Source organism: Platalea leucorodia (assembly GCF_965183815.1).
Source record: "Platalea leucorodia genome assembly, chromosome: Z".
Classification (NCBI taxonomy): domain Eukaryota; kingdom Metazoa; phylum Chordata; class Aves; order Pelecaniformes; family Threskiornithidae; genus Platalea; species Platalea leucorodia.
The window spans coordinates 87,306,288-87,442,829 of NC_138858.1; the positions used below are offsets into that span (position 1 = coordinate 87,306,288).

The 136,542-nt window shown below is 44.9% G+C and overlaps 2 protein-coding genes across 9 annotated transcripts; one reads left to right on the top strand and one right to left on the bottom strand.

The window, feature by feature from the left end:
- Positions 1–29,527: 29,527 nt before the first annotated feature.
- CAST (calpastatin) lies at positions 29,528–95,375 on the top strand. 7 transcript variants are annotated; one of them, XM_082337503.1, is made up of 30 exons: positions 29,528–29,630; positions 35,058–35,123; positions 47,388–47,459; positions 65,807–65,866; positions 70,622–70,672; positions 71,008–71,064; positions 71,239–71,355; positions 72,927–73,037; positions 73,543–73,644; positions 74,436–74,516; positions 74,610–74,663; positions 75,256–75,348; positions 75,512–75,607; positions 76,289–76,387; positions 77,571–77,654; positions 78,620–78,667; positions 81,175–81,279; positions 81,569–81,670; positions 82,369–82,470; positions 83,505–83,588; positions 84,358–84,405; positions 84,571–84,666; positions 85,254–85,352; positions 86,774–86,875; positions 88,593–88,685; positions 89,556–89,609; positions 90,034–90,123; positions 91,771–91,850; positions 92,978–93,044; positions 94,160–95,375. In XM_082337503.1, exons 1-29 carry the CDS (start codon positions 29,580–29,582, stop codon positions 93,033–93,035), a joined length of 2,355 nt encoding a protein of 784 aa, XP_082193629.1. In that variant the 5' UTR covers positions 29,528–29,579; the 3' UTR covers positions 93,036–93,044; positions 94,160–95,375. The 7 variants fall into 7 exon arrangements, with proteins under 7 accessions (XP_082193629.1, XP_082193630.1, XP_082193632.1 ...); XM_082337504.1 differs by having other exon boundaries at positions 91,776–91,850; positions 94,160–95,374; XM_082337505.1 differs by lacking the exon at positions 29,528–29,630 and adding an exon at positions 29,819–29,901 and having other exon boundaries at positions 94,160–95,374.
- Positions 95,376–96,488: 1,113 nt separating this feature from the next.
- Positions 96,489–112,783, bottom strand: ERAP1 (endoplasmic reticulum aminopeptidase 1). Of its 2 annotated transcripts, XM_082337501.1 has the most exons (18): positions 112,147–112,782; positions 111,450–111,588; positions 110,008–110,142; positions 109,306–109,426; positions 108,795–108,949; positions 108,129–108,242; positions 107,247–107,378; positions 106,597–106,728; positions 106,367–106,450; positions 105,213–105,370; positions 104,643–104,722; positions 104,208–104,391; positions 102,621–102,777; positions 102,344–102,528; positions 101,453–101,614; positions 100,388–100,528; positions 100,202–100,283; positions 96,492–98,066 (listed from the first exon to the last, which is right to left on the bottom strand). In XM_082337501.1, the coding sequence occupies exons 1-18, from the start codon at positions 112,647–112,649 to the stop codon at positions 97,920–97,922; spliced, it is 2,811 nt and encodes a 936-aa protein (XP_082193627.1). In that variant the 5' UTR covers positions 112,650–112,782; the 3' UTR covers positions 96,492–97,919. The 2 variants fall into 2 exon arrangements, with proteins under 2 accessions (XP_082193628.1, XP_082193627.1); XM_082337502.1 differs by lacking the exon at positions 108,129–108,242 and having other exon boundaries at positions 96,489–98,066; positions 112,147–112,783.
- Positions 112,784–136,542: the final 23,759 nt, after the last annotated feature.

Consider the following 136,542-nt stretch of genomic DNA (forward strand, 5'->3'; position numbering starts at 1 on the left):
TGATGTCCTGCAGCACTCCCTGACCTGCTGCATTTGCAGACCTGTATTTTAAGTGAAAAAAAAGGGTTCTTTCTTACTTTAAAATGAATAGCAAGTGCAGCGTTTCCCAAGCAGTTTCACAGGCAGCTTAGCCATCTCTCTATCTGGCTCAAGTGAATGTGGGCTGTAACTTTCTCACCCATGGGATGGGATGGGATGGGATGGGATGGGATGGGATGGGATAGGAGCCCTCGTGCAGGCTTTGCTGACCTCTCAGCGGGAGCACAGCAATGCCATGTACATCCCAAGGGTCAAAGCTCCACATCCTGAGGAAACTCCACCTGTTACAGAAACCCTGGAGCAATCCAGGTGACCATGAGTGCATCAGATGTGTCCACCCTTGGGGAAATTGCATGTACAAAGAAATTATTGCAGCCAATGTGAGTAGAGGAGCTGATGCACCATGGCTGCATGTTGATGCCAGCTGCAGCTCAGATCCCTCCTTTGCCCCTGTAGGACACAAACATGAGCGTGCACACGTGGACAGACAAAGAAAGAACAGATAAAGCCAGGCTAATTACACCCATGAGCACAAGCTGGTCTGGGTGAGCCAGCTTCCTCCAGGCTGGGAGGCAGGCTGTGGACAACCAGACCTCAAAGGAGCTGTAGCTGGAAAATGTAATTTCAGGAAAATGTGTTTTCACCATTTTTTCCTACAGGACCTCCATAGCCATTAGTGTACCCGCTCTCATTTAACCAGCTAAGCTCAAAAGGTAAAGCTAATGCTTGGTATTGTTTTAAAACCCTCCTGCAATTAACCAAATGTGATAAATTTACTATAGGCCACCAAATCGATGAAAACAAATTCCAGAAAAATGTGAGCATAAACAGAAGTCAATTAAATTGTACCAGAAGAACACAGGAATGGCTGTACCTTGCACAAAGTGTTTAATGAGCAATAAATTATTTTAATGTGCCATCACTTTTTATTTCTTATTTCCATCCATGATATCACGGTTAAAGCTCTTGAAAGCTGAAATAAATTACTCCTACTGTTTTTTTACTACTATTTTTACTGCTAAAGTGATTTGTGCTAGTTTAGAATACACAAGTTGTGCTTGTTTTCTCACAAATACTCTAGCTGATGGTACAAGAAATACTTTTTTCTGCCCCAGTAGATTTTTTAAATTAAATGTATTTCTGTTTCCTAAACGGATATGAGCACACTGTCTGGTTTAAGTCTGTGGGTTGCACTTGTGAAACCAAGGGCCTAGAGCAGTGACAGCAAAGTGCCTTGCAGAGTCAGCCGTTAACTATAAGGACAGCTCAAACCTATGGCGCTCTGACCTATATGCATTTATCTAATGAAAATGGTACACTAGAAAGAAGTCACACATCTTCTTATTCTTTCTCTATGCCAGAACTGAGGGGTTCAGTTGCTGTTGTGGAGAATAAAAGTTTTAAAAATCACAAAGCCTTGCATGCAAAGAACAAGAACAGTTGTGCGGTTTGCTCCAGAACTGTAGCAGGGAGGTACCAGATGCTCAGTGCACACCGCCGCAGCAGGGCTAGCCACCTGCTCGAGCCAGGATGCGACCCACAAGCTCACATGGGATCCATCCTCAGATGATTTAATCAGCACCAATAACCCTCTCCCACTGCGACGCCAGAGATGCCTAGTCACTCATCTCTGATTAAGAAACAGTGAGTCACTTTCTGACTCTTCCCTGGTGCTTTTGTCTGCAGAATAATTTGAATTAAATATTTATGAAGAACTCTGCATAGTCACAAAGTTATTATAAAGATCAAGCATATTGGAAAAAGTATACAATGTGGTGAGGGCACTCTGATGCTGTGGTTGTGTAATGTCAGGTAGCCCTATTGAAAAAGGGGTATTCTTAAAGAACAAATTGTTTTAATTTCCCATATCCAAAAAGATGGTTGGTAATTCATTTAGATGGTCATTGCATTCCTAGCTACCCAAAAATTCAAAGATCAAGGCATATGTTTTCTCACATGATGTGTAATAAAGCATCATTTTCTCATAAGCCAAAGTTATATTTGATTCGACTCCCAAAAAAGCTGCCCCATGAATTTTGCTTCCACAACAAGGCTGCTGATGCAGATCTAGTGCCTTGGACTGTGCACATCCATAGTGTGGTGACAGGTTGCCAAATGAGACTACTAATAACTGCTTGCAAACTTCAAAATTCAAAAGTGGACTTTTGCTTTGTTTTCTTTGGAGCCCTCCTCTGTTTCTGGATTATAGACTTTATTTGCCAAGATATCTTGGACTACAAAGGTTTTTTGCACCTGTTAGAGACTATACTTTGCCATTTTACTTTATTGATAGGATTATAATCTGCTATATTGTGGGCTTTCCAGGATCTTTGGAGAAATGCTTCATCTGTCTGATATATAGCACCAGCTCTCTCTGCCATCGTGACTACTAGATGCACCCTGTACTTTACTTTTAGGATTATTTGTGGGGAATGGCTTTTTCCCTAGTTACTTTTTTTATTATATTAATACAAACTACTGAGACTTGTACTTCTTTTGAGGTGTAAGTGTGAGCATTCAAGAACTTCTGAGAGCACAATTGAGGGTTTTTTACAACTATTTTGAAGCTGTTCCCCCCAAAAAAAGCCCTGAGGTCATTCTGTTTCTTCTACTGTGCACTCTGGAGAAAAATGAAGAGTAAAAGGCAAGTTATGCTTTAACTAGGAGCATTTTTGCTATATGCACACTTCAAATTAATATCATGTTATAGAGCAGTACTCATTTTTCTCTACAGGTAATTTCACCTTGGTACAAGATTTTATTAGAATAAATCTAAATCTCATCATTTTCCTAGTGGACACAAATTCAGTAACACCCAGCAAGCATAAAGTTCCTTGATGAGCAGGAAATCAAATGAGCGAACTGATCTTATTACATACACCCAATAACTGATGCAGAATAGACTCTTATGCACTAATCACTTTCATCAAAGTATACAACAGAATCAGGCATTTTCCCAAAGCAGAATGCAAAGAATGCAAATCACACGTTTACATGATTTAGGAGGTGCACGTAGAGAATTAAATTTCCTTTAACAGACCTCAAAGTCTGAGTCTATCTCCACAGATACACAAATGGAGTCATGAGAGGTCATGACGAACATGAGGAGCTGTTTTGTTATCATGACTGTTCTTTGGAAGCCTTGTGGGACCATCTAAAAGTGTCTGCTACGTGGCCCACCAGGAAGGCTGGCTGCCCTCACTGTTAAAAGCAATAAGGGGTTTGGTGCCATCATGTCTGACCAGTAACCATTTTTATATGAAATTGATTTTATCTTATTAAGGGCTGCGTGTACAGCGGTGTGCACTGAGCATCTGGTACCTCCCTGCTACAGTTCTGGAGCAAACCGCACAACTGTTCTTGTTCTTTGCACGCAAGGCTTTGTGATTTTTAAATTTATCTTATTTTGTCCTTCATAAGAAGGGATTCGTTTCGCTTCTGCCATGATCTGAACATAAGGATGGCAGAGGTGTGGCTGTAGCTCCTCTCCAGCCATCGACTTTTGTTGCTGTTGATGTGTCTTATATCTTGTGCTTTATAACTGACACGAGGGCAAATGTTGTATTTCAGTACATGGCCTTTATTAACCAGATTATTCATGGTAGCTTTGTAGATGCTAAAGTGAAAGGAATTGCTGTGCCTCAGGCGTGGGGTGTCAGCAGAAGAACTTTGTGTCACAGCTGGCCCTGCGTACCTACTTGGTATGTGTGTGGAGTGAAGCTGGGGTGAGCGGGAGCAGGAAAAGTTGGCTGCCAGTCCTAAGAAAAAAGGTATAATGAAAAACTTTAGAATCCCTACATTGACATATGTGTTCATTTTCATTAATATTAATAGAAGGAAAGGAAGCTATATCGTTACCTTTATTAATATTAATGGCAATAGCGGGCTAGGTGGATATCCTAGCTTCCCTATAAATATTAAATAGAGCAGCTTTTTTAACTCCGATGAAGATCCCAGGTAAAATGCAGGCAGGAGAACACCAATATCACTCTCAAACAAACGTAAATTGTAGCAGCATTTTAGCTTGCTAAGCATGTCTATTGCTTTCCCAATATTACATCAATAAAATTCCCATTTGCCTGATGTAGAACATTCATTTCCTCATGGATTGTTGCCAATTATGGGAAAGAACTGATCAATAAAATAAAATGATGGGATTCATGAATGTTAAAAAGTCATGCATAATTTACAGACCATGTTTAATTCCAGCATGCTGGAAATGAGGCTGCTATAAAACAACGTAACTACCATGCACTGCAGATGTTAGGAAAAACAAGTCAAATTACCGCATTTGGTTAAGGTATAGAAAGTATCGTCCTGATATTTTTAAAGCAATCAAGAGATACGGACATGGACAAAGATTTATGACTATGATTATCTTTTTGCTTGCTGACGTAAATTAGCCTTCTGGGAAACCTAAGTTATTTCTCAATATGCTCTTAATGGTCTGAGTCAGAACTGCGGATGATCTCTCTCCTACAAGGGATTTATAGTAAAAACAAAGGTGAGAGCTTCCGTTGCAAAGGACAATAGAAGTGGGAACAGAAATATTTCATGGGTGTGAGCTCATCCTCCAGTGTGTCACAGGTGGTACTGCTCAGCAAACACGGCTCTAGCCATGAAAATAAAGTGTTTACTTTTCCAGCTGGATCAGGTTGATGATTATTCAAATCATTGACATTATCTCTACAAATAAGGAATTATGCTTCAGACTGGCAGTTCAGGGTTTTCAAGGTAATGGAAGTTGCTTTTGTCTGAGATCATCCCTGTGTTACCGATCCTGTGTCAAGGGGGTTGAATAACTGATGTGCTCCCGCATCTCTTGTTCTGATTAATACTCTTATCCTCCCAGCTCTGCAGCTGGTATCAGCCCAGAGTCCCACCTCACACAGCCCAGCATTGCAGCAGATGCTGCTTAGTGCAGGGCACCAATTTCATCAGCCACAACAAAGCCAGAAAAAGAGGGACCCATAAACCCTGGGCAGTCCCATGCTCTGGACAAGACCATAGGGTTTCCCCACTGTTTCTGCTTCTTCATGCTGTAACCAGTCTGTGTATAAGCATGGTGAGTACAGCTGCAGCTGTGATTGCACAAATGGGTTTGTAAGGCCACCTGTAAATGAGCTGAATAAAGAGGAAAGCCCCTAGAGAGCATTTAGATATGCTTATCTTTTTGCCCGTGGACATCTGCTCTCATGACAAACTTACTGGATAATTCGCATGGTATATAGCCTCCGTGTAAAAAGGAATAGCAAAGGTGATAATCAGATGCTGACCTCGGAACATGGGTAGTTTCTATCTGACCCCAGACCTTGCTGTTATTTGCCTGCTCAAGAGCAATCTTTTTAAAAGAAATGGAGCCAGGGTACTTTTGCAAAGTTCTTCTGTTCCACTGAAATGTCATAGATGGGCTAGAAAAAACAAATTAACTTCAGACTTTCATATTTTGGCTTAAAAACAGACAATCGGACAGCCCATGCTCTCAGTTATTGCTGCAAAGGGGCTGACTTGGGCTTTGGTGAAAGAGATCCCTAAAGGTAATCAACACCCAGCACCTTCTCTTGTCTTCATAGGTGGCTCCCACAAATCCTGGTGAAGCTGTGCTGCCTACACACCAAGCGGCCTGTGCTTAGCCGCCACATGCGTAGCTTTTACACTAAATGGCCAGTATGCACGTCATGGATATTCACACTAATCAAGGTGCTCCTGACATTGGTTACGACACTTTTAACAAATAATTACCTGTGTTTATGAATACTGGATTCTCAGTTAGTGCCTTCAGATGAGCCCTTTGCTACTCAGATCTTTCGCCTAAGTTCCTTCTGTTTCTTCCCTGCCTTGCAGAGCCTGTGGAGGCTCGGGGGGCTCTTAGGTTGTCCACAGACACTGACTGTACTTGCAGCGATGCCCAAGGGTAGTGCCAGGCATGTGGTCAGATTGAATTAACCAGTTCTCATTTATGCAATAACTTCATGAGGTCTCTGCTGTCATGTAAAATTATTGACTCCACTCACAGTTATTTTCATGTGAAGAAACTCTGTTTGGACAAGAAATACATTTGCTGGGACTCTTAATATGTTTTCATGCATTTAGACAGCAAGTTTCCATCAGGTCCCAGAAGAAAGTACTATGTGTTTTAAAAGCCTGCCCTATGAGGAACGGTGACAAATCCAGCTCTCTATAATTTTTCTTTTACTGAATTATTTCTTTCCACTTATTTCTCAGGAAAAAAAATGCAGATGTGCTCTCCCCACCACCTACAAAGTCCCTTCAAACAGAGCTCCTCCTCCTTTCTTCTGCTGAAGCTGCTGCAGAATAAAGTCGCAGAGCCATCCACCCGCCTGGCAGATGCTTCCCAACATCATCTACCTGCCCTGCAAGAGGGTAGTGGTGACTGTACCTCTTCCAGGTTACCCCAGCCTTTGTGCAGTAAGCCCACGTGCATCCTGTTATGGAGCTGGGTCCTGCCATGGCACTACGTAGGGCTAGGAGAGAAAAAGAGGGCCAAAAATACATACATAAATTCTTAAAATAGAAATAATAATAATTAAAAAATCTTACTGGTCATACTAATTGTTCTATTCTGGAATAATTTCTTCCTTTTCCTGTCTCGTTTTCCTTATCTTATGTAAATTATGCTTCCTCCTAATCCCCATAAAGCACGTGACAAAGCTTTCACAGACTTTGATGGACTCGGAAATGGAGCAATTTTCAACACAGGAGTGCTAATTAACTCATTATTCAAATGAGGCAGGAATCCTTCCACTGCAGTTGGGAGCACAGTGATCCTCCCAAGTGCAGCCAGAAGCTGGATTTGGAGACTCTTCCCCAGGCTGGGACAGAAGGGTCAGGGCTGCGGCTGGAGAGTCGGCATACAGCTCCTCGGCTGCTGCTCATGCTGCTCCGGAGAGAGTCCAAGGAGGACAGACAGCTCCAACAGCTTGTCTGTGCTGCTGAGGCACAAATAAAGAAAATTAGTGACTGTACAAAAATTCAGCCCCTTCTGGCCAGGTTCTCCAAAATGCTGCAGTGGTATCTTCACAAACAAAGTGTACAGAGAATAAACCATCTCATATGGAAGAAGAACTTTCCTAATCTTATTTTCTATAGACATTTTTATAAAAGACTAAAAACTGTCTTTCAGTACCATGCCTCAGAGGCAATGTTGAGAGAACATCAACAGAAATGCAGCAGTGATTCCTGTTGGGTCCTCCTAAAGGCATTGGGATGTGCGTTAGGGATTTCACGGAGCCACTTGTACTCGAGGTTTGCAACCCAGTGGTAAGCACTGAGCATCCTTTTCATGGCACAAGTGCAATTTGGCCGTACTCTGTAAGATTGTGTAGCTCTGTCTGAACCGTGCCTCGAAAGGGTAGGAAAGGACACGGAGGTTTTTGAGATGTTTGCAGCTTGACAGAACAGAGAATAGAGTTGGACAAGCTGGCAGACATTTGACTGCTGCTTTGCAGAAGATCGTGGGAGATCCGAGGCAATATAAATCAAACAGGCACAGAAGGGATTATGAAATAAGATTACCAGGCAGAAGCATTTTCTGCACAGAGAGGAATAAAACCTTAAATGAAATTGAGGTAAAAGGCATATTAACAGAAGAGCAGCAGGATAAGCAGTGCTGGAAGGCATATCCCAGTGTCCTGAAGGATGATGTTAATATCCTGACTCCATGAGTTCAGAAGCAAACCTTCCACTGGCTTCAGTTGGGTCAGGACCCCCTTTCTGAACCAGGCTTAGCAAGAAGCAAACAGGGCTTGGTAAGTCATCCTCAGCATGGAGAAACCAATTTTCATTATATTTTTATCAGGGCTGGATGTGGCTGTAGCCAGTGGGACCGCTCGGTGCTTATACTCGCACCTACACAAAAGACGGCAGGATCACAACCTGTGTAACTGCACACTGGGCTTCTCCAAGTCCCTCCACGGTGCAGGGGATCCCCACTGAAACTCAGTAGCGCTGTGTCTGCTCGTGCTGGCATGAGCCTGGCCCTTAGAGTTTGACTATGACTAGGGCTGTCCTGAGATTATCGACCATCCGTGCTGGCTGCTGAAATTCTTCTGATCTATCATCTGATTTATTTTCAGATGTTTGGCTGCCAGTATAATGGGAGGGAAGCAAATTCAACAGCCCATTTTTAACGGAAAAGCTGTTTGCACCTTATCCTGGCTGTATGCAAGGCTGCTGCAATCCCTGCGGAACAGCCATGTCCTTTGACTTGCACACAGCAGAGAAGTTCATCACATAACCTCTGCAACAGTCGGTCACTCTAATTAACAGCTCTCCCACGGTGGTTTAGGGAAAGGGCTGGGGAAGAAACTACTGTGGCAGGCTGACAGCTTGCAGAGAGGCAGCCAGTGCTCTGCTAACAAGCCATGAACGTACCCACTGATTAAAAAAGACTGGTGAGTAGAACAGATTATTCTTGCTCCTGCTTAGCAAAATGATCGTCTTTCCAAAGATATGACAGCAGGGAGGTAATAGCTTCAATCTTCCAGGATAACATCTTCTACAAAAAAGCATGAATAGTATAAGGTGTATTTCTAACAACAGTCTGGAGTGTTTGTGAAGATCCGGGGCAGGATAAAGAAAAATTTTTACAGTTTGGCATCAGCCACTCAAAATAGTAACATATAATGGGAGATATTAAAAGTGGAGGAGAAGTTGGAAAGGAAATATAGCATAATATCAGCTGAGATCACTCCATAAAATATTTGGTGCTGAAAGAGAAAAAGGTACCATTAATAGTGGGAGGTCTGAGGAAAGGGTTTCAGGATAAAATTCATTCTCCACTACTGTCCCAATAGCTGCAAAACGCAAATCACTTGCAGGCCCAGTGGTGAAATCCCTTTACTCTCCAGTTGTGTTGCTTCTGTAAGACACAAATGATCAATGAAGCTTCACAATAAAACCTGCAATGGTTAATAATGCAAAGCTGATACAGAGTACAGGCACAGCAGTTATTTATACAGTCAGTATGAATGTCACATTATTTGGGAAAGCCTCTGCTTTTCACGGGAAGGCATGATGAGAACTGTCACCAGATTTCTCATCCCGATTTGCACAACATCTCTCAAAAATTAAGTTTGTGCAAGGGAAGGAGTTCCCACATATCAATGCCCTTTTTCTGTCAGAAAGACCTCTGTATTTCTCCAAATGGTAGAAATCAGGCAACATCATTCAGCTGTAGCTCTAGGACAGAGATCAGACTCATGTTGCTCTGAGAGATCAGCAGCTCTACTTCATCATCATCCAGCTGCAGCAGCTTGGGGTCTTTCTCAGCAAGGACGCTGAGAAGTAGCATGGCCCCTTTTAGGAAGGGCACACACTGTCCATACTCTCAGGGTTTGGGGGGCTGCTGAATTTCTAGATGTAACACCAACACCTTTGGTCACAGAAGCCATACTCTATGACCTGCTATGTTTAAAGATGCAGAGAGTTCATGTATGGCAAAAATGCCAGTTAAATCCTCTAAAAGACAGCCAATATCCAAAGCAATGCTGGGAACCAGTTGAATCTTGTCCAAGACACTAATCATTACTAAATGCATCTGTTTTCTGGGCTATTATTTTCCTAAAGCAAATTCTAGCTCATGTTTTTAGTCTAGTTTCCGAAAGAGCTTTGAATCATGCGAAACTCTGTTTTGTGGTTTTTTTCTAGTTGTACAAGAAGTACAACAGATGCAGTGACAGAAGGCCATGTAGACTGTCCGTACTAGGAATAATGCCTAGCTGTTTTCAGTTGTCATTATAACTGGTATTAGTTGAAAGGAAAACTTCTTTCAGAGTTTGCAATTTGTTAGGCACTAGAGGACCCTCTGCTGGGTTTCACTCCTAAGTTTTTTTTTTATGTTCAGAAAGGCATTTTGGTATGCAAAAAGCTGAAGCCTCTCCAGATGCGTCTCATAGTACCTTCAGCATATACATCCTTTAATATCTAGGAAGGTGTGTCCTTCCACTGAAACCTTATTCTAAGTTAGTAGGAAAGAATCAACTAGAAGGCACAAATTTGTAGAGAATAAGGCACCTTCCACTCCCAGGATCATGGAGCAACTTGTTTTACTGGATTTTACTTGGGAAAATTTGCCTTAAATCTTAAAATTGCTTTTTCTGTTCCTTAAGAGAGCATGCAGTCTTGCTAAAATGAACAGAGCTTGTGCTTTGGTCAGCGCATTGCCTTCTCACTTGCTGGTGGGACTTAGCTTGTTCCTGCTGAAGTGCTGACCCTGGGTAGTCACTGACGTTGGGAGGAGGACATTCACCTGGCCCTGAACCATAGTGAACAAAGTCCATCTATTATGGATTTGTAACGATCCTGACCAATGAGGAGATAACAGCAAAGCCAAAAAAGCCCCTGTACTTCTCCTAGATTATCACAGAGTGTCACCCTTGCTCCATGTGTTACTCTGCTAGGTTGCATTTGTAAGGAGCTAGAAAGGGCTATAAACCAGCTGTGTAGCAGAGTAGTTTTCGTGTTGGAATCTGACCTTCCTTATCACTGGCTGCCTTGCTCTTGTTCAGCTGTTCTCCTCTCCAGAAGAATATGCAAACACTGGAATAAGAGCTCAAAAGTCCTTAAGTATGCATACTGCCACTTCCTTGTCCTCAAAGCATCCCAATAGTTGCAATAAAAGCCTGTAGTGTGTATTAAAGATTAGATATCATTATAGATTGCAAGAAAAGGACAAACACTGAAAACGGCATATAACCAGGAGCCAATACAGCTGCCATGTGTCCGCTGGAGTCCAGGTATCTCACTTGCAGTGGCATTGGTACTTCCAGTGTAACCACAAAATAACTAGAACGAAAGAATCACTTTCATCACAGCATGCAAATTGTTTCATGCAAATTAGATGCAAATTTAGTTTCAATGCATTGACAAGCGGAATGAGGAGAACCGTGATGATAGCCAGAGTGACAGTCACTCTGGGGGAACAGCCTGTGTGGTACAATGATGTGTTGGTATCACCTAGTATTGACAAGGAATGTGGCTGTTCATCACTGCAGCTGTTTTCTCTTTTGTTCACCAAGAAAAAAATGCCTGAGAAATGATCTCATCTGAATTACTTTGAACTATTCGCAAAGCAAGCATCTTGTGATGTTTTAGTTTAGGAGATAATTCCATTTTTATATTAAGGACCAACGTTGATTGGCACAGTGTTTGTACCCACTGAGCTCAAATGCCTCTGAGGGAAAATGTCAGCTTTCATTTGATTTTTGAACACTGATCTTTGAAATTGAATCAATATATTCGCACTGGAAACGTGTTTATGACTTCCTCCCCTTTGCTATTGCATAGCAGTGGGCAGATGTATCTCTTCATGGCCACTAAATAGAGGTAATGCCACAGAAAGTCTAGGAGCATAAAGGAAATTACTGATAAAATAATGATAAATCATCATACTGATGATTTTAAAAAAGAGGTTATTCTATGCTAGGTAGAGACTAGACTTAATTTCCTGGCATGATATAGTTACAAAATGTTTTTACACTACTGCCTGCCTCTGGCAACTACAACCAGAGATAGATGGTAGTTCATTTGTCTACCTTCACAAGGTACAAACAGAGCCAATGCAGAAGGCACAAGCCTCTTCTGCTCTATGTTGTGGCACTGATAATCTCTCCAGAGTCCTGTTTTTGGAATCATACAACATCATCCTGTGGATTGCTATCTGCTTTACAAGCGTCATCTCTTTTTCAGCCAGCCTGGTCTCCCCTTCCCCTCTCTACTGTCGTAACGAACATGTGAATCTGGAGATCAGCCTTTTTTCAGGGATATCATATCAGTAGAAACAGCTTGGTATGAAACCCAGGGGTGGGTAATTAGGCACACAGAAATACCAGTACTGCAGACTATGAGCAATGCAGATCTGAGGCTTCTGCGCAGCCTTTTTGCTGGGTTTTTGAAATGGTTGCTCTGCAGGCGTGGCATGGCCTCTTCCAGCAAAGCCAGAACGGCTCCCCAGGGAGCAATGCGGAGACTTCTGGAGCTGCAGTTCTTGATTATGGTGATGCTTTCGGGTAGCAGGAGATGAACTGCAGGAGGTGCGCGGCAGGGACGGAGCTGTACCTCGCACCAGGCTGCTCCCGTGCCAGCTCTGGTCAGGATGTCCTGTGATTTCCACCCGTCACCTCTGGCCCCCTCAAGGGAGCTGCCCCCAGTTCCCCTCACAGCCCTAAGAAGGTGCTGCCTGGATCAAAAGAGCATGGTAATTTGCTTTTCTCTTAAGTCCTCTGTTTCCTCAGGCCCTCAGGAGGAGGACTCCTCAAGACAACAAAAGCAAAGGGTCTGGGCTGCCCATATGAATGAAGAAGAGAAACCTACTGAAAACCTTAAGCAATGGTTTTCATTAAGAAATCTTCATTAAGGAATTTTCACTAAGGAAGGTCGCTGCCGTAATAAGAAGGTGTCTTAGAGGACAACCTGACTAGTGCTGGGTATAACAAATGCCTGTAATAACAAACAACTGCGAAAAGCCTAGGAGCAAAATCCCAGGCTGCATGACTCCGTCCCTTTAATGCCTTTAAGCTTGCTGCTAGAGCAGGATCAAATCCCTTTTTCACCCCAGAATATACATCTTAATGGGAGATTTTTTGAGACAAAGAGGATACACACTGTGGCACAGGGCTGTTTGTGACAGCAGCAAGCCCAAACGTTGATAACATCCCCCTTGAGGAGAACAGTCCCGTTCCCCTGCTCGAATTTAATCGGGTGCCTCATCCAGCATCTCCAGCCCCAGGTGCGGGTGTGGGAGCAGCCCATGAGGGGATGCTGAAGCCCACGAAGGGATGCTGCGGCCCATGAGGGGATGCTCCGGCTCGCCACGGGTGGGAAGCCACAGGCAGCGCCAGCTCCAGGGCCTGCCTGTGCCTGGCAGCAAGTTGCCATGGCTACAAGGTGAGCCACTTTGGGGGAAAAAAGGACAAGATGAACTCTGGTAGGGCTGGCAGTCGGCAGCCTGCCCTGCCTGCCAGCCAGGGCCGCAGTGATACCTTGTGTGGGGCGGACAAGGGCAGGAGAAGCTCCGACCCCTTGAAAAGCTGCCGCCGGCTCCAGGGCTCCCAGCTTTTGCTGTCGAACGTGAATTTCCACATGCAGAGGGAGCCCTAGGAAAAAATAATTAACTCATATCCAATTAGTTCATTTTCCCATTCCTTCACATGCCACTCTTTAGCCTTTCAAACTTAGTTAAAAAGGGAGGAAGAAAGGTTATGCCAGCAAGGGGAGCCCACACAGTCTTCCTCACAGCAAACACCAGAATTCGTGCTACAAATAGGGGAAAACAGCCCCCATGTCACAAGGTAGCAAAGACCCTGCTTCTTCCCTATGCTGGGTGTCCAAGCCTTGTATGCTGCTGACTCTTCAGCAATGCATATGTTCGAAATTGTTGTGGCTTTGTTTTTTTTTTTTTCATATTGAATTTTTAAATATTTTGAGTGCCGTGAAAACTGCCATGGCATTCACACAGAGTCTTTTAGTACAGAACAGGCACATCCAGTGTGTGGGACAGGAGCATCACTGAATGTAAAACACCATCAGTGCCAATGAATGGCAAATGAAAAACGCCACTTCTCCTACTCCTAGCAAGGGTCAGTAAAATCCCTTCAGGTTACCTGGACTGAAAACCATGCAGTATTTTGGAATTGGGCTCTATGAACTACCCTTCCTCTCTCTGCCTCAGCTCCTTCCCTGAGCACCCCAGTCTCTCACATTGAACCATTTTTGCTATGGGGTTGAACAGGAGGACCCCTGACCCCCCCACCCATCAAGCAGCATTAATTGACCCAGGGCTCCTCGCAGGAATTTCAGCCCCCTGACAGAGTGCAGCAATGGAAGACCACCACCACTCCGCTGCAGGTGAGGTGCAGAAAGTGGAGGAGTATGAAGATACCAAGATTACAGCAGTGGGGATTCAAAACTGTTTGAGGGAAAGATTTCAAGGCTAACATCCATCAATCAGCAATAAAACAGAGGTAAAACTTCAGGAAATCTTTTCATCTGATAAGGGAAAATGCAATGGAAAAGGCTATGATCCTATAGCAACTTTTCAATCCTTTTTTTCTTTTTCCTCTCTTTTTTTCCTAATCAGGAGTTATTTGGACCCTGGCTCTCCTAGAGCATCTACCTCTATTCAGGATGGAAGCAAAGATCTCTCCTACATGCACAGACATTTATTTTCTTGCTCCATTACTGGTCCTTTGTGAGCAAGGATGCACTGCCTTTAAATATTCTCTTTGTAAACCCTGAGATTCCCCTCTGAAAACTTCTCTCAAAGCCTTTCTTCAGCGGAGTCCGTGCCTCCCTGAATATTTCTTAAGGATTGAGATAGATTACTTCACATCACCCAGAAATAAACCTCAGCTTTGTCACTGTCTTATTCATATTTGATAGCATGAATTGCTAACAGGCTTATATTTGCATATTAGATTAATCAGATGCTGTCTTCCTGGTCTTGCCTGAAAAACTTTATGATGTGTCAAATTAAAGTCTACACAGATTTGTTTCACGCTCGAGATTTTTTGTAATATGTGTTTAATTTTCATTTTACTAGAAATTAATTAACACTGAGTACAGAGCAGGCAGGTGACAGACACATTGCTGTGTACGAAGGGAGGATGGCAAGTGATGCAAAACACACATTTCTTACCCAGACCTGCAGTTTCTGCAGGTTGCAAGGTTCACACCGGCTGGGTGGATGCCAATATACGTATGTAACCCACAGTAAGATTGCGTGGCTGAAATCGCAGAGCTGCCAGCAGTACACATGGAGCACTGCCTGGGTCTAGGCCAGGAGGGTTGCTACAGCTGCATCTCTCTTGCATTGGCTTCCTGTTTCCCCAAGACTGGAGGAGCTGGGAGCTGATGCACCCGCATCTCATCCTGTGCTTCCCCAGGCTTGTTTTCACCCAGACCTGCTGACTCCATGGCTTGTATGGCAGCACAGTAGCTGAGCCAGCGTAGATGTTTCCCTGCGCACCAACAAATGGAAATAATCCCAAAAATGCAGAAAGCAGGAGAAACAGGGAGATCTGACACTAAGCTAAGACAAGAGGATTTCCTCCCCCTAAACAGGCATTTTTCTAAAGGGTTTTTCCACTGTGAACTTGTATTCACATCATCTAGACAGTCTCTGCCACTACTCCTCCAATGGTCAGGTAGGACAAGGCTTGGGCACAGCAGTCTGCTGCTTTTGACAAAGCATCACAGCAAAACACTAATGCTCTGTGTCACTCCTTGGTTTGGGTTTGCACTAGATGACAGTTCACCTAGCCATCTCTTGGCTTGTTTGCTTCTGGAAATCCTTTGGCCATACCTTCAAGCAGGACAGTTTGTAGCTACTGCTTCTCCACCAGAAATCCTTCCTGGGGGGCAGGTCCTGGGGTTGGCCAGTTTTCCCTCAACCTATTGATAAAGAATGATGGAGAAACTCTGATTATTGCATTGCAGAGAGCCCTGGGGAATGTAACCCCAGAAGTCCTCCAGGCACACAGAGAGGAAGGACAGAGGGTTTGCAGTGCTGCTGGTCAGCTTGGGCAAATGCTCAAAATGGGCTGCAATTCACATCAGAAGGCGTGGCACTGAAAAATATTCCTTATTGCCATACTGCCTAGGGACTCACACACCTAAAGCAATCTATAATCTGTATGTACTTTTAAATGGATTGAAAATAAGCTTTTTTCAGTTTTAGGCTTTTAATAACCTTTTAACCTTTAAGGATATGGTGTAAGCACAAGGTCTTTAGTAAAGACCGCACTCTGCTGTGATGCTCAATCTGACGCAGAATGTCAACTGCTAATAATAATAATTCACAAGGTCTTCTCTTCATTGATAACATGGGGCAGATATTAGCAGAATCCATTACTCAACCACAGTCTGAAGCAGTGATTAGTTTATAAAAAGGATCAAGAGAGGACCGAGAGTATAATGCCACATTTCTAATATGGTAACTGAAAATGGTCAGGTCAGTATGAAAAGGTCTGTCTGGTGATCCAGCGGTTGCTTTCATTTGGATTGAGGGATCAGAACATCCTCCTTCCAGAAGCCAGGACAACCTTTTGATACGTCTTAGCTGCCATTTTGAAGGGAATACAGGTTTTAATGAAAGTCCTCCAGGGCTACTACACAAAGAGAGAAAGAACTGAGCACTTCTTTAAATTACTTTGTCTTCAGAGGGCTCTTGTCCCACAGTCAGCCAAACCAGCCTCTTCCCTGGCCAGCACCTGGCACTGAAAGAGCAGTGCCTATCCCTGCCAGCTTGCTAAATCTTCTAGGCACTACAAGAGCAGAAGCACAGCGAGGGTCTCCTTGGGCCCCAGCCAGAGCTCTGCCTTGCTCCCCAAAACTGATCAGCAGGCTCAGTGTCTCCCTCACTCCAGAGTGCACTTCTGCCTAATTGCTTTTCTTGGCTTTCTGCAGCAAGAAACTGAAAGCATTGCATTAGGGATGAAGTGTGTGCACACACATAGATGTCTGTAGGAATCTCTTGGCCATGGATTAGTTTTTAGCTGTTTGCTCTGGTTCCAAAAGAAAAAGAAAAAGAAAAAGAAAAAGAAAAAGAAAAAGAAAAAGAAAAAGAAAAAGAAAAAGAAAAAGAAAAAGAAAAAGAAAAAGAAAAAGAAAAAGAAAAAGAAAAAAAGAAAAAGAAAAAGAAAAAGGAAAACAAGCAAACAAAATCCATGACCTCACCAGATGGCACACGTTTCAGTGTTTCAAGAGAAAATAAGGAATGAACCAACAGACTCTGCCAACGTGACCTAATCTCTCTTCTGCCAGTTGAGCTCCTGTTTATGATTAGTAGTAAATGCATTAAAAAAAAATGAAATGGGCTTTGCATTACTGGCATTTTAGCTGTGTCTTCTCTTGTATACTGGGAGAACTGCCTCTCTCTGCGCATCAGATTTCAATTGCAATCAGTCTTGAAGTTGGAACCCTGCAGATAAATACGCTAGCACAAACATCCCCTCCAAGGAGTTTTCAACCTTGAGAACCACTCCTCTGCTTTTGGTCAGATTTTATTCAGTTTGTTTACCTCCAACGCACCTTGCAAGTCTGATTGATTTATGTGCATGATTCCTAAAGAAGTGAGGTGCCCCGTGTTCCAATTGGAAAGTTTTAATTCTCTCAGGCAGCACAAAATTACATAAATGCACACACGCTGAAACACAGTATGGCAGCTCACACTGCTTCAGTCTCACATCTGACCACATCTCTGGTATTTTTATTTATAGCAGTGAACCATCACTGCTATAGTGCCATGTTTTATCTGTTAAAACTGAATTGAAGACTCTGAAAAAATAGGATGCATCTGATAAGAGTCAGCAGCAGTTTGCTGTTTCTCAGCTACAAGGACTGCAAATCCATAGGACAGGTAGTTTCCAAATGTGTCTCTCTCCGCACAACCCGAGATCAGCCTGGACACTGACTTTGCAGCCTGACTTCCATTTCTGCACCCTTTCACAATCCTGCTGCATCGTGCATTAGGCCCAACGTGACAGCAGTCCTTCAATTCCAGACCCAGTATCCATGAGTGCATCTCTTTGGATGTGGCAAGGTCTAATAAATTTTCACAGAAGCACAAAAAATCATTGGCACATCACCAGAGGGCTATTCAAATAGATGAAGAATTGAAAAAAATCCACTCTAAAAATCCTTATTTTCCCCTATAGTGGTAGGAAGCCAAATCCTAGAGTTTAGTTATGCTAAATGGAGATTGCATAATTTTAAGATTCCTACCACTCAGTTTTCTTTGCATTCTGGCCTAAAATTGATACAGATACACAAATTGTATTTGAATGACAAGTGAAAATTAATCTAAGAAAGGCAGGAGGATAACTAAAATTTTCTTGTTTTTAATCCCAGAGAGGATTGGTTTCTTTGGCAAAGAAAGGATCACATATCTTGAAAAATATAAAGACTGAATTTCTGCTGTGCTGTGCATGTACGAGGGAATGGTCTCTCACACACAGGACAGGAAAATGTGCACCCCGATCTCCCTGCCAGCTGGCTTTGGGGAAGCGTGCCTCCCACCGCCGGGACCCCAGCAGGTGGCACTGACAGCCCGGAGATGCCTTCACTCTGTCACTTAAGATCTTCATTTATAGTCAGATTTTGATACTGAAGTTTGAGGCCACTTTACTTTTTCAGTTATTGCCACCGGCGCCTCTCCACATGTTTGCACAACAGGAATATAAAACTGCTTTGTGTGCCGATAACTGGATTTTTTCCCCACCTTTCCTTACATATCAGACGGTATACAAAGCCTCATCAAGGTGCCTACAGACAAGGCTCTCTGTATGCTGCAGAAAAAAAGCAAGATCTCCGACAATGTGATAGCTTCACTTGTTCTTGTAACAAGTTTTGCTGCTGCAGAGGGGACAAGCAAGCCATAAGCTCCGGCAGCAGACAGGATGAGATGAGCCATACCAGGAAATGAGTCACGGCCCAAGGCGGGGAAGGGAGATCCCGAGAGAGGAGGCAGCAAAAATCAAAGCCTGTCGTTTGACTGGGGCATCCTGACGAGGAGGAGAGGCGAGCTGGGGCCAAACATACCATGGGACAAGGAAAACCCAGTGCCGTCATGCCACTGATGTTCGGAGCCATTTTAAGCAATAGAAAGGGCTGCCTAGGTCTTACAGCTTAAGCTCCTCAGATTCTGTCTTTCTGCCACATCTTTGAATATTCCTCAGTATGGGGGGGGAGTGTGCTTCAGACTCCTAGATGTCCTCAGAGTATGAGGAAAAAAATGTTGGTTAGTATTATTTAATTAAATTAATAACTTATCCATAGTTGATGATGTTTTGATTCCCAGTGGGAGTGGCTGAAACCAGCGTGCTTCACAGACCACTTCTGAAGGACTTAAGGGATGTGGAGAAGCAAGCCTACGTACAGCAAACACTAACCTAGGTATGCGTCGGCTTGAAAGAACCTGCATTGCCGGTAGGACATTTCTAAGTATCCATCAGTCCAAAAAGAGGTGAAAGCACTCTGGTGAAGTTTATTTGGCAAAGTCTAGAAAGGTCTTAACAGACAGCTGCAACTGTGAAAGTCAAGGGTATAAAACCTGGTACCTCAGATGAGGATTTCCTGGGTCTGTGGTGTAGCTGATGGCTTTTCGGGTGGTTTGCAGAGCTCTGGTGCACATGCTGGGGAGGTGGAGAGGACGGGAGGCAGCGCAGCCCCAGCAATGGGCAGGAGATCCCTCCGCAACACCGCAGGCGCAGCAGTGTCTGACTCACCCCAAACGTGCTGTTGCTCTATGCTCAGAAATTCAGAGCCAACCTAAAATGACTCTTGCAAACCTTTCCGTACAAGATTTCTGGGAAGGCAAACAAGAAAAACAAGGAGTACAAGCACAGACACGTCAACAGGTCTGTGCAGAGGGACCCAGCTCACCAGCAGAGCCAGGGTACAGAAAGGAAGGTTTCAGGTTTAACAACCCAGCACTGCGATAGTCTCTGCACCAGCTGTGGGTGAGTCATGCTTTCTGCATCTCTCAAAGATCTGGTCTGCAACCCTGCCGTCTGTAAACACGCCAGAGCCAGAGCGCAGAGAGAGAGGAGCAGAGGAGAATGGCAGGATTGCGGTCAGAGGGAAGAAAATCAACGCACCAACTCCAGCAAACCCTGGAAACAGGGCGCAAACAAACTTTTCCCCAGAGACTTGTCATCGTCCTGAAAGAGCAGGGCTCAGCCGAGCAAAGGGCGACGCTGCTCCCCATCACAGACCACTGTCATGGTTTCTCCAAGCCCTTCTGTGCTTTGGGACTCCCTTTCGCATTTCCAGCTTTATGGGCTCTATTTAGTGTGTGTGTGCCCCATCCCCGGGGTGTCCTGGTTCCCCATGGACAGGGGATCATCTCTCTTTGGCACGTGGAGTATGTCCCCTGCCTTTAGCTGCAAACCACGTGCTTTGGCAGCAGAGGCAGAGGATGTGGAGGAAATGTCTGCACAGGCACCCTGGCACTTAACTATTTGTTCACCACACATATCAGCACACTAGCAACCTGCTGACAGCAGGTTTAGGTGTAATTGTCTATTAAAAAGGATCTGGTATCTTCTGACAGCAGTACGCAATGCTGGCAGAGCCTTCTGGAGTTTGGTTTAAAAGGATAATGGACTTTGGTGTCCTGATTTATACACTTTCTTCCAATTTTGGAAGAAAACTCCCGATTCTTTCCAATCCAAAGGGATTTTCACACATGCAGATATCTGGACCTGGCTCATGTAAAAGTACTGTTACCATACTTTAATGCTGCAGTACTGTTGCAGAAATAATGGGTTTTGGACTTAAACTAAAACTCACTTGGGGCAGTGGGAAGCCATTACTTGCAGTGAGGCTTGAAGCAGGTCCCTGGCAAGCGCAAGTGACCACATTTCCTCTGGTTACGCCAAATTCTGAGCGGTGGAGGAAGATTTTAATTTCCCCAGTGCCTGGCATAGGAAGTGGGCACTTGTGCTCATACACTGTTTGCAAAAACCTCGTCTGAGTTTTCAGGGTCTTAAGGCAGGGAGCGTTTATTTTCTCACTCAAGGCCATTATTTTTGCCACATTTAATAATTACACACTGATTCTTTAGCTTATTACTCCACCCCAAAGCTGCTGTGCCACTGGCCTGGGGCCTCATGAGAGCGGAGCAGGACAGATTTGTCATCGCACTCACTGTCGGTGAGTCACAGCAGAGGCATGAGGGGAGCAGCAGGCATAGGCGAGGGTGCGATCCAGCTCCTGACATGGATGCCTGTAGTCTGGCCCCGCTCCCCTGCTAAGGGGCTTTTCTGCCCCTTGTCCTGGAAATCGGGAAGTAGCCTGGGCACCTCAGGTTTTGGAAAAGGTATGGGGTGCGGTTCTGGTGCTGGGGAGGGGTCTGAGGAGGGGGCAGAGCGCACCACCGTCACGAGCCGGAGCAGCCAGGCTAGTTTCAGCAGGACAAGCCTCAGCACGGTGCGGCTGTCCTGGCAGTGTCATTGCAAGTCGCTCCACACCAAACAAATGCATTTCCTGAAGCAGAGTACTTCCCCTCAGATGTTACTGCTCTGCTGCCCCATGGTGACTTGAAATACTTTGGGTTTTGCAACATTTGGGGTTGATGTACACAAAATGTAAGTTCCTGTGTATCTTATATTGCAGCCCCTGTACATGTGCCATCCACCCACATTGCTACAGTCATTGTGTATTTGAAAATGGAGTTTCCATCACCCACACCTGGGAGGCCCAGGCCAGCCTGCGCTGCACGACAAGGGGCACCGGCGACCCACACGCAGCGTTCGGATGGCCACATCCGAAGCCACGCAAGCTGAAGCAAGCTGGCATCCGAAGCCATCCGATGGCCACGCAGCCCGGAGGGAGCAGAGCATCGCCTCGGCTGATGGGGCCGGCTGGCTCCATCAACCTGCCTCGGAGAAGCAGCACATTCCCCCAGGTAGAAATGACAGATTTGGCGTGTTGTGATGTGCTCAGGACTCTGTTACATCTCATAACGATTTGCACATCAGCTGCATTTAAATTGTGCTGGGTTGTTCTACCCAGCAGTGTCACCGCAAACCAAGTCCTCCGCACTCCTGCACTGACACCTGGTCCTGAACATGCATGGAAACAGGTCTGGCTGCAATGCAGGGCTACCCCACCGCACACCTCAGGACAAACATGAAACTAATGCATGGCTTAAAACAAAGGAGAACTACTCCCCAGAGACAGCGGTGCATGCTGCGAGGAAATTATCTGCACTTTGGCTCCATTAACACCGTGTCTGTTTTCAGAGGAGTGTGAGCAGGAAGAGGAGCTGCTGCAAGCAGGGATGTCCTCAAGCAATGCACTGCAGAGGCTCTCGCCCTGTCACTGCCGCTTGGCTGCTCAGGCGAATCAATGGTTTATACTATTGTGCTATTTTGCAGCTACAAAATAGCTGCGATCAGTTGCCCAGGTGGGAGCAATGCATTTAGCCCACAGTGAAACAAGCAATAGGTGAGGGGCTTTTTTAACCGGCTTTGAGCTAAATGTCAAGCCAAGCTGCACCGAGTGCTGTGGTCCTATTTCCAGGTGCTCACTTATTTCTGGTTCTGCTCAATGTTAGTTCAATTTGCTTTCTTTTTCAATTACGAAAAAAATACACTGCCTTCAAAACAGCATATAGCTGTAAAATATTCTCCATGTTACTCATGTTTCCCTTCAGACCAATCCTAGTTTCGTATTTTCTCACATTTCTGAAATAGGAAAGAATTTCCTATGAAGCAATGTTGCAATTTTCCATAAAATGCTTCTGTACCAGCCTGTACTTACTTTTACGTCCTTTCTGTTGTTTTGACTGGAAGTTGTGCTTGTTAAAAGGCACAAAGTATAGTAATAACTTAAGAAGAGACCTGTGAGACTCAGTTCTGTAGAGAGCATACAGTTTCCACTGATGAAGAAGACCTGGAACTACTCAATGGAGAAAGCATCTGAGCACGGAAGTAATGGCAAAGCAGTAGATGGCTATAATGGATTCAGGGATGTCACACTGTAAGTAGAGCTATATTTTGAAGATGTGGTTATTAATATTAATGTAACTTTTAACATGTTAGTCTCACTTTCAGATGAGGCACTAGTCAACCAAGGTAAGTACAGGATGAACCAGATGCTAACAAGGCTGCTAAATGCACAACATCCACCAACCCTGATCAAGCCAATCTGCAATTACTCAGCAATGCAATGCTCTCCTAAGGAATGGTATTGTCTGCTCTTATCCCTGTTCCCAGGCATATCATGCAACTGTGGCTGGCAAAGCATTTGACAATATTTTTTGCTAACTCTAGAGTGCAACTAATAAATTACTCATGTGTGTATATATTTAAAATGTGTATATGATTGCACAAATATGCGTGTCTGCATACAAATATATTTTGCACACATAATTATGCCATTATGCATGAGTGCATGCTTAGATGAAAACCACAGTTAGGTTTCTCATGGCCAGCACACCGGAGAGGACAAGCTATATAACAACTTTTCTTCATTGTTTATATAGCCCCATTTTTAAGCTTGATAATCAGGTCAGAAATGTGGTGTGACTGAAAGGATTGTGCATAAACAAAACTCAGGATTAATGCCTTCATCTGCTACACACATCCTGTGTGACCCCGGACATCCCTCAGTCCTCCTGAGCCTCAGTTTACCGGCAGCAAAGGCAACAGCCTCACCCAGAAATAAGAACAAAAGCCTGGGGTCCTCAAACCCTGCCGTCACAAGGGCTGCATCCCCGCAGGAACAGCAGATGTGTTACAGCTCACAAGCTGTATACAGCACTATAATTTCCTTCTCCCTCAACAGGAATTTCTTGTTTGCCAGGGGTTTTTTCATAACTTGTCACAAGTGCAGAGGGAAATACTGTGGAAGTACTCTTGTAATTACCAACATCTTGTTTCATAGGCAGCTGTAGAAAGTACATGAGAAGCATCGTCACTGCCCAGCCAACACAGCATCAAGGAAGAGTTTTCACAACACTAGTGGGAAGCAAAAAAGATATTTAGCAGTGTTGGCAAAAGAGCATGTAGTGTTGTCTAACAAGCAGTAGTGTCCAGTACTCTCCCAGCAGCATGCTCCTATAGGGCCCCAAGGAACAGCCACAGAAATGACCGTCTTTTGTGGTACTAAAGAATCATGGCCACAGTGTGCTGCTTGTGTCACTAGTAGCTACAGGTAATATCCAACTAAAGGCTTATGCTGTGGCTACCCCTTAGGAAGGCTGAGCAGCGGCACGTGGAGGAGATATTTTTCTCCCTTTCCTGGCCCTAGAGATTCACCGAGGTTTCTATCAAAATTCTTTTTTAAGCTTAATATTTTGTTGTGTAAGTAAGTTAGTTCAGTGTAAATTAATTATATCTTTCAGTGCTGTTTTGCTTTAAATTATTATTCATTAGTCTTTAGCCATTAGTCTTTTATTTTACCTGGGAATCATGGGAATACTGGTTAGTGATACAATGCATTACATCATATACTTGTATCAAATAGCTACAAGACAGACATACAAGTATATATGTACATGTATATGTACATGTATATGTACATACATACGTATATACATACTATATATAAAGTAGTCGAGTGTTGGTTTTATTTTTGCTTTTGGATTAGTTGTATACTGTACTTTGATCTGTCTTGGGTTTCTTCAGCCCTAATTGCATGTGTATCTGCGCACGGCTAAGCCACTGAGAAAAAGAAAACATAAAACAAAATAGAAAAAGAGATGTGGTGTCATGAAAAATCTTTTCTTCGTTACCCTGGGATGACTCATTGAAAGTCACCCACATAAATGATTTACTGCATCTCTGCAAACCAATACAAGCAATTTTTAGCTTGTTTTACAGGATGTATCTTAGAAAACCACAGCTATTTTTCATAACCCTTCCTCTGTGAAGACTCTATTAATATCAAGAATCTCAGGATTAATTTCATCTGAAGGTGAGTATTGCCCTGAGGGGCATTGCACACCTTGATGATTGGGGATAAGTGCAGCATTGCACTGGGGGGAATGCTATTACTCGCAAGGAAATCATTGTTTCTGTGGCAAATGGAGATCAAGTGAGAAAATGTCCAAGAAGTACACAAATGTTTTTATCTCGTGCATGGGTTTTATGAGTTACAAGATACAGCACTGACACAAATATAAACATTTTGCTAAATTCTGCCCATTGAAAATGTAAACTGTGCTTAAAAGGTACGTATTTTATTAGCATGATTTTCTATTGATTTTGAAAGTTTCTAGTGTATAAAACCTTTAAAATTTACTTCTAAACAGATAGATTTTTTTGTCTCACCTCACACAGAGCTCTCCAAAGTTTTCTTTATCTGCAGTTTCTAGTTATAGACTAATCTAAGCCTACAGTTTGAGAATCTGAGATAAATGGTATTGTCATTTTCATATGTATAAATGTTGCATTCAGCAGAGTTCTTCCAGGTTTATAAAAATCAGAAATGTCTAGGACATACATTTTGCTGTAATTCCTTAATTTAGTGTATGCTTGAGGGAATATACCTCATCTCAGAGAAGTTCATTTTAGATAAAACCAGAAGACAGAAATGGGCTGCAGGTTAGCCACTCCTGCATAGCTGCAATGCTTGACATTCATTGGGGTAACACCCAGCTCGTCGTGCTGTACTTTCTTTTGGATCTCACTTCAGAGTGATAACCTTGTACTGTTTGTATCTGTATCCCGTCCAGACAAATGCCAGTGATTTGCTAAAAGCTGAATATATATTGAAACACATCAATGATTCGAAACACATTCATAAACTGTTTCCAAATCAACAGCTAGAACTATTCTGGGGATACGGTGGTCTCACCTTAGCTGCCTTGAATCTTTGCTGACTCCCAAAACTGGCAGCACTGTTCGGCTTCCCCAGTAGAAACTGGCTGAAAAGAGAGGACCAAACACATGGGGGTGGAACAAAGTCCTGTATGATGAAAGCTATAACATATGTTTTTTTCAGTGATGGTTGTATGTGATACATTCTGCTGAAGCTTTGGGATTTGCGCTATTTCAGTGTAATGAAATATAACATCTGGATAAATAAAAACTTTTGTGCATATCACCCAAATTCAGATCCAGTAATTATTCAAAGTTAATTTCATAGTTAATTTTTTTTTATTAAAGCCCAGCTCAGTATTTAGGGATTTACAAAACAACAAACTCCAAGGAAAACTGTAATTTTCTCTTGATTGGTGTCAAAGCTTGGGATCTCTGCCTGTGGAAAGGAAATTTCCAGTCAGCAGGGACATGGAGTCCAGCAGGAAATCTTCAAACCACACTAAACAAGCAGAGGTCATACACTTTATATGAAAAAAGATAACATGCTTATAACATGTAGAAAAATATGGGTATCTATCTATATAGAAAGAAACCTTTCTTTTCAATGGTAAGGATTTGAATTATTGCTTTATAGAGCAAGGATGTTATCAAACTATTTGCTCTTATCAACAAATAGGATATCCATAACTGAAAATTCCAATTTCCATTTACTGAACACTTTGGGAACAACAACAGTAGAAGAAGAAATTAAATGTACTTGTCCATCTTTATCACTGTTGGCATGTTAAAACAGGGTGGGACTGCATGCATCAGATTAAAAAAAAAGTAAATCCTGATGGTTTTGGTTTGGAGAGGAAGAGAACAGAACAAAAACTTGTGACGAGTTTCTTTGTAAACCAGAAGAAGAGGAGGAAAGAGATTAAGCAAAAAACTTGACTGGTTTTTATACTTACTTTTAGATTTTTTTTTTTAAACTACCCTAAATAAAAATGCAATTACACAAGAGATTTTGTTCTTTATTTTGTAAATTTGGTGAATGACTCATAAGCTTGCAGTAGTACTATTATACAAGTTATACTAATAAAATACATACGCTTGGCAAAAATTTCATCTGATCCTGCCAGAATTTTGAGCACCTTTTTATTCAGAGGCATTTGACATCAACTGGTGCCCTTTGGAGACAGAGTGTGGTAGGGAAAAATGAGTCTGTGATTCTGGATTCCAATTTTAGGCTCCCAAAACCTTCAATTAAATGTAAATATATCCGTGAAACAGATCTCTAAATAACTATTAAAAGCATACAAAATGCTTTTAAATACTTGTTTACATTACACGTTATCACAGTAAAGAACCTGTGTTCCTGACGTGGCCTCCTGCTGTTGCTCCAACAAGTGTACATTGAACAAACCGTATGTCTGGATTATCCATCGTCTCCTGCATCAGTTTCTGACCACCCTGTGCAGAACTCCACTACCAATACCACATAAAATCTCAGCAGGCTTTAGTGGGTTTGTTCACTTGCAGATGCTGTGAAGGAATAAGTAGAAAATGCAACAGAAAATACAATGTGACTTTGAAATTACACACCTGTATGCTACTGAAAGCTGCAAGAAAAACTTGCTTTTTCCTGATTAAAGATAATAAGTGTCAGACTGACTTGCCTAATTACTAGCAACTCCTCCACTCAAATACCCAAATCTTTACCCAAATGAGCAAACTGTTGGAGTGGTGTTTAGGCCTGCAGTAGTTCAAGAGCTGACTCAGGCACCATCAGCTGAGATCACTTCTGTTAGAGGAACAAGTAACTGCTTTTCAGACCCCTGGTAAATGTATGCTGTCTACATCCTTTACAGATAAAATAATCTAAACTAGTTAAGAATAAATTTATGCAGAAATTGCCAATAAACAAATTTTCTAATAGAAACAACAGTGCCAACCCCTTCACCCCAAAGCAAGACTTCCTTGCAAGGCTGGAGCCCAGTCAGTTTCCAAAACACCGCAGAAGCATGCAGCGGCTGCGGGAACTGGAGTGGCTGGATGGCTCTCCTCCTTCCTACAGCTATCCAGTGTTCACATCTCATCTATATACCTAACTTCTTACTAGGAGAGCTTAGAACTGATGATGTGCTTCTGGATCAGCAGAACCCTCAACACCCAGCATGATACAGACCGACATCACCAAGGATTTAATGTATTACTGCCTCGTTACTGTGCAGCTCCACAATTTCAATTACTGTCAGCTCTAGTTGCTTGACATCAGGCACGTAGCAACGAGAGGGGTGAAGCACGCTGAAGGCTTCCTGGAGCAGTGTCAGCAGGGAGGGTCTGCTGCCTGCAGCCAAGGAATGCAGTACAATCCGTTAGACCTGTCAGAGTGACCACAGATGAAACAGCACGCAAGAGCCTTGTGTAGAAGTCATGCATTGAAGCACATCCCTCCCCTTCACCTCCTCCAGAGCACCTTGCCTAGATGCACAGCCTTGTAAAGCTGGTCCCATGTAACTGCTTTACGCTTCCATGGCCAGATGCAACACAGAGCTCAGGTAAAGGCTGGGTACTTAAAATTTTAGGCAGGTGACCCATCAAGTGGAATGCAAAACCCATACCTGTCACAGGCCGAAACGCTTTGAAGGCCAGCCATAAATCTGCATGGAGCAGGGATGAAAGGAGGAGCAGGGATGGCTTTAACCCGTCCTTCCACTCTGTAGGTTAAAAACATTCCCCAGGGCCTCGAGGGATTCACCCTTGCCCACTTGTTTCCATCCCTCTGTCTGACAGGAGAGGGTACAAGCACTAATTGGGTTTACAGACTTCCCACTAAGTGACTTAGTCCAACTGCCTCTTCCCCAGAGGAAGCAGGGAGCAGCTGCTTAGGTGGCGAGCTTTCCCTAAAGACTTGGACATTTTTGCTTCCTCCTGCTGCTACGCGCAGCCTCCTTGCACATGCCTGCGTGCAGGAACCGCTGCTGCTGGGACCTCTTCAGAGCCATACAACTCACCCAACGGCTGCTCCACTCAGCCAGCCTCAACCTGGGATCCCCCAGCACACAACACCACAGCTGCCTATGTCTTTTACTTAAGCTGTGCACAAACAAGACTTGGGCGAGACAGAGCTGGTCAACCGTGCCGATTCCTGCACACCACCTCTGTGTACGAGTGTGTGTGCACCTACATGGCTAAGCACACTGGCTTCCCAGCAACTATTGCATTTTGAGCCCCTTTCACTGGAGGTTGGCTTCATGTTATTAATCACATCGTTTTTGCCATTATGCTTCAAGAATACTTGCTGCACCACTTCAGTTGCAGTTCGTTTCTTTACCGAGGTGGTCTCAGGGAACCGCTCTTCGTAAAGGGTGGTTTGGTTGTCCTTAATCTTCCTTCACCTTTGACTGACCATTACCTGTTCCTGTGGAGTTTTGCCAGCGCATCCTGGGCAGCTCATTTGTGTAAAGACTCAAATGGACAGGGGCATTCGGGACTTGCTCTTAAAAACCCACCAGACCTTGAAAGCTTTTCCATTTAATAACCCGAGCTGCGGTAAATCCTCTACACATGAGCGTTACCACCACGTTGACCCACAGGATACGTGACCGACTTCAAAACCGAGGGCATTCGTGTGGCGGGAAGGCATCCCTCGCCTCTTGTGCCCGTTCGGGCTGAGGCAACGGCCCAGGCTGGCGGCTGGCAGAGGAGCCCGGTGCCGGAGGAGCCGCAGGCACCCGCCGCCCCGCTCCCAGCCCCGACGGGGCAGGGTCCCCGGCGGGAGCTGCCTCGGCGCCAACCTCCAGCTGAGGGTCGGGTGTCCAAACCCAACGCTCTTCCAAGGAGAAAAGCTGAGGGACCGACTTCCATGACGAAAAGCAAAGTGTCTGTCCATTGTTTTTCCACAAGAACCCCTATTTTTAAGGAAAGCCACGCTTGTTTCGGGCGAGCGTCGCGCTGTCACCGGCGCCCGCAGGGCGAGGGGCGCTGGGGGCCGCCGCCTCGCGCCCGGTACCCGCCCGGTCTCCTCAGCCCGGGCCCGCGCCACAGCCGCCGGCTGCAGCCCGCCTCCCCCGCCGGCCCCCCCGGCCCCAGCCCCGGCCCGGCCGGGCGCCAGCAGGAAGGGGAGGGACCGGCCGCCGGGCGGGACAGCTGTGGTGCTGGGACCGCTGTGCGCGGGCACCGGCTGCCCCCCGCTTCCCCGGCCGTCCGCCGCTTCCCCGGGGCCCGCAGCAGCGCCGGGGGCAGGCGGCAGGGAGCCCCGCCGCCATGTCGCAGCCCGGCACGGGGAGGCAGCCGCCCCCCGCCGCGCCCGCGGCGGTAAGGTGGGACGGGGGCGGCGGGGGCTCGGGGCCCGGCGCGGGTGGCCGCGGCGGGGGGCGGCGGGGGCGGGCTGCGGAGCGCTGCCCCGGGCGCCCCATGGCCTCGGCGGGGCCGCGGGCGCCGCCCTGCCGTGGGGCCCGGCGGTGGGAGGCCGCTGCCGCGGCGGGTGCCGCCCTGGGGCGGAGGCGGCTGCCGGGGCGCGGCCCGGGCCGGGCGGTGAGGAGCAGCGGGCAGCGCCATGGCCTTCGCGCGGTGGTGGTACGCCATGGTAAATGAGGGGCTGCGGCCGCGGGCCGGGGCCGGGGGGAGAGCCCGGACGGGGCCGGGGGAGCCGGGACCACCCTCGGGGGTCGGGGGGCGGCCCGGGGAGCGGCCCGGCGCCGGGCGCGGGGTGGGGAGGGCTGCCGCGGGCGGGGTGCCCCGGAGGCTCCCTCCCCTCCCTGGCACTGAGGCTTAGGAAGGGATAAGGAAAGGATTTTCTGGTGACTGGAGGCAAATCAGGGCATTTTTTAGACGCTCGTGTAGTGCATTTCAGGTCAGACGAGAACTTGGTGTTCTCGGGACGTACTGCCATAAGTCCTCCGCAGTCTTTTACAAGTGACACTAAGAAATGGGCTTTTTCGTGCTGTTGGCTGCTTCGGTAATGTTCTGAATAATGCAAGCTCACTAGCCAACGAAACTGTACTGCTGGGTCAAAACAGGGTGGTTTGCAACATAAGGCAGAATTTACGTGGGATTGTTTATGCTTTGGAAAAAACTCTTCTGTGTGCCTTTTTTCAGAAACATGTTCTTAACTGCAGGTAGGTGGTGGAGTTGCCCAGAATAGTTGTCGCTTGCCAGATACTCCCTAAGTAAACCACAGCTCTCAGATGTCTCTGTGCAGTTTGGCTGGACTTAGGTCGCTACTCATTGCTGTGACAAACCTGCAATTGCTTTAAAAAGTCTTCTTTATAATTTATTAGTCATAGGAGGGATCAGTTGGTCTCTTTGTGGAGTAGTGAAAAAAAAGTTTGCACTCTGTTAAAAGTTTTACAGGAAGTATGCATTGTGTAAGGTGGCTTTCAGAGAAAATATCACTTTAATGTATTTCCTAATGTATTTAGTCAGGTAGATGAAATCCGTTGAATTTAGAACTGTACTTTTAAATTGCTCTAAGTAGCTTGGATCGGTGTTTAATAATGTTTTCAGGTATCATTGATTGTGCCAAGTCAAATCATTGATACAATGTGGTGGAGGTGATGCAAAGTCACAAGGAGCAAAGTTTGCGAATTGCTGCATTAAGTGATGACGTGAATGTAAAGGCTGGCCTCGGTAATCCTGGGTCGCTGAATCCAGGGTAAGAAAAGATACTAAGATGACGTGACTACCTGTGATCAGCTAAGGAAACCACTCCTCCACATGTTCCTTTGGAAACGTGTCATTACAGTTGTCGGCACCAGAGCAGCACCCGCGGGCCTCCGTGTGAGGTTGGAGCCCTCTCATGCCCAGTGCACATGTGTCATGCAGGGCAGTTTCTGCCTGGAGGACCTTATGGCCTAAAGGATGAGTGAGCAAACGAGAAAAGGTGGGAGAGAGGAACAGACGCCAGAGAGATTCACTGGTTGCTCTACCAAGGTTTTTACTGGCTGATGTATTTAAAGCAGAATGGGATGGCTGTAAGAGGAATCTAGTTTTCACCTTTCCATTCCTTACGTTGCTTGATGGTAGTTCCCCTGACAACTCTTTCCATCTGGCGGTTTTCTGAGCAGCGTCAAAGATCTCCCATCTTCTCCCCAGTTTCAACTCAAAACGAAGGTCAGATCCCTATCCGCACAAAATGATACGTCTCCTTTAGTATCTGTAATGCAAAGTTGGTTGACTTCAGCTGAGGATCTTGCAAGGGGACTTCCCTTCTCACCCAGTTACTGAGTGTGTCATCACTGCAGTCCTCCGAGAGGCTGCGCAGTGGCTTTGAGCCAAAGGCTCGTTAATGCTGGTAGGGCTCCCGAGGTTTAGAGGGAATTTCTTGAAGCAGGACCTTTAGTTGAGGTCTGATTTTTGCAAGCACGGGCTGAGAATGCAGTTGTGTGTTCAGTTGTTAGTATTTTGCTTTCTGCTTTTCACCTAGGCCAGTTACTTTCTAATTTATGAATGCTCTTTGAACCAGAAGTTAAAGGTGTGTCTACAGAACAATAGTGTTGTGACATTTTTGTGCACTGTAGAACAGGATGAAGATCTCAGGATAAACTTTCTTGTCCATGATACTTCTTTGTCTGTTTTGTGAAGATGTCATTATGGATGGGTTTGCTTGGTTTGTTTTTAGTTGGTAAAGTTGGAAAACATTTTGGGCCAACTTAACAACTATAAGGAATTGTTAGCTCATTAGTTAAACTAGAAGTGTAACTTCAACTGTATGGCTACTGTTCGTGTGACAGAGCTGGAGCTGCTCCTGCCCGCTGGCTTGGTTATGGGTATGTTTCTTTGGCATTGTAAGGGACAATGAGCAGAAAGAGTGCCCAAAGTAATAGTCAACTCTGTCATCCACTCAGGAATGTAAAGGAGCAATGCATGCATACTGTCCCAGAAAACCTGAGCTTAGTCTCTTGCTAATCAGATTGATTTATTGGCTTTGTTTTATTTATATATTTATTTTTTAACTCTAGTAAAAGGTTCAAAGCTTGGAAATACAGAGCAGAAAAGAGCTGTTGGAGAGCTGTTTTTGAAACAGGGTCCCTTCTCATATCTTAAGCATCAGCTGTTCAGGGAACCAGCCTGGTCTTCTCAGAAGGTGTATTAGGAAGTTGTGCTGTCCAAGGTTACCTCCTCAGGATGGCAGACTTTCAAGTGAGGTAATACTTTCATAGGCTGTTTTATTATCTGAGGTCAGAGAGTATCAGCGATTAATGTGCACACAGTGCATGACTCCAACTTACTGGATAAAAAATTACTTTGGTTGGGCCATACGGGCTTTGTTCCCACAGTTAAAATAAACAGTATTTGGCCTTTAAGTCAAAGTCTCATTATTATAAGTGCTGTTTGACATAGCCTTCTAGAGGAAAGACGGAATGCATTTCATCTCTCTCCGGCTTGAGTTTAGGGGTGGCAAAGTTGTGGTCCTTGTCCTGGTCCATTCCTTGTCCTCTCTGGCTAGTGAAGGTGCCCTAGGGTCCCTCAGGGACATGGAGTTGATATTCTGCTTGAAGGGTGGTGAAGGGAATTCTGCCAGGCCCCCTCGTCCTGCCCGCTGCCTGCCCTCAGGCACTCTGCAGGCAGCACAGACTGCCGTACCTGACTGCCTGGTCTGAGGATGAGAAAATAAGAAAAATGTCTGCCAAGGCAGGCAAACGCAGAAGACTTGACACCCAAGGGGGGACACTCTGAGCTCCATCCACCTGCTGGGACACAGCGTATCCCCCTCCTCATAGTCCTGGGACTGAGTGGCCTATTGATGCTGTGTCCTGTCTGGTACGGGTTTCCTTGGTGTGAAGACGAGGAGATAGACTTAGGGAGCAAGGGTAACACCAGATTTGGCCCTGGTAGAAGTCTGGCGCTCTCACTAGGAACTCAGTAAGGCCCCTGCAGTCTGTGATTTGGTTTAATAGAAGAAAAAAAAAATCTGGGCTTTAATTGGTGGTGCTGCTTTAAAAGCGATGTCCAAATTTGAAGAAGCAAATGAATAAAAGCAATAAAATACACGCAATGTACAGAAAGATGTGCTTACTTTATTAGCTGAATTAGCTGGATTCCAGGTAGCACTTGGCTTTTAGAGTGTTGTGATACCAAGAGCATCTGTTTAGGAAGAGAGCGCGGTCTACACGACAGAGTTTTGCTGGGCAGGAGCTGTAGTTCCTGAGCCTTACAGCAGTACTGGCTCTGGAGTTACCATTTTGTCAGTAAGAGCATGCTTGCTGACATTGCTTTTACTGGTATGTATATGGTGTGCTTTTATTGTAGCAGTAAAAAGCACAGATAACTGGGTTAATTGTGTCTATACTGAAAGTGCTATTATGGGGCAGTGAATCAATTAATCTCTTACCTGAAAAGACAACCTACGGGGCTTGTTTTTCCTCTGAAGAGGCACAATTGGAGTATGAGAATAGCATTTTCAATTTTAAAACTTGTCAAGTGTATTAGTCATGCCCAAACTCATTTTAAAAACTTGAATTATTAGAGGTTGTCTAAAACAATTTTTCAAATTTTTGTCATGTACTACCATAATGGAAACAGATTAGAGACGTGTATTTTTTTACTTTTAGTTTTATTTGTTCATTCAGCTATAGTATTTTCCCAGCCTGTCTGCTGATGTGCTTGAACACATTCCTGTTGAAGATAGTGCAGTGATAAATGGATCATTACTTTCTCCCTATAGCCATGTAAAGAAAAATCTGTAGGATCTCATTACTTTAATGGGTTAGCAAACTTTACCTCCTGCTGCTCAGTCCTCAAAACAGAAGGAAATAAATGGGTTTCAAATCATCTCCTATCTTTACTTAACAAAACAAACCAGACATGAATCCTCATTCCCACATGTCTCAGTTGCTGTGGGAAGTTACGCTAGCTGAGATATTAGATAATAGGCATATTATGTTGCCCTTTCTATTCATGGTAAAATGTCTTGCTTTTTACTTTTTTTATGCCAAACAATAAACAATATGCTTTTGAAAAAGATTTTTTGAGGGACCTTATTCACCACTTTGCAGAGATGCAGAGAGTAAAACATGTGCTGGATGCCAGTGTGCATGCTGAACAAGCTGTGTCTTTCTGTACATTGCCGCATATGGGAAGCAAATTGGATTGCACATCAGGTTAGATGAAAGCAAGAGGTTTAAGCTCTTGGAAGGGGTGAAAGATGCAAGAGGTCTGGGGAACGTGGAAGAGCTGAATTTCCTAATGTGCACCTGTTCCTGAACAGTTACAGCATTTATTTTTTGTGTATCAGCAGCGGAATTCTGGAAATCATAGTAACAGTTTTCTTCCAGGTAAGGAGGGCTGGGCATAATGAGGATTTTAATGTGTCTGAGGAAAGTTCAGATCTTGGAGTGGATGCTCTGGATTGCATGCGTTGTCTTGGTCTTTCTGAGCTGTTTGGTTTCTGCTGAAGCCTGTGCGATTGACAGCGTTTCCAAAGCAAGTATCGGAGAGTGCTGTGCTGGTGAGGAATGAGTGATAAGCTTAATATCTTCCAGAACTTTTCACAAGAACAATCATCTTACGTGTACTGCCCTGGAAGTCACGACTTTCCGACTGTGATTTCACTTGAAGTTATCTGGCAGGTCATTTAGAAATCCTGTTTATTAGTGAGAAGGATAACTTAAAATGTTCCTTTCTGTCGTATTGTGGTAGGTGAAAGCAATCATACACGTACTAAGACATTTGGGAAATTCTCTACGTAGAAGGTATAATTTAAGATCTTAATAACTAAACATCTATTTTCTCTGCTTACAGCATGGTGACAAGAAGGCAAGTGGAGCTTCTTCCAAATCGGGAGAGAAAAAAGCAGAAGTGGCAGAGGTAAATTCAAGTGTTTGAACATATTAAGAAAAAAACTTGGTAATGAATTTCCTCTTCTACAGGTTTTTGTCTTTTGATAGCAAAGTAGTGGTTTTCAGATAATTAACTGGTGACTCTAGTCACTCATTATTCACTCCAGGAATGTATAGTTTTGTCTTTTGCTGCTGAGCAGCCTACTGAAAGTACTTCTTTGCTCTGCTCATCCTTTCACAAATACTTTAAGTTAGTATTGGTGGAAATGATCTCAATGGATGTGTCTACTCTACAGTGCAGGTACACTGTGGGACGCATCTGGTGGTCCTGGTTTTATGATTGTCCAGAAGTACGGATGAGGGGAGTGCACTGTGATGCTTTCCACCTTGTCTGCATCCTGGCTCTTCTTCCAAAAATACAAATCCAAATTCATACATAGAAGTTGCACGTCTGGGCCATCTCCTGACACACTTGCAAATATGTGGTCAGTGCTGTATTTTAGAAAAAAAATGTTATTTTTCAAGATACTGCTTCTTCAGGAACTGGTATTTAAAGTTCAATAGAGTCCCTGCTGGGTTATAACATTGCGTTTGCACAAGCAACTTCACAGTCTGAGCATAGCAGCTGTTGTTAACCATCAGAAGCCATGTGGGTTGCGGGCAGCATTAGGAGCAGTACTTTGAAGCGTCACCTCTCTCCCAGCAGCTCCCAGCCCTGTTAGCCACTTGGAGGTAGGTCCTTGTGTGCTACAGCAAGTCAGGCTGGTATCGCAAGGAGAAGATGTCATCCAAGCCAGGACACGAGTGCCGGTACTGGTCATTAGTTCCCCAAGAGCCTCTGCTATTGCAAGCAGGATCAGTGCTCCCCCAAGGAAAGCCAACAGCAGACCCAGAAGGAGAAGAATTTGTAGAAGCATCTGTTACTAGTTTTCTACTTGCTGGCTTCACATGTCAATCATTGATATAGGGAAGCCAGAAATAGGTGTGCCTGGTACTTTGTTCATAGCAGAAGCTATTTGCAAAATGACTTGGTCTAAGCTGTGGTGTGTTTAACTGCACTGCAAATCAAGGCCAGTGAACGCTTTCATTACTGTCCTCTGAAGTATATGATTAAAGCAATTACCTTTCCTTCCTGTCCAAATACCAAGAAAGCCTGGGAACACGTTCCTCCTTTCCTCTCTAGACAGTTTAGTTTTTTCTTAAATAGCATTGTTCTTTTATACAATCTTAGTTTAACGCCAAATTCTTTGACTGCGTGTTGTTGCTCTTGATATAGAAATGCTGACTTCTTTGTGGGAAGGGTGGGAGTTGAAGCCTGTAGTTTGGGTTATGGAGTACCAGTTCTGACCTCTCACTGAGAAGATCCGTTTCCAGCTAGCAAAAGAAGGCTTTTACTAAGTTTATTGTCTGATGCTTTTGCTTTTTGAGACCTTAGAATACTGCATGTGTCTTTCCTCTTGTGAATTTCTGTGTATATTTGACTCGTTCCATTGACTTTACAATGCTTAAAAGTGAAAGCAGATCAAAACACTTTTCCTTAGGCCCATTGAAAGGCATTAGCTCCACCATGCTTCACATCTACTTCCAAAACACTCTGATTTTTAAAGCAGTTGAGGTAGCAACTCAAAATCTTTGTACAGCTTTCCCAAGAGTCTGCAATGCTACATTTTTGTTTAAAAGTTGGAGGTTATTCCTGTAGTCTTCAATTTTTGAAGCAGAAATTTATAATCTATCTATAGATAGCTGTGGACAACCTTGTATAGAATACTGAATTTGTTCACCTCTCTGCTAGAAACGGTTTGGTAGTGCATTATAAAAATGACAAGGAAATACAAAGGTCTTTGAAGAGCTCATGATCATAATGAAGGGAAAATTGTGAAAGCCTGTATGCTCATTGTTTAGCTAAAAATAACAATAAATGACTCTGTCTCTTGGATTCTTTGGGTATATAGTCCTGAAGGAGTGAAAGAAGAAGAGTGAAGCTTTGAAGAATAAAGGTAGGAAAGGTCTGACAGAGGTTTGGGTAGGAGATGCTAATTAGCTACAACATCAAGGAGAACTCAGGATGAGTACTGTTAAGGTGTAGAATAGGCTTCTTAAGCCATTCCTTCTTGGAGACTTAAAAGTAGATTGAAAAAAACACAGCAGGTTTACTGTAAATAGAAACCTGCTTGGTAAGACATGCACTTGCACAGAGGCGCTGAGGAGATTAAATGGCTCCATAAGATTTTTCCATTTCTGGCATCATAATACAATAAAATAAAATAATGCCTTAACAGGAGTTACTAGTGTGAAGATCATCTATTTAATAACACTATAGTTTTGGAATTACATACAGTCATAGCAGGGAGTACGTGCACTTTATGTATGATGTACCAACAGACGTTAGTTCCTAAGATTGTTTCTTCAGAAAGTATTCACTTTTTAAGTTTCCAGTGACTTACTGCTTCACTATTACACAGTACTTTCATCCTTAGATCTTAAAGCATTGTATAAAGACGACTAGACACATTATCTGAGTGACATAGATAAAATGTGGGGAGGGGTATGTGCTGAAGCACAGAGCTGGAGTTGCCTTACTTAAGGTCATCCAATTGCTCAGTAGGAGAGAAGAGAAACCAGGTCGCCAAGTACCGGGCTGGTCCACACAGCTGTATGATAAACAGCATCCTGAGAGCTCAGAGGGGAAGCCATGAACTCACTGAAGGCAGTGAGCCTTTCCCTCTGAATCATGGAGCAAGCTTCCCTTCCTGCATCGTATCAGTAGCATAGCTGGCAGCTGCAGCTTGTGTCTACTCCTCATTTAACATTGAAGCTTCTAAAATCCATTGCGTTTTACTACACTGGAGTGGCTGACACTGAAGTCGCACAGCTAGAGCTTGCTGACTGGCTGGAAGAGACAGACAGCAGGTGAATTCAGCAGCTGTTTCCAGCAACCTCCGTTCGGCTTGATGGCTGTCTAGCTTGGAAAGTAAAGGATGGACACAGTCCTTCCCTGCTTCTCTTCCCAAGGGTCCGCTCTCACCTATTCTGCTCAGTGGCCAGAAACATAAAGCTTCCTGCAGTACTAAGGTTTTGACTCTTCCTTGTAGTATACTAAGCCTAGTCTGTTCGATTTCTGTAAACAAAAGCTAAGATGTGGCCTTAAGGCTATATACCCACTTTACTTCAATGCTGATCTGTCACAGTAGCCTGTGGTAGTTACTTGAAAGCCCTTTGGTTGCTCTACTACGCAGTGCCGTTTTATCTAGCACAGGAGAGAGGTATTGTGGAGGGGTTTTGGAAGGAATAGGACTGTGATATAGAATCATAGAATCATAGAATTGTTAAGGTTGGAAAAGACCCTTAAGATCATCGAGTCCAACCGTTAACCTATCACTGCCAACTCCATCACTATACCATGTCCTCGAGCACCGCATCTATGCGTTCTTTAAATACCTACAGGGATGGAGACTTAACCACTTCCCTGGGCAGCCTATTGCAATGCTTGACCACCCTTTCGGTGAAGAAGTTTTTCCTAATATCCTAAACTTCCCCTGGCGCAGCTTGAGGCTGTTTCCTCTCGTCCTATCCCTTGTTACTGGGGAGAAGAGACCAACCCCCACTTCGCTACAAGCTCCTTTCAGGTAGTTGTAGAGAGCAATAAGGTCTCCCCTCAGCCTCCTCTTCTCCAGGCTAAACAACCCCAGCTCCCTCAGCCACTCCTCACCAGCCTTGTGCTCCAGACCCTTCACCAACTTCGTTGCCCTTCTCTGGACACGCTCCAGCACCTCCATGTCCTTCTTGTAGTGAGGGCCCCAACACTGAACACAGCACTCGAGGTGCGGCCTCACCAGTGCCCAGTACAGGGGCACTGTCACCTCCCTGGTCCTGCTGGCCACACTGTTCCTGATACAAGCCAGGATGCCATTGGTCTTCTTGGCCACCTGGGCACACTGCTGGCTCATGTTCAGGCGGCTGTGAACCAACACCCCCAGGTCCTTTTCCGCCAGGCAGCTCTCCAGCCACTCCTCCCCCAGCCTGTAGCATTGCATGGGGTTGTTGTGACCCAAGTGCAGGACCCGGCACTGAGCCTTGTTGAACCTCATGCAGTTGGCCCCGGCCCATCGATCCAGCCTGTCCAGGTCCCTCTGCAGGGCCTTCCTACCCTCCAGCAGATCGACACTTCCACCCAACTTGGTGTCATCTGCAAACTTACTGAGGGTGCACTCGATCCCCTCATCCAGATCATCAATGAAGATATTGAACAGGACCGGCCCCAACCCTGAGCCCTGGGGAACACCACTGGTGACCGGCCGCCAACTGGATTTGACTCCGTTCACCACCACTCTCTGGGCTCGGCCGTCCAGCCAGTTTTTAACCCAGCGCAGAGTGCGCCCATCCAAGCTGTGTGCAGCCAGCTTCTCCAGGAGAATGCTGTGGGAGACAGTGTCAAAGGCCTTACTAAAGCCCAAGTAGACAACATCCACAGCCTTCCCCTCATCCACTAAGCGGGTCACCTTGTCATAGAAGGAGACCAGGTTAGTGAAGCAGGACCTCCCTTTCATGAACCCATGCTGGCTGGGCCTGATCCCCCGGTTGTCCCGCACTTGCTGCATAATGGCGCTCAAGATGATCTGCTCCATGACCTTTCCTGGCACCGAGGTCAGGCTGACAGGCCTTTAGTTCCCGGGATCCTCCTTCCGACCCTTCTTGTAGATGGGTGTCACATTTGCTAGCTTCCAGCCATCTGGACCCTCCCTGATTGACCAGGACTGCTGATAAATAATGGAGAGTGGCTTGGCCAGCTCCTCTGCCAGCTCCCTCAGTATCCTCAGGTGGATCCCATCTGGCCCCATGGACTTGTGCTCATCCAGGTAGAGGAGCAGGTCAGTGACTGCCACCTCTTCGACAACTGGGGCTTCATTCTGCATCCTATCTCCATTTCCCAGCTCAGGGACCTGAAAAACCCAGGGATGACTAGCTTGACTATTAAAGACTGAGGCAAAGAAGGCATTAAGTACCTCTGCCTTCTCCTCATCCTTCATGGCAAGGTTACCTTCTGCATCCAACAAAGGAGGGAGATGCTCCCTGGCCCTCCTTTTGTCACTGAAATATTTATAAAAAATTCTTCTGTTGTCTTTAATGATGGTGGCCAGTTTAACTTCCAGCTGCGCCTTCGCCTTTCTGATCTTCTCCCTGCATATCCTCACAACATCCTTGTAATCCCCCTGAGTCACCTGCCTCTTCTTCCAAAGGTGGTAAGCTCTCCTTTTTTCCTTGAGTTCTAGCCAAAGCCCTCTGTTCAGCCAGGCCGGTCTTCTCCCCTATGTTTTGCAGGGCCATGTTGCTGTTGGAAAGATTGATCTCCTCCACTACATTACCTAATGTGCGTTAGCAAAGGAAAGCTGCCATCATACTGGTTTGCCTCATTTCAGCAGTGCTACTCAAGCTTCATGTCTAGACAGGCTGGGGGATCTGCTCGCAACAGGAATGGTCAGGTTTAGGTTGAGGTACACATAATCAGTCAATCTAATGGTGAGCAACTGAATGCATATCTGTACATGGTGTCTTGTAGAAATAGGTAAAAGATTTGCTGGAGGGACAGAGTTGGAAACTGCAGGTGTGTTAGAATACGTAACCAAAAGAAGATACAGGCAGTTCTTATCAGCGTAGTTGACAGCGAAAGTGTGTGTGTGTTATGGTTGTATTGCGAACTGCTCAAGGACAAAGGTTGAAGTCACAGGGGTATACCTTAACTCTTTATGCTTTAATTTTCAGAACATTATGTTTGTTGAATTCACATTCTAAGGAGAATCAGACACTTCTTGAATATCTAAATCAGCTTTAATGAAATGTTTTCATTGCTATGGATGTGTGTATGGTAGATGTTAACAGGAAAGAAATGATTGTTGTTGGAATTGGTGGTTGCTCATGCACTTGAAGCTGTTGCGTATGTTTGCAGCTGGGATGCACCTGCCACCCAGTAAAAGTGCGTGATGTGCTGCTATTTTCCCATATCTATCCCCCTGTTTTCTCACCGTGTTTTGACATCATGGTCCTGAGTCAACATGTTTGCAGCACGCCATTGCAAAGTGTATGAAATAGGAAATATCCTTTCTTCTCCTTCCCTCCTGATGTTCAAAGGCTTTTAGCAATTTTATATGTAAAGTGTTAGCATGTGAGAGACAGCTGGTGTGGTTTTCCTTCACCCTTCATAGAATCATAGAATGCTTTGGGATGGAAGGGACCTTTAAAGGTCATCTAGTCCAACCCCCCTGCAATTGGCAGGGACATCTACAACTAGATCAGGTTGCTCACAGCCCCATCCAGCCTGGCCTTGAATGTTTCCAAGGATGAGGCATCTACCACCTCTCTCTTGGCAACCTGTTCCAGCATTTCACCACCATCATTGTGAAAAATTTTTTCCTTGTGTTTAGTCTAAATCTACCCTCCTTTAGTTTAAAAGCATTACCCCTTGTCCTGTCACAGCAGGCCTTGCTAAAACGACTATCCCCATCTTTCTTGTAGGCCCCCTTTAAGTATTGAAAAGCTGCAATAAGGTCTTCCCACAGCCTTCTCTTCTCCAGGCTGAACAACCCCAGCTCTCTCAGCCTTTCCTCACAGCAGAGGTGCTCCAGCCCTCTGATCATTTTTGCAGCCTCCTCTGGGCCCGCTCCAACAGGTCCATGTCCTTCCTGTGCTGAGGACCCCAGAGCTGGATGCAGGGCTCCAGGTGGGGTCTCACCAGAGCAGAGCAGAGGGGCAGAATCCCCTCCCTCGCCCTGCTGGCCACGCTGCTTTGGATGCAGCCCAGGATATGGTTGGCTTTCTGGGCTGTGAGCGCACATTGCTGACTCATGCCCAGCTTTTCGTCTATCAGTACCCCCAAGTCCTTCTCCTCAGGGCTGCTCTCAATCCCTTCATCCCCCAGCCTGTATTGATACCGGGGGTTGCCCCAACCCAAGTGCAGGACCTTGCACTTGGCCTTGTTGAACCTCATGAGGTTCACACAGGCCCACTTCTCAAGCTTGTCCAGGTCCCTCTGGATGACCTCATCTTGACATCATCTTACACGTGCCCTTCCATCAATTTCAGATTGCTTCAGATTTTGTATGCCACGAAGGCGCTAGTGCTCTAGAAGCTTTTGGATGCTAACATAAATACTTTCAGGGGGAGATAGGACAAAATCACTGAAGAGAAACCCAGAACAGTTCATAAAATAAACTGAAATTAGGAAGTCCCTGGGCCACAAATTGTTCACATCTGTGGGAGTATTTGGAAGGAGTATCAACATGTGCTTGACCTATTCCTACATCACTGTTTTTGTTTTCTTTTGTATGTGCCCTTCGCTTCTGCTAGAGACAGTGAAATGAGGTATGTGAACTTCAGCCCGACTCAGTAAGGCAGGTCTTGTGTTGTAATGAGTTGCATGGTCCTCCTCTACTGTTCTTGAACACCATCTTCAGTAGTGCCACTTCAGAGTGCTGCCCTTGGGGGCATGGTGTGCTATAGTACGTAACCATGTGTGTGATTTGTAAGATCGATGCAAACCAAACACTCCCATTGTGTGTGATGGTGCTCTGAAACCCCCCTACTCTGTTTTGAACGGATTAATTATTGTGTTATTAACTGCATATAATCTGGAAACACGTGTTCTCTTTTTACTGTCACAGAGGGAAATACTAAGGAGAGCTTCTGTATCAGTCTAAAAATCTAGCCTGTGCATTGCTAGTGTCTGAATGTAAAAATGTGGTATTAAAAAGAAGGCGGAGCCATATATTCTAGGAATTTGAAGCCCCAGCTTAGAGTGGGGCCATGTTTTACCAGATATGGTATGAAACAAGACCCTCGCTAACGCATCCTGCCATTTTGAGTCATGCTTTACAGCAGTGTAGACAAAATATGTGCTGCTTGCTCAGCTCATTATTCTTTACTTAACAGGAAATAGATTCTTTACTTTGAAAGGATGACAGTGATAATTGGCACTGAAGCATTACTGTCCTTTCAGAATTGATTCTTTGCTCTAACATCAGGATTGTGGTGATAGCTGTTAATCCTGATGCTTGTCATGCAGCATTCCTTATCCAGAAAAAGGATTAGAGTTACTCAAGAGTCCAGAGGCATAATGCTGAGTAAAGACATTATGGCTGGTAAAAATCCCTTGGGGTGCCCACTACTGATCTGAATTATGGTGGTGTGTAAGTAACTTTGGAGCATTTGTGAGGTTTCTTTCTACTTTGGTAACAAATTATTTATTTTAAACTGCATTGTTTGTTTGGATTTTTTCCCCCTGCACCGAGTGCCAGGGAGCTGACGGGGGTGTCTGCCCCACTGCACCAGGGGCACCTGGTGGCTGTAGCGGAGTGTGGCCCCGATCCATCCTCGGTGGAGGAGCGGAGGGGTTCTGAGGAGCACAGCACCGGCTTGTTTGCCTGTCTTCCTTTTCTGTTTTGGTTCTTCTTTGGCCAAGATGCAAAAGGTAGTTGAAAAATAACATTTCAGTTAAATTTTGGTACTTGTTGGGAGCTGTTGTGATGTGCGGCTCTTCTGGCTGTAGGAAGAAACAGAGTGTGATTGCTACTCAAGCAGTTCTTGAGTGAAAGATTGAAAGGTGGAGCCTGAAATGCTGCTTCTGGTTGTCAAAAGCATTTCCAGAACAGAGATTGCACATTTTCTCCTTATGTGATTTTTTTTTTTTCTTAAAACAACTGTACCATATGCATTCTCATTGCAATATTATAATGAACACTTGAACGTTATAGTCCAAAATGAGCATTTAATCCATATTTCTAGACACCGGTCTTAATGCATGTCTTCACTTGGAAAATCTACATATCAAAGGGATATGTATTTTATCTCCCCTTTATTAAATGTGGAGGAATTAATATTCCACTCTGAAACAGCGTTTTGGCTTTTTGTTTTGAAGCTAACTGCTAATAATGAAGAGTAGATTGTAAGTACCTGTATGCCACAGGTTTTATTCCTTCACACACAGTTCCGTATAGGCTCTTGATTCTTCTAATTCATTTCATAAAGAAGTTATGCTTCAATAATTCATTAGCTCTCTTATTATCGGGTTGGGAAGCAAGGTGTGAGTACAGCTGCAAGGTGATTTTTCAGCTGATTATGTCTGAGACTGACAGAAAAAAAAAAATACTCTTCCACTGCTTGGAGGGGAAGAAGATGGGAACAGCCCTGACGGATTTGTTGATAAAGGGTGTCAGAGCTGGTTTGCCTGGAAGAAACATTGCGGGGAGGATGCTGGGAAGCACGTAACATCATTGTTTTATTAAGCATAAAAGAAGAATGAACCTAGTAGCATGATGTGGCCCATTTTTCTGCTTTTACAAATGTATTAAGGGATAGATACCAAACAAGTTGCTGTTGAAAGATGACCCTGGGAACTCAGATATATTAGTCTACTTAGCCTATCATGGTCAGTATTCACTGAAGAATTCTGATTTGATGTTGTGGCTTAACTTTCCACGTAGCTTATCTCAAGGCAGTCTTTCTCTACTCAGAGAAGAAGTTATTTGCTTCTTTGTCTTCTCTATCTCCTACCTGTACCTTTACTGCTGTTCCACTTACCATGAAACTGAGAAACAATTTTTTCTGTATAATGTTTAATTGATTAACATAAGTTCGTGGTCAGAACAAGAATTTATTTTGCTTTATTAATTTTTTTCTAGTTCAGACTGGGGGGAAAAAAAAAGCTAGCCTCGTACCTGAAATTTTTTAATATGTTGGCAAGTGTCATAAAAACTCCTTCCGCAAAACAGTACTTTATTTGTGGAGTTTCAAAGCATCGCAGTTATGTTAGACATAGTCTTAGGTACCAAAGGTAAGTCCTGAACACCATGGACCATGAGGTCCTGAACCAAAGACTGTGATTTCAGCTGAGCTTGAGGTGGAAATCAGTTCAGAGCTGCGATACTGAAGGCATATACTGAATACTGACTGCTCTTCAGAGGACTGCTCTTTTTTTGATTATTTTGTTTCTTTTCTTTTTGAAAATGGAAAGGTAGCACTTAAAATTTTGTGTTCCTTCAATAACTTAATAACTTATTTAAAAGTTGAAGCATTTGTAGATAATGCTTATTACTGAGTCTTTAATGCACTACATCAAAGATAAAAGCCAAGGCGTTCTGCATCTCGGTACAGTCTCTACAAAAGTGTAATGCATCACACCTTCGTCACTTGCCTTCAGGAGCATTGTCCCCTAGGGCTGACCAGTCACCTGGTCAGTCGCAATAGTGGATGAGCTCTCAAGAAACTGCCATAACCCGGGGCTTTGCAACTGGCGAGGCTGGAAGCCCGAGGGTTCAGGATGTTGGAGGGGGTTGATGGGACCGTGCCAACTGATGGGGCGATGTGCAGGGGTCACATCCCAGTGCCTGGTGCTGGCTGCTGGGGGAGTGAGTGCCTGTGCCCTCCCCAAACCTGGTGTGCATGTGTATTCACTGGCAAACTTGAAGCTGGACCAGCAGGTAAGTAGGGGACCCCGGGTCTAGGGGTATCAGGCACGCGGGGGGTCCATGCTGGTGTCAGGGGTACCACGAGCGCGGGGTGCCCGTGGGATGTATGTGCGAGTGCTGCATGTTTGCAGCGAGCACCGAGCTGGACCAGCTGGTGAGCAGGGGACCTGTGGGAGGGCCAGAGGGCCAGGGCCTGGGCAGGGGTGCTGGGGGGACAGAGGGGCCATGCCGGTGCCCTGATGACCCACGACTGTGCATCTGGTCATGAGCCCAGAGGGTGCCAAGTGTGTGCTTGCACCAGTGACCTCCTGCCTCTGCGGGCCCCAGAGGAGGAGACGTGGCTGGGGGTGCTGGTGTGTGATGTGGGTGCTGCTGGCAGCAGTGTAGCCAGCTGTGTCAGTGTCCTGTGTGCCTGTGTCTCTGGGATATGTGCTTGGCTTTGCTGCTGGTTGAATTTGCAACCACATCCCTCAGCCTGGGCAAAGACTCCAGGTCCCTGGGCCCTGAGCTGGGCTCCAGCAGCTGGGCAGATCTGTACTGGGTAGTACTGGTCTGTACTGGGCAGTGCTGGACTTCAGCAGCCGTGCAGGAGGGTCCTGGGCTGGAGCGGCTTGCAGAGGCAGCCACAATCCTAACATCCCTTTAACAGGAAAGCTCACTATTGCACTTCGTTTTTGCAACATACTGTGGAGTCTTACTTGGATATCGTTGTTTCCAGTGGGGCCACTAAGTGTGAAATCCTTGATGTAAATGACCCACTTTGTGTCATTCTGTACCGCTGGGGCACGTTTCTGTGATGTTAACCTTACATAAATGGCCACAGATGGTGGTATGCTGCCCCAGGCTCTGACAGGAGGTTGAGTGTTGAATGTGCGGCTTTGTTTATTCGAGATGCTCTCCTGGTTTTGGAGCTACATCAGAAGGAGAAAAGGAGGTGGAATTACCTTAATGACAGAGGTCTCTGAGTCTCCCAGTCTGTTACAGTACCTAGTCTCACATCAGTTGAAAACCGGTGCTTCTGAGTTTGCATACAAGTTTGATTGAATCTCTGGTCATTGCGCAGACTTCTCTGCTTGTAGAGAGTAATTAAAGTGTGAACGCTTTAGTTGTGTTGTGAATCTTGAGCTTCCACTTATCAGAGAAAATGAATAGGTCTTACCCATCTGCTGCCTCCAAAAATCTGATGCTTTTTGCTGTGTTCATTACTAACAGCTTATTTTCGCAGTCTTCATTAGATGTGATTTCAGCAATCACTGAGTTTTTGCAGCAGTACTTAGTGGTACTTGATGATAATGGCATTGCATTGGTTGAAAAATGGAGGTTCAAAGGGGTTTATTTCAGTTGCAAGAATATTTATTAACTAGAAAAGCCATAATTTCGCCCTTAGCTTTGTATCTTTACTTCCCTGCTTGAGGTGTAATGTTACCTTGTGTGTTGCCATTCAAGTTATGTCTGTACAGCAATAGCTTACCTACCTTATTTAAACTGATACTTTTCCTTAAAGTATATATGGTTACTGTTGCTTTAACTGTTAATTAAAACGGAGTTGCTCTGCCACAGGAAATAGCACAAATTTATATATCATTCATAAAACAGTACAAGAGCACTCAGCCTATCCTGGGCTGGACAAAACTGTCTGAAATGAGTCTGCATGAATTAAAGTTACATAGGACAATTTATTTTTGGATGACTTGCCTTGCATAAAATGTTGTAATGGACATTTTTTTAGTGTACCATTTTTATATACTTTTTTTTTTGGTTTACAGTTTTACTCTTCTCTTCTTTTTCTTCACCAACATTTCTGACATCTATTACATCTTTCTTTTATTTTGTAGAAGAAACCAGCAAGTGCTAATGTCAGCCAACCTCCCAAAACACAGACAAGTGGAGCACCTTCTGCTGTTAAGGTAATGCACACTTAAGGAAATGGTCTCTTTTAAAAGTGAAGTGGATATGATATGACTTCATCCCCTGAAATATGATAGAAAACGGTTTGTTTGCCAGCATTCAGCAACACTAAGATGTTCTTCATGTCTTGCTAGAAATTGTAGTGAATTGAAATGAAAGAGAAACACAAGTCAGCAGAATGCCAGCATTGACTTCTTGAAGAAATAGATTTGGTAACATTCTCCCCTTTCACTTGTTCTTTGTTAGTCTCCTAGTTAGTTTAAAAAATCCCTGTCCCGTTGATATCAGTGGCAAACATCATTTGATTTATGGGGCTGTGGTTCTTTTTTCACCCTTAGATATTATTCCTATGTTTGGATTCTGTTTACTCAGTGGGACCTGATGAGATCGAAGCGCTGATAACTGCCTTTGCTTTCATAGCCCCTGGAGCAGTTCAGTCATTGAGGAAGTTAGTGTAAGAGACATTACAGAGATGACTTGCTTATTGGAGTGCAGTTGATACTCCATGAAGAGACAGAGGGATCACATTAGGTGTGCTCAGGTCTTGCGAAGTATTGAAATAGGGTGTTGAAAATACACTTTCTGGTGGTGGTCACACGTGAGCCGATGGCTGTAGTTGGGAATCACTGTTAGGTGCATATTTGTCATGCGTGAGTGAATGCACCTCACTCAAAAGAGAGAAGCAGCAATATGTTTAATTGAGGTAAAATAATAATTTGACAGTTCAATAAGTTTGATGGAATTTAACAAAGTTTAACAGTGGTTTGACAACGTTCAAGAAGTTTGATGGCAAGATTCACCTTATTAATTACTGCATGGAAGAAACATACAAAGGAAAATTGAGTTAGAATCAAGTTAAAATGATTCACACAGAGACCAGGGAGGCAAAGAGTAAAGAGGGCCCTCCTGTTGAGTGACGAGGTGCAGAGTGGAGCCCCTTGCTTTCTAAACTCCTTTTGGAACCTAGGTGCTGCTGGGTCCAATCTTAGTCTCAGACTTGAACAATGGTTTATGTCTAACGGAATTATCCATACAATGTTTATCATAATATTGAGTAACTATATGGATTAGTAATGTTTCATAGCATTAATTCACCATGCTATCAGTCACTTACAGAGGATCTGTTACGGGTAGGGGTTCTCTCCGCCTTGGGTAAGGAAGAGTCTCTTAGTCTCAGGTAAGGAGTCTCTAACCTTGAGAGGCGTCTCTGCTCAAGGGGAGAGTCACCTGGTGTGCAGTCCAGCTGTAATTCAGGGAGAGCTCAAATTGGGTACGTCCTGATGGTAGCATTTATAGAATGAAGTAGCTGGCTGCTAGTCATTAGTATAGACAAGATAGATGTCTTCATTTTAGCTCTGGTATCTTGTTCTGTACTTTGGTTACCTTGCATTTTTGGGTTTCAAAATCACCTTTCGAAATATCTTTCAAGACACCTTCAATCCCTTGTATGTGAGCCAGGGGCTTTCCAGCTTGCCAGTTCACCCCAGGACGTGAGGCCAGTTGCTCCCTGGTCATCCTGAACCAAAGTACAGCCAAGGGTCCATTGAATCTGCCACAGTATTCCGTATCTGGAGATACTCCATTGTTTGAAAGCTCCTATAGGCAGGAAGTGTTTCTGCTTTTGAATGGGGTTTTTTATTTTCTTAATCAATGCTTTTGTAAAATAATACTCCTAAAGATACCTCTGTGCTACCTAAGTAATTATTTTTCCTTTCTACTCAATGAAGGAGGACACAAGGATGTAAATCCTGTTGTCCTTTTCTTTCAGTGCTTTTGTCTATCACTAAAGACAGCCTAACTCTTTTGTTGCTTTTCTTTCTATTCCTTGCAGTTTGCCAGGGCCTTTCTGCTGCTAGTTAAGCTGGATGTAGTTGTCCATATGTAGTTCCCATGAAAGCTGTATAGGGTGGGACAGTCTCGAGTATAATCTTTCTGCATATCAGTCACCAGCTGCATAGTCCCATGGAAGCTCACATATAATTTGCTTGCTAACACATCTTTAAGTCTTTTTTTCTGTCTGTGTTCTTTCTGTTACAAGCATATCTTTTACATTAAGTGTGCAAGCTACAATTTCCAGTGATGCTATTAAGCATCAGAACTGGAAGGTAGTGTAATGAAAAAAATGCCATGTAATGTAATTGCCAGGAATTACTTTGTCTTAGGTTATGACAACTTGGGCTATGTATTTTATTCAGTATTTGGTGCTTCTCCAGTTCCTGTGACAGTTCAAAATATTTATTGGTAAAGATTATGTACTATGAAAATACTTACCTCATGCTGTCTAATATTGACCCTTAATCAATACCTATTTTAAGTTTAACCTTTTTAGTTCCCACTTGTCCGTGACTACCTTTCTTCAGTTAGGCTAAACCTTCTCTTAATTGTATCTTTTAATTTTAACAATGTCCTGCTATCCACACTAACAGTGTTATTTAAAATAGAGCAAAACTCGGAGATTTATTGTTCTGTTCTTGTAGTTTGTGCTACCCATAATTTTTTTAAGCCATTTGACTAGCTGTATTCTTTTCTGCCCTTCTTTTTCTTTTTGTCTCTTAAAATACCTATTCAAAAGAAAACTTTTGCAGGGATATTTATTTTTACAGGGATTTTACAGGAAAGGAAGTATTTCTTGAAAAGGCAAGGCAGCGTTTTCTCTTTTGCTGCAAAAATAGGTCAAATCTTCTAATGCAATCAAAAATATTTCACCCGTGTTCAGACAACTTTGGGACTGCTGTTTCTTCCTTTAATATTTTCCCTGCTGTAGCTTTAATGTGTCCTGCGTGCAAAATCTCTTCCAATTTCTTAACCATTTTGTTTGTCAATAATACTTTTCATTAATGTACTTTATCCCAGATACATTTCTGCCTTCTTTGAAGAGGCGGGTGAGGTGGGGCAGTTAAATTGCTGCAGCTAGAGCTGTTCATTTTTTTTAACCTGCTCTTACCCTATGGTGCAATCAATTACTCTAAATTGAATAGCCAGAGGGGGTTTTACTGCCTCTATATTAGGGCCTAAGTAATTTTTCCTTCAGTTAGGATGTAATAATAACCGATGGCTTGTGTTTTGCTTGGGTCACCTGTACTGCTGAATTTAAGATACAGGAACTTGTGTGTGATGAATGCTTGTCATTGCCTAATGCCTGGCTAATATGTGGGTACTTTAATTTTCCAGTGATGATATCCAGTAATGTGGACTACTCCTAAGGCAATCACTTATCTGTCTGGTTTCGTTTTCGTTGCACTGTGTATCTGAACTGCCATTCTTTGTGTCTTAATTTTATCCCTGTGCTCTTTATTGTTTCACTCTTGAGTTCCTAGCATTGCAGCCAGTATTTATCCACTACTTCTGCTCAGTGTTGTCTTATAGGGATTTTATTCGGATGCGTATGTGTCTGTGTGGTGTAAGTGCAGCCTCTCTTGTCTCCTCTCTTTTATATCTGTACGGCTTTTGTGTTCCCGGTGTTAAGGGCACCTAGAAAGTTGAATCGGCAACCTTGATGTGCCCAGTATCTGTATGACTCAAATCTAAATGAATGATTTAAAGATATTTAACTGAAACAGATGTTCTTTTTCCTATCTGTCACAAGCCTTTCTTTCATTTTTGATGTGAAGTCCTGTTTGACTGTTATTTTGTACCAGGCTATCTTCAGTAAGCACAGGGATAAATGGAGTGAAAAGTTAAGATTCAGGTAAGGTTATGATCATCAGGAATATTTACTGGTTGCTCATGAGCAGCCTCTTCCATGTATACATTAACTGCCAAGGTGCACAGACCAGGAGGTCATCACTACTGTGATTAACAGGCAGTAGTGAAGAGGAGAAACTAAACTAACCTCTTTCTCTGCAGAAGGTCCCCTACCAGCACTGCTGTGTTTTCTTTTACAGCCTTTCAAATTGTTTTTGCCAGTTCCATAGCCAACAGGAAAGCCAATTTCTAGCTCAGTGTTCAATCATAGCTATTAATAGAAGGCACTAATATTTGAACTCAGCTGGATCCAGCTATCTTTCTTGTATCTTTGTGTTCTTATATGGTAATTCTATTGATACCAAATGAACTTTTGCTGGTTTTTATTTAAGAGGTTTTTGGCATTGCTCTTAATGAGTTCTTAATGAGTAATAATTTTCTTTTTGTTGCTGGCTGCTATAGCTTAGTGAAGTGAGAATGTTTGTATATTGAATATTGTGAGAATATTACTGTCATGGACAATTTATTGAAGCAAGAAGAATTCAACAACAGTGGAAATTCAGTAAGAATTATTTTTATTTGTGACTTGACTGATCTTGAATATTTTCAGAGAAGGCTTCTTGATCCTAATGATTTAAGAAATTTAAGGTTAGTTACTTTCAGCTGGCATCTAAATTAGCAGTTTTTAAGGGGAATTTGATCTGCTTGTGCAACAGACAGAAAAACAAGAAGAAGAAAAAAAAGCAATTACTAAATATCTTTGAGTAAGTCTCTACTATTTCTGCAGCAGACGGGAAATTCTGTGACAAGTTTATCTAGATTATCATCAAAAGTGATTCCTGCTGTCAGTCTATTTGCTGGGATGTTTTTTCTGCTACATACCTTACTTAGCTGTCACTAAATTTTTATTTCATGAGCTTTGCACAGACACCTTGTTGTGAAGGAAGGCATTTTTGACTACAAGGCATCTGAAGTCACAGTACCAATTGGGAATGTCCACGGAAATGTGTAAACTTATTCCTATGTTACCAGTCATATTGTGAAGGTTGGAAAGGATATCTCTAGATTTTGAGGTTATTCAGAAAAATATTTACATGGGCTGAGAACTTCCTTTTCGTGTTCTCCTTAGAGTAGGTGTGCGTCGTGCTGCACAGATCCTCAATTTATAGGTGTTTTGCAGCAAGACTATGACAAATCATGGGGCTGTTCCTACAAGTTGCCATCAGAGCTGTTGCTGGCACGTAGCCCGACATGTGAAAATCATGAGAATGCTGTCCTTGCAGAGAACAGTGCTGGTTTTCTTGGTAGCAGAGGCATGCTAAAAATAGACCAAAGCATTAAAAATTGGAAGCTGTAGGAGTACAGAAGCTGCCTCCTGTGTGGAAGAGCTGGCTTTGTGTAACGTTGTGGGATGTGGCATCCATCATCCGAGGTCATCTTCACGTTTGAAAAGTAGGGCTGTAAAAGAAGCCTCTGATCTAGAGACCACTGCAGAAGTTGCACCTTGTAAAACTATGCAATGATCAAAATAATACAGTCATGCCACAAAAAATACTCTGTACTTCACTGAAAAATGGGATATTTTCCTTATCAGTCTGTGTTGTATCTTTGGGCCTTTTTCCCTTTCTACTTCCCTTCTAGGGCTGACTTTTGTTTCCTGTTCCCTTGAGATAAAGGGCGGCATAGAGGGTATTAGGAAAAAATGGTGGCAGAGTTTGTTAGTGGTGTGAGGGATTTTTCTTTAAAAACAAACATAGAAAAATTCCCTCCCATACTACAGGTATTGAGAATTTGATTTTATAGCAAAAAAAAATAAAATTCAAGAGCAGGTCACTATTGGTATTGCAAGAAGCACCTTTTACCTTCTAAATTAATATAAATTATTTGCATTTGTTATGCTTAAAAATAGTCCTGGTCAGTCAAGTTCCAGTGGCTTTAACTGGTCCAACCATCTCTATCCCTTCTTCGGTTAATAACATTTATGTACTCAGGGAGTGTGGAGAATCAGTCTGAATTGAGGGAGGGGGTGTCCCATAAACTTCTACTAAAAATATCAGTCTTGTTGAGGGGAAATGCGTCGGTTCCTTCCCTCAGCACCAGTGCCACCAACTCGAAAGGTGGAAGATGGATACTGCTTTTTGAAAGCTAAAAGTAGCTCCGTCCCTAAGTCGTGCCATCCCGGCAGGCATTTCGTCCCTGCTTTTGCCGCGTGGCTCTCCATGCCATCCGCTCGGTGACTGCTGTGTCTGGTGGGGGAACCGGCTCGAGCCACGTCCAGCAGCGACCTCAGAAGCGGGAGATGGGGTTTGCTCCTCATCGCTTCACGCCGAATGTGAAGAGGCGCTGCGGTGCAGAGGGCAGAGCTCCCGCGCACGCCTCCGCATCAGCGCTGTCACGGCGCTGTCGGAGCCTGAACCTGATTATTTTGGTTCCCTCCCCGGGCGCGGGCACTGGCAGGCTGTGCTGGAGGTGGGGCGGCCATGCCTGCTGGGTGGGGAGCGCGCTGCTCAGCACACCAGCTCGTCAAGGGCTTGGTCAGCACCTCTTGAAAACCAAAACCACAGCCTGCTCCGGCGGTGGGGCGAAAAACAGCCATATCCCAGCATTCCTGCTGGAAACAGAAGGCACGTGTGTACCAAGTAAGTTAGCTACTTGTACTGTCTTTGCTTTCCTACTCCCTCTGCTTTAGGCTAATTTACATTCGTGTTCAGTTTTTTTTTTTCCCCTTCTCTTCCGGGAATTAATTTTGTGGGCTGAAATAACACAGGCTGCTGACTTCCAGGGCTTCCAACCTGATCCTGTCATCGGCAGGCTTGAAGTGCTCCAGAGCTAGGTGTGTGTAGTGAATTGGCTTTTAAAATTATTTTGGCATGTTGGGAACATTCTTTTTAGACACTGTATAAGACTGCATGTTTTACACATTACACAACAAGTGGTTTACATGACATAAGCAGGCTTGAAAAAGAGAGGGACAAGGAAGAGCAGACTTTTAAAGTAGTGTCTAAGTTGTTCTGTATTTATATTTTTGGTTTGGGGTTTGTTTGTTTGTTTGTTTGTTTTTCATTGCTCATAGCCCACACTGTTATTGCTTCAAAAACTGTATTTTTTTGGAATACAAATGCAGAGCTTAGTATGCCTGTGGCACATACAGAATACTGTGTAGTCAGGGCGTGGGGATCTTTGGTTGAAGTGTGCTTAGGTATCAGTAACATGTTGACAGCAAGACTTTATTATACTTGATACCTAAAACATGTTAAAATATCAGATACAACAAACATATGGGAAAAAATAATACTTTTCAATGAATTATATATTATTGTTGTTTTTGTAGTAGTAGAAGTTCGATAGGTAGGTGTTGCTTAGGTTATGCCACTATTTGATCATAGTTACTGTAGACTAAAACTGCTGATCCGTAATCATGAATGTTTTCAGTTTGGTCCAAAAACAAACTGAGAAAACAAGATCTATCTTCATGTGACAAGTGGCAGGATCAGTATCATCCCTGCTTCTCTTTTCTTCTTTGGAGAAAGCGAAAATAATGTGTTAAATAACACAGAGTTCTTCAACATTGCAGAGACCTCCGCTGATCTGTTATCTTTTTTTGACAAGTAGTTTTCTCAATGTTGTTTTTTTTTAATTGACATAAAGCATACTGGATAGTAATTTCTTCTACGTAAGACATTTTCTTTCCTAGACTAACATATTTGTTGCTGTCAGCCTCTTGTATAAAACAGTGCTTTTTTTGTTTTTTGGTTTTTTTACAAGAGTGATTAGATACATGGGGTATGTAGAGCTCGCAGAAAATTCTGTTCCTGATCTTGGAGTCTCACGGATGAGTCCTTCAGCCAGTATTTCTCAGAGCTCTAGTTCTGGAGCTTTGCACCTTAAGCAGACACTCCCAGTTTGGAATCTAGGCAAAGGTGTGTTGCACTGAAGGTAGTTGCTCTTGGCGGACTGGGAATGGGGGTAGAGGAGAAACCTCTGTCTCCAGAAAGTAAAGGAACTGCTTTTTGCAGTGAGCTGGTCTTCAGTGTATTTGTTCACGTAGTTTCTGCTCTTGTTTTCCTGAGGAAGGAAAACTTGCACTCAAAAAAGCTTGGGACTTTGTCTGGAGACTCTTCTTCCAAAGGAAGAACCTCGTAGGGAAGCAGGGGAGTCAGTGGCCTTGTGAGCTCCTCGGGAGCTCTTTAAGGCTCAGAAACCTTCCCTGTTCTGGAAGAAGTCAGCTCTGTGCCTGCCTTTATGTCTTGCTTAGTAGAAGTGCTTGAACTGATGAGAAAACTTAACATTTTTGATCTCCAGGAAGGAAGCCTCTGTGGGGCAGGACAAGGCCTCACAAAGGTGGAGATTATATTTTTTTAATTCAACAATAATGTGCTTATTCCTCCAGAGCATGCAGAGGGCCCTTCGGAAGCAATTTTGAGAGATACTGCATTAAGAGCCAACGCTGAAGCAAGAAATGCCCCAATCTGGCTCTTTTTAAGTGGGAATAGTAAAACAATGTTGAGTTTTTCTAAAATGATCTAAGAAGAAAACTCAACACCCCCCCAAAGGTTATGCAGTGTTATCCTTAGATTATGTTTTAAAACCAAAATTCTATTAAAAGTCCTTGACTTGGTGATTTTTGTTTATCCTCCTATTTTATTTTCCATTCATTTTGGTAGCCAACACCATTGTGACAATGTCTGTATAAGTTCATATGGCTTCATTAATCATATTGTGTTTCTGCATCCTGGGGGTGAAAAATCCAATTTCTAATTTAGAGTGTCGCTCACTAGTTCTTGTGACTGCCAGCCGCCCGTTTTGAGCATTGCCTAGTTTGATTATTGTAGTAAAAATAACTGAGCTCATAACATTGGAGATCTTCAATCTTAAGATGAAGTCTTCTTTTATGTAACATTTTTATCTTTTTAAACCCCCCCCCTTTAAAGAATACTGGTTCTGTTTGTAACTCCCTGTTTCTATTCCAGCTCTGCTGAGAAGGGCTTTGCATGCTGTCTCTCGGTGATACTGCAGACCAAGTGACACAAATCCTAGCTGAGCTCAGCAGCTCTGTGTGGCATGTGGCTGGCACCTAATCGCGTGTTTTCCTGGTGTTTTCTTATCAGCTTGCAGTTTGCTACTGCAGATAGCTTTGGAATGTTCTGGTGTTTAAAACAACACGCAGAAACGGAAACAGTTATCTGTGGTAATTGCAGCTAAATACTTACCTTCTGCAGGACGTAGAAGTGAAAGCAGGATTTTTGAGCTATCCGCAAAAAAGGAGGGCTCTGCTACAGTGACCAGCTCATACATTACTGTAATGCTGTCCTGGTTTCGGCTAGGATAGAGTTAATTTTCTTCCTAGTAGCTGATATAGTGCTGTGGTTTGGATTTAGGATGAGAATAATGTTGATAACACACTGATGTTCTAGTTGTTGCTGAGCAGTGCTCACACTGGCCAAGGACTTTTCAGCTTCCCATGCTCTGCCCGGTGCACAAGAAGCTGGGAGGGGGCACAGCCAGGACAGCTGACCCAGACTGGCCAAAGGGCTATGCCATACCGTGTGGCGTCATGCCCAGTATATAAACTGGGGGGAGGTGGCTGGGGGGCAGGGACTGCTGCCTGGGGACAGGCTGGGCATCGGTCGATGGGTGGTGAGCAATTGCATTGTGCATCACTTGTTTTGTATATTCTATTATTATTACTACTACTACTATTCTACTTTATTTTATTTCAATTATTAAACTCTTCTTATCTCAACCCACGAGTTTTCTCACTTTTACTCTTACGATTCTCTCCCCCATCCCACTGGGGTGAGGGGGGAGAGAGTGAGCAGCTGCGTGGTGCTTAGTTGTTGGCTGGGGTTAAACCGCAACATGCTCTGTGGTGCAGAGTGGGAACCTGAGAAGAGCAGTGACAGTACTGGTGTTCTGCTTCTAATATTTGAATATGACTGAATGAAAATGAAATGTCAGTATATGCCAGCTCGTAGAATTTATTGTGATGGAAACAGGAAGTTTCCAAAAGGAGGTAATCAAAAAGCACATTTTAAGAAGAAATAAGAGTGGGGAGTTTAAAACAAACTGTTGATGTCACGACTCTTTTCATGATGCTTCTGTATGCTCAGTGAGGAGTTTTACCTGATGCTCAGAAGTATGGCTTTTCTGAGTATTTGTCCATGCATAGTGGAGGAAAATTTCAACTCAGATAACCCATTCTGTGATCAAGTGGAAATACTGAGATCACTCTTCATCAAAATGACAATAAAATTAACATCTTTGACAATGAAAAGTAAGTTTGAAAATAAAATGCTCTTAGTTGCCTGATGCTGTGTGTTGAAAAACTTTTCCAGTGAAACAAAGCGTCCGTTTGATGCTGGTAGAGGTATAATCTGGATACAAAACCAGAACTTTCTTGCAGTCTTTGCTTTTAACTCCATTTAAAAGAGACAAGGACTGTTCAGCCTGTGATATTGAAGTGGTAGTCCGTTTGCATACATGCAGAATCTGAAGGCAGCAGATGAACTCTGTTACCCTGCTCGGCATATACTGGCTTTCTTTCCAGATCTCTTGCAATAATCATGAAAGGACATTAAATAGAAGTTGCCCTTGTGTAGTAAAGATTATAGAGGAGTAGCCATGCTACATACTTAGGTCTAAATAATTTCTTCTGCCCACATATTGAACTGTGCGTATGTAAAGGTTCTTCGTGTTTAGGTACTGTGCACGCTCTGTGACCAACTAGCAAACTCTTCCTCTGCTTCCAAATAAAGTAACCAACCAAACAAAAAAACCTGTGAAAGTATTAGACACAGTCGGAGATAGTAACAAATTAATACATAGTGCTTCTTACCATCAGCTGTGGGATAGTTCTAAATATTTCTGCAGATCCCTAACTTCTGCGTATAAGTAAGCACGAACTGAGGTGCTGGAAGTTAAAGAAAAGAGTCAAATGGTTTAAAAATTATTTAAAGTCAGTTGTCATTTGCTGCCCTCGGTTGTTTTTTGTTCAAGCATAAAGCTGTTTCAGAGTCTTAATAGTGACTTAATAGTTATTAAAATAAAGGAAAACAAACACACCAGTATTGAGCTTTGGACTTGACATACATTGCTGAAATCCAGAAATCTTAAACCAGACATCTAACCTGAAGGTGGTTTGGCAGATCGATTAGTTTCTAGGTGGTATGAAGCCTTGCTCTATGCTGTAGTAAATATAATATTGATCTTATTCACAGATTCTGCTTGATAACACTTGATTTAGTGTGAGCAAATTCAAATACAAGTAGGTTATCTCAAAAAAGACTGCTTAAAAACCTGTTACTTTAAATTTGAGTAGTATGGCTAATCAGCTTTAGCTGGTACATAAAATTCAGTGAGTAAGTGAGTAAGTATTGCTAAGTTTCTTTTCTGCACCAAAATGGCAGAAATTTTATTTTAGTAATCAAAAGAGAAGAAAACAATAAGTGAGTCTGTGTTACGAATGTTGTCTGGCTCAATGTGCTGCGATCATCAATAAATTTAGCAGTGTTTGAGGCTGTAAAAACATTTCATGAGCTAATCAGCTTTTCAATTTCGTGATTCAAACCAGTCTCTTTAAAAAATTCATCATGTTTTTGTTTCATGAGAAAAAGGATGTGTTTATTTCCTGTGTGCTCTTTTAGCATCTCTAAATTATGTTTGGTCTTGCTCCTGGGTATAGCTTAATATTTCTTGCAAATACGTATTCTGTGTGGTGAGAAAATTGCAGAAGAATAAAATTTCAGGGTTGATTGTTTCCCCAGTAGTAACCTGGATCATCTTTTGAATTGAGTTTTGCAGAGAGGCATGGTCCTGTGTTACCAGTGGTCTTTGGGTTTTGTCTCTCTGATTTACTAGAGTCCACTTTCTGATCTAGAAAAGAAGCACCAACATAATCCTACTATTTGTTACTAGTTTTACTGTTGCTTAGGAGGAGAGCGCATGTGGAGCTTGACGGTTGTCAGATGGCAAGTCCGCTTCTGGAGCGCTCCTAAGATGGCCCTTCAGACAGGAATGTCCTGGTGAGGCTCTCCTGATGGTTGAGTTTCTTGCGTAGTCCTCCACCCACTCATCTCTTTGCGCACCGGCCCTTCCCCAGGCGGCGTCTGTACCAAGAGGCTCAATGCAGTTTTGTTTTGACACCTAGCAAACTTATCTGTTGAGGTTTGTCTGTCCTCTGCAGATGAATGTACTTTAACTCTGTTTCAGTTTATTCTTCACGTTTACTCTGAACTGTGAGTGCATATTTGAACAGAGCAAATCTATTTCTAAGTTTCTTAGCTGTAAGGGGGAGTCAGTGTATCTCTACAATTACTTTTCTTGTTATCTTTGTCAAGTTGTGGAAGTTTAAACTATAATAATAGTAATAGTTCTTTCTTATTTTTAAGTTATATTCACACCAGCTCAGTTTATGAACGTTAAAAGCACAGGAAGCATCCCTAGAGATGCTGCTTTGTTGTGGTTTTGGGTTTTTTTAATTTAAGATGGGTATTTAAAATGATGTATATTGAAGAATTGAAGGCATGAATTCAGCCAATTGCCTATTCAAATGAATCTCCATGCTTACATATTAAATCCTGTCTGGTTTGGTTTGCTTTATGGCAACCAGTGCAAAGTTGGGGGGCTTTGCTGAGTCAGGGCTGTAATGAGCTCAGTGGCATCACAGTAACAACATTAGCAAAGAATTTTAGATTTAATTAGAATTTAGCTACAGAAAAAGGAACTGTCCTCCAAGGATTTTTTCCCACCCACCGCAGCCCCCCCCCCAGAAGCTGGCATGGGCAGTAGGCTTTGTTTATAACATGCCGTGTTTGTGAATTTCAACAACGATAATAGGCTTTAGAAATGAAAGAGGCATGCCGGTAGTCACATATGGCAAAGTCAGTCATTAGAAATTGCCATGTAAATTGTTTGGAAATCATGCTGATTACTTCTACAGAGAAACTCATCACCACAGGACAACATAGTGGCATATAGAGTAGGAATGTTTTATGGAAACATACCAGTGTCTGAATAATATACAGGTACTAACTGGAAACCTATATCCTGCTATTCCATTTATTACATTTTTAATATTAAACCTCCGCAAAACTAACTGAGAGCCTGAAATCTTGCAAAAAAATATTGTTCACTTGGTTGTGTGGGGTTTTATTATCTTTCTCTTAAAAAAGTGTTGTTTCTCTTAACAACTTAATAGCAGAACTATGTGTAAGAACAGTAATTACAAAATAATAGGATATTTCCAGAATTACTTGGTATGGAAAATGACACAGAAGCATTCACATTTGTAACTTGTAACTCAGCTATTATAGGTACTGTAATAATAACATTTATATAAAGAGGTAGTATCAGTGCTACATTTTTTTCCAGTTTTAAATCACTGCTTATCGTAGCTGCTGTGTAGCTTTAAATATATATGTTTATATATTTTTTTTATCTGTATGTATGTACATATACACACATACAGATGTTGGCTCAGATTGTGTCTTGCAACTCCACTTGGCTTAGTGGAAAATTAATGGAATTGCGTTTATGCCACAGATGGCTGTATTGATTCTTTATCACGAATGTATTTGGAAGACTCTGCGTTGCTTTGCTCACGGTGTTCCGAAGTGCGCTGTGAGACGGTGGCATGGCCGCTCACTGCCATCCTTGGCCTGCCTTCTGCCTGCTCACAGCCTTCGGATGTCTGGGGGATGAGGGTTGCGTAGCCATTACCGCATGCCATCAAAGCAAGTGAGAGATTCAACCTGTAACAGCTCAAGTGGTATTTTACACTTAAGTGTAAATAAACCGTTATTTTTCACAATAGCTCTCTAAAGAGCATTTACTGCCCACATCTTACAAACCATTCATACAAAGAAGCAAGCATTTGTAGTCAGGTAGATTAGGTTTTGCCTTGCATTGCACAGCTGTATTGAAGTAACCCTGTAAGTTAGTAATACTGAAATAATAAAGTTGGTGTTCGCTGTAAGCCTGAGAAGCAGTCCCAACTCATGCATATGTAAGGTGTGTAAGAGTAGTCAGGTGGCTCTTCAGTCCTCTGTCCCAGACTGAGTACAGCTAGATTGCTCAGAAAATATTTATAAGAGCTGGCCCAAAGGCTGCCTGGTTCATCTAGGTAGCCTCTGCCACAGAGCGACTCTTCTCCCAGGAAGCAAGATCTTTGAGCTCTGACTGGAGAGATTCTTTGTTATAGAATAAGCCAGTTCCTTCTTCTTTTTCCATTTTCTTGGCTCCCCAACGAGAGGACAAAACATCAGGTGCCAACTTGCTTTCCCTGTCACTAAGTCCCTCGTATATACTTCTTCATTTTTTTTTTCCTAAAGCTGTCCTCAGATCTTTATTCATCTGTACTGCAGTGTGATGGCCAAAACTGTCCTAGCACTTGACTGGAGAAGTTCAGGCCAAAAACATGGAAAGTTATTCCCATATTTTACATTTATATTTATGTTGTCATGGTAACAGATTTTTATCTTGGATTCCTCTTTCCTTGGTTATTTTTGGCAAGAGTATCTCAGCCTGTGTCATTGTAACCTTACATATTTTTGTCAGCATTGCTGCCTGCCTAGTTTTTGGGTTTTTGTGTTGTTGGATCTGATCTCCTTCAACCTACCACCAGCCTGTTGGAGATCCCATCAGGAACTCCCTGAAATGTTCAGGCTGGAAGCTGGCGGAAAGCAAGCTTGTGACCCAGTGTTACTAACTTCCCTGTTTCATTCGACAAAATGTCACCTCAAGTACTGCGAGAAGTTGCAGTGACAGCATGTCCTCCTCTGGAGGTTCGTTCGTTCGTCCACCAGGCTTATTTCCATGTTTGAGTGTATTAAGTGTTACATTGTCTTTACCTGCTTTATTCTTCACCAATCTGTCGATTCTTATTTATTCTCTTGTTATCATCTAAGTGTTTCTCTGTTGGTTGCTTGGTAAATGTTTTCAGCATCTCTTCTCTTTTTGAAGGTACCTCATTGGTGCCTTGTTACCTGGCTGCTTCTTTCTAAGGGCGGGCAGTATCCTCCTGCAGTCTGATGAGTCTTCTCCATCAATTTCCAAAATTTATAGTTTTAGTTGCCAATAGCTTTCACTACATTGCCTGTGGGGTAGTTTCAATGATTTCCAGCTTTCCATAACTGAGAGCTCTCATGGGGGTTTGTCACCTGCCATTTTCTTTTTCCAGACAGGCATTTGCATCCAGTTCCCTGAATAGTTAAAATTATGTTCTCTTGATGTTTATCACCTTTACTTTCTCTGTTTTCTTCTCCTGTTACACCTTCCCTTTTACCTCCAGATTTCTGACGTACACCCCGTGAGACTAGATAACCCATTTTTGGTAGGCTTTTTTGTTTTCTTCTACTAACCCACTTTTTCACTTTTGTGACAGTTTTGCTGTTGTGACTGTCCTGCTAATTTGACTAATGAGTTCCAAATTAGATCCCCTGTCCCTTCATCAGCTCTTCCTGGAAAGCCATCCTCTAACTCATGGCCAAAAGCATCTGAGGTCCATTGGTCAGTTCCTGTGCTTGTCTGTCTGTCTGTGCCTGTCCTGCCTGCCAGGTAGGCTGCTGAGAGCACAGGTTGTGACCCTGCAGCCATCATGCTGCCTGTCGTCTGGCAGCTCTGCTAGCAGCATGGGGTAATTAACAGGTAGCAGTCTTCACTTAATTGGTGTTAACCTGTAACCTCTGCTCTGTCTTTTGAGCCCCTTCTGGGGTGGTTGTGGGGGTCTCGTACTGCTGGTGGGTTCCTCTGCAGGGAGTCATCTCCGCACGCTCCGTGCTGGTGACCTTCTTGTGGTCCTGGATGCTTTGCTGTGGAGTTTTCCTCCTCTCTCAGCCCGCAAAGGTGCTTTCTGAAGAGCCGTGCCATGCAGCAGCTGACCCCCGGGCCGGGACCCCCCTGGCTGTCCCCTTGCTCGCAGGGGACCTTCCCTGTGGGTTGGGACTGGGGACGGCACGGCATCCTCCAACACCCGTACCTCTGTCCGGGCAGGACCCACGGGGGTGCAGCCACAGGAGGAACAGGCGTCAGTGCCGATGACGCTCGTTTTTCCATCCGCTGTCAGCTCTGCCCTCCGGGGTGTCCCTGTCAACGCAACAAAAACTTTGCTCTCTCTGTGGGACCACCTGCCTGGCTTTCTCTGCCAAGCCCCAGCCTCCAAGGCAAGTCGAACTCTCCTCATTCTTGCTTTTCTGTTTGGCAGTGTAACTTTTTTGTGAGGGAGTGTTTGGCCCGGGCCGCTGCGGGGGTTTACCACCCCTGGGTAGGAGCAGGGTGTGCCTGCCCGGGCTGCAGCCACTGCGGCAGCTGTGCGTCAGGCGGTTATTATGCCCGTTGCTAGGCAGCATTTTAATATTTACCTCCACGCCTGACACACGTCCGTGTGTTGCTTCACCCCTTCTGCAGTCCAACTGTGAGGCTGCAGGAAATGCAGCCAGTTAACAGCTGGGCATGGCTGGCCGCAGCACACAGCCCTTGGGAGAGGAAGAGCAGAGCAACCCGCAGTAAAAAGTAGTCCCTCAGAGCCAGGCTGGTGTTGACCGGCTGTGTGGTGGCTACCAAACGAGGGGTTGGACCTTGGCAGCTTCTTGCGTTGTCAATCTGTAAGGCTCAGTGGGGTTGCAGACCCCAAGCACTAAAGGGCTCGAAGTACAAGGATCCCTTCCTCCTTGCAGTGGCTCTTTCTGGGGAGGGAGTGGAAAATTGGAGGCCCTGAATAGTGGGAAATTCAGGCAAAAAGTGCTGTAAATGAAGCAAGGCATGCCGTGCCCCTGAGGGCGGCAGAAGATCATGGTGGTGTGGCACTGCGGTGGTCTATGGGAGGGTGCCCTCTGCTCTCCACCATCCTTCCCGCTTCCCCCTTCCCGCTCCTCAGGACAGGGTTTTGTTTCCTCAAATCAGCCCTGAATGTTTTCAGGGAGGATGGCTTGGCATTCTCCATAGCTGCTGATCAGCAGGCGTGCATGAAACTCTCTTCTATCACCAAACTACTGTTTGTCCTCCATAAATATTTATACTCCTCATCTCTTAGTTGCTGCTAGTTACTGCCATCCAGCTGGACAGGGTAGAAAGGAGAAGCAGCTGGTTAGTTTGGGAGGTTTTCACTAATCTCTGAAGGTTGTAGTGGTGCTGCTGTGCTGGAACTGGAAAGAATTTTCCAATGTATTGTAAGAAAAAGGCTTGGTAGGAGTTTTCAGAGGGGAGGAAGGGAGAAGGGCTCAGGTAAATGTGTTTATTAAATGTACAGGGACTACGGTGACTAATACACAGATGTAGAACAGATACCTGCTTGTTAGTCATGTAGAAGAAATTCAGATTAATTTCATGGAGAAGAAAGAAAAGGAAAGGAAAAACTGTTAAAGGGCAAATTAAGAAAAATACAGCATTGCCTACAGATTACCTGATGATGGTAGTGGAAATATATAAAAAGGTTGTTTAAAAACTTCTGTTTCCTGTGCTGATGTAGGAGGCTCTATACGTTCCTGTGTATGTCTCCACCCATATTAAAGTTCCCATCTATTATGTAGTCAATCTATACGTATATACATATATGGAAGCAGATATTAATTGCTTACATTTGTCTAGTGTGACAGTTGCAAATTCTCTCCAGTCTATATTTAGAGTAGTCAAACCTCTTACTACGGTGTGCAAGATACCAGATACACTGGCGAGGAGAGCACACCGTCATCACCATAGTGCACCTTTTGAATTGTGTACAACTTTTGTCTTATTGTTGACAAATGCTTGTACTATGAAATGTTCTGGAAATGAGAAAATTTTCCATGTGGAAGTAAGAAGTCACGACAGGTATGGAGTAGTAATATGGCTTCTGAGTTCATTCAGACAATGCATGTTTTCATACAGCAAATGACATGGTAAACATGAAGAAAAAATCTACAAAAATGGATAACTTGTGGTGTTCATTTAAATGTAAACTATGAATGTGTTGCTGTGATCAAGATGGCGAATACAGCTTTAAGCAGAGGAGCATGAAGCAGGAATAGAGAGGTAGTATTACACCTGTGTAAAGTATTGATGAGACAATTAGAATATTCATTTCTGGGCTTTGAAATCTGATACAGTGATAGCAGAATTAAAACGTGCTGTTCTCAGATTAACATCACTGAAGCTAGGACAACAGGCTGCATCATTTGCAGCTTTTCTGAAAGGGTTGCATGATATGTAGAAACACTTGTGTATGTGTTACATAGAGATTAATTATTCCTTTTTATCTGAATATATTTGAGTTTGATAATTTAGTATTAAATATTTTGTGTGGCAAACTAGCAAATCCAAAAGTACAATGTTTGTTTAAAGAAAAGAAAAAAAAGAAATGTGGAAGAATCCTGCACAGTAAGTATATATGCTTCAGTATGAGAGGAGCATTTGAGTTTGCTTTGATACTTGGTATGAAATTTGCTTTCAGTACATGTCAGAGAAAAAAAAATTGTTGTGAGAAGATCTATGGGCATCACGCTGTTGAAATCATACATACATGTATTGTAGAAATACAGACAAGATAGAAGATCTAAAATGATAACTCTAATTTTCAATAATAATTTATTAATTTTTAGCTGGATATCTAATGAATTCAGGTTGCTTGTGCCTGCTTAATAGTAATATGTGTAACAGGTGAAATTAATTAATTTGTTTTTTTTTCTCTCAGAAGCAGCCCCCCTCTGCAGATGCATCAAAACCACAAATTATGAAGCCATCTGAAACAAAGGTATGAATTTCTGAGAAACTCATGCTTGCAGTTAAGCACAAATACAGAATATATGAAGCAATGGAATTTCTTTTTTAGTACTTTGATACTGAGTAACTTTATTTTGCATATTTCTTCTCTGCAGCTTAGTTTCCTCTTCAAAAAAAATCTTAAAAAATGCTGTACAAAGTACTCGGAGGATTTTATGACAGCAATACTGATTTTAATTTTAGCTCAGTCATGCTTTGTGATGTGTATATAGCTCCCCCTAGTGTAGTTACAGGCTTGTTTACCTAACGATAATTTTTCACATATTCAGAGAATTCAGGACAGGTTTCAGCATTTAGTGTATGTACAATTGCATCTTCTCGTTAATCTCATATCTTTGTCTGCCTGACAGCTTTCTTGCCGTTGTCCTTTACGCTTGTTCTGTCTTGCCTTATGACTAGAACTTCTTTAGTGTCAAAGCTATGTCATCAATCATGTACTTTACTTGTTAGAAGAGAGTCATAATCCTCACTTACGCCTCTGTTGCCTAAGAGAATTTATGTATATTATTTAAACAAATGATTAATGATTCCCCAGTTCCTTCATTTTCCATAATCGTAACAGTGAAACCAACAAAAATATTGAATACCAAACTAGACCAGCAGGGACTTGTGCAGTGGAAAAACGCAGGACTGTCTGCACCTTGTGTAAATACAAATAAAGGAACACTTAAGAGTAGTGAGGTTAGAAGAGGCCTCTGGAGGTCTCTGGTCCAGCCCTCCACTCCAGGCAGAGCCAGCTCTGCAGGTAAATCGGACTGCTCAAGGCCCTGCCAGACAAGTTCTGAATACCTGCAAGTGCAGATTGCACAACATCTCTGAGTAGCCAGTTTCTGATGTTTGGTCACCTTTGTTATAATGATTTTTTCCCTTTTATCAAATGGGAAGTTCCTTTGCTTCAACTTGTATCTGTTGCTTCTTGTCATTTTAGCATGCATGTCTGAGGAGAGTCTAGCTCCATCTTGAAGTTAGCCATTACATTCCCCTCAGCCTTTTGAAAACCTTTTCCTCCATGCACATGTGTAAGACTTAGACGGGTAGCAGTGAGCTGGACGACAATTAAATCATTTCCACTTGGGTGTGATCATCATTACTCATAAATGAAGGTATCTGCAGGTCTCCAGTTTCATCTTCCTGTCATGCTTGTGAGCAAACTCATTTGTATCATGTTCATTACTGATGCTGTTCTCCATATGGTTTAACCCAGCCAGCTATCTAAAAATAGTTATGGTCTTTCCCTGCTTGAAATCTGAAATAACTCTAGAAGAATGTGGTAGATTTCTAATCAGATCTTTAAAACTGGTGTTTGCAAGATGAGACAAAAATAGAGTAGCAGAGGCATACCGCCCTTCAGCTGTGAGACTGGTAAACACAAATCACTTTGAAATGATGTCCTGCATTTGCATGTGTAAGACAATTAATGTTTTCTTTTAATGTCTGTTGCGTTATTATTGCTTTCCTCCTGCTGGATTAAGCAAGTCACCCGCATTTTGACAGTAGACTTTGAAAAGAAAGAAAGGTGCTGAGTCACTTTCGTTTCTAGTCCTAAGTTTCTTACAAATTAACAACTCTTTCCTAACTGCCTACTATAACCACATCTCATTTGTCTTTCTTAGAGTCTCTCTAGTGTTCAACTACTCTTAAACGTGGTCTGGATCCCTCTGTAGCTTTCAGTTCTGTGTATGTGAATCCTTTGTCTCAAATTAACCCTCAGGATTACGCCCCTCTGAGAAAGCTGTGAGTTACTGCAGCAGAGGAAGGAATGTGGAACTTCTTGTTTTGTAGGCGAAGCCCCGGGGGTTAGGTGGAAAGGTTGGAGGGCCAGGGTGGAGAGCAGGCACCCTGTGGCTTTTGCTGGAGAAATGGAGGAAGCATGGTGCTGCCACTGCCACCGACAAAAACACATCCCAGTCAGCTTTCTTCCTTTTGCACACATTTGTGCAACTGCACTGTAAACTAGGGAACTAGTTAAAAATACTATTTTTCTTTTCCAGGCTATTTTTCAGTTTCCTGAGTCAGTTCAAAATGCAGCCTCTCGGATACTGGCACAGTGCAGGTGGAAGCAGGCAGTAGAAGGGGAGGAGGAACATCTTTCTCTCTGTAGGAGTTCAGGCTGTAAACTGATGCTATGGCTTCAGGTTGTGACTGCTCACAACTGACTGTTTAAAGGATGACTGAATAGTTGCCTTTGAATGTATAATCTTGTACTAAAATTGTTGGTCTGACTTGCCTGGTGATAATTTTTTTTTAATTGAATTTGAACTTTGTTATTGCTAGAAGTGTGTCTAAATAGGTGTGTCTGTGTCTGTGTGTGTGTGAGCATGTATGTGTTTGTTTTAATGTAGCCCTAGAATCTCCTTGTGTGTTCGTCTTGAATCAAAGCATTGCCCATATGACTCTGTATGTTCGTCACCATTGTCATAGATAAATTTATAGTATGAGCAATTCTGCGCATTTTAAAAAGTATACAAGAATAATGAATAATGCATACCCTACACAAAAAATACATCAAGTAGTCACTAAAAAAATATTTACAATATTAAAAAAAAAAAGGCATGCAGTTGCTAATAATTGGTTTGGCAGGCTGAGAATTTGAATTTGTTCTGTACAGCTGTTGTCGGGTGTTGACAGAAATGCAAGTAAATAAATAAGAGGCTTGTACAAGTGGGAGCATATAAAGTATGGCTGAACCTGAGAAATACTGTGTTTTAATCAGGTTAGATGTGAAGAGAAAATCCAAAGCGGGGAATCTGAGAGGTTAAGTGAAATTTTTTTTTTTTAATTAATTTTACATTTTTTCCCCACTTTGGAGTCTGGGAAATTTTTGTCCTTCCTCCCTACCAATATTTTACCTGTTGTGACTTAGATGCATTGGTGTTGTGTTCTTTACTGTGGTCTTCGACACCTTAGCCAAGCTTGTGCCCAGGCATCTGCGTTTTTATGCACGTTCAGGGTTTCTTAACCAAGTGTCTGTGGTTCAGTGTGTGGATGTGAATACGTCATGGTTTAACCCCAGCCGGCAACTAAGCACCACACAGCCGCTTGCTCGCTCCTCCCTGTGGGATGGGGGAGAGAGTCGGAAGGGTAAAAGTGAGAAAACTCATGGGTTGAGATAAAGACAGTTTAATAGGTAAAGCAAAAGCCGTGCGCGCAAGCAAAGCAAAGCAAGGCAGTCATTCACTACTTCCCATGGGCAGGCAGGTGTTCAGCCATCTCTAGGATAGGAAAGGAGGGCTCCATCATGTATAACGATTACTTGGGAAGACAAGTGCCATCACTCTGAGCGTCCCCCCATTCCTTCTTCTTCCCCCAGTTTATATACTGGGCATGATGCCATATGGTATGGAATAGCCCCTTGGCCAGTCTGGGTCAGCTGTCCTGGCTGTGCCCCCTCCCAGCTTCTTGTGCACCGGGCAGAGCATGGGAAGCTGAAAAGTCCTTGACCAGTGTGAGCACTGCTCAGCAACAACTAAAACATCAGTGTGTTATCAACATTATTCTCATCCTAAATCCAAAACACAGCACTATATCAGCTACTAGGAAGAAGATGAACTCTATCCCAGCTGAAACCAAGACAGAATACTTGCATTAACAAATGGTAAACAAATTTAGCAAATTTCTCTATGTGGTCAGCTAGAAAACAGAAGCTGGATATATCTAAATGGTAATTAATGTTTGGCCGCTGAAATGAAAACATTACAAAGCAATGAAAAAATTTAAATTACTGCCTAATAGATTTTTTTTTCAATTGTTCACTGACTTCTAATAGGCTACTGGGGGAAAAAAAACTATTAATTGTCTCTTAGTAACTTTAAATATGCTCAATGTATTAGTAGGATAGAGGGGATAAGGAAGGCTTCTGTCTGTGGCCCCTTATTTCCTAGGTAGAGTTCATAACTTCTCTGCTTTAGGCGGACAGAGCGCAACAAGACACGATGCTGGTGTCTGCCACCAGCTCCAGAGGAAGCGTAGGGATGCCAGCCCCAACGGGGAAGAAGGGCCCAGGCTTCAGGGTCTGCGTCTCCCACTGCGTGCTCTGTGCACCCAGTGCTGTTCCTGGCAGATCAAATCACACTCCCCTGGCTGGGTCCATGTGTTCCACGGGCCATTCAGTGGCCAGAGCTTCTGAGGCTTGTGCATTAGGCAACAGCCTTCTCTTTGATATCTCTAGATGACTTTCTAGTAGCTATACTGGCTCTTTTTGTCTTAAGCATAGCACAGCTGAAGTAGCAAGAGCAAGAGAAAATAGTGAGAAAAATATAGTGAGGAGGCTGGCATTTTCATTTTTCTTTCTTCTTGTCAGATATAACTTGTTTAATTTTTCCTTGTTTGTTCTTACGTGTTTCTACTACTAGTAATTTATTGCTTACTGTACTTTGACTTGAGGTGAATCACAGGAATCAATTTTGTGGCGTGGCTGCAGAAAATTCTCAGGTATAAATCAGACTGTTCATTATACTTGTTTAGTATCTTCTTTCCTTCTCTTTTTGATCCCTCATATGAGAAGTGCCTGTGTGTGTTTGCACACATTTGAATGCTTTTAGATCGCTGGAGTGCAGGTCTATGCCAGGATGTTGTAAACTGCAAGATGGAAGCACTGTATATTAGTTACATAGCACATGTGCTCTCTAGTGTGAACTTGTCTGATATTCTTCTTTATATAAGCCAACCCCTTAGAAATAACCAAGCATATTAATCTCTGTCTGAATATATGTTGCTTATATTTCAGTCTGCACCAACAACCAAAACAGAATCTGGAAAAAACATGCAGTCAACCAAGGTAAATACTCATCTTTCACCTTTGATGTGTTGTTGTACTTTGGTCTTTGACTAACTTTGAAAAAAGAGGCTAAAGTCTTTGCTACTTCTGTGCCACCAGAAGGTGCCATATGATTAGTAATGTACCTGTGTGCAAAAGAGCTAGGAGCTGACGGGGTGGAAATGCAGTGTTTGGGGGGAACAGTCAGGATGCTTTATTGCTTCACAACAGCTTAAGAAGTGTTCTGTTAACCATCTTTAAATCTGTCTAGTGCTTATTTGAACTGGTGTAGATCATGTTCCATAGCATTGAATGGTGGTAAGGGTAAATGATCTCAATTTTTTGTTTTATGACAGCCAACAGACTCTCAAAATAAACAGCCATCTGAAGAGAGGCAAAAGGAACCCAGTGGTGTAAGTTGTATACTTTCTCTCTCTTTTTTTTTTTTTTTTTAAAATGAGGGCTGCTTGTGGTGTTTTTCTTCTTTCTTTCCTTTTTTTGTTTAAAAAAACATTTAAAAACCAAACCAAACAAAGCCAGCCCGTAAGTACTTCTGTATCTAATGATAATAGTTTATCTCTACACAGACAAAAAGCCAAACCTCACCTTCTGTGACGACAACTTCTAAACCAAATAATACAGGAATAGTAACTACAACTCAAGCTGACCAGCCTCCACAAGCAACCTCCATAGAGACAGCAAAGGTATAGAACAAGTAGCAATCCGATTTTTATTATTTACGTTATTGTAGGGGTTAGAAATCTACATCAAGATGGATTCTCATGCTGAGTATTGTAAAGTGAGACTGGGCTCCCAAAAATCACAATGTAGAAAAGCTCAAAAGCTTTGCTTGTCTTGTGTTTAAAGGTGTGTATGACAAACCTTGTGCCGGTCTATAATCTGGGACTTAGAAACTTCACACTTTACCCACTAATTAACTTAACACCCTGAATATACCACTTCCAGCTAACCCATGACAGCATTAATGGGTAAGCATCAGATGCAGATACAGTTGCCCAGCCAGATGGTATTGGTAGCTTGTGCTAGTTGCTTGGTGATCCTTATGTGCATCCACCTTTTGTTGTCCTCTTCGTACATCTGTTGTCATTATCCAACACACTCTGGCTGTTAGCCAAGCAAGTGACTTTAAGATGATCAGAATTGTAGTCCTGTTCCCGTGTGTTATGTTTTTGGGGTTCCGCTGTCATTCATGCAAGCTTTTGCAAGTTCCTTGCAGCTATGTGGGTGTAATTGGTTCTTCGTCAGTCTTTTCCCTTGCCCCTTCGCTACTGAAGGTGAACAGAAGGGACCGTCTGGTCAGTCAAGCAAGTGCTTTGTTTATACAATCATTGCCATCACGGAGCTCCTCACGTGTAGACTTTCAGGCATGTTTATAGTAGCAGTGTTGGCTCCAAATACAGCAGGTCAGCAGGTTATCAGTTTGCAGTAGGGCAGCCCATACACCCTGACTGTAAGACTCTGAAAAAAACTAGGAAGAGAAAGGTTGGGGAAAAAGTTGAGGAGGGGTCATTTCAGAGGGCCAAGTGGAGAAAGAGCTGGAGCAAAGTGTGTAGTAGAGTCAGGATTTAGATCTTTTGGTCTTCTGATCTGCATGTGTCTGGATGACGAGGCCAGAGTAACATGAAGGACTCCTGCAGCTCTACTACAACCCACTTTTTTTGCGGTAAATGAGAATGTCAGTAATGCAGAAGTCTTCATTTTGTATTGGTGTTGCTCCTGCACCTAACTCCCTGAAGCAGTTTTCACCCTACCTATTTGAGTAGTATTTGCTGCTGGTGTTAATGGTTTATTGAGAGCTATCGGGTATAAATGAAAGCTTTCTGCGCTGCAGATTTCTTTTACTGGCAAAGTGAAAGAAAAAGGTAGAGTACTTAAAATTGCATGCTTCCTTTCTCTCAGCAAAATCACACTGGAAACAGGGTACGCCTCCGTAGTATTGCATGCAGATGGTAGCTTGCTCTGCGCAAGCATCTGGACGCTGTGCAGCTGTATTAGCCAGTTGCTGAGTCCAAAAAAATATGTGTGGCCTCAAAGTTGGATGTTCCATCATGCTGGCTGCAGCTGCTCAACTTCTAGACCACTCAGCCAGTGGGCAGAACCAGCTTATCTTTTTTATTCAAAGTATAGATGAAGAGGGACAATAGATAAGCATGCCTGAGTAGAACATCTTTGTTTTACTTTGTTTTGTCCCTAGAACTTTTAACATAGGGCCATATAGTAAAGCTGTCTCTTAATTTTTCTCTTATTTCTCCAGCCTAAGTCTGAGAAGATGTCCATAGCGGCTGGTGCAGCTGGCGCAGGCAAAGCTGGTGCAGGTGCAGCCAGTGCAACTGTGGTTACTGCAGCTGATAAGTCAAGTACTGAGGTTGGTAAACACAGTCCCAGGCAAAGGCTTCCCTTGTAAAAATATCTCAGAGAGTGTTTCTTTCTCTGAAATGCTCCAGTTTCAGAAAAAATAAGTTGGTAGCTGCTGAAGTATTGCTATGTAGTGGTTATGAATGGTGGTGAAGGACTATCTGAAAGAATAGGTAATATACTAGTGATTCGTCATTTGTGTTTTGTCAAATAGGACTTACTTAGAATCACTTTTACCACAACTAGCACAAAATTAATTACTTTTTATCTTCAGTTATGTTTGTATATGTATGCATGTATATCAGCTGGTATATAAATACAAATGATCTTGTTACTGACATTGTGGAACAAATTTAAGAACAGTTCTCATTGAAAAATTTGGCAAGTGCAGGACCTACTGAAAGAAAGCTTTTGGTTTGGTTTCCAGCGGTTTTCTACAGATTCACCAGATGATTCAGATTTTCTTTTTCTTTGTACAGCATGGTAACTTCTATAATGGTCTGCTTATTTTTTAGCCTGCTATGGATGAGTCGGCACTAGATAGCCTAATAGATACCCTAGGTGGACCTGAAGATGATGTGCCTACTAGTCCTGTTTACACTGGTCCAGAAGTTACGGTATTTTACATTTTTTATTTTTATTTTTTAGAAGATTGATCTCTAAAATATGTCTGTAGTTGCTCACTACTACATTGATCCAGTATTTGTCACTTTGGTCTGCTAAGAGGTAAAACAGAGTTTGCACAGCTGCATTTTAGTGTTGTTTTCAGTAATACAGAAATGATACAGTTATGTATGTATTGCAGTAGAAAACAGCAAAGTATCGACAAAGAAAGTTTGTTGCTTTTTGAACTGACTTCCAAGCGTGGTCTCCAGTGGATTTACAAAACGCAGTGATGGAGGTATAAGAGAGTGTAAACAACCTAGGAGATTTCATTTCTACTTGAGAAAGAGTAAAACATTGAGAATTTGGGGAAGAATGCGTACTTTTTCTGAGTTAGAATGGGAGAGCAACATAAGAAGCATTAAGATTACAAGCTTAATGGCTCAGTGCAGTACTCAGCCGTGATAAAAATTTTGGAATTTATAAACATTTAAAATTCAGTCTAGGTACAGCAGTACATTCTATGGTCTGAGGCACTGGAATGGCTTGTGTTAATGCAGAAGGAAACTGGCAATGGAGATGCAGAGTTTCGCTAGATGACATGCACGGTTGAAGCTAGTCGAGATGCATGTGCATGACACTGGGTTCTGAAAGACACTATATAGTCATCGTGCAAAATTGGCCCTCTGACCTAGCCAACCCTTGTATTTTCCTTCCAGAAGTATCACTATAGATAGCTCTACATTAGAAATTTATTTCAATAAACAAGAGTACAAAAGCATGAATGTGTGCATTCTTTTCATAGGAAGATATATCTTCAAGATACTTGGAAGAAATGGGTAAACGGGAAGGTAGTCTTCCTCCTGAGTATGTTAAATTGTTAAAGGTGAGTGAGTTAAAAAAAAATTCTTGATGCATGTTTTCTTTCATATTGTATGTTTTTGCTTTGCATTTACTACAAAATTAATTCTCGTTTTAGAGCAAAGGGGATGGCAAAGATGGAGTCCCACCAAAAGCAGATGAACGAGATGAAGTAAGACTTTTTTTTTTTTTATATACTGGAAGGTGAAAATAATCCAATTATCATGGGATTCCTAGGAAAGTTTAAATGTTGCCTGTCTTCCAAAAATCCCTGGAAGTGGGAGAGAGCTGTGGGGTGCCAGATAAAATAGGTACGGTTAAAACTAAATGGAATTTGGCACAGGTGTTTTTAATAAAGAAGTAGGAATTTTCAGGACTCTTACTGAAGCTGAAACAAGCCAAATAAATGCTTATAGAGATATTGGGCATAATAATAACAAAGGGAAGAAATAGTAGCTGTGCATGCAGGAGTCTCTTCGTAATGTCTTTAGCAAAGATTACTTGAATTTCTATACTTAGCAAGAGAGTTCTGTAAGCCAGCTTAATTTTACTGTTTATAAGTTTAACATATAAAAATAAAAGCTTATCTAAAAAATGAATCAACCACTGAGGGGAAGTATCTTTGTTTTCTCTGTGACAGCAACATGTTCTTATGAGGTCATTGTGTGAGTAAGCATGGAGCACACTCAGATTTTAAACCGAGTTTGACAGCATTGATATTTGAACTTCAATAATCATAACCTAGTTTGCAATTTCTTGCTCAGAAACCAATGACAGATGATGAGCTTGCAGAGGCCCTGTCATCTGACTTTACCTGTACTACTGCCTCTGCTGAAGAAAAGAAGAGTCTGACAGAGGTATTGATATTTTTCTTGCTATTGCATGCCTTTATTGCAATGAAATATTGCCATTATTACCTTAATATTTTCCTTTAAAATGATCTTGACAGTTTTCCCCTTGTTTTTATTTTTGCAAATTTGCCTGTAATTTCATATCTCTCACTTTGCCACTATGTAAAAGAAACTAAGCAAGGAAGGAGAAATTGTGCAAGCACAAGCAGCAAGTTCAGTCAAGACCTCAGTTCCTCCTAAGGAGAAGAAAACAAAGTCAAAAGAGGTATACGTATTCTTTGACTGGTTAACTTCTAATTAAAATTTACAAGCACACATATTTTATGTGTGCCTGATTTGTAAAGGTGCTCATCATCCTCATTTGCAGTTGTAAATCCTGTTTATCACAGAAAGTATAGGAATAATGGGCATTGCCATTGCTCAGACCCTTAACTGTACCTTAAAAATCCGGCCTCAATGGGTCAGATGATTTTTCCTTCTGGATTCTTCTGCAGAATAACTGTAGTTCTTCTGACTGCAGGCAATAGAGTAGAAAAATGTGTGTTTTCTTAACTATGTGAGGTGTGTTTAAAACTTGGATATGATGTCATTTTCTCATGTTTTACAAACCTTTCTTTTTTGCGCTGTAGAAAGCAAGTGTGACCTTACACTTTCTGGGTTTGCCATTTCAAAGTATATGGCAATTGCGTTATGTGATACTGTACTTTTTTTTTTTCTTTTTCTTTTTTCCTCTCCTTAAGAGGAGATATGCCTTGATTAGACTGTGCTAATCTTATCACATAATTTGCCATATCTTGCACTGTGATGTTAAGAAAATCAGGTAAAGCCAAACAGAAATGACCAGTCTGGTGCTGTCTGTTTGCTTCATATGCAGCGTAAAAGATATGTAAGGTAAAACCTGTGTCAAAGAAATAATGAAATGATTTTCATATTTTTTTAAATACAGGAAATAAAAGATGATGCAGTGGAAGCTCTTCTTGATACTCTTGGTGGACCTGAACCTGAACCTGAAGAAGATCTTCGCCCTGTTGTAGAGGTGTCAGAGGTATAATCTTACACCTTTTTATAGCAGCTTTCAGACTCTCCTGTGGAATCCCAAGTCCTCTTTGTTAGATACTGTACAAATGTGTAAAATAATAAGAAAGCAACTTTCATATCAAAAGCCTATGGAATGTCTGAGTCTTAAGTGATTAAGACAGTTAAGAAATGAAGAAATTGCTGAGTGGATACAGATAGAATAGAATATAGTAAGATAGTCTGGAAAATGATAACCATTTCGTTTGGCTATGCAAGCATACACACATACACCTTTCCCTGTGTTAGCTGTAGTTGCTCTGTTTTCCCCAAGCACTAGGTATAATTTATAGCAAGCTTTTGTTTGCACGAATTTGCTGTTTGATTTTTAGTTAACTTTTGGGGGGTTTAGTGCATGTACTCCTTTTTCTATCAGACCCCGTTATCTTTCTAATTTGGGTCTTGCCTCTTGCTGTGTCTTCTAAGACTTCTGTTTTTCTTAAACAGTTAGATTGTAACAGCAGCCCTATGTTTGCACGTTAACTTTGACTTTCCAGTTTAGTTTTGCAAACTCTGCCTATAACCCTACTAATATCAGTTATTTTCCCCTGTCTTCACAGGGGAACTGTGAACACTTACAGCTCAGAGCAAACAAATGACAGGGAAAGAGTAGAAAATCATTTGTTGCCAAGAGAAGATGTTGGAGCTCAATTTTGACAAAAAAGAGCATGTTGTACTACAGATTCAGTCCATCTGGGCCTTCAGATAACTTAGTGGAAACATTGCTTCATGAAGAAGGTCCGGAGAATTAAAAGCTGCGTTTCAGTAGGAGTGATGGAAAAAGATACAGAATTATGGCTTGTATAAGCAGAGTGATGAAATCCAGGGAAACCTGAGGACTTTGTACACCCCAAAAATTCTAAAAGTACCTGCCACAAAGTTACGGCTCTGAATAGTGTCTGAAGCTTTTTAGAATTTAAAATAATATAGCCATATTCACATATGGCATTGATTCTTAAGCCATGATGATTTTACCACAGAAATTTGATAGGAATAAATGGAGGAATTTTAATATCTTGATATATGGAGTAATTTTATCCGATACTAATACTTCTTCAAACAGTAGGCTGAAGAATCTTGATAGTGAGGTTGAGTGTACTTTGAGTTTTTATTTTAATTTCTCTAAGTGATTTTTCTTGTTCTTTCTTTTTAAGGCAAAAGCTAAAGAGAAAAAAGAAGAAAAGGCTGGAGAACGTGATGATACGATACCTCCAGAATACAGGTTAACTCCAGAGTTGGTAAGTTTTTCGTATCTCCATTGCTTTGTAAGTAGGGCACTGCATCTGACACTTTCATTCTTCACAGAGAGGGAAAGAATGTGTGGAAAACAAGCAAAACTAGTATTTAATCAATGGTTTTCTCCTGTTGGTGATTTCTGTATCTCTGGTTTCCTTCCCTTCCTTTGTGGGCATGCCTGGGTTTTTCAGGTATTCTGATCTTCCCAGGTCACACATTCCTTCTACAAGAGTGGTGTTACTTGTTTCTGATGTTAAACCTCAGTGTAGTAAAATCCATCCCTTTACAGAAGTGCTCTTGGGTATCGCTTTGTAATGTAACCTTGAAACACTATCGTAAAATGGTATGAAAATGACACTCATTTTTTCAGATTGTCACTTCAAGTGGTGGAGATTTGTTCAAGGTTAACCAAATACAATAGAACTGAGTTGTGTTTTCCATAAAGTTCAGAATTGAAAGTTTTTGAGATGGTTATTAGTATAACTGATGTTTGCAAGGTTGTTATATAAACTGGCCTTGCTGGAGCTGAATGTTAACATTCTGTTTTGAAAGGAGCAGTTTTACCCCTTGTTCTAGAAATTTCAAGACTGCTTGACTCAGACCTGGGATTTAACCCCCTGTTTGTTCAAGTGCAGAAGTTGGGGTTTTGCACTCGAAGCTTGTTTTACTACTGGATGAATTCCTGCTGTTTTACTGTGGAATTAATTCCTGGTGCATATTGATACTGATAGGAATGAATGCTTTTTGGTCTCTTGGCCCATTTGTATTGTGCTGACATCACATTTGCTTTTTTTATCCACTCACCTGGCCATGTAAGAATTCCCTCTGCTTAGGGGAATTCCTATTACTGTGTCATTGACTTAATCTTGTGTGTATTATTTATTTTATATTATTTTGCTGGTGATTATGGAGTATTGCACTTCTTATAACAATGGAAAAATGTCAATAATATTTACTTTACTTTTAGGATAAAGATGGAAAACCAATATTGCCAAAGCCTGAAGAAAAACCTAAGGTTAGAAAACTGACAGTATTGTAGGAGTGTGAATAGATACCTTGTTTTCTCCCTCTCTGTCATCACTTCTCTCTGTGCCATTATGTAAGTCTCTTGGTCTGCTTGTGTGTTTACTTCCTTGCACAAAACCTGCTGATCTGAAGTGTCAAGTGAAAGTTGTTTTTATTGAAATTCACTGGCTGTGAATGAAGAGCTCATGGTAAGAAAAAGGCTTACAGGTTAGGAAGATAGGAGAGAGTTACAGAAATGACTGCTGACACAAAGAGAAGCTGTATGGGGAGTTACTGTAAGGTATTCTATAGAAGTCTGTTGGAGCTGTTGAAGGACAGAGAAAGGCGAGGAAGGAAAATCTTTTGTTTTCTTGACAGCTTCCTCTCATTAGCCATCAAATATAAAGGAACACGACTGGAAAGAAGGAAAAAGCTGCCGTGGTCATTCTCCTAATCGCAAAGAACAACTTGGACTTTGCAAAAAGTATCCATCGTGGCCTAGAAAGTGCAAGATGGATTGAAAAGATTGAAAAAGAAAGTTACAAAGGTTAATTGAAAATGCACAGGAAGAAGGTAAAAATTAGAAAAAGCAGAGGAACTGTGCACTGAAGAAACTGAGGGCTTCACTTTGGAAATACTGTGAGTTGAGGAGTGCTGCCAGAATTGGAAAGGTACACGTAACCTCCATTCTTCTGAAATGAGTATGAAGGTCAGGACCAATCTGAGCAAGAATGACACTGTGCCTTTTTAGCAGAAACATGAAGTCATTTGTATTATTCAAGCTTGAAATATGGAGGAATGCAAAGGCAGTGATGAAAAGACTTTACATCTCTCTAAGTTTTCATGTCAGGTCTTAGACATGCAATTGTCTTGAGTGGGTGATGTATGAGAGTTGCACAGAAGGAAGGTCTGCCAAGCAGGTCATAAGCAAAAAAGAGCAGCTATGCTCTGAGAGAACCAGGCACTAATGTTCAGAGACAAGCCTTCCTGTTTCACAGGGAGCACAAAAGAGATGGCACATACAAAAAAAAAGAAAAGCTCCAGAAGAAGAACATGGCATGAGTTAAGGGAGGTTGGTTCACAGTTTGACTAAAGTCTAGTACAAAACCAAAGCAGAAGATGAGCTCAGAATCATGAGGTCTTATGCCAAAAGAATTAAGTCATTAGTAGAAGAATAAGTATTCCTATGCTCTTCCACCCCTATCAATCAGAGACACAAATATATTTGAATAGTTGTTCTGTAAGTGAATAACAGGGATATCAAAGTCATACATTGCAGTATTTTTCTCAACGCTACTTCACTATATATGATCTCAAGAAGGCAATTTTGAGCAAGATGTGTTCACCAGTATTCCTGTGATATCATCAGTAATTTAGATCTGTGAAACCAAAACCAGCAAAAGTTATGTCAATAGCTGAAAAACTTCCAACCACTTACAGTTCTTCCTTGATTCCTAGTGAATGCAAAGTTCTTCTTCCTTCATGATTTCAACTAGGTCTTCTATTACTTTGGGCCTCCATTCTGCATACTCTCAAGCACATGCAGTGGCATTACTTTTGTGCAAAAAGTTACTGCCTAAATGTTTTTTTGATTTAGTGGAGAATTCAGTCATTATGGAAAGTGGGGCCTTATGCAATGTGACATTTTTTAAAGACTTAGGGGCACTGATTGACGAAGGGAAGTGGGAGGGAAAGTAAGAGACTCTTGCTTAGAAATGTCACTTTACATATTACAAATTTGACCAAATGAGCCCTAACCAATTAAGTTCTGTGTAGCAAGTGAATGGCAATTGCTGCTAGCAAAGATTTAAACATTTATTAGGTGTAAACAGTAGTTTGAAGGATCCCAGGACCATTAGTCACAGATCACAGAAGTATATAGAACACGTAGTACTAGATCATATAGTATCATCAGATTGTAGTAGATCACACAGTAGGGAACTAAAACTGCAGTTTATTCACTTTTCCCTAAAACACACGCAGTGAAAACCACTGAGTGTCAGCGGTCAGTGCACAAGCTAAGAGAACTTCCAGCTGACACTGCCTCTGAGGGAACTCTACTTCTGCTGGAAAAAAAGAAAAAAAAATTAAAATGGGAGAATCATAATCTGATGCTGCTGCTTTCCACTACCTATGTGGAATTTATACTTGATCTATTATAGCAACATGATGCTGTTATAGTAAATACTATCTAGTAAGTATTAGCGTTCTTTTTTTTTTCCTAATTAAGAGGTTGCATTTTCCTTTTCAGTAGGCCTGTAAGCAGTATGGAACATAATGTTCTCTACATTATATTGACTTTTGATAACAAAGCAACTGAATCATTCTGAAAAGTGGTTTTCATAATTTTATGCACTGCAAAATTCATGCTGTTTCGTTGCACGTAAATGTGAAAGGTTATTTTGGTGTAGGCTACAAAAGTTTTCCTGCTTTCTGAGTAGTTGAAATATAATTCTTGAAAAAATAAATTAAAAACAGGCAGTGAGTCACCTGTACCACATATGGTTTTTTTTGCAGCCTTTGAGTGAATCCGATCTTGTTGATGAATTTTCAAAAGACTTTGCCTGCCCTGCACAGCCTGCAGTACAATCCAAACCATCGAAGCCCAGCAGCACATCCAAAGTATGTCTTTCTAGTTCACTGAAGATACTGACGCTAGTGGTTTTGCTAACACTAGATAATGCTACTATTCTTTCAAGAAAAAATATTTTCTTCTGTTTCTGTTTTTCCCCCCCTGTTGGCTTCAGCGGAACATGCAGTATTGGCACTTTGTCCTTAATTGAGGGGCTTCTACGTTTAAATTTAGACTTTCTTTCTTGTTTTGTACTGTATTAAAAAAAAGTTGCTTAACAGGTACCTTTTGGGTTTCTGAGCATATTCAGTAAAATGCAGTGTAATTGCTGTGTTTCAGAAGCCTTTGGATCCTGTATCTGCAAAAACTACTGAGGATGAAGTAGTCCCTCGTGCCACAGCTTGTACTGTGCAGTCTTCAGCTCCATCAGCTGTGTCTTCAGTGAGTAGTCTTAGCTGGAGCTAAAGCAAAACTCAGTGCTTCATTTATGCAATGGTATACTGTATTGTCAAGATGCTTGTTTCAATATTGCATATTCTTCTTCCATAGAGGTAAGCCACGAAGGCTGAGTGCTTTCCAAAAAAATCAAGTCAAGCACAAACTGAACGGGGAAGGTCAGTGACCTTCTTCATAGAGGAAGTCAAACTGACTGTTCTTGTGGTCTACTCTAGCTCCTAATGCTCTAAAAGGGATGCTGTTTGTGAAGTTAATAGATACTGTAGGAAAAGACAAATTCTACAAAAAAAAAATCGTCATTGTCCTACTGCATATTTCAGAAGATTGCATTAATGGCTGACATTCTTGCATCTTTTCTCAGAATATATATGCTTCTATTAAAACAAACAAACAAACAAACAAACAAATCCCTTGTGGAACATTTTAGCTGTGAGTAAGTCTTTGGAAAGCAGAAGCACGTTTATAGAGCAATCCCTGTCAATGTTTCCTTATGCCTTGGACTCAGCAGATCCCAAGTATGTGACGACAATTAGGAAGACAAGCAGTACAGTTTTTTTAGTTTACTTCTCAATTTTTACCTTAAGTAATGTGTGGCTGGTGGTGGTAGCATGTAAACAGGTTTCTTCAGCTGCAGCTGAACTCCAAACTAAGAATTGTTTTTGACTGTATCGATACCCTTACAGGTTGGTCACGTGGCAGATGAAGCACTGGAAGCCTTGTCCAGTAGCCTAGGAAAGAGGGAGCCTGATCCAGATGAAAAGAAACCTGCTGTGGACAAAGTTAAGGTAGAGAAACAATCAGACCTCAAAAAATAGATTTGTGATGTAATTATCTTCAGTGTTACTGCATTTCCTCAGGCTAGAAACAATTTAGAGGCAATATTTTCACGTTTTTTACAACCAAAATTTACTTGTGAAACCGGTTGTGTTCTACTTATGAAGTACTAGTAGGATTTCAACACAGGGAGTACATTTTCTTAATCATTTTGCCTATTACAGTACATCAGTTCCCTCAGCTTCTGAAAACTGCAGTTGCTTAGTGTCTTACTGCTGAACTAAAGCAGAATTAACATGCACATCAGAGGTAGCATACAATATGGTCCTTTTTCAAAAGGAACCAACTTTATAAGGAGTTCTTTAAATTAGGAATGATGTGTAAAAGTTTGGGTTTTTTCACTGATCTGGTATTTTAACAGGGAGCCTTAAGTAAGTCACTGAAACGTGTATTCTAAGGGAATGCTGTTCAAACGAATGCCCCTATTTGCCACCCCAAACCATGGGCCAGATGGTATTTACTTGAGCCAAAAATAGAGGACAGCTCTTCTGATGAGCTGGAACTCTATCAAGCAGAAGTTCCCAAAGTTTTCTTTACTACTTTTTCTCAGTTGTCGTGTTCCAACATAACTTGGATGGGGGGTAGCCCTTCTTGAAGATAGCTAGCAGTTTCTCTGTTCAGCCTTCCTTGGCATGCAGCCCAGGCAGCTGTTGAGTGGATTTCAAAAAAAGTCAAGAATTAAGACTCACAGGTATAATGCTGTTTTGTTATTGGTCCATGCTTGTCTGTTTACTTAACTCTGTTGATCTTCATTGAAATAGGTAGAGCTACTTCTGATATACACAGGAAGAAACAGGCAGAGAAATGAAGGCTTTCTCATGAGAAGAGGGTTTCTTTTAATTTGCATGAGATTTTTGTCTGGTAGTTGGATTGAAAGACTAATTTGAAACAGTAGACTGAAGACTTTGAAAGCTTGCTTATATGCGTGTCTGTTGGGATGTAGTTATTTCGTTTTATTAATGTTATTTTTATTTTGCCTTCACAGGAGAAAACCACACAGGAAGAACGCAAAAAACTGGGTGAAGATGAAGAAACGATTCCTCCAGAGTACAGATTAACAGAAGCAAAAGTAATTTGTTTAATGTGCTGTTTTAATCTTACTTTCCTTTTGTTCCTGAATATGTGGATGAAAGTGAAACTCCATTTTGTTTTGAAATGTTGGTGTTTAGTTCAGCCATTTTTTACAGTATATAAAAATTCCAGTTTGTAGTTCCTGAATATCTGACACCTAGCATTAGATACCTGGACAGAAGTGGTTTAGATGCATATACCTACACAGGAATAATTTTGGCTGATACTAGTGCACTGGAGTCTTTCATTAGCTTTTTGTATTTTAGAGCTTAATAAATTGCGATTGGTCAAAGCTGTTAAAAAACCCAACACTTCAAGGTGCTATTTTTACAAACGTCACCACATGACTCGTTTGACATATTTGGGTTGCTTAGGTGTAGCCAAGACTTGCACAACACCTGCCACGGCTGCCAGCGTGAAAAGATACAGCATTTCTGGACTCTGCATCCAGGAATATTGTTACCAATCTGGAAGTTGGGGTTTTATTTACTAATTATGCTATTTCCATGGAAATTGAAAGACGAAGTAGGGAAGCTCAGAATCCCACACACTGAATCACTTTTCAGCCCTCAGATGTTTCTAAGTTACAGGACCTGGATTTTTTTAAATGACACCTTGAGTAACAGCAGTAGGTGCTAGAGGTTACTAGTTAGATCATTTTCTTGTGTAATACTATCTGTCATTCAGTGAGTGCTCTCAGAGTACATGTATTTGCATGGTCGTTTAAGGACTGCTTGGTTTAATATAAGGATCTTTTTCTTTTGTAGGATAAAGATGGAAAACCACTCTTGCCAAAACCTGAAGGAAAGTCCCAGGTAAAAAAGTGAATATTCAGATAAATGTTTCATTCATTAATTACTTACTCAAATGTCAGTAAGGTTTCCCAGTCTTCAGTTTAAAAATGGAGATAGGTTGTGTTACCTGCTCACTTTTTAATAGATGAAAAAGCTTAAAAGCCTCTTTTTTTTTTTTAATGATAGCCTATGAGTGAAAATGAACTTTTAGAGGGTTTGACGGAAGGATTTTCCTGTTCTCCATCCCCATCTGCACCATTACCTACACCATCTGTAATAAAGGTGAGTATATTTGATTTCTGAAAATCTGTTCTGTTTTCAAATTGTTTCAATAATCTTGATATTTTATTTGTTTCCTTTAAACTTTATGTAAACTTCCTTAAATAAAATTCAGTAAATAAAAATTTTAAATATTCTTTTCAATAAAATAATAGAAGAGAGAGCAGGACTTTAATAATTAGAAAAAAACTAGACAAGTTAGTTGTCATATCTTTTTACCAGTTGCTTGCATAAGTAGTGCTTTGCAGTTGAGACTTTTAAAAAGTGTTGCTTAGGAATATAGATGGGCTTGATGAAATCTTCGCTCCTCTGAAGTCACATAAAACCTGCCTCTGACTTAAATCTATGCTGGAATTTAACCCAGTAGTTGAGATGGAAGATTGAACATGAACAAACTGAGATGCAAAACAGTTGCACAGTGCTTCTCTGGAAAGAGTTTCAATCTGAAATAAGTACAGTTTCTAAGAAAAATAAAGTCCTAGAAATAAACTGTGTGGGCATTGCATTTTAGATGTGTGGAATTCGATGCATATTTCTCATATTTTTCTCTTAGTCCTCTGTGTTAGTAATGATGCTGTGTCTTGTTTCAGAAAACCAAGGAGGATAAAAAGCCCGCAGATTCCTCAGATGTTATCTCTGCTGTTACAGTTTCTTCAGTGCAGTCAGCAGCTCCTCTAGCTTCTACCTCAGTAAGCGACCTCTTCTGTAGATCCTTATCTAGGATCTACATTTCTTTACCTAGAAGGTGTTCAAACCCTGGAACAGGCTTCCTAGAGAGGTGGTGGATGCCCCATGCTTGCCAGTGTTTAAGACGCATTTGGACAATGCCCTTAACAACATGCTTTAACTTTTGATCAGCCCTGAATTGGTCAGGCAGTTGGACTAGATGACTGTTGCAGGTCCCTTCCAACTGAACTATTCTATTCTATTCTGTTCTATTCTATCTCAAATTTAACAACTGACTAATGAAGAGAGATGGGAGCATGAGCCGGCCAGTTTTACCAATGTAGACTGTTGCAAAGTTAAATAATTTATTGCTAATACTGGCTATTGAGGGGAAAGCAAATGTTCCCTCTGGAAAAAAAAAACACAAGTTTCTGGACACTTCATGTTCAACTGACTGTGAAGAATGGTCTGCCCATTTTGTCCGAGTTCCGCTCACTGTTGTATTTCAGCCTGCCTTTAAAACCTCCTCACCTGCGCTTGGAATAGAAGTGCCCAGTCCTGTACTGATTCCTCCGGAGTTACTGAGCACATGAGAGGATGTGTGCATTTCCTTCCTATGGGTCAATGCGCGTAGTTACCTATGTGCAAATGGTTTCATTTTTAGGCTTGGGCCTTTAGCCGAACCACACCTTTCTTCTCCTGGTTAGGTAATGAGAATATTTGAAATAATAATAGTGTAGTCATTACCATAGTGGCAAAGTCATCTGTTAAGCCTATAAAAGGAGGAGTTCAAGGCTAATGGAGGGACAGACAGCGTCATGACCTCCTTTTAATACTAGGAGAACTTTTCTTCCTTGCATTTAGTGGTAATTTTGCATGCCTCCTTCCTTCTCCTTTTTGATACGTGCAGTGGGAGCTCCCTCTAGTGTTTCCAGCCTAATTTGAAAGGGGAATATAAAGCTCCTCCCACCTGAGTTTTAGTTGGTTTTAAGGGCTTTTTTCTAACCAGTGTTTGAATAAAATTGGTGTGAATTAGGAAAAGACTGTACATATTGGGAAGATAAAATGTTAATAAGTTTTAATTCAGATTGACACTTCCTTAGCAGCTAATCTTCAGTGATAATGATGTTTGCAAAATGAATGGCAGTTACCAGAAAATGATCTTTTCATAGAACTGTTCTCATTAGATCAGTTAGGCTTATGCATAACAAAAAAAAGCCATTAAAATAAATTCCATAACCCCTCCTTGAAATTGTTTTCTGTAGGTCTAAATATTCTGTATTTTTTTCGCCAGCTATTGCACTACATTGTAATTACAAAGGGAGAGATGATTGTTCATTGTTCACTGAAGTTGACAGTTCATTAGTCAGTACTTAATTAGCTTGATGAATTAAATAATTTTTACAGCTGATTTGTGTTCACTAATGTGTTTATACTTTGTTAGGGAGGAAAAGAGATGGATGAAGCCTTGGATCTCCTGTCGGATTCCCTGGGACAGAGGGACCCCGACCCTGATGAGAACAAACCAGTTGTGGATAAAGTAAAGGTAACAATAGACATTCTGAAACTTGCGGGGGTGGCGAGTGGGGTGCAGAAAAAAAAAAATGACATACCTTATTTCTTAGAGATTTTTTTTTAAATGGTATACTGTAATATTTCTTACATACTCATAGGAGTACATGGCATGTGATTTTCAGACGTAGGAGTAAGGTTACTAGAAAAAAACCCAACATACTCTTATGTTGTCCTACCTGTAGGCATATCAACCAGTTCATTTAAATGTTTTTTGCTTCTAAGCATGCACTCTTCAATCAACTGGATTGCTTGCGTTTTTTGTGAAAAGTGTTAAATTAGTTGGTATACTTTAGCCACTTGGAGGTAAATGTTGAAATATTACAGGGAATTTGCAATAATTTGATTTCAGTGCCTTTTATTGTCATTATTATAATTATTTTTCAGGTGTTTTCTCTGACTTCTGTTTCTAAAATTAATTTTGTGGCCTTCTTTTTGTCAAACTTTGACTTTCATAACCCCACAAATACCAAGTTCGTCAACGGGTGTTTTCATTTAATCAGTCCCATTTTTTAACTTGCTTGTTTCTGCTTGTTTTGTCTTCCTTCAGTCTTTCTTCATATAATCGTATAAAGACCTTTCTGCTGATAAGAAAATCACACACATTTCTGCATAATAGTAGTAGTAATAGTAAATTGTAAACTGAAATACTTAAGGTAAAGGACAGTACTGGGGAAAAAAAACACCATAAGCTGCCCATGAATAAATTTAGGCTGGAATCTAGAAGGAGATTTCTACTCTCAGACTAGGCTCCAGTGTGGAGGTTGTTGGCTGCCTTAGGAACAGGTTTATACAGTCTGGGTAGCATTGTCCCTTTCCATAGAAAGGGAGTACACACTTCATGTGCGAGATCTCAGCAACTCCTGTGCTTCAGTGGAGCTGTAGGAGCCCAGCTTTCTTCATGCGTTGTTCTTTACAAAGGCATGGAAAATGCTTATACTGGATGAAGACATTTCAAAAAGAAGCGTTCCTTAAAATGTCTGCATTAACAAAACCAAAAATATTCTTCAACAATATGCTTAAAAATCTACTGTATCTAAACCAGGTGGTGTATTTGTCATGTTTCTAGTATGTTTGTTAGAAATCAAAGCAGCATAAATTGAAAAATAAACATAGTGGAAGGAACGCTTCCCTCCTTGATGCAGTTTTCAGAAGCTTGTGGTGCTCTGCCTTCTAGTTGTGTTGCAATAGAAACTGACTCCAGCTCCTAAGTCTCATGAGAAGTGTAGGCCACTCTTGATCAGTTTGGGTGTGAGGTGGGTAAGTGCCCTGCATTTTGCTAAGGGTACTCCAATGCATTCACAGGTAAGACATTGCAAGAACATCAGTTTGGTGTTAAAGCCAGAGCGCACAGATGAGATTCGATGCAGAAGTATGGAATGACTCCTCAACCGCTCATGTTGTCGAAAAGCAGAACTGAAAGTTGATGTAACTTTTTTTATGTTGGGATGCTGCTGTGTATATACATTCAATTTATTAAATGTGTACACTTATTGAGAGCTAGTAAATTTAAAACTTTCAGGCATGAAACACACTTCATAGTGAAATAAATATTTGGGGTTTTTCTGGTAGTTTGGAAATCCTAAATTCTAAAAAGGCAGCTGTCCTAAGTAGAATGAGCACTCTGACTTATTGTTTGCTAATGTTTCTAATATAAGCATTAAAGTTGTTAAAAATTTAACTGCTTTCAGGAAAAGGCTAAATCTGAACACAGAGACAAACTTGGAGAAAGAGATGATACTATCCCACCTGACTATCGAAAACTTCTGGAGTCAGGTGAGCAGGTAAGGAAAAGCTCTGTTAGTTTTTATTTAGCTGTCTTACTGCAACAGTAGAAATTTGTGCATATGAGCCAGTCTGTCCTCTTTGGAATTCTGGGGAGAACAGGGAAGCTGACGAAGTGAGTAAGTGTGTGTACTGTATTTATGTATTAGGGTGAAACATATAAATATCCAATACTTAGAGTAGCTTTGTATATCCTTGCATGCATTTAATTCAAAAAACAAACAAAAAAACCCCACAAAAATTAGGGGTTTTTTTCTTTTTTTTAAATCGTGCAGTATGAACAAATAAATCACTTTGAACCACCAAGTAGCAATCAACATCCTGGAGATTCAGCAGCATAAATTCCAGTTACACTGGCTCAGTGTTTTAGGTGCTCCAGAAAACCAGGTGAAAAAATAGGGTGTATCCCTTGAAACAGCTTGGTGTTATAGTTTCCTTTTAAACAGGAGATACTTGCAAACTGTGGGTAATAGTGCTTGTTCATTCCAAGTAGTTTTGTTCCAAGTCTGGGGACAAAGTGGATATGCAGGTATTACCTTGGTGATGTACCTAAAGCCCTGTGAAACTGCCATTCACTGGAGCAAGTGACTGCTCTGACAGTGATTTGATCTTTTCTGGATCAGGAAACTTGTTTTTCCAGTAGACTGCAAGGATAGAAAGATGATACGGCAGATGTAGTCAAACTAACAGAGCTTGAAAACACATCATGAACTGACTTTAAATACATAGCATGAGGAATAAATAAATCAGTTCAGAATGGTTCAGCTTTCTTGGTAATCTGTAAACTCACAATGCCATACGTAAGTAATTGTATCTTAAAACTAATCTGACCAGTTCAAAATGAGGATGTAATCTTTCTTCTTCCCAAGGGTAAACCAGTAAAGCCAACAGCAAAGGACGATGTGAAACACAAAGAACAAAAGGTAACATTTGTGATATTTTTGTTCTGTGTTTGTTTCATGCTGTGTGCTCTGATCTTTTTTTAAGTAGTGTCATTCTAGGCTCAAGGCGTGATTCATTGCAAATTCTCGTAAATGCTATTGAATGCAGTAGGTAATAGTAATAGTGTGGACCATAAAACTTTTATGAAGAGTAACTCTTTGCAATAAATACAGTTTTTATGCACAGCTACACTGTGAATGTTCAGGTCCAGCATTGAAAGAAATTGTGTATCTTGGAAACCTCAAATAGGCACCTCTGTTGTAACATATGTATAGACCTCAGGGATGTTTTTTTTGGTTTTTTTTTAAGAAAGGGATAATGAAAGCAGACATCAATTCCTGAAACATTAATTTGACTGTGGGAAGTATTGCTTATTGTGTGACTTCGGAATTAAAATTTTTGCAGAAGCCTACAGATGACTCTGCAGCTATTGATGCCTTATCAGGTGACTTTGAGACTTGTGCAAAGGCTCCTGCCACACCGCAGCACTCAAAGGTAGGACATTTTCTCCTAATTACTTGCAAAATAAACAGTTTTCCACCTCTCTTTGACCTCACTTTTCTTTGCAGTAGCACAGTTTAGGTTTAGAGCCAGTCTCTTTGGAAGGTGCTGTCCAGAGGTAGTGGTTGTCTTACAGAAAATACTAAAGCTGACAAGAAAAATGAAGGAGGAATGGACTGGAGGGGTCTTGTAATGAAAAATGGAGTGAGTGTTTGTCATATAATCATCTTAAACACAGCTGACAAACACCTGTCAGACTTCTCCCAGCAAAGTGCTGCACATGCGAGGCTATATGAAATGAACTAGCAGTGGAAGCTGCATCAGTCTGGAGGTCACCAACATGAGGATGGTGTTTGAGAAAGGATGGTTGTGCTGGAAAAGAGTGTGAAGAAGGGGGTTGAGATTTGGTCCACATGTGAGAAGAATCACTGTCAGACGTGCTTTCTGCTTGCTCTTAACCCAGCATTGGTTACCTTGAGCTTGGACAGGGGGAGAGGTCTTGTATGGCTTTGAGACATCCACCATGCCACTACAGTCACCTTACATGCTTCCTTGGCAGAGGAGCCCAAGGGTGCTGCAGGGCAGCTGGTGGGATATCGGTGCAAAAATTGTGGACTCCTTTTGTTTCCTACAAGTGCTCTAACTGGTTAAGAACCAGGAATTCCCTCTTGTTAGCCATTTGCTCTCTTATCCTGTGTGTGACATGGTCTGTCGGGTGCCCTGGTCTCTCACCTGCAGGCAGAGGGAATGGTACACATTTTTTTGAATGGTGAATAGTTTTTGTACTCAGCTGGTTAAAGCAGCTGCCATTGTCTCTCTTCTGCTACTGAGTCCTGCCAGCCCATCCCTGCCTTTTTCCTGCAGTAGTGACCTGCCTGCTTCCTGCAAGGAGAAAGAAAAAAACAAAGCTTGAATTTACAAGGTCTTTGATCTTTGACCAAACCAGTATATTAGCAGTCAAAAATTAAATCCCTTGGACAGGCACAGCTGTGGAAGCATAACCAGTTCCCAAGTGAAATTCTGCATTAGCTTCCTCAAGCTTATACTACAAGGCACCCAGTTACCAAGAGTGAATTACAAGTTTGTCCATACTTAAAATGTTGATTATGATTATCTGTGCTTTTATGCTGTGTTTGTTCCTCTCCTGGGGGGCAGAGAAGAAGCAGCTTGGAAACTGAAGTTCAAATCAGGTGTAATTCCTGGGAGCAAATAGCTGTGCTTCAAAATAGCTCTTCTGACCACTGCAGTGCTTCCCCAAGTGCTTACCCTGACACCGAATCCTCAGCTGGCTTAAGACAAACTATTGGTGTTTTAAGTGCTGTTTTATTTGGTTATGAACTTTGGAGCTAAATCTTCTGCTGCATCGTTACTGCTTTGTAGCGAATGCAAAATTTGCCCATATATACCAGCTTTTTTATCTGTGTATGCTTTCTGGTGCCCCAGTCTCCCCAGCATTAAACAAGGCTCCAGATTCCAGCTTGCTGTGGACCAAGGGCAGTAATTACATGCACGCATCCTGCATTGAGCACTCTCCCACCTTACCAACCACATATTAAATAATGTGTTATAGCAGAGGTCAAAGTAGGAGGCATAAATTCTCTGTTTTGTTTGTAACTGTAATTATTTTTTTTTTCTCTGGAGTGTAGGACAAAAGTGGAAAGGAAACCACGACCACTAAACCAAGCCCAAAGGATAAAGGAAAACCCAAAGACTCTAAAACGGTAGAAACATACATATTATAATACAGACAGTCATGGTTACCATACACTATAAACATGAAAGATGGGCAACTGGATTTTGGATTCATATGACGTGGATATTACTTTGGGGAGAATTTTACATCAGTGTGTTGAACTGGATCCATTTTTGTAAGCATGCACAAAGGAGAAAAGCACCTGTCTACTTCAAGGGAAATTTTCAATAAATGGGGGCTAAAATATGTTTCTTTCAGAGACAGTGTGGTCTTCTACAGGGGGCTCAGTGCATGCTCCACAGGCTCCTCATTCCCATATTTGCTGATCTGAGAGTCACACATCACATGCCTGTAGCTGCCTCGGGATCCCCACCACTTCTCTCTTTTCTTGACAGTTGTAAATAACAGCATTCTAGAAGTGATTATAATATACTCCTTCAACCACATGTCCTTTTCTCAAGTTATTGTAATTTATTTTAAAAAAATGAATGAAAACCTACATGAATTCATAAATAAGTTTGCAGAATGAGTCTGGTGGGAAAAGGCAGGCAGTTGTTTCTATATTTAAAAAAACAAAAGAAGTTGCTGGTTTTTGTCATCCAGAAATACAGAAAATGGATTTAGGTAAGGGTGAAACTTCTCCCATCATGTTGTTCTCTCACAGGATATGTGCAGGTAGATGCCTGAATCAGATGGTAAATTCTGCTCTGGAAATTTTATGTTTCACGTTTCAAGTGATGGGATATTTCTTTATTATGAAATTGCTGCACATGCCTTTTGTGTAACAACAGAACAGTCTTACAATTTTCGGTGTAAAACTGGGGAGGGTCTTTAACTCCTCTTCAGAAGGATGTCTTTTTAAATGTTCTGAGTTGTGACTGGATCATTAGCATGGGTAAAAGGCTGTTGAGAAATAGGATACGAAGAGGTCAGCCACAGCCTTCTTTACCTGAAACAAAGTAAGTGATGGTAGAAAAATGAAAATATATGTACACAACAGAAGTTAAAAATACTGTTGCTAAACTTTCTCTATTTCAATTGCAGATCGTATTTATGTATGAACTGTGACTTCTGATGAGTGTCTGTCACTATTTTATTGCAGATTTTAGCTTAGTTCACACTTTCTTACTATCTCATGCCTCTCTTGCTCTTTAGGCAAAGGGACAGTCCTCCAGCAGCAAATCTGAGAAGCAGAAAGCAAGCTAAACGTTAACATCAGCGGGTGAGACTTCTTCCTCTCTATTTTCTGAACTACCACAAAGACAACTCAGGCTAATGTTATTAAAGCTAAGTTTTGTTGACAGTCTTTTAACAGAACCAAGACACAGTTAGAGACGCTGTTAGACACAATACTTGGAGTGACTTTGAACTTCAGTGTTCCTAGGCAGAAAAGGCCCTACTTCTTTTTCACATCGTTTTCCCGTACAGTTTATACAGAATTACTTCATGTAGCTAAATTCCTTTGTGTTCATGTAACTAAGGATTCCGAGGCATGACGTACTGCTTCCATAGTAAGACCTTTTTACAGAATAACAAAGACCAAGCACATCTCGACTGGTTGTTTTATCTTCAGGACAGTGAGCTTATGTCATTATTTCTGCACCAGGCTAATTTTGGAACAGCGTCCAGAACAGATATAAAAAGCCCCACAGCTAAGCTGGCAGGTGTAGCAGGTTTCAGTGTTCTGCTCTCAGCTTTCCCGGCACAAATACAGCCTCGTTCTGTGCATGTGTTCCACTGCCACCGTGTACTTCTTTGTACTTAGCTTGATCACACCCTTAACGTAAGAGTAAGTAATTGGAGTTTATCATCATCATCATCATCCTTAGCTCATGGAAGGTTTCACGTAACTACAGTTTGATGCTTGATACAAGTGCTTCAGGCTGGAGGGTTTCCTGGGGTGTGGAACAGAAGAGGCAAGGGCACGTCCAGTGCCGGGCTCCGTCCAGCTGCACACCAGCCAGGAGGGTCCAAGTCCTGGCTTTCCAAAGCCCCAGCGGAGGTGCCTCTCTCCTCTGACTGCAGAGGCAGTCCTGGCTCCTCTGAGTATGAGTAATTCCACGGAGTGAAATCCTGTGTGAACATTTGGCAACTGACTTCGAATGGGCAAGACAAAGATGCATTGTTACTGCATATCTGCAGTAGACTGCTACCCTCACTGCAGTATCACTTTCAAACAATACCTAATCTCTTCTGATATTAAGTCTAACTGAATTTATTTTTGTCATTAGAGACTTATGTTTCCCATAATTCTTCACAGATTTATTTTGTGAATTTTTTTCAAAGTTCAAGAAGGTAAGCACTCTGATTTTTTCTTTTTCTCTTTCTTCCCCCCAGGATCTTGGCACATTGTATAAAACGTCTTCTTTCCATTGGTGGATAATTATTCCTGAAGAACAAAAGCTGATGCAAAAAGCATGTGGTTATTCTGGGTGGGTTTTGTACAGTGATACTGCTGGACTTTTTTCATATTCTCTTTTTTCCCTGTAGTAGACTAAGGTGGTTTTTTTTTTTTCCCCTAGCCATTCATTTTATTATACTCATATACTTTGACTTTTTTGTAATTTTCTTCAGTTTTCAGAAAGAAAGAATGCTTTATATTTGCAAGAAATAGATTTCATAAATGAATAGCAATGCCAAAAAAAAAATCTGCAGACTTTTGCACATAATCTCCACATAGTGCCTGTAAATCTCAGAATAATTTGTACGTGTTAGCATTTTTAACATTGCAGTGAATGCATTAAGTATGCTGGAATATAATGAGCTTTAGTTATCCTCAGCCTGGCTGTGCAGTCTTTCCTTAAGCCAGTTCATGGTAGAAAACCATAGGTAAGCTGTGGGTAGCTAAAGAATGAGAAACTGGGGATTAACCGCTTCATCAAGCGCATCTAGTAGTAAACCAGATATTTTGAACGCTGCCGTAGTTGTAGTTAAAACAACAAAAACACACCAGATAAGGATTTTAGGTTTTTTTTTTATTTCCAATCGTATCTGTACTGATATCTCGTAATGTCAGGAGTCTCCTGGACTGAACAAATAGAAATCCTGGTGTAATGACACCGTTACCATCATGGAAGAGGAAATAAAGAAGGTACATGAGCCTTAGCAGAGATAAGAGAGAAGTTCAGGTCAACAGGTGGACTTCTTAAAATTTTATTTTGCACTGTTTCTAGTCCTTGCTTCTGTTCCTCGCAATCCTGAAGGGAATGCAGAAACAGGGCAGAAGTTAATGCTGCAAGGAACAATGTCATATTCACCTGCTCTGCAAGAGAACAGGCACGAGTAGGCACCTCTCGTAAGTCTGCTGCAGACAGGGCTGTCGCGACTGCGGTGTGTCAAGTGCCTCCATGCATTTTCCTCTGTCTTCATAACCTGCAGAACATCTTTTTGCACGTCCTTACGCATGTACTGCTTCACCATTAGCTTGCAGAGGAAGGTCATACCAACGTTTGTACTGATACCAAAATCAGACCCTAGTATGTAGCATTGCAGACAGAGACAGCCCGGAGATTTAAGTTGGGGATATTTAGACTTTTGACTGTACTTTGCAGTCTGTACTGAGAACCTGTGTCACACTAATAAAGTTTTTAAGATTTCATTATGTTGTTCGTAACTTTTCATCTATTACTGCTGTTACTTGAATAGCTATTGTAAGGCAAAAGAAACCCTAGAAATAATTAAAAAAACGCCAAACATGGGCACATTAAAATGGAATGTATTTATAAAAACCCTGCAGGATACCTGTCAGTGATGCCTCATGAAGGCACTCACAATCTGATCAAGATCCAGCTACAGATTTTTCCCCTTTCCTTTAGTTTTCAAAGCTGTGTTGCAGTTAACTAGGACCAAATTTCACTTGTGGACTCTCCTTGTGTAGGGAAGATGGAAGACATAAGCACAAGAGTTTTCAGAAACAAAGTGATGATTTTGCTGAAAAATTCCAGTTAGAATTTTTGTTGAAACATACGATACATGAATGAATAACAGTCATTCTCGGGTGACAGAAGAAACACTGTGTTTTAATGAAGTGCGTGAGCCCTGCCCAGCATCCCTGTACCTGTTTGGGTTCTGCCTGGACTGTGCAGACAAGCAGTTCACTCTTGCGTACTCCTGGTTTTGTGAGCACGCGTCCGTCACAGCACACACGAGTCTAAAACGTTTTAGTGTCCGCTCATACAGCTCAATCAATGAAATTTATTGTGCTAAATGACATATCGGCATACCTGCTTGTGATGATCCCTTTGTTCATAGAGAGGGCTGCGAGGCATCTGGATACACACTGGCTAATTGATGCTTCCTCAATTAAAAAAAAAAAAAGGGAGGGGGCAAGGAGTACTACTTAATATTTCCCCAAAGTTGAGAAACTGAAGATGAAGCGTTAAAGCAGAAAAAAAGCAATGCAAATTACTGCTCACAAAGGCAAAAGAAATGAATGTGCAAAATGACACAAATGAAATATTTTTTCTAGAATCACATAAACAAATACGATTTTATTAAATTCACTTTTCAGCTCTGAAAACATTTTAAAGCAAGCAACAGTCAACAATACCTGAAATAGCAGAAAATGTTGGACACGATGCACAGCGTACTCGGCATTCCTGTTTCCCTTAATGACTTAAGAGGTACAGGATGCCTTATCTAAAAGGATATGGCGAGCGAAAGAAAATGGTATTTTCTACAACATTGTGACAGAGCTTTTCACCCTCAATAGCCAAACTCAGCAGCCCTTCTGAACTCCAGTGAAGTAGGTTTCAACTTGGGCAGGTATAATTTCTAGTTGAGAGAACAGCAAGCAAGGCACAGTCAAAAGCTTACGCTTTTGCGTAAGATAATGCATTTTTCCCTAAGTCTTTATCTTTGTCAAAGTTTCTGGATGTTTTAGCGTTATCAGTGAGGCAACAGAGACAGGTCAGAACCTTATTTCAGAGCAAATAAACACTATGGAATCATGTCAAGGGCATGGTTGTAAGAGCAAAGAAATCAAGTGCATTTAAGCATGTGGTAGTTTATAGTTTTAAAAAGTTTAGTACAGAAATCATTAATAATTTCTCTCCTTGGAGCAATTTGCCTACAATTCTTATCACTACCCTACAGATGATAAGTTATCAAGACCATTATGAATGGCTGGCTGTCCTTTTAAATGTCAATGAGTGCATGTGACAACAGTTGCATTTCAATTAGCTGAAAAAGGGAAAATTAAAAGCAAAAATTCCCGCTAAAACACTAAATCATCTAAAGTAAATCATATAAAGTAAAATTCACAAACTTTCTTCTTTTTGTACACAAAATATATGTACTCATTTCCTGAACGTTACCTAAAAACACAAGAATATTTCCAGCGCAGGGGAAGTATTTACATCGGCAGCAAAAGGAGCGGGGCAGAACTGGGAGAGGGTGGTATGAAGGGGAGAGACTCAGTGCAGCAGGGACTCGGCCTCGCCGCTGCGCAGCATCCACGCCACCTCGACTGCCTCCAGCCCTGAGAGACTACAATAAAGCTTGCACAGAGGGTCCTTATCATATTTACTTTGACAGATGCAATCTGAATTACAGTTGATGCTTGGGGTTTTTTTAATTATGTGATGCTTGATCCAAGGTACATCTTTGTAAAAATTATTCTCCTGGAAACATAAACCGTAAGGATAAAGACACACGCAAAGGTGGCTTTGCTCCAGAGCTTTAGGGCACTTCAGTGTTAAACAGAGCTGCCAGTTGTACCTTTGTAGGAACAGTACCAGAAGGATCAGCATTTGCAGGTGGAAAGTTTCTCTTGGTTGGTTGTCTCCCAGCACCTTCTGCCTTCTCAGAAGCAATGTAGCTCAGGTTTCTAGTATTCAGCCTCCCCTACACCTTAGTTCACTGTACAACGTTCCTTTTCTCTTTCAAGTGTTAGCTGGTGGAAGAGATCAATGAATGGTTGAGTTCTGTTCCCAGCAAACCACAGCCATGAGAGAGAAAAAGACTGAACAGCAGCATGAAGCTGCCTTACAGCTCCTGCCAAAAAAACTGTTTCATACGAATGAGCTGTCCCTCCAGCCCTGAATTTTCACAGCTTTTCAGTGTTTATTTCTGACAGATACAATCAAGGTGCCAGAATTTACAGATAGTTGTTTTGCAACCAAGTTTTGACTTTCTCCAAATTTCTATCCATCCATTGTATATTGTCTTCAATGCTTTCAATAGCTTGCTGGACACAGTGAAGCCGTGCACTTTTTTCCTCCAGAGAACCGAAGAATTCTTTCACCTGTTGACAAAGATGTGAAAGAACAGTTGACAAAGATGCAGCAAGGGCCCTTAGGTGCACAGGAAGACCAGCAAGACATCGGTGATACTCGAACCTGGCCTTGGGTCTTCCACCCCTTTTCCCTCCCACCCCCCACCCCAAGAACAGTTTTTTAAAAAGGTTTCATAGTGCTTGGATCTCACAAGCCAAGGGAGATTACATTTCAAATTAGATTATATAAAAACACAGCTGAAGGAGCTGTCATGTTGTGTGTGGGACCCGTCCGGCTCCTGCTCGTTCAACCAACCCTTGCGGCCATTTAAGCCGCGGCACCCACAGGCAGGACGGCAGCGTTTCAATGTGGACATCACCAGGGAGACTGAGCACCCCCTGCTCTTCCCGACGGCAGCTCTGCTGCGTAACACACCTGCTCCTGAAGTTCAGTCACCGTCCCAGACTGTCAGCTGAAGCAGGTGTTCCTGCTGATACAGGCAGCGGGGTGGGACAGACAGGAGACCTCGCAGCTGTTTTTAGAGTGGCTCAGTAAGAGTCATCTACATTTGCCTGCAAGCCACTCGTTCAACCCCTTTGGAGGATTAGCAGTAGTGTAAGGGCTGAAAGTTCTCCCTACATGGGGACGTCTGTGCCTCCTTTTAGTTTTCTAAGAAAGGCCCCATCCAACTCCCCAGCACCACGTCTGCCCGTCTTTTAAATACCTCCAGGGATGGAGACTCAACCACTTCCCTGGGCAGCCTGTGCCAGGGCCTGACAGCCCTTTCAGTGAAGAAGTTTTTCCCAATATCCAACCTAAACCTCCCCTGGCGCAGCTTGAGGCCGTTTCCTCTCATCCTATCCCTTGTTACTAGGCAGAAGAGACCGACCCCCACCTCGCTACAGCCTCCTTTCAGGTAGTTGTAGAGAGCGATCAGGTCTCCCCTCAGCCTCCTCTTCTCCAGGCTGAACAACCACTTGGGAATGCAACCACTGGAAACCTGGAGGCTGCTTCTACTCCTTGAATTCACTGCATTCCCTGTGGCTGCTGGAAGTGTTGACTGCTGCCTTCCTCGCTTTTTTTTTTTCTTTTTTCTTTTTTTTTTTTTTTTAAAGGAGGCACTCCTTATCACAATGCTCATTGTGCAAACTTAATACAGCCTCAGACGAGAGTTAGTGTTAATGAATACTTTCAAAAGATACCATGACTGTACACCTTGTATAAATTAAATACATCATTTCTGAAAATTTACTTTGATGAGTAGGATACAAGATGCAAATACTTGTACAAAGTACAAGAAGATACAAAGAGGAGACAAGGAAGGGAGTTGCTGGATTTTCTCTCACCCTTATACTGACTTTGTGTTCAGAGACTCATCGCTAAGTCCCACAGATCCCCAAGGGAGGTGCAGCCACATTTCTGGGTAGGACACAGAAATGTCCCTGCAGTCCTTGCCACTGGCCAAGACACTGCTATTGACACACTGAGAGAGTCCACTCAGATTTAAAATGAAGATTGAGAACTATATTCTATATTCTTTCATTCCATATTTAATATGGTTGCATTACTTATGCCTGTGTTTTGCCCTGAAGCAGAAAATTTTAAACTGGCAACAAAAGGAGCAGCTTCTGAAAAGACATTGTCAGGAATGACATTACATCTGCACATTGACCAGTCTGGGGTTTTTACCCACTTTACACATTAGACAAAATAATTATCGTACATGACATCCAGGAGCATGGAGAATTTTCCCCACATTAGAAGATGTAGAACAGTAAGATGATTTCTCACTCTCTGTCCTTCAGCATTTTTTCTTCTGTCTACTCCATGAAAACACCTACATTTTTTTTTCTCGCTACTTTCCAGAGTGGGTAGAAAATATTAACAGAGGCAGGTAAACCATGAACGCTTTGGCAGGCAAACATTCATACTCTGTCTCCAAGCTCACTGCTTAAAGAAAGACCATCTTTCCTCTTGCCATTGACTTAATGCTCTCCCTAGAGTAATCTAACTCATCACTGTTACAATCTTTTTCAAGGCAAAGGCAGGATATTACCGTGATGCTTCATAACTGGTCATGCTTTTACCATGTTAAGATTTAATCCAAATTTTCATTTCAGTTATACTACAACTGTTTTTTAAAACCAGGATCTGAATGGCTTACCTGTGCAAGCTGCGACCTTGTCGAGTACCGACTTGTCACTCCAGTGACAATGGTTGCTATGGAATTCGAACCAAGTTCAAATCTGGCAAAAAGAATCACCTACACTCAGAAAATGTCTGGTTTTGTAGAGAGTAGAGTTTTAAAGTACAAAGTAGAGAGAGCAGTAAAACAACTTATGTTCCTTACTTTTCTACAACTTTCTCCCAATTTTCTTTTAAAAACGTCCAAGCTAGATGATAGCCAGATGGGTTTTTGGCAACATATACAATAATAAATGGAAGATCCTGAGTTCTTATGATGTCACCACGCAGACCTTGATCCATTAACCTGAGAATAAGAGAAATGGAAGTTGTTTAGACCAGTAGATCAAGCTGACAAATTACTATTCCCTTAGTATTTGGTACTATGGTTGAGAGTTCACATTTCTAAAGGTCCTGACACATCATTTCTGCTGGGTTATTTCCAGCTTTTCACGACGTACTCCTCAGCCACATCCACCTTTCCCATTTCTGTTACTTTCACAATTACAGTTACATGGTGGACGTGTATTCTGAATATTAAGGGTAAAAACAAGGCTACCTTTTGCTCCTACTCAAAATTTCCAAATGAATATGAACCCCGCTCCTCCCTCTGTAAGAAAGGTACTTGTTCTGCACTAAGTAGCAAGTGGAAAATTCAGGCCTGCAAGTGCTGCTCATGACTAAGGTGTCCAAACAGCACTGCAATTCAAAGAATAAATAACAACATAATGAAACAGCTAAAGTACGTCTCCAGTTACATCTGAACGCCGTTAAATCAGTGTCCCATGCTGTCACCTCCAAATGGCAGAAATCAGGTTCACAGAATGCACGGTTTGAAGGGAACATCTGAAAACCTCAGTGGCGCTCAGCTCTCTTTAAAGCAGGAAACCTCAATTTTTTGTAAGAAATGTACAGCATATGCACTTACAATCAAAGTAACTACAAAGGTAAATAAAGAAGTGTCTGTCAAGCAAAGATAAGGTATCTGAATAGCTGTTTTATTGTATTTTGTCCCAATTTGCTGCTGCAAATTCTGAGTGCATTGACTCCCAGCACTAAAACACAGAAATGAAAAGGTGCAGCCACTTCCTCCCACCATATTAACTCTGTGAAGCATTTTATACATCATGAAATTCAAAAGCTATGAAATAAGACTCTGAATAATTCTATTTCCTGTTTCAATGTTTGTAAATTTTCCCCAAAAACATTTCTGCTGTGTGTAGCTACTTACCACTGAAGTTTGTCCTTACTTCTGCTGAAGGCGAGAGCTAATTCAATGTTCTCTCTCTCTACATTGAATGAGGGCAGTCTGTATTTACCAAGGAGGAAATCCCAGCCCTCGGATGTTTGTGCTCCAACAGTGTACACTGCTGTCTTCACATCTGCTGGCAAGCTAAAACCAATTGAATACCAAGTTATTCTCTATGTCGTATTTAGGAATACATGTAGAAACACAACCATGTCACCATCACACATCAATTGGCATAGCAGACAGTTTATTAAAAAATACTTGTCCCTCAGGGGTATTAGAAAGTGATCCCTGTGGCTGGGAAACAGTTACGTATCTATCTCAGGCTGTATCTCAGTATCGTTCCTGCCTTGGAAATGACTTCCAGAAATTTTGGACACATCATACCTTTTTTTTTTTTTTTTTTTCCTTCTTTATTTTTGTATATTCCTTTCATGGCTATGCCCAGTCAGATACTGATATAGTCTTCTTTGGCCCGCCCAGAACAATCTCTCAGAGACATTTTGGAGGGTGTTATAGGGAGTTCTTGTGTCATGATGAGAAACAAAAATAAAGTGAAGTTCACAAACAGTAGTTACCTATTTTTTACAACCCGTATAGGTCAATCTTCAGACACGTAATGAGGGAATACATGTGATTTTCACTTTTCAGAACATCTTTAACAACCCAAGTTGTGGAGTACCACATGGTGTATGTGCTAGTTTGGGCACATATTATGCACCAAACCGTAAAGGCACTGGGAAGCTAAAGCATAAAACCAGGAAGGTTCAACTTCAGAGTGCAGAAAGGACTGAAGTTTAGTTCTTTTCCTAAATTAACTCTAGTGTAATTAAACAGAGTATCAGAAAAAACAGTCATAGTTATAGAACAGACCTCAAGGTTCCATTGGATTTCTGCCATTCTGTAAAATATGCTTTGGCTTTGTCCACGCATGGCTGGTACCTATGCACGCATGCAAACAGCAGGAGCGAGTGCCTAAGCAATCTCTCAGACACTGAGCCTTCATCACTCCAAGACTGCTTGTCAATCAGCTCTCTAAATAGATGGACTATATACTCCTAAAAGAAGGTAACAATAAAGATATATTATTTTAAAGTATGTTTTACCGGGTAAGGCAGAGTTAGAAAGTTCTAGATACTTAAAGTATTACCTTTAACTGTTTTTCTGTACCATCTGTATCCCTCCTCTCCATGAGCCTGTATATAGGAATCAGCTCAGTCATACCTTGGTGTACTGGCATGATTTCTCTTTCATGTTTCAGGTACAAAGTTAAATCAAAAGCTTTGGAAATTGACAACTTTTTTACCCTAAAGAAGTAGAAGAGAGGGGATAAACCAAGTTATAATTAAACTTAAAAGACAAACTTAAAAGCAAAATCCAAGACAAATGTTTTTCAGAAAACTATACAAATAGGAAAGCCTCCAAGGTATTTCCAAATCTCTTTTTAATTTTGCTTTTGGAAGTGATATGTGGCTGAGCAGCTACATAAGCTATGAAACCTAATATTTAATCTTTGAACTAAGAAATGGACTGTAAGAGAATGATTTAGAAAGATTGTCTTTTTTCCCCCATCTCTCACGTGCCAAGGTTATCCCAGCACAGCCCCTCCCTCTTGCTCTCTCCCCACTATTACTTTTGCTCTACAAACCACACACATACAGAAGGAATGCAATGCCCGAGGTAATTTCCTCAGCAACACCTTTGTAGCTCGACATGTAGATACTTAGCTTGCAGTAAGCCTCAGAGCTACAATCCCAACGGCTCCTTCACTGTCTTTACCTGACTTTGCAAACTGTGTTCTACCTCTGCCAGGATACATCTCAATGATTTCTTCCAAAAGCAAACAGAGAAAATGCAAGAGGTCTTTTCTCACTCTCCCTGTTCATTTTTTCATTGAAACCTTTATTCTGCTTCTTTTCTGTGTCAGCTCCCTGCACACATTCTCATTTTGTCCTTATTGACCTGTCTCTTTGGCCTCAAAATACAAGCGTGTTCTAGTCACCCATCAGAAAAGGAACCCTGCTTAACCCAAGTTGCATCTCTCTTTGTCCCTTCTTCCTTTCCTCTCTAAGCTCCTTGAACATACTGAGCAATCTTTCTTCACTCTCCTCTTTTCTCTTCAAACTAGAAAGACCTTTCTTCTGCTGTCCAAATGAAAATCTTGGCTAGCTCTGCTGACATTGCCTTGTGAGCTGTTACCTCAAATTCATCCCATCTTAATTCTCTTCCAGCTCCCCCCACTACCCTCTTTCTTGAACACAATACACTTAGACGTGGAGTTACTTCTGTCAGTTCTTTAGTTCTCTATGCATAAGCGTTTGCAAAGCCCCTCTACGATACAGCCTTTTCTAATGCATCCACAGAACTGAAACTAATCATGATCATAATCCCGTCACATCTTTATGACTGTAACAGCCTTGTTTGTAACTGACAAATGGCACCAGTATCTTTCCAGGTGCAAAAACGTTATTCTAGTCCACCACTTCACACTGGCATCTTTCCATTAGCATGCCTTTATTGAACACAGCATGTTTCATTAAATAGGTTTTGACAAATCCACCGCAATCAAGAGAAATCCCAGGTTTACACTGCTGTAAGCAAGAAAAGAATATGCTCTCAATCTATTTGACAGATGTAATGAACACTATATACATTATCAACACTTTCTTTCTCAGCGATATGTACTCATAAATACAGAGTTTGTATTTTTTTTTCAGACTTGGACAGAAGGCCATACCTCACAAGCTGGAATACATTGTTAATGAGACTTGCTCTGTCATTGCTGCTAATCACTGTATGGTTCTCTTTCAAAAGGTTAATCAGATGATCCCATCCATCGTCTTCATAGTGCACAATGTAATACCCATTCATGTCCACATTGAATTTAACCCACTCCACCTCTTCCGGAAGGATAATGACATCTGGAAACAAAAACATAACTCTTTTTTTTCTTAGTGATTCAAACACATCCTAATACTATACCCAATTTACTGTTACTCTCATTTCAGTGGTTTAAAGAACACAGTAACATCGTTTCTGAATATATTAAGAGATCGTTATAGCGGTATTACTGAGCTGACAAAAATTTTCTGAAATTTGCTTCTCTGGTACCCTGCAAAACTAAAAGGCTTGCAAACAAACTTTGAATAAATTAATTAGTCAAAGAAATTACCTGCTTTAGTTGTCATCAAAAATCTCTGAACTGCATCCGATTTACTGGTAATGTACGTTAGTGGAATGTGCCACAAGTACCTATTGCAAAACAAAAGTGCTTTGTTTAATGAAACAACTTTGCAAAAGCTTCTCCAGCTTGTCCCAGTCTAACCACCAAGTAATATCTTTTGCCTGCACAGTAACAGCAACACGCTGCACTCACACCTCTGACTTGAGTGCAGAGCCAGCCGCATCTAGCTAGGGTTCATTTAGTTTGCTTGGGGGATCACTGAAGTTGCAACAATACCAGCTGTCCAGCCTAGCTGCACTAGCACGTCTCCAGCGTAGGCTCACGCAGCTCACCCCGACACCCAGCCACTGCAGCTCTGCAGCTACTGGGACCTCGCCAGGCACACAGGGTCCAACAACAGGAGTACTGCTGATCCTGAGCTACACCAGGAAAGCCTCACAACCAAACAGCTCTGGCAGTGTTCCTTAAGAAACAACAGCAAAAGCTCTTCTTGTACAACAGTGTTTGCCATAGGAGAGTATTTCAGTTTGTGTGCTCAGTTTTCCCCATTTTGTTTACCCTGTGGATGAAGGAGAATCTACTCCCTTCACATAGCGCTCCTGCTGCAGGTGGACATTCTTCCCTCTCACCGTGACAGTTACCATGGGAAACCCTTTTTGCAGTGTCCAAGTGTCCATCATTGCCCTCACATCAAGAGTCTCTCCTTTAGTCCAGTGCTGGTTTTTAGCAAAGGAAAAAGAAGACACGTAAGAAGGGGAGGAAGATGGCAGTACACTGATGGTGAAACAGAAATGGGTACATAAGAACTCTAAAAGCTGCTGGGTATTTCTAAGCGCTAGATAGGTATATTTAGACTAGATATGACCTGGTTTCAGCTGGGATAGAGTTCATTTTCTTCCTAGTAGCTGGTATAGTGCTGTGTTTTGGATTTAGGATGAGAATAATGTTGATAACACACTGATGTTTTAGTTGTTGCTGAGCAGTGCTCACACTGGTCAAGGACTTTTCAGCTTCCCATGCCCTGCCCGGTGCACAAGAAGCTGGGAGGGGGCCCAGCCAGGACAGCTGGCCCAGCCTGGCCAAAGGGCTATGCCATACCGTATGGCGTCATGCCCAGTATATAAACTGGGGGGAGCTGGCTGGGGGGAGCGATCACTGCTTGGGGCCGGGCTGGGCATTGGTCGATTGGTGGTGAGCAATTGCATCGTGCATCACTTGCTTTGTACATCATCATCATCATCATTATTTTTTTTTTTACTACTATTTTACTTTATTTCAATTATTAAACTGTTTTTATGTCAACCCACGAGTTTTCTCACTTTCACCCTTCCAATTCTCTCCACCATCCCACTGGGAGAGGGAGTGGTTGTGTGGCACTCACTTGCTGGCCGGGGTTAAACCACGAGAGGATATCGTGATATCTCCAGCTGGTTTTCTTGTGAACATTTTCATATAGTTAATGACATCTCTTTAAGTACTGCTGTTTTTCAGTCAGCCCTGGGCACAGGAGTAGGATTTCCGTCCAGTCTCAGAGGAAACACATTTCCAATGGAACTACAGAAACTTACACTCTCCCTAGAACCATTCTCAAGTTGCAAAGAACACTTTTGGAAGGTGAACGTATCAATGCCACGGCACGGAATAGTAACATGAGAGGGCACAGATATGTGTCAAAGTCCTAAATACTGATGGGTAGAAAACTAGATGCTTACTGCATTTGAAGATGACTGTTGGCTTCTTCTGCAAAAACCATCACCTTGTCGTTCATTTTTATCACTACCTACTGTAGGGCAAATCTGAAAGGGAAAAAAAAAGTTTTGGTTACCTCTTTTTAATGTCATAATCGTAACTACTGGTCAGTCTTCAGTAATATATTAGAGAGACACATTATTAATGAGAAGTTACGAAATTTGAAAAAAATAAGAGAACAAGGAATACTTGCATCTGTCATGCTGTTCCACAAATCTTCATTTTTTGTATTCTGATAGCTGTATTTCTGCAGGTACTGGACAAGTCCAGCTTTAAACACATCAGCAGTCAGGTAGTCCCTCAGCATATTTAATACACAAGATCCCTGAAAAACAGAGTGGCAAAGTGTTTACAGAACTACTCCTTAGCTGGCAAGATGCTTGTTGCAGAAAAATTTCAGCATGCCACTGATCTACATAATAGTTCGCTTTTGTATGTCTCTCCAATTAAAAAATAATCGTGTTTTATGCATATTGAAACACTACTTTGTTTTTTTGTGATCCTTACACTTAAAAATATCACTGATTGAGTAAGTTATGATTTTTTTAATTACTATATAAGCCAGCACCATATAATGCTCCAGTGAAAAACACTCCTTGAGTTAAGAATCTAAAAAAAAATGGTTTAAGACTAAACTGATACAGAACGGACAGAAGTAAAGGCTTCCTCATTTTAGAACTGCCATTTGAATCCACCCAGGTGTTTTGCACAAGGAATTATTCAAGTCATAAAACCATTAAAACCACATGTCAGGGATCTCTTCTATGTAGGGGTGAAATCAGTAAAACACAACTGTGTAGCACAAGCAGTACAACTGAAATCAATAGCAGTTATGTACTTTACCTTCTCATAAGAAACTTCATCAAACATTTCTAAAATTTGAGCTGGATCTTCCACAGGAGTAGATATAGGATGTGATGAATTTAATGCATCCACTGACATGGCATCAAAACATTTACTTAAGAAAAAGTCTTCCTAATAGGAGGCAAAACCAAATATTACTACTAAATTTTTCTCAGTGACCACTGAATCGCTATTCATTCACTTTTCAGTCCATTCCACATGACCTTTAAATCATACAAAGAAAACAAAACGTATCTTTCTTTTTATTCCAGAGTATAAAAAAAAAAACAAAACAGTAACACAGACAGCCAAAGGAGTTCTAGTGATCTAAACTAACTTAAATAGTCAAGCTAGTGAGTCTTAAAAATAACTCCAAAAAGACACCCACCCATTCCAACAGTCTGATGACAGAGTGGCCAGTAACCATAAAACAAATTAAAGAAAAAAAAAAGTGAGTTTCCCTGTTATCATGCTACTTTAGTGCTATGGCAAAATTCTGCCCAGATGCATTGTTCATCTCACTTTTGTAGAAAATTTCATATATCGGACCTCTGCTGAATCTAGTGGAAGGATTTTAGTGTTTTCATGTCTGAATCTGTTTGATGAAATAAGAAAAAATAATTTCTTCACATTTTGGGGAGTCTAAATGTCTTTAAAAAAAGAATACACTTTCACTGCAATCATCAACTTCCATCATCAGTTCCTGAAAATATTTACATATAGTTAAATCAACATTCCTAGCCTTCAGAGTTAACATCAGATAATCCTACCAAACAGAAATTTAAAAGTGGCTCACAACACAAATCTGCTTGATCTTTATCCTTATTAATTAGTGGATTTAGAAGGCAGTTATAAAATAAAAATACAATAACAGCTGCTTACAACTCTCAGTTCTGGATGGGTAATGCTGACTGACACGAACTCCATAAACTTTGCAAACCCTTCATTTAACCACAGATCATTCCACCACTCCATGGTAACGAGGTTGCCAAACCACTGGGGAAAAAAAAAAAAGGAGCTTCTGAAATTAAATACAGAATTTATCACAAAAGCTCCTACTGACCTGTAGCACGTTATTGACCTTTAAGGAACTTTTTTTTAGTGATACAGCTTGCTCTGGCCTCTTCCCATTGCATTCTCATTTTAATGGTAATACACTAAACACTGGCTTCCACTCACCTTCCAAGAAACCTTGTCAAGGAACCACATTTAGCAGGAGAGCCACATATGAAACAGTTAACCATTCCTAACTTTTATGTTGCTATTTTGGTGGCCTGCAATTAATTTCAAGGGCTAACAATGGTGCAAAGGCCTCGCAGCATCTGAGCTGCTGAACTGAACACATTGATGTTTACAGCCCTCCACATCTACACAGCCTGCTGGGACTCCTTCACCAGACACAGTCCTCGTGATTCATAGATGAGCACCCTCAAGCTGAAGCAGCTGTTTTCAGCTTATAGCTCCAACATCCCCCTACCCACACAGGATCCATCAAGCCTGACCCCACTGCAGGCCCATTTGAACGCCTTATTCTTCCCCAGATCTCACCTGATGAGCCAGTTCATGGGCTATTATCATAGTGATCCGAAGTTTAGAAGACGCAGAGGACTTTTCAGGGTCATACAGCAATGCAGATTCCCGGTACGTGGTCAGTCCCCAGTTTTCCATAGCACCAGACTGAAAATCAGGAATAGCTGCTAAATCTAGAAAAAACATTAAAATAGTACTAGTATCATTTTACTCAATAAAGAACTCGCTCACCCCCTCATCCCACTTCACGACTGCTCCCACACAGGCACACATATCACACGTACTTCTAAGGGCTCTCTTAAACCTAAGTGCAAAAACATACTTTAAAATAAAGCTCTGTACAGAAAACAAGGATCTTCCATTCCCAGTGGAGCTTTTCAATCTGTCCTTAAGTTCTGTGAGGCAGCCACTTTAAAAGCCTGTGAGCCAAACTCGCCCTTGTCTCAATACGCTAAATTACTGATTTTGTGCTATTTTACTCTCTGTGCTTAATAATGTTCTCAAATACATTAAATTATTTAACACTGACCTTGTTTAGGTAAAGGATATGGAATGCTGAAGTAATCCTCATAGAAGTCTAAAAGTTTCACTGCCGCATCCAACGCATAATCAGCTTGGTTGATCTTGTCTGGCACTGTGTACACAGAAATCTATAGCAGACGAACAGGTAGCACTTCAATACCAACATCCAAAGCTCACAGAAGTTGTTCGTTATCACAGTTACTTGAATGACCATAAAAAGGGACACTAGAGCACAAACCTAACACTTCTCATACAAGAGGTATTAAAACATTTGAAGAAAAATATTATCAGAATTAGGAATACAAGTTTTAAAACTTACCCACCAGAACCACTAGGCCGCTACAAAGACTTTTACTATTTCCACCTTTACCATGATAGAGTCATTCAACTGACACAGGTTTATTTTAATGTTGCTCCTCCATGAAAATTGTATTTCATTGGCCTTTAATTATATAATCTTACATGAACCAAACTATGTTACCAATGCATATAATTATATAAAAAGTAACCCCAGTACCAAAAACTTTTGAAACTAATAAAGCTCAGAATTCAAACTAATCAGCCAATTACAAAACCAAATTCTTTCTCTCCTTTCGTTCCTGTAAAATATCAAGATATATAAATCCTATGATTTAACTGAAAAGTAAACCGTTATATATTCATACAGACTTAAATACAAAAAAGCTCTTAGAAAATGAGAGAGAGTTACCTTAACTCCGTGACCTGTTGTTTTGCTGATGGATTTAAAATCCGAAACGATAAAGGCCACAAGGTACGTACTCATCTTGACAGTGGTATCAAAATGGTCCTCAACAAGCCAGGGAGTTATATTCACAGACTTCACCTAAAAAAAGATCACAGCTCATCACCCAGTAGCACCATCTGTGAGGACCCTGGCACCAACAATTGTGTTCCTTCTCAGTTTAAAGGTACTTACTGCCTTTTAAAGGTACTACCTTACCTTTTAAAAGCACACTGGAAAGAAGTCATCCCCACACCCACTCTTCCCCACACAGAGAACAAAAACACATATATGTATACATACAGGCAGTTTCATTCGTAAGCATTACTTACTTCTATATTGATAAAACCAGAAAAATGAAAACACTGCTTCAGTTTTCCTCAGTGTTTGCCAGTACGCTGATGAAATTAATCTCACACAACTTCAGCTGATGAGAAGCTGTGTAAATCTCAGCAGCCATTGTTACACACGAGAGAAATGAACTCCTCCAGACCGTGATTCAGTTACCGCAGATATCTAGTTTAGCATAAAATGAGTCGCGTGTTGGAGGTATCCATTTTCCCCTCTTAGTTACAAAGAGCCTTAGCTAACTAACTTAGACCTGCAACGTGTTTAGCCACGCTGAACAGTAACACTGGCACTGACTCCTTAATCATTATTTTATCCATTTCTCTACAAAAGAATTGATCTTTTACACCTACTTTCAAAATGTTTCTTTTTTGAAAGGTACTTGGCGGGGGGGGGGGGAGGGAGGGAGACGGGGGGTGCTGTTCCCTCATTTATAAGGGTTAGTTTCCTTGCAAACCAGCAACTAATAGTACAGAAGAAATTATAAAGAATCTCTTACAACCAAAGTAAGATCAAATGTACAAAATGTAGTTAACCCTATATATGCATACGTATTTATAATCGCTAACAACATTTGCAGCTATTACATGTACGGCACTTTTCACGCTGTGATGTTTTTTTGAAGTCCAAAGTATTTTTTTTTTTCACACAGAAGGTCCTGCTTATCTGACAATGAAATTAATACATGTGAATCATGTATTTATTATATAATATATATTTTATATATATATTATATATTATGTATATTATAATTAATCTTAAAATTTCAGATCAACATGGAAAGCCTTTTGTAAGTAAAACAAAGATTACGGAGACTATGTTGTGCTCATCATTCTCACACCTCTGCTGAGACACAGGTACCCACACCATGCATTATTTTCTTAATTCCTTTTCAACCTTGTGTCAAGACTACCAGCAACACCACCACACACTCTCATAAAAGAACTGCAGTAAGATCACTATTCCTGTTAACAGCAATTGCTTCAATATTCTGTTCTCCTTTTGCTTTCTTGTTTCAAAGATCATCAATCAACAGCACATCATTAAAAGTATCCACCTACAATTGGCATATTGGATAGCGCAAGGTGCTTTGGTTCCCTCCTAATCTTAATTGAAAACCTGGCTTTGAAGGCTGGTTCGTCAAAACATGGGAAGGCCATCCGCGCAGCTGTTGGCTCAAACTGTGTTGCTGCAAGCACTCTGAGCAGGGGAAAAAAAAAGAAGTTTGGTCACACACCTTCATATGCACAGCGTTCACCCCTCTGATGTGTGAAAACAGAGTAATCTCACGTTTACAAAATAACTACAGGTACTACCAAAACCTTCTGCATGTCATAGAATCATAGAATCATTAAGGTTGGAAAAGACCCTTAAGATCGAGTCCAACCGTTAACCTAGCACTGCCAAGTCCACCACTAAACCATGTCCTCAAGCACCACGTCTGCCCTTCTTTTAAATACCTCCAGGGATGGGGACTCAGCCCCTGCCCTGGGCAGCCTGTGCCAGGGCCTGACAGCCCTTTCGGTGAAGAAGTTTTTCCTAATATCCAACCTAAACCTCCCCTGGCGCAGCTTGAGGCCATTTCCTCTCGTCCTATCGCTTATTACTAAGGAGAAGAGACCGACCCCCACCTCGCTACAGCCTCCTTTCAGGCAGTTGTACAGAGCAATAAGGTCTCCCCTCAGCCTCCTCTTCTCCAGGCTGAACAACCCCAGCTCCCTCCGCCGCAAAAGGATTACCTGAGTCAAAAAGGGTTACCTGAGTTCTCCTTCCTGGGTCCTGTAGGTGCTTTTATAAAAGCCATGGAAGGACTCTGAGAGATTTGCGAGGTACTGGATGCTGAGAGTGTAGTTGTGCCCGGCCTGCAGCGGCTGGGCGGCGAGGAGTGCCACCTGCTCGAAGGGCTGGTGCTCCAGCACCTGCACCTCCTGCGCCGGGTGGCCGCTCGCGGCCTCGATGGCAGCCCCGGTGATGTGCAGGCGCTTGCTGTGCAGGACGACCACGCTGGTCTGCTGGGTGACCGTAACCTCTATGGCGGCGGTGCCAGCGAAGGTCAGGGTGGTGAGGTTGGGGTGGATGAGGAGGTGGTAACGCAGCGGGACAACGTGCTTGGGCAGCCTCACCGCGTCCCAGGGAAACTGGGCGCTGTCGCCTCCCCGCTCACCGCCGAGCGCCGAGGCCAGGCTCAGCAGCGCCAGCAGCCCCGCCGCCACGGCGGCAGGCGGGCCTGGAAGCGCCCCGGCCCGCAGCAGCGCGGCCATTTTCGACCGGCGGCCGCCGGCAACCGCCGGAGGGGGACGGGACGAGACGGCAGGAATTCGCCCGCCGGGCACAGCCCTGAGGCGGACGGCACCGCGCCGCCGCCCCGGCCGCCCTCAGCACGCCCGGGACCTGCCGCCGGCCCGCCGCCCCGCAGGCCCCAGCGCCGCCGCCGCCGAGCGCCGGAGCCAGAGCGGGAGCGAGAGCGAAAGCGAAAGCGCCCTGGCCGCCGCGCCCCGCCCCGCGCTGAGGGGCGGCCCGCGGGGTCGGGGGCAGCTGCGGGGAGCCAGGCCCAGCGCTCCGGGTCCCGGCCTCCGCCTCGCCCTCCGCGGGTGGGGGGCCCCGGCCCCGGCCCCGGCTCCGACCCCGACCCCATGGAGGGTCTTTTCAGCGCAGCAGTGCTGTGGCCAACTGGCCAGGCAGGCTCTTCCGTCTGCCCGCTGCCCGCGCGTTGCTCTGCGGGAGGAGCTGTCCCTAAGGCCCCAGGGCGAAGCGTGCAGTTGGCTGTGGCACCGGCAGTCTCTTCGGTGCCCGTAGCTCTCTGCGAGCGGTCAGCAGCGCTGCCTCGAAGACTAAGCCAAGCCTGTGCAAGTCCCATGCCTCAGCTGAAGCCTTGGGAGCAGCCCCAGCTGTTGGTGGCAGTGCTTTAGGAGAGTCTCTTCTGCCTTTTCAGAGCCCCTGCCGCCATCTGTTTGAGGCTCCCTATCGCCCTCCCCACCTCCTGAGAAAGGCCTACGCAGAGAAGCTGAGTGAGAGGCTAGAGGAGAAGGAGAGATGCCAAAGCCCTGCAAGGCAGAGAGCATCAGAGGGGCAGGCAGAGCTGCCGCCCCCGGGGAGAGCATGGGAGGAGTAAGTGTGCCAGCTCCTGCAGAGGCCAAGAAAAGCTTGGGGTGGCTCCCACCACTGGACGTGTCCAGGCTTTCATAGGCTATACAGCTTGGTGTCCTCCAACTCCTTGTGACGCAGGAATGACCAGGCTTAGAGGCCACCTCCAGGGGCCCCTCTGCAGCCCCACACATGTCCTCTGGGCAAGGCTGTGGGTCCAAAAGGCGACGGGGACCGTGTGTGTGCGAATGCGTGCGTCTGCATGTATACGTGCAGGCACAGGATGCTGGAAGAGGCAGGCAGCATCCCAACCAAAGCACAACAGAACCATGTGCATGGGCCCCCCTGTCCTGCCCTGCCCTGCCCATTCATTCGCTGATGGCAGCTCCTGGGGAAAGAAGCTCTTTCCCATCCATGTGAGTGGCTACCCAGCCACTGGGTCCTCAGGACAGCGTTTCACTAGGGCACCCCCAGTCCCAGGGCACTGAAGATGAAAGATTGGCTCAGCTGCTGGGGTCTGCCTTCCCAAAGGCAGCAGCCTGTGCTTGCCTTCCCCGTGCAGTGACTCCCGGGCTCCTGGCCCTGCAGCCCCCTGGTTGGAGGGGTCTCTGGGTAAACGGGCCAGGAGGACTGGTCCTGCCAGCCAGTCACGACAGGCCAGACGACTGGAAGAGTCGTGTCCCTTCCAGGGCACAGGGCACAGAGGCTTCAGAGCACGGCTTCTCTGAATGCAAACACCACTTTGTAGGGATAACCAGAGCTCTGTGGCTTGTCACAGCATTCTTTCAGAGCAGATTTGCACTGGCAAAAGAAAACGGTGGGCTTGATGTTCCTTGAAGACCTATACTCCCTAGTTGAGCCCTTGGCTGACCCTCTGGAAGTGTCCAATGGGCTTCTTGGTAGAAAGTGTATTCATTTAGGAAAGAGAGAAACTTTTGAAAGTGAAAATACTCTTTTTTGGCAAGGTAAACTACAGCATGAAGAAGAAAGCCATGATCTGTGTCCTGGTTTCAGCTGGGGTAGAGTTAATTTTCTTCTTGGTAGCCGGTATGGGGCTGTGTTTTGGGTTTAGGATGAGAACAATGTTGATGATACACTGATGTTCTGGTTCTTGCTAAGTAGTTGCTAAGTGGCGCTCACAGTGGGCAAGGACTTTTCAGCTTCCCATGCTCTGCAGGGTGCACAAGAAGCTGGGAGGGGGCACAGCCAGGACAGCTGACCCAGGCTGGCCAAGGGGCTATGCCATACCGTATGGCGTCATGCTCAGTATATGAGTGGGGGGAGTTGACCGGGGGGGTGGGGGGGGGCAACGATCGCTGCCTGGGGGACGTGCTGGGCATCGGTCGGCGGGTGGTGAGCAATTGTACAGTGTATCGCTTGCTTTGTATTACTATTGTACTATTATTCCTTGGTTTTATTATTGTTGTTGTTATTACTATTAGTACTGTTCTATTTTTATTTTACTTTAGTTCTTAAACTGTTCTTATCTCAACCCATGAGTTTTCCCCTCTTGCCCTTCTGAATCTCTCACCGGTGGGGGAGTGAGCGAGCGGCTGCGTGGTGCTTAGTTGCTAGCTGGGGTTAAACCACAACAATCTGGAAGTGTAAAAGAGCACTATCAGCAGCATATGCAACTAAGCTAGACATGTCTAGCTCATGGGGTTACTTCTGCCTGTGAACTTTTTGTCCACTGTTTGCTCAGGCCTTGGCAAAACAGGCGTGCAGCCTTTTACTGAGCACTGAGCTGCATAAATGCTCTGCTGATACTACAGTACTTAGTACTGTATACTTAATACTACTAGTATTAAAACTGCATGTCATTTGGAGCTCAAACCAGCCTCACAAAATGGAGCAAATTTCAAAATGTGTCCTCGGCACAACTGGCAACGCAACAAGAATTGCAACCTGAGCAGAATTGCTGGAAAGACAGGACAAGTGTTGTGAAGGAAATGGCAAATTGGACTGAACAGAGCATGCACGAGTCCATCGGACCCAGCAAGAGGCTTCCTGGGGTACTGAGAGAACTGGCAGATGTCATTTCCAAGCCACTCTCCATCGTATTTGAAAAGTCACAGCAGTAAGGCAAAGTCCCCAGTGACTGGAAAAAGGGAAAACACACCCATTTTTAAAAGGGGTAATAAGGACGCCCCCGGAAACTACCGAGTACCTGGTGCTTGGTAAGGTCATGGAACAGATCCTCCTAGAAGTTATGTTGAGGCATATGGAACACAGGGAAATGATTAGAGACAGCCAACATGGCTTCACCAATGGCAAGGCATGCCGGACTAATTGATTGGATATATCAAATGGAGCACAGTAACTGTACTCATGAGATCAACAATTTTCTTCTGCTCCCTGAAGAATGATTCATACCCAGCCCTTCACTTCTTCATGGCTCTCTACTGCTATATCCCCTTTCTTCCAAATGTGTTTTGAGTTCATCATTCAAGTAGAGTTGCTATGTGACATTTCAGTCATGCTACACAGGACCAGTGAAAGTTCTCTGCAGCATCTTGGTCTGAGTTGCAGCAAGAAAGCGCAAGTGCTGCTCTTGCATACATGGTTGCACAACACTGGAGGCTACAAGAAGAGTCTCTGCTTTTTGCGTGTAGTGATCCCAGCACATCAATTCTGGTACACAGAAAATGAGAAGGAGAGGCCTCTTCCAGGCCTGTGTTCCTAGCCCCAGGTACAGCCCTTAGCTGACCCTCTCCAGCCCTTTCAGATGCCATTGCATGATGCAGGTTTCATTTGTGAAAGATGGTTTTTATCTGGACTGTCTTTGGCCTCCCCAACAGGCACATGGGCTACCTTACATACAGTATTGACTTATGCCCTTCTGTCCTCAGTATAATTGTACCAGCCCTGCATTTCATTTATAGATATACAGATACTCACACACTCGGGTGTGTACATAAGGTAAATATATATAACACAACCATCCACCGTGTATACCTACTTCAGTATAGACCATGTCAGAACGATCTGTTCCTCAAACAATTTCAGGCACTGTCCTGGTTTCAGCTGGGATAGAGTTAATTTTCTTCCTAGTAGCTGGTATAGTGCTGTGTTTTGGTTTTAGGATGAGAATAATGTTGATAACACACTGATGTTCTAGTTGTTGCTGAGCAGTGCTTACACTGGTCAAGGACTTTTCAGCTTCCCATGCTCTGCCCGGTGCACAAGAAGCTGGGAGGGGGCACAGCCAGGACAGCTGGCCCAGACTGGCCAAAGGGCTATGCCATACCGTGTGGCGTCATGCCTAGTATATAAACTGGGGGGAGTTGGCTGGGGGGCAGCGACCGCTGCTCAGGGCCTGGCTGGGCATCAGTCAGCAGGTGGTGAGCGGTTGCATCACTTGTTTTTCCTGGGTTTTGTTCTTTTTTTTTGTTTGTTGTCATTATCATTATCATTATTATTATTTTATTTTATTTCAATTATTAAACTGTTCTTATCTCAATCCATGAGTTTTCTCACTTTTACCCTTCCGATTCTCTCCCCATCCCACCAGGAATGCGAGGGGGAGTGAGTGGGTGCATGGTGCTTAGTTGCTGGCTGGGATTAAACCATGACAGTCCTCTTTGGTGCCCAGTGTGGGGCACGAAGGGCTGAGATAACGACAGATCTGACCAGAGCATGTTAAAACAAATTTGTTATAAGCATTCATTATATTAGTTTAATAGTCGATGGTCACAATGCTGTTTTATTTGTTTGCATGGTTGTATTATGTAATTCCTCACTTGCAGTATGCGTTCCCTGCGGTGCTGCTTATCACCTCTGGGAGATGGATCAGGATTACCATTTTACTATACTGTGTAACATCGACTTACGATGCCATAATATTACTAGTCAAAAAACTAATTTGTTTTTTGTATTTGATATTGCTGTCATCTCCGTACCTCGGGCGCCATCTCTCGGAAATTACTAATAATGACACTCTTCACCTTTCCTCAGAGACCCAATCTATGGCCAAGACGGGAGGACAGAGGGATGCTTCCCCCCCCCCCCCCCCCCCTTCTTTCACTTTCCCTTTCTCCTTCAGGCTAGTTACACCAGCTCTTGAGAATTTTGAATATCCTTGTGATGTTCAAACCACGATGCTCCTATTGCTATATCTCCTAAATGTGTTTCAGGTATTGTTTAGGTTTAAACAACTATTTAAAAAAATTACCCAGAGATCTGCCCTGAGGCTGGACCAGTTATGGGTGGCATGACATGTGGGAGAATATAGGCAGGTACTTAGAGAACTTCTCACCTCCAATGATCTGGAACTTCACTCCCGAACAACTACAGGATCCTGATGAAGTGATAGAATGCTTGAAAGAAAAATGCCTTGGTTATTCCAAAGAGGCACAACTCATCGCACTGTGCTGGCCCTGGCTGGTATCTACCAAACACTGCTCGGTATTTTGCAGCACCCTCAGGGAGAAGAGAGGGAAAACAAATCGACAGGCACTGCAGCTACTCCAACCCCAGCAACAGGCACTGCAGCTAAACCCAGGAACCAACCCTGCTGGTATCAGTCACCCCTATATACAAGAAAAAATATTGAAAGCAGAAGTCAGCTCGTTTAGAAAGAGATGAGGAAGCACCTCCTAAGAGGGAGCAGGAGGAAGAAGCATACTGTTTCAATGGTGAGGAGGCAGAGTACTCTAAAACAGGGCTATCACGAGAACAGGAGGAGGAAGAGGAATAACTCATGAACAAGACGGTAACCACTCAATCTCTATCCTTGAGTGAGCTGCAAGATATGCGAAAGGATTTCAGCCGTCGTCCAGGCAAACACGTTATCAACCTGGCTGCTCCAATGCTGGGATAACAGGGCCAGTAGCCTGGAATTAGAGAGTAGAGAAGCCAAGCAGCTGCGATTCCTTTCTAGGGAAGGGGGCATTGACAAAGCAATTGGAAAAGGGACAAAAGCCCTCAGCCTCTGGAGGCGACTCCTGTCAGGTGTGAAGGAAAGGTATCCCTTCAAGGAAGAGGATACAGTGGATGAATTGGCTGGCCAACTCCAATAATATGAAGAAAGTCTGTCTTCCTCCCTCATCTCAGCTGTGGAGAAACTGTCCTGGAAGGTCCAGCGACTCGAAGAAGATAGATCCTGCACCCCACCTGTATGGACCAGTATCTCAGCCATTAGGAGTAAGTGTTCCTCTGCTCAAGAGAGACGCTATAATGGATACACACCACGGGGCACCCTCTGGTTGTATCTGCGTGACCACAGAGAGGACATGAGGAAGTGGGATGGAAAACCTACCTCGACCCTAGAGGCACGGGTACGTGAGTTGCAAGGAAAAACAACTATAAAAGGTGGTTCTCCCAGGAGAGTTGTGGCTCCAGTTTCCCGCGAGCAGTTCCCCAGGCAGGGTAGAATGGCTGATTCTGTTTCCGATCCTAATAAAGGGATTTTTGACTCGCATTTACAAGAAGGGCGTAACGAGTGCCATGGCCAGGACTAGAGGGGCCCTGCCTCCAGCCAGGTGGAGGAGAGGGACAATCGGGTGTACTGGACTGTGTGGATTCGATGGCCTGGCACATCAGCCCCACAGGAGTATAAGGCTTTAGTAGACACCGGTGCACAGCGTACCCTCATGCCATCAAGCTATGAAGGGGCAGAGCCCATCTGTATTTCTGGAGTGATGGGGGAATCCCAACAGCTAACTTGTATTGGAGGCCAAAGTGAGCCTAACGGGGAATGAGTGGCAGAAGCACCCCGTTGTGACTGGCCCAGAGGCTCCGTGCATCCTTGGCATAGACTGTCTCAGGAGAGGGTATTTCAAGGACCCAAAAGGGTACCGGTGGGCTTTTGGCATAGCCGCATTGGAGACAGAGGAAATTAAACAGCTGTCTACCCTGCCCGGTCTTTCAGCGGACCCGTCTATTGTGGGGTTGCTGAGGGTCAAAGAACAACAGGTACCCGTTGCTACCACAACAGTGCACCGGCGGCAATATCGCACCAACAGAGACGCCCTGATTCCCATCCGTAAGTTGATTCGTCGACTGGAGAGCTAAGGAGTGATCAGCAAGACTCACTCACCCTTTAACAGTCCCATATGGCCAGTGCGAAAGTCTAATGGAGAGTGGAGACTAACAGTAGACTATCGGGGCCTGAATGAAGTCACGCCACCACTGAGCGCTGCCGTGCCAGACATGTTAGAACTTCAATATGAATTGGGAGTCAAAGGCAGCCAAGTGGTGTGCCACCATTGACATCGCTAATGCGTTTTTCTCAATCCCTTTGGCAGCAGAGTGCAGGCCGCAGTTTGCTTTCACTTGGAGGGGGGTCCAGTGCACCTGGAATCGACTGCTCCAGGGGTGGAAACACAGCCCCACCATTTGCCATGGACTGATCCAGCCTGCACTGGAACAGGGTGGGGCTCTGGAACATCTGCAAGGCATTGATGACATCATCGTGTGGGGCAACACAGCAGCAGAAGTTTTTGAGAAAGGGAAGAAAATAGTCCAAATCCTTCTGGAAGCTGGCTTTGCCATAAAACAAAGTAAGGTCAAGGGACCTGCACAGCAGATCCAGTTTTTAGGAATAAAATGGCAAGACGGGCGTCGTCAGATCCCAATGGATGTGATCAACAAAATCACAGCCATGTCTCCCCCACCCAGCAAAAAGGAAGCACAAGCTTTCTTGGGCGTTGTGGGTTTTTGGAGAAGGCATATTCCAAATTACAGTCTCATCGTAAGCCCTCTCTATCAAGTGACCCGCAAGAAGAACGATTTCAAATGGGGCCCTGAGCAACGACAAGCCTTTGAGCAAATTAAACGGGAGATAGTTCATGCAGCCGCCCTTGGGCCAGTCTGGGCAGGACAAGATGTAAAAAATGCTCTACATGCAGCCGGGGAGAACGGCCCTACCTGGAGCCTCTGGCAGAAAGCACCGGGGGAGACTCGAGGTCAACCCCTGGGGTTTTGGAGTCGGGGATACAGAGGATCCGAGGCCCGCTATACTCCAACTGAAAAAGAGATATTGGCAGCATATGAAGGGGTTCAAGCCGCTTCAGAAATAGTTGGTACTGAAGCACAGCTCCTCCTGGCACCCTGACTGCCAGTGTTGGGCTGGATGTTCGAAGGGAGGGTCCCCTGTACACACCATGCAGCTGATGCTACGTGGAGTAAGTGGGTCACACTGATCACCCAATGGGCTCGAATAGGAAACCCCAGTCACCCAGGAATCTTGGAAGTGATCATGGACTGGCCAGAAGGCAAAGATTTTGGAATATCGCCAGAGGAGGAGGTGACGCATGCTGAGGGGACCCCACTGTATAATAAACTGCCAGAAACAATCACACCTTCACAGCCAATTTCTTCTAGAAAAGCCATAGAATCATAGAATCATAGAATATCTTGAGTTTGTACAGCTGGATAAACACATAGAATAGCCCCTTGGCCAGCCTGGGTCAGCTGTCCTGGCTGTGCCCCCTCCCAGCTTCTTGTGCACCGGGCAGAGCATGGGAAGCTGGGAAGTCCTTGCCCACTGTGAGCGCCACTTAGCAACTACTTAGCAAGAACCAGAACATCAGTGTATCATCGACATTGTTCTCATCCTAAACCCAAAGCACAGCCCCATACCGGCTACCAAGAAGAAAATCAACTCTATCCCAGCTCAAACCAGGACAGGTTCTCATGTGGGTGGGGGGTTCAATCAGCTTTGCAGGGTCAGCTTCTCCTGGATCCTGCCTGTTACTCATGTGCTCTTCATTCTCCACCCCAAGAGCATCATGTCTGTTACATAGGGGCACTTTACGGGCAGGGGGAAGGTTCTTCCTTCTGCCCGCAGAAGAGACAAAGGTCCAGTCTCCTTCGTCTTGTGAGTTACTTGGGTCTGTCAGCTCGAGGCTGAATTCAGGCTAACCTTCCCCTTGAGCAGCCTTAAGGCAGGGCTGTCTCTCAGCCTGGGACAGTGCGCAACACCACATAGCTATCTCGCGCTCACGTTCCCAGATACTGCGCTGCCTGTTGAGCTCCTCTTGTAACATAGCTACTTGTTTGAAGAGTTCTTCTAGCTGGGCACGCTTGCGGCTATGAGATCCACCATTGCCTTCAGAGGCTCCATGGCAGAGCTGGGAACACTCTGAGGGACACGGCCCACACTGGGCCCATGCCGGAGCAGAGGGAACGGGCACGGAGGAAGGAGCTGCGGCAGAGAAGAGTGAGGAACAAGGAGCGGCAGAGAGAGAGCACGGTGGCCCAACCCCAGCTAGCAGTGCCACTGGCCCCTCGCAAGGGGACAGAGTGACCCACAGCCATAACGAGGGGCCTGGAGACAGGGAAGGACGTGGAGGGGTGTCCGCTATGACCCTCTTGTTCACCCCAATCAGGCTTCACTGGTATCCACGAGCACCTAATCTGTTTATTCTGTGATGACTATCTCACAAACAAGCGTTGTTAGGTACATATTGTTAGCAAAAAAACAGGAAAACGTGACTTCCTAGAATACCTTACCGCCTTGTTTCATTTTTTAATTGAGAAGGAAGCACTACAGTTTTATTTCCACTTTCTTTTGAGTGGCTGTCGCAGAGGAGAACAAAGTCGAACTAGGCCCATGATGTCAGCAAAAATAATATTTATTCTAACCAAAAGTATGTGGTACTCCGACGAGCATTAGTAAACCACAGGTGCAGGACGCCAACGGGAATTTAATGCTACTCAGCCGACTTAAGAATTCTTAAGCTTCAGAACGATGACTCAAAATGCGCAATCGCTCACCCAATAAGGCCAGGGCTCTCAACTTCGAGGAGTTACCGTGGGCGGCGTCCCGACCCAAGGGGAGAGTCCCCGACTGCAGACCCGCTGCTCTGAGGAGAAGCGACTCCATTTGCCCCCCAGCAGGACTCCGTTTCTACCCTGGTCGAGTCTCACCTATGGTCATATATGGCCACGTCCGTCCCCTCTGGCCAAAGGCTCGATATACCTGGGACTGTGTACGGGACAACAGTCACAATAGGGCAGTAAGGGCACGAAAAGTAAGGGCAAAAGGCGTGAAAAGTAACAAAGGCCTGTGTCCTGGTTTCAGCTGGGATAGAGTTAATTTTCATCTTGGTAGCCGGTATGGGGCTGTGTTTTGGGTTTAGGATGAGAACAATGTTGAGGATACACTGACGTTTTGTTCTTGCTAAGTAGTTGCTAAGTGGCGCTCACAGTGGTAAAGGACTTTTCAACTGCCCATGCTCTGCCGGGGGCACAAGAAGCTGGGAGGGGGCACAGCCAGGGGGAGTGCTGACCCAGATTGGCCCAAGGGCTATTCCATACCATATGACATCATGCTCAGTATATATAAGCTGGGGGAAGAAGAAGGAAGGGGGGGACATTGGGCATGATGGCGTTTGTCTTCCCAAGTAACCATTACGCGTGATGGAGCCCTGCTTTCCTGGGGATGGCTGAACACCTGCCTGCCCATGGGAAGTAGTGAATGAATTCCTTGTTCTGTTTTGTTTGCGTGCACGGTTTTTGCTTTGCCTATTTAAGTGTTCTAATTTATTTTACTTCAATTATTAAACTGTTCTTATCTCAACCCACGAGTTTTCTCCCTTTTGCCCTTCTGATTCTCTCCCCCATCCCACTGGGGGGGAGTGAGCGAGCGGCTGCGTGGTGCTTAGTTGCTGGCTGGGGTTAAACCACGACAGCCTGGTCTTTCTCAGGGCAGCTGTGGCTGCCGGAGTTGCCAGGTCCAAATCCACTCTTTTTGAATCAAAAATGTATGAAAAGAGACACGCTGTGGATGCAGATTAGGGATCACTTTCAGCCTTTCAGAAGTAATGGGACAAGGGGCAAGGGTTTTGAACTAAAGGAGGGTAGATTTAGATGAGATAGAAGGGAGACATTCTTTACCATGAGGGTGATGAGACACGAGAACAGGTTGCCCAGAGAAGTTGTGGATGTCCCATGCCTGGAAACGTTCAAGGGCAGGTTGCATGGGGCTGTGAGCAACCTGATCTAGTTGAAGATGTCCCTGCCCATGGCAGGGATCGGCACATATTTCTGTGGGTGGTGGGCAGGGTGCAAGAGGAAGCCCATCAACCGCACAGCCAGGTTTCAGGCCTGCAGCCAAACGGCGAGCGCCAGAGCCAGGGAGTCCCGCCTGCGGCGGGGGGAAGCGCACAGAGGGACTGGAGGCTGCGGCCAGAGCCAGTGGCGGGTCAGCTCTCCTGGGAGAGCCCGGGTCACGGTGCGGGGCAGGACAACACCCTGCCCCTCCTGGACAGGGTGCCGGGTAACAATAGGGCCCTTTGTGACCTACCCCTGTGGCAGCTAGTGACACCCAGCACCGGCACGGCAGCCCCACAGTGTCCAGGACTCTCACGAGGAAAGGACATGAGCCGTGCACCTCGTGCAAGAGCCCCTGCGTGCAGGGCACGTGTTTCCCTGCAACCCAGGGCCCACCACAGCCCCAGAGCCAGGGGGTTTCCCCAACACTCCACCGTCCGCACCAGGTAAGAATGTGGGGCTGGGGCTGAGCCAGCGCCATAGGGACGCCAGGGGACCTGGGCCCAGCAGGCGGGCCCTTCCAGAAGGGGCTGGGGGCAGGAGAGCCAGCGCCAGGGCCTGGGGGCGGGGGGGTGGGTAGGGTCAGCCCACGGGAAAACGGCATCCTGCAGGAGATCCCCGGGTCCCTGCCCAGCTCCTCCGCCCCACCACCTCCCTGTGGGGCCGCTTGCTGTGGGCTGCCCCCTCCCCAGCCACACTCCTTCCCTCTGCAGGGCGGCGAGTGGTTCCCCCCGCAGGACCCATGCACCCCAACCGGCAGAGGATGAAAGGGCTGGGGTGGCCGCTGAGGACCATCAGTGGTCAGAAAGCCCCAGGCAATGTGAGGACTTGGGCTCTGCCAGCCCCATCGCACAAGCGGAGGAGGACAAGAGCCCCGGCAGCCCTGCCATGAGTGCGTATCGACAGGACCCCAGGGGACCACCTCCTGCCTCGGGGCACAGAGCAGGGCAGGGAGAGGCAGCTGGGCTGGCAGGAGGCAGCAGTGCTGCAGGGCCGGGACCTTTCCCGCCCTGCTGCCAGTGGCATCCTGGGGGGACAGGGCATCAGCACCCTGGCCCAGGGCTTGCCGTGTGCAGGGCAGCAGGCGCAGGGCTGGAGAGACAGCCCCTCTCTTCCCTCTACCTCCTGCCCCTGCCTACAGCTCTCCCTGCTCTCGTTCTTAATCAGGTGAAGCTGCTGCTGCCTCCAGCTGCGAGCTGGAGGGTGAGGAGAAGGAAGCCCATGACTACTTCTTGGCCTTTCTCAACAGCACCAAAAGGGTAACTGCAGATTTCGTCAGCAAGGCTCTGCCTGCAGCTCCCAGCTGGGTGCTGCCACGTCTGCTGCCTGCGCGCGGGCTCGTGGAGGGCTGCTGGCTGTGCAGAACCGCTCCCCTCCCGGCCCCCTGCGCCACCACTGCAGCCCCTTGGGCCCCTGCTCCTGCTGGCTGTGCCTCTGCGCCCTCACCCTCCCTCTCTGTCTCTCTTCTCCCTACCTGTCAGGACGAGGCCTCGAAGCTGGGGTTTCTGACCTCCATCTGCACGCTCTGCAGAGCCTGGCTGCAGGGCAGGTTCGTGCATGGTTTCAGATCAGCCTGTGAGCTGGTGGAGAAAATGGAGGTGAGGGGACCCCCAAGCAGGGCTAAGGGAGCGGGGCAAAGCTGGCCAAGCACCAGCCCAGCAGTAGGGACAGCACTTGGGCCTCTGGGCACGGGGGGAGGGTGAGACGGGCCTCCGTGGGAACAGCCCTGCCTGCTGTGGGGCCACTGCAGATCTGGCAAGGGGCCGCTCTGGGTGCCCGTGCTGGCCTGGGGGCAGCGGGGCTCTGCCTGCCCTACAGACTGGTGCCGGGCACTGGCAGCTCCCGTGCCCCATCCCGGCTGTGCTCTCCCTCTCCAGGCACGACAGCAAAAGGAGCCCCATCACAGCATGGACGCCATGATGTGGCAGCAAGCCGTGCTTGCCGTCATTGCAATGAGGTACCTGCCCCAGACCCTGGCCAGGCCAAGGCCTCCCCACAGCGTGGGCCTGATGGTGCCAGGCATCTCCTATCCTGGCAGGACCCTGGCGGCACTGTCTTTGGGCCTCTGCTCTCCCTCACACTGGGCCCATCGGTGGCCCAGCAGATGGGAGGGCGGAGGGTGCTCTGGGTCTGCCCGGTGCCTCTTGGCTTTTCCTCTGAAGGGAGAGGCAGGAGACGGAAAGGGGTTTGGGCTCCACTGGCCAGGACTGCCCTCAGTCCCTGGCTCAGTGGCATGGGGGAGGGAGGAGATGCCTCCACGCACCCCTTCCCCACCTCGTATGGATACCACCCTGGGGACTGCCAGTCCTGACCCCTGTGGTCCTGACCGCTGTCGCCCTGACCCCTGTGACCCCTTCCTGTACGTGGAAGCCCTGGCATCCAGGCGGCACCTTCTTTTCTTGCAGCGAAGAGAGGGAAGGCGTGCTGCGCCAGTACCTCTGGCCCCGCATCTACACCGTCTTCCGTCTTGCTGCAGCACAGAAGATGGACAGCCAACATGCTTCACTCAGTGCTCAGGTAAGTGCGAGGTGAGCTACGGAGAGCCTGCCAGTCAGTCCCTGGGCACGTTGTCCTAGTTGGCTTTGGCTGCTGGAAGACGATAGGAGCAGAAGGAAGACCAGGGAGACCCGGAGGCGTCTCCTGGGCACCAGAGGGCAGCTGAAGCCCGCCTCAGGTGGAAGGCATTCAAGCCAGCTTCCTGCAAGGAAGAAGGGCCAGGGCAAGTGTGCCACCTGCTGAATCCCCTTACAGATCCTGAAAACTCTGGACAGTGTGCTGGAGGTGCTGGTGCGTGGTGCTTCGCCGATGTCCAGCATCCAGACAGTGGAGAAAATCTTGCAGGTCAGACATTTGCTGAGAGCAGGGCTCACGGGGTCTCTTCCTTGCCTTACGCTAAAGAGACGTGACCTTCTGGAGCGTGCACGCCCCAGCCCAGAGCCAAAGCAATGGAAGGAGTCCGAGTGTCCTTCCCAGGCCCCCCTGCTCTGGCAGCTGGCACTGCTGAGCTGCTGCCCTCACCACCCACCCCATTCACGCTCTCCTCCCAGATCGCAGCAGGGCGGAGATCTGCTGCGATGTGGCCACGGTGCAAGGGGAGACCAGCCCTGAAGCACTCTTCCTGTGGCCTCCCCATGGGCCGTAGCCCAGCCTCCCTGGTGCAGGGCCCCCTGGAGGTTCCTGCCCTCCTGGAGAGACGTGTGGGTTTGGAGGAGCATGTGGAAAGGGGCAGAGGTGGCTGCGGGGGCAGGAGCTGGCTACCTCCCTGACTGCAGCACGTCACCAACTGTCAGCAACGGTCCGCGAGGTCACGAGGCGGCCAGACCCCGTTCCAGGCCTCCCTCCTGAACGGGGGAAGCCTTGGCGGCCCGTTGCGTGAACCCCGCCAAGCGCTTGGCAGAGCCAGCGCTCCGGGAGCTGCTGTCGTATCCCAAGGCAGACCAGCATTTTTTCCCTTCTCAGGCCCTGCTGCCCTTCACAGCATCCCAGGAACTGGCTAGGCGACGGAGGGCTGTGGGGAGGATTGTCAGCCTGAGCCAGTTCTTGAGGCCCTCTGCGATGCTGGAGGTAAGGGGCCTGCGGTGTGTAAGGTGACCTCTTGGCACCCCTCGCCCCTTCCTGCTGCCCCAGAGTAGCCGGTAGCTCTGGGCTCCCTGCGAGAGAAGCCCGGGTGCAGGGCAGGGGATTCACCAGGGCTCAGCCCTGGGCAGGGTCTTTGCGCCTCTCTCTGGGAGCTGCTCTCTCCCATGCCTTTTCTCTCGGGAGCCAGCTCCGTCCCAGGGCATTGGAGGGAGCATTTTGCAGGCTGGGCTCCGGCTGCCCTCCCTGCCTCCCTCCCCTGGGTTGCTGCCCAGCTGCTTCAGTGTTGAGGGCCTGTGGGGCTCTCAGGCCCTTCCCTTCCCCACTGCCACTGCCTGCTCCTGGCCCCTTCCCCAGCCCACTGGCCCCGGGGCTCCTGCTGCAGCCCCACAGGCCCTCCCTTCCCGTGCCGTGGAGAGCTGGGCAGGGCAGGGCCAGGTCTTGGGACAGACTGCCAGCAGGATCTGGCAGGAGGAGAGGGCGCATGGCTGCAGCCTTGTGTGGAGATGGGGAGTCCCACAGGTGCGGAAGGAGGGCTCTGTCAGCTGAATGTGGGTGTGGAGGACCAGCAGATCCAGGGTCTCAAGCCTCCTTCAGGCACCCCAGTCCCGCAGGCTCACGGGGAGGGAAGGCAAAACCCTTCCAGGGCTCCCTTCACAGGGAGGCAGCACTCTCCTTGCCTGGAGGCAGCTGCTGCAGGCTGGGTCTCCACAGGGTGCAGCGCAGGGCAGAGCCCTCCAGAGCTCTGGCTCACGCAGCACTCAGCCCGGGGCCCGCTCTCAGTGGTTAGCGCTTTCGTCCCATCTGATGCAGCTGGGTCCTGCTACTGCTCCTTCCTCTCTCCCACAGGCCTTGTGCCTCAGAAAAGGCAACCCCTTCATCTTCAGTGAGATGCATCTGCCATTCCTGGGGCAGGTGATGGGGTACCTCACCCTGTCCTGTGCCGAGCAGGACGAGGAGATCAGAGGCGGGGCTGTGGAGGCACTGCATCCCTACCGCGCGTTCATTCTGCTGCGATGGGGTAAGAGATGCTGGGGCGGGCTGGGGCCTTCCAGCCACAAGGGCCCAGGCAAGGTGCCGCACCGCCTCGGCCCGCCTCCTCTGCTAGAGGAAGGAGCAGCAAACTCCTCCAGGGCTGGAGCAGGGGAGCAGCCATGCCACGCCAACCCCGGGAACCACGCAGCCCGCCTCGGAGGTCGGCTTGGGGCCCATCCCAAGAACCCTTGGGCTGGAGAGCCTGCGGCAGCAGCATCCTGGGGCTCCTCTCCTCCTCCGGAGCAGAAAGCCAGACCAAGCTCTCCTGCCCTTCTGCAGCCTCAGAGGCGGTTTCCCCTCCTCCCCCTGCAAATGGGCCCACTGCCACCCCGGCATGTCTCTGGCTCCCCACAGAACGGACAGCCAGGCAGAGCTCTCCTTGATGCCCATGCCTGCTGTCTCCAGCTCTCCGTGGTTCCTGCCGCTCACTGTGTGTTTTCCCTCCTGCCCAGCCCACCAGGCAGCACATCAGGATCCCAAGGCAGGACTGGATGGGGAATGCATTAGCGCCTTCTTGCCCAAGGAGCCCATTAATGAGTGGATGGTAAGAAGCTCCTCCCTTGCTGGGAGTCTTGGCCAGGAGTCTGGCCAGAGACTCCGACGAACCAGCGCATCAGCCACTGGGGGGGATGGCACGGCCTCTTCCCCAGCCGATCAGGCTGCACGGTCCCACCACCTTTGCGCAGGGAGTAGCCAAAGGCCACTAGCCATTGCCTACTCCCCAGCATCAGTGCAGCAGCTCCCGCTGTCCTGGCCACTGGCCAGCTCTGGTTGCCAGCAGCAGGAGCACACCGTGACCCTGCCCCCACGCCCCCCTCCTTCAGCCCACTGGGCAGCTGCCTCTCCACAGCCCGCCTGGCTGCAATCACCCCAGACCAGCCCCTGCTGCCCACACTTGTCCTGCAGCAGGGGGCCAGCGCTGTCCAGGCTTCTCACTCCAGAGCCACCCCCGCTGCTCAGCTGTGCCCCGCCACCAGGGCACTCAGTGCGACACCTCTTCCCTCCCTCTCTCCCTCAGACATTTGGGAGCTCCCTCCTCCCAACTGAGAGGGGCGACTTCATCCACACGGTCCTGAGAGGCATGGTGCACCCAAGGGTCTCGGACACCCAGGTGGTTGCCAACATGCTGGAGGCGGTCTTGAGAGACCCGTGCTCGGAGCTGACCAAGGTAGGCAGCATGCAGCCGGATTGCCCCGGGCGCGTGGGGCCGTTCCCCCCGCCCCAAGTCCAGGGCTTGGCAGCACCCGACGGGCGGCCTTTGAGGCCAGCCAAGAGCAACGGGAGGGAAGCAGTTCTTGGTGGCAGCTGGGGCCATGGCTGCGCTCCACCCCACTCCACACCCCTGCCTCCTCCAGGTGTGCGAGATCGTGCAGACCATCCATGGGCTGCTGGCGGGTGTCAGCCAGACCCCGCTCTGGGACATCCTGAGGAGGACCTTTCTCCAAGTGGCCCAGTTGTACCCTCAGAAGGTGACCATTGGCCTGCTGCAGGCTTCCCAGCGCTGTGACAGGTACGTGGCCCGTCAGCCGCAGGGGCAGCTCAGGACCTCCAGCACCTGCCCAGGCAGAAGGGGTGGTGGCCGAGGTGGCCCCACTGACAGCGTGCTCTGGCTCTGCAGCACTGCCAGTGCCATGTGGAGCATGTTGGCCTCCAAGCCCTGCCAGCTGGACGACGTGCTGAAGACACTGCTGCTGGTCCAGCAGAAAGCCACACGGCGGGGCAGCTTCATGGGACAATGCAGCTGCTACTGTTTCCTGATTGTGAGTGTCTGGATGAGGCATGCTCCACCCGGCCCGTGGCTGTGCATCCCTCTCCAGCCCCTCCTCCCCTCTCCATCTGCTCCCAAACCCGGACCTCCCCAGGGATGCCTGGGCCAGGGGCCTCAGGGCCACAGCCAGGCAGGGCAGCACATGCTGCTCGGCCCCGCGGCTCGCAGGCAGGCAGCCTGCCCCTGCCCCTGCCCTGCTGCCCTCAGCGGTCTTCCTCCCTCCCCGGCGCCTCCTCCTGCCTGCTCGGCAGCTGGGAAGCCTGGGGCAGGGCGGCAGCCCAGCCAGAGCAGGCTGCGGGGCCGGGGAGGGGGAGCCCAGGGCAGCTGGCAGAGCCCATGGGGCCGGCTGGGCTGTTGCCTCGGGACCAGCTGGGCTCCAGGCCAGGCAGCCGGGCCAGGCTTTGCTCTGGCATCTCCCTCAGCTCGGCGCAGCGCCTGACCACCCCTGCCCCCAGTCCTGGGCAGCACCACAGGGACAGCTCTGCAGTGACAGCGGTCCCTGGGTGTTTTCTGCAGTTAGCCGGTGCCATGCACCAGATCTTCCTGGTGCCCAGCAGCCGAGGCTGTGTGCAGTTACTTTTAGAGGAGCTCTTCATGGCAGTGGTCTTCCAGATCTCCTTCAGCTTGAAGGGCCCGGAGCAGAGGTGGTGCAGGCATCCTCCAGTCTGCTCCCTCAGGTGCTCTGTCCCTGCTCCCTGCCCTCTGCCCTGGGCCCAGAGCCGGGGCCAGGGCTCCACCTGTGACCACGCTTTGCTCTGCATGCAGGAGCGCAGTGAGCACCATGCAAGCTCTGTTCCATTGCCTGGGCAGTGCCTCCCTGGTTGAAGACATCAGGAGGCAGGGTGCCTGGGACATGCTCAGGAGCTCCGAGACCTACCACACCGGTATCGCCATGCTGACTAGGTGAGAGCTTCGTCGGTCGTCCTTGTCTCCCCCGGCGTTTCTTTCCTGGGGCAGAAGGGCCCCCCGCACCATCCCCTTCCCGCTGGGTGGTGGGGCACAAGCAGCCAACGCAACGCACAAACGCGGCCTTGCCCCATGTGGCCTGGTCTGCGGCGTAATGGCTGGGGCTGGCAGCGCAGTGCCAGACAGGTCTGCCCGCCCAGCTCGGTGCCACCAATGCCGCCTTCCCCCACACAGGGTGCTGCGGCGTGAAGTACCGGACTGCTGCACTGCCGTGTCTGAGCAGGCAGTCATAGCCCTCTTCCAGAGACAGGCCTACCAGGAGATCAGCGCCATGGCTGTCTTCGTCGAGGTGGGCCTGGTGGCAAGCGCTGCCTGTCTGAGGGCGGGTGGGGAGACGCTGGGCTGCGTGCATGAGGCAGAGGGCAGAGGGCAGAGGGGAGGCGGTGAGGGCCCTCTGTGGGCCCTGCTGCCTCCCGCCTGGGCTGCGACCAGCCCTGGTGCCTTGCCCCGAGCCGTCCGGGAGCTCTGCTGGCTGTGCCAGGCTCTCACTCTGCTGCCGGGTGTTTTTCAGCTCCTGGACTCCACCGACTTTGAGCATGTCAATGGCCCTGTCCTGCACCTCCTCCAGTTCCACCTGCAGAGCGAGAGCTTGGTGCTGCGCAGGATGGCAGTCAGAAGCCTCGTCACGCTGTCTGGGAGACCCGAGAGGGTGAGCAGGGGCAGCCACGCACAGTCAGGGCATGCACCTGGGGCTGGGCTGCAGGCGGTGGTGCGCGCAGCGGCTTGCTCGGGCTTTGCCCGGAATCGGGAGTGGCAGGAACAATGCCCACTGCTCCCGCTGCCCTGTTCAGCAGCCCCTGAGCACTTCAGGCCAGGCTGTTGGCTGCGGTGCACACAGAGAGATCTCGGCCCAGCCAGCGCTGAACCCTCTACATGCAGAGTGGTTTTACTGGGGCGGTCCTCAATTGCATCACAAAATGAAATCGCGTGTTTCACGTAGGCAGCGACTCTGCAAGACCTGCTGCCAGAGGTCATGCAGCGACTGCAGGATGATGACTGCGACGTCAGGATGGCGGCCCTGGCTGTCCTCAGCAACACGCTCTGCCTGGTGGACAGGCAGAGGGCTGTCCCCATCGCTCTGCAGCTGGTCAAGATGCTCCCGTCACTCTTTGAAAACGTAAGGTGGCGGGAGAGTAGAGGCTTGGTTAGCATGCCTGGGGGGGCACACATACGTGGCCCAGGGGTGGTGCTTCTCTCTCTCAACATGCCCGCTGTCCCGTGAGTTCTCTTCCCTGCAGAGGGAGAGCCACAAACATTCGTCTCCTCACCGGGGGTTTGGGGGAGCCAGGACTGAGGTCCTCCTCTCTTCCTTCTCTCCTCTTAGGAGTCCACCTCCGTGCAAGAGCGCTCCATCTTCCTCTGCAGAGATGCGATGCAGGTTGCAGTCAGCACCCACAAAGAGCAGATGAGAAAGGACATGGAGAAGAGCCTGGTGCCCCTCTTCTTCCACCTGCATGACAAGGACCACAGCGTGGCTGAGGTGGGGATTCCTAAGCCCTTTGAATGTGCCTCAACTGGGGCCCAACCTCCAAAGTCCCTGAGCAGGACTCAGAGCCCCTCCCGGCCTGCAGCCGCAGAGCTGGTAGCAGCTGAGAAGGTGGGCAGGGACATTGCCTACACCTGCCCTGCCTGATCCAGCAGAGCTCAGCAGCAGTGCGCAGCCACAAAGACCTAAGCACTGCAGCCCACATGGGCTCCCCAGCGGCGCCTGCAGGTGTCTGAGGCCAGGGTTTGGACCCCCAACCCTTGTCCCCATGCTGCTCTGCCCAGAGACCCCCACGTCCTGTCCCCTGGGCAGTGGTGCCATCTCCCAGTCTCTGCTGCTCTGCAGGCCTCTCGGCAAGCCCTCCTTGGAGCTGCCAAGCTCCTGAAGCGGAGGCAGCTCAGGAAGCTGCTGGAGACAGAGCAGACGTGGAGGGTCGGCGAGTGCCTGGTAAGGATGGCGCCGAAGCTCCACACCCAGCCTGGCGAAGCCCTTCTCCCACAATGCCCAGTGCGTGGGGCTAGCAGCTGTGCCCGTGCCCACTGCGGCAGCCCAGCGCTGCCTGCCTGCACCGCACACAGGCTCCCTTTCCCCCCCCAAGCCCAGGGGTGCTGACAGAGCCCCAGCCCAGCTGGGCCTTGGCAGCAGGGTGGCACCGCAGCACCCCAGGGAGCACCCTGCCCTCTGCTCCCTCCAAACCCCGGCACCAGCCAGCCGCTGGCTGGGCGTCCTGGGTGTCCGGGCAGGGGAGGCCAGTCCTGGGCCTAGGGGGAGGGTCTGCACCAACCCTGTCCCCTTGTGCTCTCTCCAGCTTATGGAGGACAGCAGAAGAGTGGAGGCGTACCTGCAGCAGAGCCTGCTGTACCTGCAGAGCGTACAGGAGCCCTTGCGTGTGGCGGCCGTCAGGTTCATTGGTGAGCCACAACCCCGCTGGGGGTCCCTCCCTGCCCCGCAGCAGCTTAGCCCCAGCCACGGCTGCTGCCGAATCTACCAGGCAGCTGCAGAGCCCTGACTGCCCCATGCCCACGGGGCTCCCTGCCGCCCTCTCCCACCCCTGCCTGTGCAGGGTGGGCTGGTGGGAGCCTTGCTGCATCCCTCGCAGCCTTCTTGGGCTTCACGCTCAGAGGACTGCCCTGGGTTCAGCCTTGCCCAAGGGGAGAAGGGAGCACAGCCAGGCCCATGGAGCCGGTGGGGGGGAGCTGGGCAGTTGGGGTGGGCAGGCCGGCGGGATCTGTGACGGGCTGTGTGTGCCTAGGGCTCGCCAGGCAGCAGCTGAGGGATATGCACCAGGAGAAGTTCCAGCTCTTCTACAAGGGTGAGTGAGGGCAGCAGGGTGTCTGCGGGAGCTGGCGGGGAGGAGGAGAGACCGTGGGTAGGGAGCTCCAATCCCTGTCCCGGCCGGGGAGGGCTCTGGTCCCTGCGTGGGTGAGGGGCAGTGTGGGCAGAGCAGAGAGAGGTTTCAGGGGCATGTGGGGCATTGGTGGGCAGCACCTTCCGGCTGATCCCGGTGCCCCTGCCTCCCTCCTGGCTGTGGGAAGAGCTGGGAGGGCAGGAGTGGCCCTGGCTGGAGGGGCTCCTGAGGTCCCCACAGATCCAGGCTCTGACCTGGGCTCTGTTCCTTTCCGTCCCAGCCCTTCAAGACAAAGTGAACGACAGCAGCCTCTTGGTCTCTTCCCTGGCGGTGCAAACCCTGATGATCCTGGACACTGTAATGAAAAAACCTCCCTCCGGATTCCGCCTGCAAGCACTGTGCTGTCAGCTCCGGAGGGCATGGAGGAGGAGGAACCCTGCCCCGGGAGACAGCTGGTAGTGCTGCTGGAGCTGTGCACAGAGCTGATCCCAGGGTGCCCTGCACACTGGCACCACCTGAGCAGCTGCACCTGCCCCCTTGCCTGCAGCCTGGGGCCGTGCAGGACACACTACACCCTGCACCATGGCCCCAGGGCTCCCGTGGGTGTGCTGGCTGCGAAGCCCAAAGCAGCTGCCAAGTGCCATGGCAGGGCAGCGAGAGCAACGCTATGGATGGCGATCCAGGAAGGAAACGGGCATCCTGCAAGGCTGGAAGCAGAGGCCTTAGCACAGCTGGCCTGCCTGTGTCTCCCAGCCATTGATAAAAAGACTGTGGAACTTCACGCGCTGTTTGAGCTCTTCTTTCCCATCCCGCACTGCCCTGCTGCCCCTCAGATGCCCATAGGCTACCTACTCTGCCAGGCCCCACACGAGGCCCTGTGGAGCCCTGCTGCTCCCCCAGGGAACCCTGCCAGGCCCCGCCCACGCACCCCTCAGACAGCTGTAGGGACCACATTGGGTCCCGCTTGTGCCCCTGGGGAGCCCTGCTGTCCCCCGGCCCCCACAAGGGCCCCAGGAGGGCCCGCACATGGCCCTGTGGAGCCTTGCTCTTCCCCAGACAGCTGGCAGGGCTCTGCTGGGACCCGCGTGGAGCCCTGGGTAGCTGTGCTGCTCCCCAGGCCCTTGCAGCGGCCCTGTAATGCCTTCCATAGGGCTCTGCAAGGCCCCGGAGAGCTCCTGGGCCTCTCTGGAGGAGCTCCTTGGCCCTGCACATGCCCCTGAGAGGGCTGTCAGAGGTGCTGCCTTTCTCTGGAGGGCAGCAGGGCCCTGCCCGGGCCCCGGCAGCCATGTGCAGGTATGAAATTGGCCATGTCAGAGCCCATTGCTTCTCCACCTTCTGCTGACCAGAGCAGCAGTTCCTCCCCCAGGCACGTACAGGGTGCTGGGCCATGTGGAGAACAGGCCCCATCAGTCACGGAGTGGGCAGGGGCACAGGTCCCCTCCACCAAATGGAGCCATAGTCAGCCCTGTGTGCAGCCCACCATGACAAGGCCTCTCAATGTCACACGCCACCCATTGTCCCTGGGATGGGACGGGGACCCCCAGGGGGATGGGATCGGGATGCTCAGGGAGACAGGGACAGCACCCCACAGGGTCAGACCAGTGAAAATATACCCAGGTGCCATGAGCACTCCCAAGTTGCAGCTCAGAGAAAGCCAACTGTCCCCAAAACACCATCTCAAGAAGGCACGGCAAGCAGAGCTGGCAAACATCAACAGGCTAGCAATTGCCCACAACGCTTACATTGCAGGTGCAGGCCCAGCTGCTTTGCCACTATTCCTGGGTGTTCTCATCTGCTTAAAATGCTTAGATTTTCAACTATTCTTAAAATTACTATGAAGATCAGCTTTGCCAGAATTTAGGAAATACTCAGTGCTGGAAGCTCAGGGCAATGTAGTTCCATTCCTTTCATTGCTGTGTTTTGGTGTTTCTGTTAAGATGAGTAATACTCAAATGTGATGAGCACTTGACAGGCAGTGAGCTTGCTGCTCAACCCCCGGAGCGTTTTTGCCCAGGCACCTAGACAATCAGTGACAAGTGGTGTTCCTCAGGGGTCCGTACTGGGGCCAGTGCTGTTTAATATCTTCATCAATGACATAGACAGCAGGATCAAGTGCACCCTCAGCAAGTTTGGAGATGACACCAAGCTGAGCGGTGCAGCTGACACCTGATCTGAGGGATGGGGTGCCATCCAGAGGGACCTGCACAAGCTTGAGAAGTGGGCCTGTGTGAACCTCATGAGGTTCAACAAGGCCAAGTGCAAGGTCCTGCACCTGGGTCGGGGCAACCCCCGGTATCAATACAGGCTGGGGGATGAAGGGATTGAGGGCAGCCCTGAGGAGAAGGACTTGGGGGTAGCTGACAGACAAAAAGCTGGGCATGAGTCAGCAATGTGCGCTCACAGCCCAGAAAGCCAACCATATCCTGGGCTGCATCCAAAGCAGCGTGGCCAGCAGGGCGAGGGAGGGGATTCTGCCCCTCTGCTCCGCTCTGCTGAGACCCCACCTGGAGCCCTGCGTCCAGCTCGGGGGTCCTCAGCACAGGAAGGACATGGACCTGTTGGAGCGGGGCCAGAGGAGGCTGCAAAAATGATCAGAGGGATGGAGCACCTCTGCTATGAGGAAAGGCTGAGAGAGCTGGGGTTGTTCAGCCTGGAGAAGAGAAGGCTGCGGGGAGACCTTACTGCAGCCTTTCAGTACTTAAAGGGGGCCTACAAGAAAGACGGGGATAGTCTTTTTAGCAAGGTCTGCTGCGATAGGACAAGGGGTAATGGTTTTTAAGTACAGGCGGGTAGATTTAGACTGAACACAAGGAAAAAAATTTTCACAGTGAGGGTGGTGAAACACTGGAACAGGTTGCCCAGAGAGGCTGTAGATGCCCCATCCTTGGAAACATT

Bases quoted from the DNA above. Each gene is read 5' to 3' on its own strand.
- CAST (XM_082337503.1), top strand. From the start codon at position 29,580: ATGTCGCAGCCCGGCACGGGGAGGCAGCCGCCCCCCGCCGCGCCCGCG. The intron at 84,406-84,570 runs GTAAAAAAGTGA...TTTTAATGATAG, and splicing joins AACCTGAAGGAAAGTCCCAG to CCTATGAGTGAAAATGAACT. The intron at 88,686-89,555 runs GTAAGGAAAAGC...CTTCTTCCCAAG, and splicing joins TTCTGGAGTCAGGTGAGCAG to GGTAAACCAGTAAAGCCAAC.
- ERAP1 (XM_082337501.1), bottom strand. From the start codon at position 112,649: ATGGCCGCGCTGCTGCGGGCCGGGGCGCTTCCAGGCCCGCCTGCCGCC. The intron at 102,778-104,207 runs GTATGGCCTTCT...CTACTTCTTTAG, and splicing joins AATGTATTCCAGCTTGTGAG to GGTAAAAAAGTTGTCAATTT. The intron at 101,615-102,343 runs GTCTGTTCTATA...AATTGGTTTTAG, and splicing joins AAATCCAATGGAACCTTGAG to CTTGCCAGCAGATGTGAAGA.